Source organism: Lolium perenne, chromosome 1 (genome assembly GCF_019359855.2).
Source record: "Lolium perenne isolate Kyuss_39 chromosome 1, Kyuss_2.0, whole genome shotgun sequence".
NCBI lineage: Eukaryota > Viridiplantae > Streptophyta > Magnoliopsida > Poales > Poaceae > Lolium > Lolium perenne.
The window spans coordinates 153,215,632-153,357,284 of NC_067244.2; the positions used below are offsets into that span (position 1 = coordinate 153,215,632).

At 44.0% G+C, this 141,653-nt stretch overlaps 11 protein-coding genes, 1 long non-coding RNA gene, 1 other non-coding gene and 1 pseudogene across 15 annotated transcripts; 10 read left to right on the forward strand and 4 right to left on the reverse strand.

Moving 5' to 3' along the window:
* The first annotated feature begins 42,162 nt into the window (after positions 1-42,162).
* On the forward strand, positions 42,163-46,556 carry LOC127308127 (uncharacterized). Of its 2 annotated transcripts, XR_007856285.2 has the most exons (9): positions 42,163-42,392; positions 42,468-42,544; positions 42,665-42,706; positions 42,797-42,838; positions 45,315-45,398; positions 45,511-45,598; positions 45,727-45,824; positions 45,930-46,059; positions 46,275-46,556. XR_007856285.2 is itself a non-coding variant. In XM_051338907.1 (8 exons), the coding sequence occupies exons 1-8, from the start codon at positions 42,233-42,235 to the stop codon at positions 45,948-45,950; spliced, it is 612 nt and encodes a 203-aa protein (XP_051194867.1). In that variant the 5' UTR covers positions 42,163-42,232; the 3' UTR covers positions 45,951-46,252. The 2 variants fall into 2 exon arrangements, 1 of the variants encoding a protein (XP_051194867.1); XM_051338907.1 differs by lacking the exon at positions 46,275-46,556 and having other exon boundaries at positions 45,930-46,252.
* A 199-nt stretch (positions 46,557-46,755) lies between these two features.
* LOC139830643 (uncharacterized) lies at positions 46,756-47,271 on the forward strand. Its single transcript, XR_011743597.1, has 2 exons — positions 46,756-46,950; positions 47,026-47,271. It is a non-coding gene; the product is annotated as an uncharacterized lncRNA (long non-coding RNA).
* Positions 47,272-52,583: 5,312 nt separating this feature from the next.
* Positions 52,584-55,114, forward strand: LOC127308143 (very-long-chain aldehyde decarbonylase GL1-10). The gene is made up of 5 exons (XM_051338916.2): positions 52,584-52,995; positions 53,329-53,651; positions 54,354-54,501; positions 54,582-54,614; positions 54,753-55,114. The coding sequence occupies exons 1-5, from the start codon at positions 52,666-52,668 to the stop codon at positions 54,822-54,824; spliced, it is 906 nt and encodes a 301-aa protein (XP_051194876.1). The 5' UTR covers positions 52,584-52,665; the 3' UTR covers positions 54,825-55,114.
* A 305-nt stretch (positions 55,115-55,419) lies between these two features.
* Positions 55,420-58,130, reverse strand: LOC127308161 (uncharacterized). Of its 2 annotated transcripts, none has more exons than XM_051338941.2 (4): positions 57,937-58,130; positions 57,189-57,401; positions 56,902-56,997; positions 55,420-56,322 (listed from the first exon to the last, which is right to left on the reverse strand). In XM_051338941.2, the coding sequence occupies exons 2-4, from the start codon at positions 57,296-57,298 to the stop codon at positions 55,716-55,718; spliced, it is 813 nt and encodes a 270-aa protein (XP_051194901.1). In that variant the 5' UTR covers positions 57,299-57,401; positions 57,937-58,130; the 3' UTR covers positions 55,420-55,715. The 2 variants fall into 2 exon arrangements, with proteins under 2 accessions (XP_051194901.1, XP_051194893.1); XM_051338933.2 differs by having other exon boundaries at positions 57,189-57,405.
* Positions 58,131-60,469: 2,339 nt separating this feature from the next.
* On the forward strand, positions 60,470-61,181 carry LOC127308197 (uncharacterized). Its single transcript, XM_051338956.1, has one exon. The coding sequence runs from the start codon at positions 60,522-60,524 to the stop codon at positions 61,020-61,022; it is 501 nt and encodes a 166-aa protein (XP_051194916.1). The 5' UTR covers positions 60,470-60,521; the 3' UTR covers positions 61,023-61,181.
* Positions 61,182-61,479: 298 nt separating this feature from the next.
* On the reverse strand, positions 61,480-67,181 carry LOC127308148 (uncharacterized). Its single transcript, XM_051338923.2, has 13 exons — positions 66,859-67,181; positions 66,127-66,205; positions 65,930-66,019; positions 65,813-65,857; positions 64,859-64,894; positions 64,650-64,703; positions 64,468-64,569; positions 63,405-63,515; positions 63,158-63,288; positions 63,021-63,060; positions 62,563-62,625; positions 62,299-62,480; positions 61,480-62,185 (listed from the first exon to the last, which is right to left on the reverse strand). Exons 1-13 carry the CDS (start codon positions 67,158-67,160, stop codon positions 61,684-61,686), a joined length of 1,737 nt encoding a protein of 578 aa, XP_051194883.1. The 5' UTR covers positions 67,161-67,181; the 3' UTR covers positions 61,480-61,683.
* Positions 67,182-67,414: 233 nt separating this feature from the next.
* On the forward strand, positions 67,415-67,577 carry LOC127327979 (U1 spliceosomal RNA). The gene has a single exon (XR_007868895.1). It is a non-coding gene; the product is annotated as a U1 spliceosomal RNA (small nuclear RNA).
* On the forward strand, positions 67,433-70,049 carry LOC127308186 (arsenate reductase 2.2). Its single transcript, XM_051338950.2, has 4 exons — positions 67,433-67,635; positions 67,732-67,899; positions 67,994-68,132; positions 69,671-70,049. Exons 1-4 carry the CDS (start codon positions 67,469-67,471, stop codon positions 69,839-69,841), a joined length of 645 nt encoding a protein of 214 aa, XP_051194910.1. The 5' UTR covers positions 67,433-67,468; the 3' UTR covers positions 69,842-70,049.
* A 2,510-nt stretch (positions 70,050-72,559) lies between these two features.
* Positions 72,560-73,703, forward strand: LOC127308178 (cytochrome c-type biogenesis protein CcmE homolog, mitochondrial-like). The gene has a single exon (XM_051338947.2). The coding sequence runs from the start codon at positions 72,667-72,669 to the stop codon at positions 73,453-73,455; it is 789 nt and encodes a 262-aa protein (XP_051194907.1). The 5' UTR covers positions 72,560-72,666; the 3' UTR covers positions 73,456-73,703.
* A 5,788-nt stretch (positions 73,704-79,491) lies between these two features.
* LOC127308215 (uncharacterized) lies at positions 79,492-81,609 on the forward strand. The gene is made up of 7 exons (XM_051338977.2): positions 79,492-79,785; positions 79,906-80,023; positions 80,115-80,276; positions 80,406-80,452; positions 80,965-81,124; positions 81,206-81,269; positions 81,351-81,609. Exons 1-7 carry the CDS (start codon positions 79,591-79,593, stop codon positions 81,403-81,405), a joined length of 801 nt encoding a protein of 266 aa, XP_051194937.1. The 5' UTR covers positions 79,492-79,590; the 3' UTR covers positions 81,406-81,609.
* Positions 81,610-81,748: 139 nt separating this feature from the next.
* LOC127308210 ((+)-neomenthol dehydrogenase) lies at positions 81,749-83,557 on the reverse strand. The gene is made up of 5 exons (XM_051338964.2): positions 83,191-83,557; positions 82,870-83,113; positions 82,712-82,777; positions 82,426-82,620; positions 81,749-82,331 (listed from the first exon to the last, which is right to left on the reverse strand). The coding sequence occupies exons 1-5, from the start codon at positions 83,226-83,228 to the stop codon at positions 81,933-81,935; spliced, it is 942 nt and encodes a 313-aa protein (XP_051194924.1). The 5' UTR covers positions 83,229-83,557; the 3' UTR covers positions 81,749-81,932.
* Positions 83,558-85,913: 2,356 nt separating this feature from the next.
* On the reverse strand, positions 85,914-88,573 carry LOC127308219 (probable glucuronosyltransferase Os03g0107900). The gene is made up of 3 exons (XM_051338991.2): positions 87,875-88,573; positions 87,236-87,480; positions 85,914-86,791 (listed from the first exon to the last, which is right to left on the reverse strand). Exons 1-3 carry the CDS (start codon positions 88,403-88,405, stop codon positions 86,332-86,334), a joined length of 1,236 nt encoding a protein of 411 aa, XP_051194951.1. The 5' UTR covers positions 88,406-88,573; the 3' UTR covers positions 85,914-86,331.
* Positions 88,574-88,803: 230 nt separating this feature from the next.
* Positions 88,804-89,779, forward strand: LOC127308225 (pistil-specific extensin-like protein). The gene is made up of 2 exons (XM_051339001.2): positions 88,804-89,112; positions 89,207-89,779. Exons 1-2 carry the CDS (start codon positions 88,941-88,943, stop codon positions 89,536-89,538), a joined length of 504 nt encoding a protein of 167 aa, XP_051194961.1. The 5' UTR covers positions 88,804-88,940; the 3' UTR covers positions 89,539-89,779.
* Positions 89,780-136,077: 46,298 nt separating this feature from the next.
* The window catches only part of LOC127308236 (uncharacterized), a 9,026-nt pseudogene continuing 3,450 nt past the window's right edge, over positions 136,078-141,653 (forward strand).

Below are 141,653 nucleotides of genomic sequence, written 5' to 3' on the forward strand. Positions count from 1 at the left end.
TGCTTCCTATGCAAAGGAATCTTGTAATTAAACAAGTTCATGAAGAGCAAAGTAACAAGCATAGGAAGATAAAACAAGTATAGCTTCAAAAATTTCAGCACATAGAGAGGCATTTTAGTAACATGAAAATTTTTGCAACCATATTTTCCTCTCTCATAATAACTTTCAGTAGCAACATGAGCAAACTCAATAATATAACCATCACATAAAGCATTCTTATCATGAGTCTCATGCATAAAATAATTACTCTCCACATAAGCATAATCAATTTTATTAGTAATAGCGGGAGCAAATTCAACAAAGTAGCTATCATTATTATTCTCATCAAGTGTAGGAGGCATAGTATAATCACAACAAAATTTACTCTCCATAGTAGGTGGCACCAAAAGACCACTATCATTATAATCATCATAAATAGGAGGCAAAGTATCATCAAAGAAAATTTTCTCCTCAATGCTTGGGGGACTAAAAAGATCATGAAAACCAGCTTCCCCAAGCTTAGAACTTTCTATATCATTATCAACAATGGTGTTCAAAGCGTTCATACTAATATTACTACCAGCATGCAAATAAGATTCCATAGGTTTTTTAATTTTCACATCAAACAATCCATGTTTTAAATCAGGAAATAGAATAAGAAGCTCATTCTTGTCCATTATGCCAAACTAGTGTAAACAAGAAACAAAAAGATGCAATTGCAGGATCTAAAGGAAATAGCTTCGAGTACTTACAACGGCGGAAAATAGCTTGGTAGCCGAGGTCCGGAGTGTGAGTACCTTTTACCTTTCCTCCCCGATAACGGCGCCAGAAAATAGCTTGATGTCTACGTTCCCCCTCCTTTCATGTAGACAGTGTTGGGCCTCCAAGAGCAGAGGTTTGTAGAACAGCAGCAAGTTTTCCCTTAAGTGGATCACCCAAGGTTTATCGAACTCAGGGAGGAAGAGGTCAAAGATATCCCTCTCATGCAACCCTGCAACCACAAAGCAAGAAGTCTCTTGTGTCCCCAACACACCTAATAGGTGCACTAGTTCGGCGAAGAGATAGTGAAATACAGGTGGTATGAATAAGTATGAGTAGTAGCAACGGTGCCAGAAAATAGCTTGCTGGCGTGTAGTTGATGGTGGTGGTATTGCAGCAGTAGTAACGCAGTAAAACAGTAAACAAGCAGCGATAGCAGTATTTAGGAACAAGGCCTAGGGATTACACTTTCACTAGTGGACACTCTCAACATTGATCACATAACAGAATAGATAAATGCATACTCTACACTTTTGTTGGATGATGAACACATTGCGTAGGATTACACGAACCCTCAATGCCGGAGTTAACAAGCTCCACAATAATGCTCATATTTTAGTAACCTTTAGTGTAAGATAGATCAAAAGACTAAACCAAGTACTAACATAGCATGCACACTGTCACCTTCATGCATATGTAGGAGGAATAGATCACATCAATACCATCATAGCAATAGTTAACTTCGCAATCTACAAGAGATCATGATCATAGCATAAACCAAGTACTAACACGGTGCACACACTATCACCTTTACACACGTGCAGGAGGAATAGAACTACTTTAATAACTTTGCTAGAGTAGCACATAGATAAATTGTGATACAAACTCATATGAATCTCAATCATGTAAAGCAGCTCATGAGATCATTGTATTGAGGTACATAGGAGAGAGATGAACCACATAGCTACCGGTACAGCCCCGAGCCTCGATGGAGAACTACTCCCTCCTCATGGGAGCAGCAGCGGTGATGAAGATGGCGGTGGAGATGGCAGCGGTATCGATGGAGAAGCCTTCCGGGGGCACTTCCCCGCTCCGGCGGCGTGCCGGAACAGAGACTCCTGTCCCCCAGATCTTGGCCTCGCGATGGCGGCGGCTCTGGAAGGTTTCTGTGGTTTTCGTCGAACGTATCAGGGTTTTCGATCCAGGGGCTTTAAATAGGCGAAGAGGCGGCGCCAGAGGGTCGAAGGGGTGCCCACACCATAGGGTGGCGCGGGCCCCCCTGGCCGCGCCGGTCTAGGGTTTGGGTGGCCTGTGCCCCCTCCCTGGTGACTCTCGGGTGTTCTGGATGCTTCCGGGCAAAATAGGAACCTGGGCGTTGATTTCGTCCGATTCCGAGAATATTTCGTTACTAGGATTTCTGAAACCAAAAACAGCAGAAAACAGGAACTGGCACTTCGGCATCTTGTTAATAGGTTAGTTCCAGAAAATGCATGAATATGACTAAAGTGTGCATAAAACATGTAGATAACATCAATAATGTGGCATGGAACATAAGAAATTATCGATACGTCGGAGACGTATCAGCATCCCCAAGCTTAGTTCTGCGAGTCCCGAGCAGGTAAAACGATAACAAAGATAATTTCTGGAGTGACATGCCATCATAAACTTGATCATACTATTTGTAAAGCATATGTAGTGAATGCAGCGATCAAAACAATGTATATGACATGAGTAAACAAGTGAATCATATAGCAAAGACTTTTCATGAATAGCACTTCAAGACAAGCATCAATAAATCTTGCATAAGAGTTAACTCACAAAGCAATAATTCAAAGTAGAGGTATTGAAGCAACACAATGGAAGATTAAGTTTCAGCGGTTGCTTTCAACTTGTAACATGTATATCTCATGGATAGTTGTCAATGCAAAGCAATATAACAAGTGCAATATGCAAATATGTAGGAATCAATGCACAGTTCACACAAGTGTTTGCTTCTTGAGGTGGAGAGAAATAGGTGAACTGACTCAACATAAAAGTAAAAGAATGGTCCTTCAAAGAGGAAAGCATCGATTGCTATATTTGTGCTAGAGCTTTGGTTTTGAAAACATATAGAGAGCATAAAAATAAAGTTTTGAGAGGTGTATGTTGTTGTCAATGAATGGTAGCGGGTACTCTAACCCCCTTGCCAGACAAACCTTCAAAGAGCGGCTCCCATTTTATTTTATTTTTGGATGGCACTCCTTCCAACCTTTCTTTCACAAACCATGGCTAACCGAATCCTCGGGTGCCTGCCAACAATCTCATACCATGAAGGAGTGCCTTTTTATTTTAGTTTTATTATGATGACACTCCTCCCAACCTTTGCTTACACAAGCCATGGCTAACCGAATCCTTCGGGTGCCGTCCAACAATCACATACCATGGAGGAGTGTCTACTTTTGTTAATTAATTTGGGACTGGGAATCCCATTGCCAGCTCTTTTTGCAAAATTATTGGATAAGCGGATGAAGCCACTAGTCCATTGGTGAAAGTTGCCCAACAAGATTGAAAGATAAACACCACATACTTCTTCATGAGCTATAAAACATTAACACCAATCAGAGGTGATAAATTTTGAATTGTTTAAAGGTAGCACTCAAGCAATTTACTTTGGAATGGCGGAGAAATACCATGTAGTAGGTAGGTATGGTGGACACAAATGGCATAGTGGTTGGCTCAAGTATTTTGATGCATGAGAAGTATTCCCTCTCGATACAAGGTTTAGGCTAGCAAGGTTATTTGAAACAAACACAAGGATGAACCGGTGCAGCAAAACTCACATAAAAGACATATTGTAAACATTATAAGACTCTACACCATCTTCCTTGTTGTTCAAACTCAATACTAGAAATTATCTAGACCTTAGAGAGACTAAATATGCAAACCAAATTTTAGCATGCTCTATGTATTTCTTCATTAATAAGTGCAAAGCATATGATGCAAGAGCTTAATCATGAGCACAACAATTGCCAAGTATCACATTACCCAAGACATTTATAGCAATTACTACATGTATCATTTTCCAATTCCAACCATATAACAATTTAACGAAGGAGAAACTTCGCCATGAATGTTATGAGCTAAGAACACATGTGTTCATACGAACCAGCGGAGCGTCTCTCTCTCCCACACAAGCATGATGTAATCCAATTTATTCAAACACAAACAAAAATAAAAGCATACAGACGCTCCAAGTAAAGCACATAAGATGTGATCGAATAAAAATATAGTTTCAAGAGAAGGAACCTGATAATGTTGTCGATGAAGAAGGGGATGCCTTGGGCATCCCCAAGCTTAGACGCTTGAGTCTTCTTGATATATGCAGGGGTGAACCACCGGGGCATCCCCAAGTTTAGAGCTTTCACTCTTCTTGATCATAGTATATCATCCTCCTCTCTTGACCCTTGAAAACTTCCTTCACACCAAACTCGAAACAACTCATTAGAGGGTTAGTGCACAATAAAAATTAACATATTCAGAGGTGACACAATCATTCTTAACACTTCTGGACATTGCATAATGCTACTGGACATTAATGGATCAAAGAAATTCATCAAACATAGCAAAAGAGGCAATGCGAAATAAAAGGCAGAATCTGTCAAAACAGAACAGTTCGTATTGACGAATTTTAAAATGGCACCAGACTTGCTCAAATGAAAATGCTCAAATTGAATGAAAGTTGCGTACATATCTGAGGATCATGCACGTAAATTGGCTTAATTTTCTGAGTTACCTACAGGGAGGTGGACCCAGATTCGTGACAGCAAAGAAATCTGGAACTGCGCAGTAATCCAAATCTAGTACTTACTTTTCTATCAACGGCTTTACTTGGCACAACAAAACACAAAACTAAGATAAGGAGAGGTTGCTACAGTAGTAAACAACTTCCAAGACACAAATATAAAACAAAGTACTGTAGCAAAATAACACATGGGTTATCTCCCAAGAAGTTCTTTTCTTTATAGCCATTAAGATGGGCTCAGCAGTTTTAATGATGCACTCGCAAGAAATAGTATTTGAAGCAAAAGAGAGCATCAAGAGGCAAATTCAAAACACATTTAAGCCTAACATGCTTCCTATGCAAAGGAATCTTGTAATTAAACAAGTTCATGAAGAGCAAAGTAACAAGCATAGGAAGATAAAACAAGTATAGCTTCAAAAATTTCAGCACATAGAGAGGCATTTTAGTAACATGAAAATTTTTGCAACCATATTTTCCTCTCTCATAATAACTTTCAGTAGCAACATGAGCAAACTCAACAATATAACCATCACATAAAGCATTCTTATCATGAGTCTCATGCATAAAATAATTACTCTCCACATAAGCATAATCAATTTTATTAGTAATAGCGGGAGCAAATTCAACAAAGTAGCTATCATTATTATTCTCATCAAGTGTAGGAGGCATAGTATAATCACAACAAAATTTACTCTCCATAGTAGGTGGCACCAAAAGACCACTATCATTATAATCATCATAAATAGGAGGCAAAGTATCATCAAAGAAAATTTTCTCCTCAATGCTTGGGGGACTAAAAAGATCATGAAAACCAGCTTCCCCAAGCTTAGAACTTTCTATATCATTATCAACAATGGTGTTCAAAGCGTTCATACTAATATTACTACCAGCATGCAAATAAGATTCCACAGGTTTTTTAATTTTCGCATCAAACAATCCATATTTTAAATCAGGAAATAGAATAAGAAGCTCATTCTTGTCCATTATGCCAAACTAGTGTAAACAAGAAACAAAAAGATGCAATTGCAGGATCTAAAGAAAATAGCTTCGAGTACTTACAACGGCGGAAAATAGCTTGGTAGCCGAGGTCCGGAGTGTGAGTACCTTTTACCTTTCCTCCCCGGCAACGGCGCCAGAAAATAGCTTGATGTCTACGTTCCCCCTCCTTTCCTGTAGACAGTGTTGGGCCTCCAAGAGCAGAGGTTTGTAGAACAGCAGCAAGTTTTCCCTTAAGTGGATCACCCAAGGTTTATCGAACTCAGGGAGGAAGAGGTCAAAGATATCCCTCTCATGCAACCCTGCAACCACAAAGCAAGAAGTCTCTTGTGTCCCCAACACACCTAATAGGTGCACTAGTTCGGCGAAGAGATAGTGAAATACAGGTGGTATGAATAAGTATGAGTAGTAGCAACGGTGCCAGAAAATAGCTTGCTGGCGTGTAGTTGATGGTGGTAGTATTGCAGCAGTAGTAACGCAGTAAAACAGTAAACAAGCAGCGATAGCAGTATTTAGGAACAAGGCCTAGGGATTACACTTTCACTAGTGGACACTCTCAACATTGATCACATAACAGAATAGATAAATGCATACTCTACACTTTTGTTGGATGATGAACACATTGCGTAGGATTACACGAACCCTCAATGCCGGAGTTAACAAGCTCCACAATAATGCTCATATTTTAGTAACCTTTAGTGTAAGATAGATCAAAAGACTAAACCAAGTACTAACATAGCATGCACATTGTCACCTTCATGCATATGTAGGAGGAATAGATCACATCAATACCATCATAGCAATAGTTAACTTCGCAATCTACAAGAGATCATGATCATAGCATAAACCAAGTACTAACACGGTGCACACACTGTCACCTTTACACACGTGCAGGAGGAATAGAACTACTTTAATAACTTTGCTAGAGTAGCACATAGATAAATTGTGATACAAACTCATATGAATCTCAATCATGTAAAGCAGCTCATGAGATCATTGTATTGAGGTACATAGGAGAGAGATGAACCACATAGCTACCGGTACAGCCCCGAGCCTCGATGGAGAACTACTCCCTCCTCATGGGAGCAGCAGCGGTGATGAAGATGGCGGTGGAGATGGCAGCGGTGTCGATGGAGAAGCCTTCCGGGGGCACTTCCCTGCTCCGGCGGCGTGCCGGAACAGAGACTCCTGTCCCCCAGATCTTGGCCTCGCGATGGCGGCGGCTCTGGAAGGTTTCTGTGGTTTTCGTCGAACGTATCAGGGTTTTCGATCCAGGGGCTTTAAATAGGCGAAGAGGCGGTGCCAGAGGGTCGAAGGGGTGCCCACACCATAGGGTGGCGCGGGCCCCCCTGGCTGCGCTGGCCTAGGGTTTGGGTGGCCTGTGCCCCCTCCCTGGTGACTCTCGGGTGTTCTGGATGCTTCCGGGCAAAATAGGAACCTGGGCGTTGATTTCGTCCGATTCCGAGAATATTTCGTTACTAGGATTTCTGAAACCAAAAACAGCAGAAAACAGGAACTGGCACTTCGGCATCTTGTTAATAGGTTAGTTCCAGAAAATGCACGAATATGACTAAAGTGTGCATAAAACATGTAGATAACATCAATAATGTGGCATGGAACATAAGAAATTATCGATACGTCGGAGACGTATCAGCATCCCCAAGCTTAGTTCTGCGAGTCCCGAGCAGGTAAAACGATAACAAAGATAATTTCTGGAGTGACATGCCATCATAAACTTGATCATACTATTTGTAAAGCATATGTAGTGAATGCAGCGATCAAAACAATGTATATGACATGAGTAAACAAGTGAATCATATAGCAAAGACTTTTCATGAATAGCACTTCAAGACAAGCATCAATAAGTCTTGCATAAGAGTTAACTCACAAAGCAATAATTCAAAGTAGAGGTATTGAAGCAACACAATGGAAGATTAAGTTTCAGCGGTTGCTTTCAACTTGTAACATGTATATCTCATGGATAGTTGTCAACGCAAAGCAATATAACAAGTGCAATATGCAAATATGTAGGAATCAATGCACAGTTCACACAAGTGTTTGCTTCTTGAGGTGGAGAGAAATAGGTGAACTGACTCAACATAAAAGTAAAAGAATGGTCCTTCAAAGAGGAAAGCATCGATTGCTATATTTGTGCTAGAGCTTTGGTTTTGAAAACATATAGAGAGCATAAAAATAAAGTTTTGAGAGGTGTATGCTGTTGTCAACGAATGGTAGCGGGTACTCTAACCCCCTTGCCAGACAAACCTTCAAAGAGCGGCTCCCATTTTATTTTATTTTTGGATGGCACTCCTTCCAACCTTTCTTTCACAAACCATGGCTAACCAAATCCTCGGGTGCCTGCCAACAATCTCATACCATGAAGGAGTGCCTTTTTATTTTAGTTTTATTATGATGACACTCCTCCCAACCTTTGCTTACACAAGCCATGGCTAACCGAATCCTTCGGGTGCCGTCGAACAATCACATACCATGGAGGAGTGTCTACTTTTGTTAATTAATTTGGGACTGGGAATCCCATTGCCAGCTCTTTTTGCAAAATTATTGGATAAGCGGATGAAGCCACTAGTCCATTGGTGAAAGTTGCCCAACAAGATTGAAAGATAAACACCACATACTTCTTCATGAGCTATAAAACATTGACACCAATCAGAGGTGATAAATTTTGAATTGTTTAAAGGTAGCACTCAAGCAATTTACTTTGGAATGGCGGAGAAATACCATGTAGTAGGTAGGTATGGTGGACACAAATGGCATAGTGGTTGGCTCAAGTATTTTGATGCATGAGAAGTATTCCCTCTCGATACAAGGTTTAGGCTAGCAAGGTTATTTGAAACAAACACAAGGATGAACCGGTGCAGCAAAACTCACATAAAAGACATATTGTAAACATTATAAGACTCTACACCGTCTTCCTTGTTGTTCAAACTCAATACTAGAAATTATCTAGACCTTAGAGAGACTAAATATGCAAACCAAATTTTAGCATGCTCTATGTATTTCTTCATTAATAAGTGCAAAGCATATGATGCAAGAGCTTAATCATGAGCACAACAATTGCCAAGTATCACATTACCCAAGACATTTATAGCAATTACTACATGTATCATTTTCCAATTCCAACCATATAACAATTTAACGAAGGAGAAACTTCGCCATGAATATTATGAGCTAAGAACACATGTGTTCATACGAACCAGCGGAGCGTCTCTCTCTCCCATACAAGCATGATGTAATCCAATTTATTCAAACACAAACAAAAATAAAAGCATACAGACGCTCCAAGTAAAGCACATAAGATGTGACCGAATAAAAATATAGTTTCAAGAGAAGGAACCTGATAATGTTGTCGATGAAGAAGGGGATGCCTTGGGCATCCCCAAGCTTAGACGCTTGAGTCTTCTTGATATATGCAGGGGTGAACCACCGGGGCATCCCCAAGCTTAGAGCTTTCACTCTTCTTGATCATAGTATATCATCCTCCTCTCTTGACCCTTGAAAACTTCCTTCACACCAAACTCGAAACAACTCATTATGGACCAAAGGTATCTCCTACTTTGACTCCTAACACACCCTCTAATGATGAGAGTGATGATCATGATAATGATGAAGAACATAATATCTTGGTGCATGATATGGCAATGGTATATGCTTCTCTTCGTGGTAATAAAGAAGCTCGTGCTTATCTCGAACACTCTATGGATACCTTGAATAAATATAGGGAAACCATAGTGGAGTTGGAGTCCCATGTTGAAAATGGGGAAATGAGATTCACTCTCCTCAAGCATGAGCTAAAAGATGAGAAGCATGCTAATTTCATGCTTACACAAAAAATTGAATCCTATATGCATGAAAATGAGAAAACTATTGTTGATGCTTGTGCTACTAACTCTAATTCTTGTGAAGCATCTACCTTAGAGGAGAATGTTGAGCTAAGGGCTCAACTAGAGTTGCTAACTAGCAATTATAGGGAATTGGAAGAAAGTCATAAAAAGCTCTCAAGCTCTCATGATGATCTTCTAATTTCCTATGATGGGCTAAAGTTAGCTCATGAGGCAAGTATCACTAAGGTAACATCTTGTGAGCCTCATATGGACATTAGCACAATCTCTACTACAAATGCTATATTGCCATGTGCTAGTCCTTGTAATCCATCTAGTCAAACTAGTGACACACCTTGTGTTGGATTACTTGCTTTGCCTCGTTGCTCTAACAATGAAGCTTCTACTTCCTCTAGTACTTGTATTTCTACTAACCATGTAGAGGAAATAAAAGAGCTCGAGGCCCAAGTCCTTTCTTTGAAGAAAGACTTGGAAAAGCGTCATGAAGGGAAATCCACACTTGACAAGATGCTAAGTGTGCAACAATCCCCCAATGACAAGAGTGGACTTGGATTCAACTCCAATAACAAGAACAAGTCCAAGAGCAAGAACAACAAGAAGAAGGGCCAAGACAAAGTCAATGATTCGGCCAAGTTGGTTTGCTTCAAGTGCAAGGTTGAAGGGCATCATGTTAGATCATGCCCATTGAAGAAAAAGAAGCACTTGAGTGAGAAACAACAAGGGAAACGGCCACAAGGTCAAGGTCAAGCTCATGCTCGACCTCAAGTTGAAGATAGGCCACTTCCCAAGAAGAATCAAGACATTGTTCCCCAAGAGAAGAAATCAATAAAGAAGAGAAAGGGGAACACTTGCTACTTATGCCGTGAGAAGGGGCACTTTGCTTCTTCATGTTTAGGTAGTACCTTATCTAACCCTATAATTGTTGATGATGATTATTCTCTAGGGAAGGATAAGGATGGCAATGTGTTTGCCAAGTTTGTTGGAACTCAAAGTGGTCTCAAGAAAAGGACCATTTGGGTTGCCAAGCCTATTGTGACTAACCTCTTAGGACCCAACTTGGTTGGGGACCAACAAGCTCAAACGTGATCAATAGGTGCATGTGGAGGGCATTGGAGACTTGGCTAATTCATGAAGAATTAAGGGATCTTCATATATTATATTTTGACCAAGCCAAGTCGTATGGATCATCATCTATATCTTATATCCAATGTCCCTCCTTGCGGTAACTTATACTTCAACTCTTCATATTCATTGTAAGTTACTTGCCCCTTTGCATGTTTGGTTTTGTATCAAATATGTGTTTGTATGTGTTGAGTCTTACTTGCCTATCTTGTGTATTCAAGTATGTTTGTTTGACTCATCATATACTTGTGTATTGTTTTGAGCCTAATGCATCTTGATGATATCTTATTTGGCTCTCTTTGAGTGATTAATGGAACATCCCATTTTGGGGGAGTGATATGCATTATGCATCTCTCTTTCTCTAAAAATGTGTGTACATGGGTATCACCACTTAGTATTGATATTGCAAGATTATCTAGTCACTATGTGGTATGCCATACTCATGAGAAATTCAGATTCTAAATGTCCATTAATCATCTCTAGTTGAATTTTAGTTGCCTCTTGTTTAGAAGAAATGTTTTATCACATTATGGGGGAGTAATATGTTTTGTACATATCACAAGCCTAGAAAATGTGAACATATGAGGTTATGCCACTTAGTGTTGATACACGTAATTATCTTGATCCTAGGTGGCATGTTTGCTCAAACCAGCTCCACTTATAGTAAAAAGCTTTTATTTGCTCATCTTTTGGTTCTTGTTTGAATAAGAAATTCTTGGTACGGTTCTTCCTCAAATACATATCTCTATATCTTATTTGGGACACCGTTTGCTTCAAGTTATTCTAATCATTGCCGTGCGTGATTGTTTGACTAGTTGAAGCTATCAAGAATCTTCATCCGTGCATAGTGCTTAATTCTATATACTTATCCTATGCCTTTTATTGTGAAATTGATCCTTACTATCCTTGTTGATATACCACCGGAAGCTAATTCCAATATTCTCATTGTCTTTGACAATTGATAACTTTGTATGTGGTTGAACTTATGGATCATCTTCACCTTGGATTGTTTCTTATTGCCTTATTTTATTTCCAACAAATCTTTGTTGCTCCCATGTGTCTTCCTTGTTCATTTGAAAAATCTTTTGATAAATTCTCTTGATTAATATCAAGAATTTGTTTTGGAAGACAAACCTTTTCCTTACGGTACATTGTGCCACTGTGAAAAGTGTAGAGGGTTTGGTTTGTTTGTTCGAACCTTGCTCTTTTGGGAGTTTTGCTATCTCATTTCTTATTCTATGCCTTATTTGTTGAATGAGATAAATCTTTGAGCATGTTTGCTTTATTTCATCCTCTATGCTCAATGGTTCCTTCTTAGTTCATTTGTTGAACTTTGTTGAACAAATCTTTTGTGATTTGCGTCTTTGATATAATTTGGACAACAAATTTGTTTGGGGACACCTTTATGCCTTATTCGATTCATTTGGTGTTTTGTCCAAAGTATATCTTTCTTGGATCTTTAAAGTCTTTATGTGTGCTTATATGTAATTTGTTTATATTTGTAGCATGTTTGCTTTCTTTGATCCATTATATAGGGTATACTCCATCAAATCCTAAATGGCTAAGATGTGAAGGAGATATGCCCTAGAGGCAATAATAAAGTGGTTATTATTTATATCTTTATGTTTATGATAAATGTTTATATATCATGCTAGAATTGTATTAACCGAAACATTAGTACATGTGTGATATGTAGACAAACAAGAAGTCCCTAGTATGCCTCTTAAACTAGCTTGTTGATTAATAGATGATTAGTTTCATAATCATGAACATTGGATGTTATTAATAACAAGGTTATATCATTGTATGAATGATGTAATGGACACACCCAATTAAGCGTAGCATAAGATCTCGTCATTAAGTTATTTGCTATAAGCTTTCGATACATAGTTACCTAGTCCTTATGACCATGAGATCATGTAAATCACTTATACCGGAAAGGTACTTTGATTACACCAAACACCACTGCGTAAATGGGTGGCTATAAAGGTGGGATTAAGTATCCAGAAAGTATGAGTTGAGGCATATGGATCAACAGTGGGATTTGTCCATCCCGATGACGGATAGATATACTCTGGGCCCTCTCGGTGGAATGTCGTCTAATGTCTTGCAAGCATATGAATGAGTTCATAAGAGACCACATACCACGGTACGAGTAAAGAGTACTTGTCAGGAGACGAGGTTGAACAAGGTATAGAGTGATACCGAAGATCAAACCTCGGACAAGTAAAATATCGCGAGACAAAGGGAATTGGTAATATATGTGAATGGTTCATTCGATCACTAAAGTCATCGTTGAATATGTGGGAGCCATTATGGATCTCCAGATCCCGCTATTGGTTATTGGTTGGAGTGAATACTCAACCATGTCCGCATAGTTCTCGAACCGTAGGGTGACACACTTAAAGTTGGATGTTGAAATGGTAGCACTTGAAATATGGAATGGAGTTCGAATATTTGTTCGGAGTCCCGGATGAGATCCCGGACATCACGAGGAGTTCCGGAATGGTCCGGAGAATAAGATTCATATATAGGATGTCATTTTATGTGAAATAAAATGTCGCGGAAGGTTCTATGGAAGGTTCTAGAAGGTTCTAGAAAAGTCCGGAAGAAACCACCAAGGAAGGTGGAGTCCACATGGGACTCCACCACCATGGCCGGCCAGCCCTAGATGGGGTGGAGTCTGATACGTCTCCGACGTATCGATAATTTCTTATGTTCCATGCCACATTATTGATGTTATCTACATGTTTTATGCACACTTTATGTCATATTCGTGCATTTTCTGGAACTAACCTATTAACAAGATGCCGAAGTGCCGATTCTTTGTTTTCTGCTGTTTTTGGTTTCAGAAATCCTAGTAAGGAAATATTCTCGGAATTGGACGAAATCAAAGCCCAGGGGCCTATTTTCTCACGAAGCTTCCAGAAGTCCGAAGGAGAGACGAAGAGGGGCCACGGAGGGGCCACACCCTAGGGCGGCGCGGCCCCCCCCTTGGCCGCGCGGCCCTGTGGTGTGGGGCCCCCGTGCCGCCTCTTGACTTGCCCTTCCGCCTATAAAAAGTCTCCGTGACGAAACCCCCAGTACCGAGAGCCACGATACGGAAAACCTTCCAGAGACGCCGCCGCCGCCGATCCCATCTCGGGGGATCCAGGAGATCGCCTCCGGCACCCTGCCGGAGAGGGGAATCATCTCCCGGAGGACTCTACGCCGCCATGGTCTCCTCCGGTGTGATGTGTGAGTAGTCTACCCCTGGACTATGGGTCCATAACAGTAGCTAGATGGTTGTCTTCTCCCCATTGTGCTATCATTGTCGGATCTTGTGAGCTGCCTAACATGATCAAGATCATCTATCTGTAATTCTATATGTTGCGTTTGTTGGGATCCGATGAATAGAGAATACTTGTTATGTTGATTATCAAAGTTATATCCATGTGTTGTTTATGATCTTGCATGCTCTCCGTTATTAGTAGATGCTCTGGCCAAGTTGATGCTAGTAACTCCAAGAGGGAGTATTTATGCTCGATAGTGGGTTCATGTCTCCGTGAATCTGGAGGAGTGACAAGAACCACTAAGATTACGGATGTGTCGTTGCCACTAGGTATAAAACATTTGTGATATGTTCTAGGATGTAGTCTCTATTTACATTTCTCGCAATACTTATTTCAATTGTCTGTTGTTAGCAACTTAATACTGGTGGGGGTTCGGTTGATAACCTGAAGGTGGACTTTTTAGGCATAGATGCAGTTGGATGACGGTCTATGTACTTTGTCGTAATGCCCAATTAAATCTCACTATACTCATCATGATATGTATGTGCATGGTCATGCTCTCTTTATTTGTCAATTGCCCAACTGTAATTTGTTCACCCAACATGCTGTTCGTCTTATGGGAGAGACACCTCTAGTGAACTGTGGACCCCGGTCCAATTCTCTTTACTGAAATACAATCTACTGCAATACTTGTTCTACTGTTTTCTGCAAACAATCATCTTCCACACAATACGGTTAACTCTTTGTTACAGCAAGCCGGTGAGATTGACAACCTCACTATTTCGTTGGGGCAAAGTACTTTGGTTGTGTTGTGCAGGTTCCACGTTGGCGCCGGAATCACTAGTGTTGCGCCGCACTACATCTCGCCGCCATCAACCTTCAACGTGCTTCTTGACTCCTACTGGTCCGATTAAACCTTGGTTTCTTACTGAGGGAAACTTGCCGCTGTGCGCATCACACCTTCCTCTTGGGGTTCCCAACGGACGTGCCAACCACACGCATCAAGCAAATTTCTGGCGCCGTTGCCGGGGACCTGAAGAAAAGTTACACCACAGAGATCTCTAACTCCCACGTCAACTCTGCGCCAGCAACAAATTTCTGGCGCCGTTGCCGGGGAGATCAAGACACGCTGCAAGGGGAGTCTCCACTTCTCAATCTCTTTACTTTGTTTTTGTCTTGCTTAGTTTTATTTACTACTTTGTTTGCTGCACTAAATCAAAATACAAAAAAATTAGTTGCTAGTTTTACTTTATTTGCCATCTTGTTTGCTATATCTAAAACACAAAAAAAATTAGTTTACTTGCATTTACTTTATCTAGTTTGCTTTATTTACTGTTGCTAAAATGGCCAACGCTGAAAACACTAAGTTGTGTGACTTCACAACCACAAATAATAATGATTTCTTACGCACACCTATTGCTCCACCTGCTACTACAGCAGAATTCTTTGAAATTAAACCTGCTTTACTGAATCTTGTTATGCGAGAGCAATTTTCTGGTGTTAGTTCTGATGATGCTGCTGCCCATCTTAATAATTTTGTTGAATTATATGAAATGCAAAAATATAAGGATGTAGATGGTGATATTATTAAACTAAAATTGTTCCCTTTCTCATTAAGAGGAAGAGCTAAAGATTGGTTGCTATCTCTGCCTAAGAATAGTATTGATTCATGGACTAAATGCAAGGATGCTTTTATTGGTAGATATTATCCCCCTGCTAAAATTATATCTTTGAGGAGTAGCATAATGAATTTTAAACAATTAGATACTGAACATGTTGCTCAAGCTTGGGAAAGAATGAAATCTTTGGTTAAAAATTGCCCAACCCATGGACTGACTACTTGGATGATCATCCAAACCTTCTATGCAGGACTAAATTTTTCTTCACGGAATTTATTGGATTCAGCTACTGGAGGTACCTTTATGTCCATCACTCTTGGTGAAGCAACAAAGCTTCTTGATAATATGATGATCAACTACTCTGAATGGCACACGGAAAGAGCTCCACAAGGTAAGAAGGTAAATTCTGTCGAAGAAACCTCTTCCTTGAGTGATAAGATTGATGCTATTATGTCTATGCTTGTGAATGATAGGACTAATATTGATCCTAATAATGTTCCGTTAGCTTCATTGGTTGCACAAGAAGAACATGTTGATGTAAACTTCATTAAAAATAATAATTTCAACAACAACGCTTACCGGAACAATTCTAGTAACAACTATAGACCATATCCTTATAATAATGGCAACGGCTATGGTAATTCTTACAACAATAATAGGAATTCACCCCCTGGACTTGAAGCCATGCTTAAAGAATTTATTAGTACACAAACTGCTTTTAACAAATCTGTTGAAGAAAAGCTTGGGAAAATTGATATACTTGCTTCTAAAGTCGATAGTCTTGCTGCTGATGTTGATCTTTTGAAATCAAAAGTTTTGCCTAATGAGAATCATCATAATAAAATTGCTACTACAGCAAATGCCATTCAAGTTAGAATTAATGAGAATATAAGATTAATGGCTGAACTGCGTGCTAGGTGGGATAGAGAAGAAAATGAAAAACTAGCTAAAGAGAAGAATATAGCTAAAGTTTGGACTATTACCACCACTAGTAATGCTAATGCTACACATGTTGCTGCACCTCCTACTCATACTAATAAAAGAATTGGTGTTAGCAATGTTTCCACTTCTAATGCAAAGCGCGAAAAACTGCTCAAATCTGCTAAAACTGCTGGAACTGCCTTTGATAAAGCTGCTGAAATTTTTTCCAACATTGGGGATGATGATCCCATTGCTTTAGATTATAATGGTTTGAATTTTGATGATTGCCACATCTCTGAAGTTATAAAGTTCTTGCAAAAACTTGCTAAAAGTCCTAATGCTAGTGCTATAAATTTGGCTTTTACACATCATATTACAAATGCTCTTATAAAAGCTAGAGAAGAGAAACTAGAGCGCGAAGCCTCTATTCCTAAAAAGCTAGAGGATGGTTGGGAGCCCATCATTAAGATGAAGGTTAAAAATTTTGATTGTAATGTTTTATGTGATCTTGGTGCAAGTATTTCTGTTATGCCTAAGAAAATTTATAATATGCTTGACTTGCCACCGCTAAAAAATTGTTATTTCGATGTTAATCTTGCTGATCATTCTACAAAGAAACCTTTGGGTAAAGTTGATAATGTTCGCATTACCGTTAACAATAACCTTGTTCCCGTTGATTTTGTTGTCTTGGATATTGAATGCAATGCATCTTGTCCCATTATATTGGGAAGACCTTTTCTTCGAACTGTTGGTGCTGTTATTGATATGAAGGAAGGTAATATAAAATATCAATTTCCTCTCAAGAAAGGTATGGAACACTTCCCTAGAAAGAGAATGAAGGTACCTTTTGATTCCATTATGAGAACAAATTATGATGTTGACACTTCGTCTCTTGATAATACTTGATACACACTTTCTGCGCCTAGCTGAAAGGCGTTAAAGAAAAGCGCTTATGGGAGACAACCCATGTTTTTACCTACAGTACTTTGTTTTTATTTTGTGTCTTGGAAGTTGTTTACTACTGTAGCAACCTCTCCTTATATTAGTTTTGTGTTTTGTTGTGCCAAGTTAAGCCGTTGATAGAAAAGTAAGTACTAGATTTGGATTACTGCACAGTTCCAGATTTCTTTGCTGTCACGAATCTGGGTCCACCTCCCTGTAGGTAGCTCAGAAAATTAAGCCAATTTACGTGCATGATCCTCAGATATGTACGCAACTTTCATTCAATTTGAGCATTTTCATTTGAGCAAGTCTGGTGCCATTTTAAAATTCGTCAATACGAACTGTTCTGTTTTGACAGATTCTGCCTTTTATTTCGCATTGCCTCTTTCGCTATGATGGATGAATTTCTTTGATCCATTAATGTCCAGTAGCATTATGCAATGTCCAGAAGTGTTAAGAATGATTGTGTCACCTCTGAATATGTCAATTTATATTGTGCACTAACCCTCTAATGAGTTGTTTCGAGTTTGGTGTGGAGGAAGTTTTCAAGGATCAAGAGAGGAGTATGATGCAACATGATCAAGGAGAGTGAAAGCTCTAAGCTTGGGGATGCACCCGGTGGTTCACCCCTGCATATTCTAAGAAGACTCAAGCGTCTAAGCTTGGGGATGCCCAAGGCATCCCCTTCTTCATCGACAACATTATCAGGTTCCTCCCCTGAAACTATATTTTTATTCCATCACATCTTATGTGCTTTTTTCTTGGAGCGTCGGTTTGTTTTTGTTTTTTGTTTTATTTGAATAAAATGGATCCTAGCATTCACTTTATGGGAGAGAGACACGCTCCGCTGTAGCATATGGACAAGTATGTCCTTGGTTTCTACTCATAGTATTCATGGCGAAGTTTCTCCTTCGTTAAATTGTTATATGGTTGGAATTGGAAAATGATACATGTAGTAATTGCTATAAATGTCTTGGGTAATGTGATACTTGGCAATTGTTGTGCTCATGTTTAAGCTCTTGCATCATATGCTTTGCACCCATTAATGAAGAAATACATAGAGCATGCTAAAATTTGGTTTGCATATTTGGTTTCTCTAAGGTCTAGATAATTTCTAGTATTGAGTTTGAACAACAAGGAAGACGGTGTAGAGTCTTATAATGTTTTCAATATGTCTTTTATGTGAGTTTTGCTGCACCGGTTCATCCTTGTGTTTGTTTCAAATAAGCCTTGCTAGCCTAAACCTTGTATCGAGAGGGAATACTTCTCATGCATCCAAAATACTTGAGCCAACCACTATGCCATTTGTGTCCACCATACCTACCTACTACATGGTATTTTCCGCCATTCCAAAGTAAATTGCTTGAGTGCTACCTTTAAAATTCCATCATTCACCTTTGCAATATATAGCTCATGGGACAAATAGCTTAAAAACTATTGTGGTATTGAATATGTAATTATGCACTTTATCTCTTATTAAGTTGCTTGTTGTGCGATAACCATGTTCACTGGGGACGCCATCAACTATTCATTGTTGAATTTCATGTGAGTTGCTATGCATGTCCGTCTTGTCTGAAGTAAGAGAGATCTACCACCATATGGTTAAGCATGCATATGTTAGAGAAGAACATTGGGCCGCTAACTAAAGCCATGCTCCATGGTGGAAGTTTCAGTTTTGGACAACAATCCTCAAATCTCAAATGAGAAAATTATTAATTGTTGTTATATGCTTATGCATAAAAGAGGAGTCCATTATTTGTTGTCTATGTTGTCCCGGTATGGATGTCTAAGTTGAAGAATAATCAATAGCGAGAAATCCAATGCGAGCTTTCTCCTTAGACCTTTGTACAGGCGGCATAGAGGTACCCCTTTGTGACACTTGGTAAAAACAATGCATTGTGATGATCCGGTAGTCCAAGCTAATTAGGACAAGGTGCGGGCACTATTAGTACACTATGCATGAGGCTTGCAACTTATAAGATATAATTTACATGATGCATATGCTTTATTACTACCGTTGACAAAATTGTTTCATGTTTTCAAAATCAAAGCTCTAGCACAAATATAGCAATCGATGCTTTTCCTCTATGGAGGACTATTCTTTTACTTTCAATGTTGAGTCAGTTCACCTATTTCTCTCCACCTCAAGAAGCAAACACTTGTGTGAACTGTGCATTGATTCCTACATATTTGCTTATTGCACTTATTATATTACTCTATGTTGACAATATCCATGAGATATACATGTTACAAGTTGAAAGCAACCGCTGAAACTTAATCTTCTTTTGTGTTGCTTCAATGCCTTTACTTTGAATTATTGCTTTATGAGTTAACTCTTATGCAAGACTTATTGATGCTTGTCTTGAAGTGCTATTCATGAAAAGTCTTTGCTATATGATTCACTTGTTTACTCATGTCATATACATTGTTTTGATCGCTGCATTCACTACATATGCTTTACAAATAGTATGATCAAGTTTATGATGGCATGTCACTCCAGAAATTATCTTTGTTATCGTTTTACCTGCTCGGGACTCGCAGAACTAAGCTTGGGGATGCTGATACGTCTCCGACGTATCGATAATTTCTTATGTTCCATGCCACATTATTGATGTTATCTACATGTTTTATGCACACTTTATGTCATATTCGTGCATTTTCTGGAACTAACCTATTAACAAGATGCCGAAGTGCCAGTTACTGTTTTCTGCTGTTTTTGGTTTCAGAAATCCTAGTAACGAAATATTCTCAGAATCGGACGAAATCAACGCCCAGGTTCCTATTTTGCCCGGAAGCATCCAGAACACCCGAGAGTCACCAGGGAGGGGGCACAGGCCACCCAAACCCTAGGCCGGTGCGGCCAGGGGGGCCCGCGCCACCCTATGGTGTGGGCACCCCTTCGACCCTCTGGCGCCGCCTCTTCGCCTATTTAAAGCCCCTGGATCGAAAACCCTGATACGTTCGACGAAAACCACAGAAACCTTCCAGAGCCGCCGCCATCGCGAGGCCAAGATCTGGGGGACAGGAGTCTCTATTCCGGCACGCCGCCGGAGCGGGGAAGTGCCCCCGGAAGGCTTCTCCATCGACACCGCTGCCATCTCCACCGCCATCTTCATCACCGCTGCTGCTCCCATGAGGAGGGAGTAGTTCTCCATCGAGGCTCGGGGCTGTACCGGTAGCTATGTTTTTGGTTTCAGAAATCCTAGTAAGGAAATATTCTCGGAATTGGACGAAATCAAAGCCCAAGGGCCTATTTTCTCACGAAGCTTCCAGAAGTCCGAAGGAGAGACGAAGAGGGGCCACGGAGGGGCCACACCCTAGGGCGGCGCGGCCCCCCCCCTTGGCCGCGCGGCCCTGTGGTGTGGGCCCCCCGTGCCGCCTCTTGACCTGCCCTTCCGCCTATAAAAAGTCTCCGTGACGAAACCCCCAGTACCGAGAGCCACGATACGGAAAACCTTCCAGAGACGCCGCCGCCGCCGATCCCATCTCGGGGGATCCAGGAGATCGCCTCCGGCACCCTGCCGGAGAGGGGAATCATCTCCCGGAGGACTCTACGCCGCCATGGTCGCCTCCGGTGTGATGTGTGAGTAGTCTACCCCTGGACTATGGGTCCATAGCAGTAGCTAGATGGTTGTCTTCTCCCCATTGTGCTATCATTGTCGGATCTTGTGAGCTGCCTAACATGATCAAGATCATCTATCTGTAATTCTATATGTTGCGTTTGTTGGGATCCGATGAATAGAGAATACTTGTTATGTTGATTATCAAAGTTATATCCATGTGTTGTTTATGATCTTGCATGCTCTCCGTTATTAGTAGATGCTCTGGCCAAGTTGATGCTAGTAACTCCAAGAGGGAGTATTTATGCTCGATAGTGGGTTCATGTCTCCGTGAATCTGGAGGAGTGACAAGAACCACTAAGATTACGGATGTGCTGTTGCCACTAGGGATAAAACATTAGTGCTATGTTCAAGGATGTAGTCACTAGTTACATTACGCGCAATACTTAATGCAATTGTCTGTTGTTAGCAACTTAATACTGGAGGGGGTTCGGATGATAACCTGAAGGTGGACTTTTTAGGCATAGATGCAGTTGGATGACGGTCTATGTACTTTGTCGTAATGCCCAATTAAATCTCACTATACTCATCATGATATGTATGTGCATGGTCATGCTCTCTTTATTTGTCAATTGCCCAACTGTAATTTGTTCACCCAACATGCTGTTCGTCTTATGGGAGAGACACCTCTAGTGAACTGTGGACCCCGGTCCAATTCTCTTTACTGAAATACAATCTACTGCAATACTTGTTCTACTGTTTTCTGCAAACAATCATCTTCCACACAATACGGTTAACTCTTTGTTACAGCAAGCCGGTGAGATTGACAACCTCACTGTTTCGTTGGGGCAAAGTACTTTGGTTGTGTTGTGCAGGTTCCACGTTGGCGCCGGAATCACTGGTGTTGCGCCGCACTACATCTCGCCGCCATCAACCTTCAACGTGCTTCTTGACTCCTACTGGTCCGATTAAACCTTGGTTTCTTACTGAGGGAAACTTGCCGCTGTGCGCATCACACCTTCCTCTTGGGGTTCCCAACGGACGTGCCAACCACACGCATCAGAGTCCCAAGTGGACTCCACCATAGGGGGCCGGCCACCCCCCCACATGGGAGGTGGAAATCCCACCCTTTGGGTGGGAGTCCTAGTTGGGCTAGGTTTCCCCTCTTATGGAAGGTTTTGGTTTCGGGTCTTATTCGAAGACTTGGACACCAACACTTGGGATCCACCTATATAATGAGGGGCCAAGGGAGGGGGCCGGCCACCCCAAGACCACAAGCTGGCCGCCCCCCATAGAGTGGCCGGCCACCCCTCCCAAACCCTAGCCAAGCTCCTCTCCTCCATATTGCCCGCATAGCTTAGCGAAGCTCCGCCGGACTTCTTCACCGCCACCGACACCACGCCGTCGTGCTGTCGGATTCAAGAGGAGCTACTACTTCCGCTGCCCGCTGGAACGGGGAGGTGGACGTCATCTTCATCAACAACCGAACGTGTGACCGAGTACGGAGGTGCTGCCCGTTCGTGGCGCCGGAACCGATCGTGATCAAGATCTTCTACGCGCTTTTGCAAGCGGCAAGTGATCGTCTACCGCAGCAACAAGAGCCTCCTCTTGTAGGCTTTGGAATCTCTTCAAGGGTGAGACTCGATACCCCCTCGTTGCTACCGTCTTCTAGATTGCATCTTGGCTTGGATTGCGTGTTCGCGGTAGGAAATTTTTTGTTTTCTATGCAACGTTATCCTACAGTGGTATCAGAGTCGTGTCTATGCATAGATGGTTGCATGAGTAGAACACAATGGTTTGTGGGCGTTGATGCTCTTGTTATCTTTAGTTTGAGTACTTTGCATCTTTGTGGCATAGTGGGATGAAGCGGCTCGGACTAACTTTACATGACTGCGTTCATGAGACTTGTTCCTCGTTCGACATGCAACTTGTATTGCATAAGAGGCTTTGCGGGTGTCTGTCTCTCCTACTATAGTGAAGATTCAATTTACTCTTCTATTGAAAACATTAGTATCAACGTTGTGGTTCATGTTCGTAGGTAGATTAGATCTCTATCGAAAACCCTAAACCACGTAAAATATGCAAACCAAATTAGAGACGTCTAACTTGTTTTTGCAGGGTTTGGTGATGTGATATGGCCATAATATGATGATGAATATGTATGAGATGATCATTATTGTATTGTGGCAACCGGCAGGAGCCTTATGGTTGTCTTTAAATTTCATGTTGAGTAGTATTTCAAAGTAGTTGTAATAGTTGCTACATGGAGAACAATCATGAAGACGGCGCCATTGACCTTGACGCTACGCCGACGATGATGGAGATCATGCCCGAAGATGATGGAGATCATATCTGTGCTTTGGAGATGAAGATCAAAGGCACAAGAACAAAAGGGCCATATCATATCACATATGAACTGCATGTGATGTTAATCCTTTTTATGCATCTTATTTTGCTTAGATCGCGACGGTAGCATTATAAGATGATCCCTCACTAAAATCTCAAGATAATAAAGTGTTCATCCTTAGTAGCACCGTTACCAAGTCTTGTCGTTTCGAAGCACCTCGTGATGATCGGGTGTGATAGATTCAATAAGTACATATGACGGGTGCAAGACAGTTTTGCACATGCGGATACTAAGGTGGCCTTGACGAGCCTAGCATGTACAGACATGGTCTCGGAACACGTGATACCGAAAGGTAGAGCATGAATCATATGGTTGATATGATGAACACTTTGAGTGTTCGCCATTGAAATCACACCTTTTCTCGTGATGATCGGGTTTAGGTGCGGTGGATTTGGTTCGTGTGATCACTAAGACAATGCGAGGGATATTGTTTTGAGTGGGAGTTCACTTAGGTTTTTAATTATGTTGAATTAAAATTTGAACTCAATTTGTCATAAACTTAGTCTAAACTATTGCAAATATATGTTGTAGAGATGGCGTCCCCAATCAATTTTAACCAGTTCCTAGAGAAAGAGAAACTTAAGAGCAACGGTAGCAACTTCACCGACTGGTTCCGTCATGTGAGGATCTTCCTCTCTGGCGGAAATCTGCAATTTGTGCTTGATGCACCGCTAGGTGACCCTCCTGCAGAAGATGAATCCGATGAAGTAAAAGCTGTTTACGCAACTCGGAAAACTCGGTACTCTCAAGTTCAGTGTGCCATCCTGTGCGATCTGAATCCGATCTTCAAAAACGTTTTGAGCACCATGATCCTCATGAGTTGATGAATGAGCTGAAAGCTATATTCGAGACTCATGCAGCAGTGGAATGCTATGAAGCATCGAAACATTTCTTGGTTGTATGATGGAAGAAGGCAGCTCCGTTAGTGAGCACATGCTCGCCATGACCGGACATGCGAAGAAACTCGGTGACTTGGGAATAGTGATTCCTAACGACGGGGATTAATCGTGTCCTTCAATCACCGCCACCAAGTTACAAGAACTTTGTGATGAACTACAATATGCGAGAACATGAACAAGGAGTTACCTGAACTCTTTGGCATGCTAAAAGCTGCTGAGATTGAGATCAAGAAAGAGCACCAAGTGTTGATGGTCAACAAGACCACCAGTTTCAAGAAACAGGGCAAGTCTAAGGGAAAATTCAAGAAGGGTGGCAAGAAAGCTGCCACGCCTCCTATGAAACCTAAGAACGGCCCTAAGCCTGATGCTGAGTGCTATTATTGCAAGGAGAAGGGACACTGGAAGCGTAATTGCTCCAAGTATCTGGCTGATCTGAAGAGCGGCCTTGTCAAGAAGAAGAAAGAAGGTATATTTGATATACATGTTATAGATGTTCATTTCACTGGTTCTCGTTCTAGTACTGGGTATTTGATACCGGTTCGGTTGCTCATATTTGTAACTCGAAACAGGAACTAAAGAATAAACGACAGCTGAAAGATGAAGTGACGATGCGCGTTGGAAACGGATCCAAGGTCAATGTGATCGCAGTCGGCACACTTCCTCTACATCTACCTTCGGGATTAGTTTTAAGCCTAAATAATTGCTATTATGTACCTGCGTTGAGCATGAACATTATATCTGGATCTTGTTTAATGCAAGACGGTTATTCATTCAAGTCTGAGAATAATGGTTGTTCTATTTTTATGAATAATATCTTTTATGGTCGAGCACCACAAAAGAATGGCTTATTTCTGTTAGATCTCGATAGTAGTGATACGCATATACATAACATTGATGCTAAGCGAATTAAACTTAATGATAATTCTACTTATATGTGGCACTGTCGTCTTGGTCATATTGGAGTGAAACGCATGAAGAAACTCCATACTGATGGATTACTTGAATCACTTGACTTTGAGTCACTTGATAGATGCGAAGCATGTCTAATGGGAAAAATGACAAAGATTCCATTTTCTCAGTATGATGGAGCGAGCCATCGACTTATTGGAAATCATACATACCGATGTGTGTGGACCAATGAGCGTAGCATCGCGCGGTGGTTATCGTTATGTTCTAACCTTCACAGATGATCTGAGTAGATATGGGTATATCTATTTTATGAAACATAAATCCGAAACTTTCGAGAAGTTTAAGGAATTTCAAAGTGAAGTAGAAAATCAACGTAACAAGAAGATCAAATTTCTACGATCTGATCGTGGAGGTGAATATCTGAGTTATGAGTTTGGCATGCATTTAAAGAAATGCGGAATACTTTCACAATTGACACCGCCGGGAACACCTCAACGTAACGGTGTGTCCGAACGTCGTAATCGAACTCTCTTAGATATGGTTCGTTCTATGATGTCTCTTACTAATTTGCCTTTATCATTTTGGAGTTATGCATTAGAGACAGCCGCATTCACTTTAAATAGAGCACCATCAAAATCCGTAGAAACGACACCGTATGAATTATGGTTTAATAAGAAACCTAAGCTGTCGTTCCTGAAAGTTTGGGGTTGCGAAGCCTATGTAAAGAAGTTACAACCGGACAAGCTAGAACCCAAAGCGGAGAAATGCGTCTTCATAGGATACCCTAAGGAAACTATAGGGTACACTTTCTATCACAGATCCGAAGGCAAAATCTTTGTTGCTAAGAACGGAACCTTTCTTGAGAAAGAATTTCTCACTAAAGAAGTGACTGGAAGAAAAGTAGAACTCGATGAGATTGATGAATCTATACTCGTTGATCAGAGTAGCGCAGTACCGGAAGTTGTACCTATACCGCCTACACCGGCAACAGAGGAAGCTAATGATAATGATCATGAAACTTCGAACGAGGAAACTACTGAACCTCGCAGATCGACAAGGGAACGTGCCACTCCTGATTGGTATGATCCTTGTCTAAATGTCATGATTGTGGATAACAATGATGAGGACCCTGCGACGTATGAAGAAGCGATGATGAGCCCAGATTCCAACAAATGGCAAGAAGCCATGAAATCCGAAATGGGATCCATGTATGATAACAAAGTATGGACTTTGGTAGACTTACTGATAGCCGAAAGGCTGTCGAGAATAAATGGATCTTCAAGAGAAAAACAGATGCCGATGGTAATATTACTGTCTATAAAGCTCGACTTGTCGCAAAGGGTTTCCGACAAATTCAAGGAGTTGACTACGATGAGACTTTCTCACTGTAGCGAAGCTAAAATCTGTGAGGATTTTGTTAGCAATAGCTGCATTTTTCGATTATGAGATTTGGCAGATGGATGTCAAAACGGCGTTCCTTAATGGAGACATTGAGGAAGAGTTGTATATGGTACAACCCAAAGGTTTTGTCGATCCTAAAAATGCTGACAAAGTATGCAAACTTCAGCGTTCAATCTATGGACTGAAGCAAGCATCAAGAAGTTGGAACCGACACTTTGATAAGGTGATCAAAGACTTCGGGTTTATACAGTGTCATGGAGAGGCCTGTATTTACAAGAAAGTGAGTGGGAGCTCTGTAGCATTCCTGATATTATATGTAGATGACATATTATTGATCGGGAATGATATAGAACTATTAAGCAGTGTTAAGGGTTATTTGAATAATAGTTTTTCAATGAAAGACCTTGGTGAAGCATCGTATATATTAGGCATCAAGATTTATAGAGATAGATCAAGACGCCTAATAGGGCTATCACAGAGTACATATCTGGACAAGATTCTAAAGAAGTTTAGAATGGACGAAAGTAAGAAAGGGTTCTTACCTATGTTACCAGGCAAGGTATTGAGTAAAACTCAAGGACCGGCTACGTCAGAAGAAAGAGAAAGGATGAGTAACATCCCCTATGCCTCGGCAGTAGGATCTATCATGTATGCCATGCTATGTACTAGACCGGATATAGCACATGCTGTTAGTTTGACTAGCAGATATCAAAGTGATCCAGGAATGGAACACTGGACAGCGGTCAAGAATATCCGGACGTACTTGAAAAGAACTAAGGATATGTTTCTTTGTTATGGAGGTGACCAAGAGCTCGTTGTAAACGGTTACACCGATGCAAGTTGGAACACTGATCCTGATGACTCTAAGTCACAATCTGGGTACATGTTTATATTGAATGGTGCTGCAGTAAGCTGGGCAAGCTCGAAGCAGTGCACGGTGGCGAAGTCTTCAACAGAATCAGAGTACATAGCGGCTTCAGAGGCTTCATCAGAAGCGGTATGGATGAAGAGGTTCATTGTAGAGCTCGGTGTGGTTCCTAGTGCATTGGACCCATTAATCATTTACTGTGATAACATGGGTGCCATCGCCAATGCACAAGAGCCAAGGTCACACAAGAGGCTGAAGCATATCAAGCTGCGTTACCACTCGATTCGCGAGTACATCGAAGATGGAGAAGTAAAGATTTGCAAAGTACACACACCGATCCGAATGTAGCAGATCCGTTGACTAAAGCTCTCCCTAGGGCAAAGCATGACCAACACCAGAATGCCATGGGTGTTAGGTATATTACAATGTAATCTAGATTATTGACTCTAGTGCAAGTGGGAGACTGAAGGAGATATGCCCTAGAGGCAATAATAAAGTGGTTATTATTTATATCTTTATGTTTATGATAAATGTTTATATATCATGCTAGAATTGTATTAACCGAAACATTAGTACATGTGTGATATGTAGACAAACAAGAAGTCCCTAGTATGCCTCTTAAACTGGCTTGTTGATTAATAGATGATTAGTTTCATAATCATGAACATTGGATGTTATTAATAACAAGGTTATATCATTGTATGAATGATGTAATGGACACACCCAATTAAGCGTAGCATAAGATCTCGTCATTAAGTTATTTGCTATAAGCTTTCGATACATAGTTACCTAGTCCTTATGACCATGAGATCATGTAAATCACTTATACCGGAAAGGTACTTTGATTACACCAAACACCACTGCGTAAATGGGTGGCTATAAAGGTGGGATTAAGTATCCGGAAAGTATGAGTTGAGGCATATGGATCAACAGTGGGATTTGTCCATCCCGATGACGGATAGATATACTCTGGGCCCTCTCGGTGGAATGTCGTCTAATGTCTTGCAAGCATATGAATGAGTTCATAAGAGACCACATACCACGGTACGAGTAAAGAGTACTTGTCAGGAGACGAGGTTGAACAAGGTATAGAGTGATACCGAAGATCAAACCTCGGACAAGTAAAATATCGCGAGACAAAGGGAATTGGTAATATATGTGAATGGTTCATTCGATCACTAAAGTCATCGTTGAATATGTGGGAGCCATTATGGATCTCCAGATCCCGCTATTGGTTATTGGTTGGAGTGAATACTCAACCATGTCCGCATAGTTCTCGAACCGTAGGGTGACACACTTAAAGTTGGATGTTGAAATGGTAGCACTTGAAATATGGAATGGAGTTCGAATATTTGTTCGGAGTCCCGGATGAGATCCCGGACATCACGAGGAGTTCCGGAATGGTCCGGAGAATAAGATTCATATATAGGATGTCATTTTATGTGAAATAAAATGTCGCGGAAGGTTCTATGGAAGGTTCTAGAAGGTTCTAGAAAAGTCCGGAAGAAACCACCAAGGAAGGTGGACTCCACCACCATGGCCGGCCAGCCCTAGATGGGGTGGAGTCCCAAGTGGACTCCACCATAGGGGGCCGGCCACCCCCCCACATGGGAGGTGGAAATCCCACCCTTTGGGTGGGAGTCCTAGTTGGGCTAGGTTTCCCCTCTTATGGAAGGTTTTGGTTTCGGGTCTTATTCGAAGACTTGGACACCAACACTTGGGATCCACCTATATAATGAGGGGCCAAGGGAGGGGGCCGGCCACCCCAAGACCACAAGCTGGCCGCCCCCCATAGAGTGGCCGGCCACCCCTCCCAAACCCTAGCCAAGCTCCTCTCCTCCATATTGCCCGCATAGCTTAGCGAAGCTCCGCCGGACTTCTTCACCGCCACCGACACCACGCCGTCGTGCTGTCGGATTCAAGAGGAGCTACTACTTCCGCTGCCCGCTGGAACGGGGAGGTGGACGTCGTCTTCATCAACAACCGAACGTGTGACCGAGTACGGAGGTGCTGCCCGTTCGTGGCGCCGGAACCGATCGTGATCAAGATCTTCTACGCGCTTTTGCAAGCGGCAAGTGATCGTCTACCGCAGCAACAAGAGCCTCCTCTTGTAGGCTTTGGAATCTCTTCAAGGGTGAGACTCGATACCCCCTCGTTGCTACCGTCTTCTAGATTGCATCTTGGCTTGGATTGCGTGTTCGCGGTAGGAAAATTTTTGTTTTCTATGCAACGTTATCCTACAAGATGTGCATGAAATTCAAACTTCATCTAAATATGCACATGTTTATGTGGAGTGTGTCCTATATATTGTGGTTAGTCTAACCATGTTGGACCCAATAAGTTTGGGGACCAAGATGTACTTGAATAATGTTTTAGGTACATTGGAGATGCAATGGAGGCTTGTCTCATCTATAAGGAAGGTGTTGTCACCATATGAGAATTGGAGTCAAGCTAGGATGATCGATGAACTCTTATCTACTACATCAAGCCATTGCTATCTCGGTAACAAGTATCTTATTCATGCATTCTCATATAGCATCCAACCTCTTGTAGGTTGTATCTTGGCATGAAATTATTTATTTCAAAAAATACTGCGGTTCTTGAAAAACCCTTTTAAAGTAAAACTTCTTATTGAACATTTGAGTAATTTGAGAAGATGCATATGATAGGTTATATATATATATCATATTTTATGATTCACCTATCACAAATATGCCCTCTAGCAATTTATTGCATATCAATTCCTCAAAGAGCTCTTGTGTGCAATATTGATGAATTTGTGAAATAAATCCGTATTTGTGATACTTGTTGCCTTTCTCAAAACACTCCAACTAGCTCTACTTCCCTTATTGTTAGTTGTAATGCTTTTGAGGTTTAACTTGGTTGAAGTTCATTCATATATACCATAAGTGAAAATTGGAGCCATTGGCTATATATGCTTCTTAAGCAAACATCCTTTGGTATATTTTATGACTTCATCTTGGATATCTTGTTTTATCTATTTTGTTAACCTCTTGTGTGTGCATGTTTCTTTATGGATCACTTTGTCCACTTTAGAAACTCATATACATAAGAGTGTTAATCCATCACCTTGATATCCTTGATCTTTGCCGACCATCTTTTACCCCTTTTGTTTTTAGTGGGTTGGTAAAGAAAATTTATGAGTGCTTGGTTTATTTATTTTCTTCATGCACTCATATCTCGTAATTGTTGGACTCAAGTTGTTCGTGATAAGCATACTCTCTTTATCTTAGTTGTGTTCTAAATGATATATAGGGAGTGAGGATTCCATGTTTGTGCATATTGTATTCAAATGCAAACATTATAAATTGTGCACGAACCTTGGGGAGCTTTCTTATTTTCAGAGCACTATATCTTTCTTATCATGATATCTTTGTTTGTCCAATTGGATCTTTGATTGCTTGCTTTTATTTGTTGAAGCTCACTTCACCATGTTATCTTTATGCAATCTTTGATCCTCAATATAGTTTGATTTCCTTCAAGTATTCATCATTGGATATGTGCACTTGATTCCACTCAAATTATGAGAAGTGCACACTTTGGGGAGGAACTCACATTATATTGGCCTTCTAAATTTTTCACCCATTTTGACAATCGATGCCAATGGGGGAGAAGTTTAGAGGGTTTAAGGGAATGGTTTTATACTTAAGCTTGGTTTGTGCTTAAGTGTTTTGCCTCTCATGCATTCCATATTTATATGTCTTGCATGGTTGTATATATATAGTGGAAACTATCCCAAAGGTTAATCTTGACAATGTATGCAATGAATTCATGTTCATCACACGTGCATACATTGTGGGGGAGTTTTCTCTATATATATTGGTTCTACTCACATCCATTGCATTTGTTGTAGTTGTGTGAGTAGAGCCGGTTTTGATATGGACTAGTTGCTTTGTGTTACTTGACCATATCAAATACAACCTCTTGTATACAACTTATTCTCGGATAAGTTGCATACTTGTCACTAATATTCATTATATAAACCCTCTTATTGTGGTTGTCATCAATTACCAAAATGGGGGAGATTGTAAGGGTACATTGCCCCTATGTGTGGTTTTGGTAATTAATGACAACCCCTATGGACTAATGTTTTCATTGAGTTTATATGAAGGAATATTCCATAGGTACTACTTGCTCTCCATGTGTTGGATTCAAGTATGGATGCCATGAAGATAAAGCTTGCCATCCATTTGGTGATAATGGACTTGTGAAGATGTGCATCAATGGAGCTTTCCCATCATAGTGTATGGGGGAGCATTTGTGAGTCTTCACGAAGCAACATTGGTCAAGTGTGGCATTCCGGCTTGTGTAGAGCTTGAAGTGTTATCATCAAGATCAAGCGGGATGCGCAAGGCAAAGGTATGACCTTGATAGGTTTTCCTTTTACCGGTCTCGAGGTGGTTGATGGGAGACCGGATTATAAGATAGATAGCCGCACTATCAAGAGGGGCTTTCGGTTGGGTAACTTGATCACATCGTCTTAGGGAGCTCAATCCTTTGCATACTTTGCATATCCCTATTGCTTCTTGGTGTTTCTCTGTGTGAGGTTCTTGAGCTTGTTGCTAGCTTTACAACAAGCCCAAGTTCATCGAAAACGGAATCCGCATGCATCTTCTATTGCGTTTTCGAGTTTGGACGTCTTTACCGTTTCTTGACGGTGGGAGACTCCCTCTCTAAAATCATCTAAAAATGTTGTGAGAGGAGTCTCCAGATTTCCAGTTTTTGTTGGGGTTCTATTCGTCGTTATCTTTCCAACAAAATTGGTTTCATGTCAATCGGAGTTCGGGAGCATTAGTTATTAAAGAAAAAGGAAAAGGAGAAAAGAATAAAAGAAAAAAAAGAAGGGGCCAGCCGACCGGCCGGTCTGACCGGACCGGCCACCGGCCCACCCGGTCCGCGACCGGACCCGGCACCGGTGCCATCCGGGCTGTGTCCAGGGGCTTCTGGCCCATGACCGGTTGCAGGCCCGGTCCACGACCGGCCTGCCCGGCGCGCACTCCGGTCCGACCGGATTTTGACCGGGCCGCCACTCCGTCTGGAGGCCCACGTGGCCTGCGCCCCGTCGCGCCCGCGCGGCCTGCACTCCGCGCCGCCCGGCGCTGCTGGGCCGCCGCCGCCCACGCGGCCTGGGCCGCTCCCCCGCGCGGCCTGAGGACTTCCCGCCGCCCAGCGCGCCACCGGCCGCACCCGGTTGCTGGGCCGGTCCGACCGGACTGCTGACCGGCTGTCCATTCAGCTCCGGTCGGCCGGCTCAGGACCGTCGGGCCGTTTTTCCTGCCCAATTTGCTGCCCGTTTTTCTGTCTTTTTCCCCCAACAGTTATTTTTCCTCTTGGGCTATAAATACCTTTCTTCCACCTTGAGCCCAAAAAGTTCTTCTCATTCTCTCACCTCCATTGTTGCTATTTGAAGAACTTGCTCTCCCCCTTGATTCCTCCAACCATTCTTGCTCATATTTGAGGATTTGAGAGAGGAGATCTAGATCTACACTTCCACCAAACCGTTTCTTCTCTAAGTGAGGGAATCTCTTGGGATCTAGATCTTGGAGTCTTTGGTTGACTTTCCCCCTTGTTCTTCCTCTCCAATCTCATCCTAGCATTCGTTGCTTTGGTGGGATTTGAGTGTGAAGGACTTGAACACCTCCGGTGTTCTTGCTTTGCATCATTGCATAGTGTTGAGCTCTCCACCACGATTTGTTCGAGTGAGAGACCGTGAGCTTGTTACTCTTGGAGGGTGACCTCCTAGTTGGCTTGGTGATTGGTGCTCCGGTGATCTCTTCAAGAAGATTGTGAAGAGGCCCGGGCTTCTCCTTCGTGGAGCTTGTGAAGTGGTTGTGGAGCTTGCCATCTCCGGAGCGGAGGAAAAGCTAACCATAAGGAAAGGGCCATTATCCTTCGTGGGTGTGGTTCGGAGAATAGGGTGAGCCTTCGTAGCGCGGGGAATCCTTCGTGGGACCTCCACTCCTCCAAACGTGACGTACCTTGTTGCAAAGCAAGGGAACACGGGAATACATCCTCGTCTCCGTGTGCCTCGGTTATTTCTATACCCGAGCTCTCTTTCCTTGTGATAGCCATCGTGCTTGAAGTACATATATCTTGCTATCACTTGTGCTACATATATCTTGTGCCTATCTTGCTTAGCTCTAGTTGCTATTGTTACACTTAGTTGAGCTTAGCATATTTAGGGTTTGTGCTTGTAAACTAAACGATAGTTTAATTTCGCATTCATACAAGACAAATCCGCAAGAGTTTGTAATTGCCTATTCACCCCCCCCCCCTCTAGGCGACATCTCGATCTTTCAGATGAAGATGGAGGTCACTTGTTTCTCAAATGTAAGTCGGTAAAGCAAGTTTGGCGGGAACTCTTGTTGGAGGACATTTGGCTGCAATGTGTGGCGGCTCCTAATGCGATGTGTATGATGGAGATGATACTGGGCCTGCCAAATGAGAGGAAGCTGCTGATATGTATCCTTCTCTGGGACTGGTGGACTAACCGGAATAAGTTGAACGCGGGAGAATTGGGCAAATCGGCGGGGCAAGTGTGCCATACAATCCTACAATCCAAAAGCATGCGATCGAGTTCCAAACTGTAACCCGGCCGCCTGCAAATTTCAGCGATGGTGTTTATGGGGAGGCATCTCCGTTGTGTGATGTCTGGAAGCGCCCGGGTCCGGGCCAGGTGAAGATCAATTTTGATGCGGCTTTCTGGGAGCCGACGCGTAGCGGAGCCTGGGGTTTTGTGGTAAGAGATGAGAATGGAGAATTTGTTGCTGCAGCTGCAGGGAAACTGAGACACCTGCGCAGTGCCCTCCAAGCTGAAGCGGAGGCCTGTGTCGCTGCTGTTGAGGGAGCCGAGGCTCTTGGCCTGCACAGGATTATTTTTGAATCAGACTGCCAAGTGTTGGTGAGCGCCCTTAATTCTAACAGCCATGATCTTGCTGAGATTGGTGTGTTACTGCGTGAAGTGAGGAGTAGATGTGTTGCTTCTTTTCAATCGTTTAGTTTTGTGTTCTGTCGTCGTGTTTGTAATAAGGTTGCCCACTCTTGTGGCCAGCTGGGTTCCAAGATGGAGGACGAGTGTGTTGGCTGGGCTGATGAGGCACCAGCTTTTGTATCTGTCTTAGTGGCCAGCGAATCTGCTGAGCACTCTGGTTAATGGAAGTCCTGTTACCATGTCAAAAAAAGCCCTATAATCTCATTTCAGGAGCCTACTAGTTTGATTTTTTTTGGCCCGAAGGCTCGAGAAGTTCCATCAAGCGGTGGGTAAAATTACGCAGAGGGCCCTAACTAACAAGAAAGACACACTTATCCTCAGACTTTACATGAAGGATCTAGATGGGAAAACTGAAAAGCGACCAGGTCCTCCGTCTCTACCGCTGCTCTGACTGGATCTCACACCATGGCCGCTAGCGGTGACGCCAGGGACCGCACCACTTGGTCTGCTGTCAGGATAAGTCGTTGTGACGAGATCGAAGATCCTCCGCGTTGGCGCTACATACGGCCTGGAGGAAGATACAACTCCTCCAAGCTAGTACTCTCGAGGTGTGGAGCAGCCTCCTTGGCCAAGGATAGCGGCGGCGAGCGCCGCCGCTTGGAATCTGCCGCAACTTGAGCTTCTTGCAATCCCGATGGCGTCGAAGCTCCGCTTCCAGCACCAACTCCCAACTCCTTCTCCCCTCGCCACCATGGCGTCCAGAGGAAGAAGAAGGGTGAGGCGCAACAAACAGGCAAGAGCACCAAAAACCTTCTTCCATGCCGGCTCAAGGCACCAAGAGCCGCGACACCTTCTCTCCTCGCCTCCATGGCCGGCCAGAGAAGGCAGAGAAACACCATTAGCGCTCACTAGTTCAGAGTCCACTACGCAGCTCTATTTCCCCAGCATCCACGATCGACCAAAGAGGAAAGCACATCATAATAAATCCACATCTGGCGGGAAGGCACAGACGACGACTTTATTCGACGGTGCGGTGGCCATCTTCACCGTCTCCAGTTCCAACCAGACGAGGTGGAATAGGGTAAGGACGAACCCTAACTTCCAGATCTCGCCTCGACAACCTAGAAAACCAACACCGATGGGCATAGAGCCCAAAACCGGCGCCACTAAACCTAACCGTATTTATTCCGGCGTCCCCCCGCCACCGCCTCCTGCCGGCTATTCCGACGACGGGGGCTCGGGAGAGACCCGGTACGTGGTGCACGACTCTCAAAGCAAGAGGGGGAGTGGAAAGAGGAGACTTCGATGCTTCATACCTAGTCCGATTTGGATCGATATCGGGGAAGGGTAGCTTAGCGTTGGTCTCAACAAGTATAGTGCCACTGGAGCCTAGCATGAGCAGTTCCGTGTTGGTTTCGGGTAGTTAGGAGAGTCGAGCTTACTTAAGCACCTCACAACGTTTTCGTAACATAGGATTTAGCCACGCTCAAATGAAATACATAAAGTTACTAAAATAAGCATTGCTTGTGTCAATCTTGTTTGTACACAGCGGCCATCTACATTAACAAGGACGGAGAAAACACGGAGTGACCAGGGACATTAGGTGAAATCATGTGGAGTTTAGCACCAAATTCACATGTATAGCCCCTCCAAGTTGGATTTTTTTTTACAACAACAACATATATGGTCCGACCCTAACCGAATGAGGGAAGTTACCTAGTCGTAGAAATCATATTGCCAACTTAGAATGTACAGTACATCCTTATCTTCTTGAGTACTCACCTAGCACGACGAGATGCGGGACTAGAAGCCACCAAGTACATGGACTCTGGTTGTACACACTCGTAAGAGTCATGTTTCTCCATTACCTTCATGAAGAAACTCATACACATTTTCACTAAAATAAGAATTTTGGAATAAAAAAAATTTAGTCACACATTAGCTGCTCCCTCTAGTCGGCACTTTGATATTTCAGTTGGTACCATAGCTAATGGCTCCCGCTATTGCCCTTCCTGCCTAATAATGTTGATGATCAAGAAGATTGAAAAGGCAAAGGTTGGGGCTGTTGGAGATATGCCCAAGAGGCAATAATAAAGTGGTTATTATAATATATCTTTATGTTTATGATAAATGTTTGCATACCATGCTATAATTGTATTAACCAAAACATTGATACATGGTGTTATGTAAACAACAAGGAGTCCCTAGTAAGCCTCTTGTATAACTTGCTTGTTGATTAATAGATGATCATGGTTTCGTGGTCATGAACATTGGATGTTATTAATAACAAGGTTATGACATTAGATGAATGATATAGTAGACATACACCCAAATGAGCGTAGCATAAGATCAAGTCATTAAGTTCAACTTGCTATAGGCTTTTGATACATAGTTACCTAGTCCTTCGACCATGAGATCATGTAAATCACTTACACCGGAAGGATGCTTTGATTACATCAAACGCCATTGCGTAAATGGGTGGTTATAAAGATGGGATTAAGTATTCGAAAAGTGTGAGTTGAGGCATATGGATCAACAGTGGGATTTGTCCATCTCGATGATGGATAGATATACTCTGGGCCCTCTCGGTGGAATGTCGTCTGATTAGCTTGCAAGCATGTGACTAGGTCATAAGAGATGACATACCACGGTACGAGTAAAGAGTACTTGTCGGTAACGAGGTTGAACTAGGTATGGATATTTTAAGGGTATATTGCCCTATGTGTGGTTTTGGTAATTAATGACAACCCCTATGGACTAATGTTTTCATTGAGTTTATATGAAGGAATTATATGAAGGAATATTCCATAGGTACTCTTGTATTCCATGTGTTGGATTCAAGTATGGATGCCATGAAGATAAAGATACACCTTGTGTATTGGCATCAAGATCATCGATCAAGATAGTATGATAGAGCATGAGAAGATACAAGGTTGACCAATACAAAGAGTAAAGAATAGATTCAAGTTTGGTGAACACATGAAGCATGGAGAATGTGCCACGTGAAGTCACATGGTATCTTTCCATGGGCATGCATCAAAAGTGAGATCTCATATAGCCCATGAGAGGATGACGTCAAGTGGTGATCGTCATCAAAGTTGAGTTGGGCAAGTTCAAGTTGAGCATCTCAAGAGGATCATATGCTTGAAGCTTGCCGTCCATTTGGTGATAATGGACATGTGAAGATGTGCATCAATGGAGCTTTCCCATCATGGTGTATGGGAGAGCATTTGTGAGTCTTCACGAAGCAACAATGATCAAGTGTGGCATTCCGGCTTGAGTGGAGCTTGAAGAGTTATCATCAAGATCAAGCGGGATGCGCAAGGCAAAGGTATGGCCTTGATAGGTATTCCTTTTACCGATCTCAAGGTGGTTGATGGGAGACCGGATTATAGGATAGATAGCCGCACTATCAAGAGGGGCTTTCGGTTGGGTAACTTGATCACATCGTCTTAGGGAGCTCAACCCTTTGTATTCTTTGCATTCCATAAATATTATTGCTTCTTGGTATTTCTCTATGTGAGGTTCTTGAGCTTGTTGCTAGCTTTACAACAAGCCCAAGTTCATCGAAAATGGAATCCATATGAATCTTCTATTGCGTTTTCGAGCTTTACCGGTGTTTCTTTTATAGATAAGTCAAAACATTCATCTTATGGCTTTTACTCCGTGGGTGGAATATGATGTTTCTATGCATAAAGTTGTAGGGCTTGTTGTCCTGATTCCAACAAGCCCAAGATCATCGAAATCGGAGTCCGGTCGCAAAAGTTATCATGGGTTTTGTAAAACATGTTTTCATGATTGGCCCGGTGCCTCACCCGGCGTGACCGGCCGTCCCACCGGATGGCCCGGTTTCAACCGGCCCCTGGACTGGTGCCAACCGGGACATGTACTGTAAGTCCCCGATCCGCCCCGGTCACGGCCCGGCCTCAAGTCCGGTTTGGACCAGGCGGCCCGGTCTGTGGCCCGGTCGGGCTGGCTCTCACGCCAGGCGTCCCGGTGCCTGGCCCGGTCGACCAGCTCTCACGCCAGGCGGGCCGGTCTGTGGCCCGGTCCCTGGCCCGGTCGACCAGCTCTCACACCATGCGTCCCGGTCCCTGGCCCGGTTGACCAGGCTGCTGACCAGGCTGCACGAAAAACTCCCAGATCTGCCCCAAACGGTCATATTTTATTTGGCTATAAAAGGGGCTTCTTCCCCAACAATTTTCTAAGGTTCTTGAGCACGTTTTTGACCACCATTGTTGAACCTCTTGAGCTTGCTTCCTCTCCCTTCCCTCCCATGATTCTTGCTCATTCTTGAGGGATCTAAGAGAGGAGATCTAGATCTACAACCTCCACCAATCCATTTCTCCTCTAAGTGAGGGGAACTCTTGGGATCTAGATCTTGGAGTCATTTGTTGATTTCCTCCATTGTTCTTCCTCTCTAATCTCATCCTAGCATTTGTTGCTTGGGTGGGATTTGAGTGTGAAGGATTTGAACACCTCTAGTGTTCTTGCTTTGCATCATTGCATAGTGTTGAGCTCTCCACCACGATTAGTTCGAGTGAGAGACCGTGAGCTTATTACTCTTGGAGGGAGACCTCCTAGTTGGCTTGGTTGGTGTCCCGGTGACCTCTTCGTGGAAGATTGTGAAGGGGCCTGGGCTTCTCCTTCGTGGAGCTTGTGAAGTGGTTGTGGAGCTTGCCATCTCCGGAGTGGAGGAAAAGCTAACCATAAGGAAAGGGCCATTATCCTTCGTGGGTTTGGCTCGGAGAATAGGGAGAGCCTTCGTGGCGTTGGGGAATCCTTCGTGGGACCTCCACTCCTCCAAACGTGACGTACCTTCTTGCAAAGGAAGGGAACACGGGAATACATCCTCGTCTCCGCGTGCCTCGGTTATCTCTATACCCGAGCTTACTTTCCTTGTGATAGCCATCGTGCTTGAAGTACATATATCTTGCTATCACTTGTGCTACATATATCTTGTGCATATCTTGCTTAGCTCTAGTTGTTGTTGCACTTAGGTGAGCCTAGCATATTTAGGATTTGCTCTTGTAAAATAAACGTTAGTTTAATTCCGCATTCTTACAAGCCAAATCCGTAAGAGTTTTTAAAACGCCTATTCACCCCCTCTAGGCGACATCTCGTCCTTTCAGAGATACCGATTATCGAACCTCGGATAAGTATAGTATCGCGTGACAAAGGGAATCGGTATCGTATGTAAATGGTTCAATCGATCACTAAGTTATCGTTGAATGTGTGGGAGCCAGTATGGATCTCCAGATCCCGCTATTGGTTATTGGTCGGAGAGGAGTCTCGACCATGTCTGCATAGTTCACGACCCGTAGGGTGACACGCTTAAGGTTCGATGTCGCATAAGTAGATTCGGAATATGAGATGGAGACCGAAGTTTATTCGGAGTCTCGGATTGGATCCAGGACATCACGAGGAGGTCCGGAATGGTCCGGAGAATAAGATTCATATAAGGGAAGTTGATTTCTAGGTTTTGGAAAAGTTCGAGATTTTTCCGGTGGAAGACCGGGAAGGTTCTAGAAGGTTCTGGGGGTCCCACCAGTGGGCCCACGACCCTAGGAGGCCTAGCATTGGCCGAGGGGATGCTCCCTAGCCTAATGGGCTAGGGGCACATGCCCCCCAAGGCCCAGCCAGCCAAACCCCTAGGGTTTCCCCAAAACCCTAGAGGGGATCAACTTGGGGGGAAGAATTCCCTCTTTCCCCCACTTGGCCGCCGGCCCTAGCCCTAGATGGGCAAGGGGGGCCACCCCAACCGACCTCCCCCTATATAAAGAGGGAAGGGGGCAGGGGGCGCAGCCACCCCTTAAACCCAAGCTCTGGCCGCCCCCTTCCTCCACCATATTGCTGTTCCGGCTTGGCGAAGCCTTGCAGCTTTTCTCCTCCTCCTCCACCACCACCACGCCGTCGTGATGCTGGGATTCCGAGGAGATCTACCACACCTCCGCTGCCTGCTGGAACGGGGAGAGGACGGACTTCATCGACACCGTACACACGACCGAGTACGGAAGTGCTGCCGGATTGCAGCACGGACGATCGACTACATCAACAACGAGATCTAATCTCGTAGGCTTTGGAATCTTCGAGGATTAGTCTCATGATCTTCTCGTTGCTTCGATCTTGGTAGATTAGATCTTGCTTCTTCCTAGATTGGATCTTAGTTTTTGTTCATGTTCACGGTAGAAATTTTTGTTTTCCATGCTACGAACCATTCAGGGGCCACCAAAGTTGATGCTCTCGCTTCTACATTTATGCAAGTGTTGGCCACAACATTGGCTTGTAAGTTGTAACAACCTTTCTATCACGCGTTCATGTCCAGAGATATGCACCTCTTTTTGATGGATCAATATCATTACAATTTTTAAACGTCATCATGCGTATTCATCTTTATGAAGTTTGAATATATGCTTTTGGAAGTTTTTGATGGTTTTTGTATCCTAGGGAAGAGAAATCTCATTCTACTAGAGGTGAGAAATAGACAACTCAAATTACAAGAATGAAATCGGAAAAAAGGAAAAAAGAAATGACAAGCACTCAACATTTGGGGAAATTATTTAGTATCTAATACATGTTAAAGAAATATTTATAGGCATGGGAGCATCCAGTGATGAAAAAAAAACCCAACATTCTATCTCAGCCCTACTCCCTCCGTCCATAAATAAGTGTACATGTGGGTTTTTCATGATAAATTATGAAGTGAAGTGAAAAATACACTGGGAAGATGCATCTCTCCCCTTTAGTGCTTTCACTTTCAATGAGCTAAGTCTATATAAAAAAACAAGGAAAATATGTGCTTATGATGTGTTTGGATGTCTAGAATTGGGCATGGAATCATGAAATCTAGAATTTTGGGTCAATTTCCACGTTTGGACTGGCCTCAGAATTAAAGCATGGAAACTTGACGAAATTCTGACGCACCGCTTCATTGCGTGTAAGCGGCCCACGAAACATTCCGAGCTCCCATCCTCTGAATCGCGTGGAAACTGATCGCCAAGCCACCCGCTTACCCCTACGTCCCTCCAGAGAAATAGAGAGGAGCGAGCGACCGAGCTTCCCCGCATTCCTCCTGACGAAGCAACTGGTGGCCGGAGGCGGCGCGCAGGTTCGTCCCTCTCCTGTTCTCCCTGCCTCGCCTTCCCCTCTACGGTCTTCCTCCTCCAACCCGCCCGGTCCCCAACCCGACCACAATCATGTCATATCGTCCCCGACCCGACACCAACGCTAGTCTTCCCCTGCTGCATTTGTGGAGTTCACTACCGAGAGCATAGAGGCGAGAGGTATGCGGTTGGTTCGTCGTTGGCCTAGGTTGCGCTTGGGGGAGGGGGATCTAACGAGGAGGGAGGAGTGTGGAGGAAGACGACGACATGGGTTGCGCTGAGGACTCGAGGGTAGGGGATCTAATGTTTACATTGCAACAACCATAAACTTGTAATTTTGGGATAATATTAAGATCTATTTTAATTGCAGCTTTTTTGGGTTATCCACTTTGTGCTATTTGTACACAAATTTATACTGTCTAAACTCAACAAATCATTAAATTTCATGGGATGTACATCCAAACAACCATTGAAATTAGGCAACCCCTTTGATTCCAAAAGTAAATTTCAAGCACAACCAAATAACAGAATTTGAAAAAGTAAATTCCAAGCACAACCAAACAACAGAATTTGAATTGGAGGCTAATTTATTTCCATCTTAGAATTGGAATTTTCAGTCAAATCCAATTCCAGACCCAATTATACGCATCCAAATGCAACGTTAATGTTATTGGGTTTGATTTCCGTACGATATTTTTTTTAGCTATTTTAAAATGCATTGAGAAGATAGAAGTATACTTTTTTATAATCCGTATTATAGAAAAAGTGTACGTGTTGATCGGAATATTGCGTGGCAGCGGTAACACTATAGAGCAGCGAAGCTGACGAAACAACACCAAACGATACACAAAAGAGAAGAGGATAACATCGCCGCCGGCGCCGATGATTCCTCCGCCCGCCCCCGTCGTCCACCTTCCAATACTCTCCACCCCCGCCACCCCATCCCGCCGCGTCTCGCTCCGCACCCCCGTATCCGCCGCGGCGTCTTCGCTGAGGAGAAAATGCCGCCTGCCCCAGCTCCGATCGTCGCTGCCCCCCGAAGGTGCGCGCGCGCCGGCAAGTAGCTGCAACATACTCGGTTCAGCTCCACGCTTCTGATGCGAATACTTCGTCTCAGGAGTCCCGGCGGAACTGGTGGGGGAGGACTCTAAGTTCGTGCCGCTGAACGCCGAGGACCCCATGTACGGACCGCCGGTGAGTCGCCGTTGGTTGCGCGCGAGCACCGAGTGCATATATATAGCTACAGTTAGCATTTAGTGCTTTGTTGTGATTTGAAATTCTGAGATGATCTTACTGAATTGGCCCCTATTTCAGGCAATATTGCTCATTGGATTTGAGAAAGGCGAGACAGGGAAGGTATCTGTTTCACAACGTCGTTTCAGTCCTATATTGACAGATAGTTTTTTTTTTTCAAAATATCTGTGTGAATTTTTGTAACTCGTGCAGATTCAGGAGTTCCTGAAAGAGCTTGACGGTGATTTTCTCAAGGTAAACTAGGTGATTCACCGTGCGTTGCTGCAGAGAATTGTATCTGAAATTTTGTCCAACTCATATATAGTAACATAAATATTGATCAAAAGTTCTAAACCAATCATTGAGAGGATTGCGGTTTCATTCGGCAAAACTTTTGGCAGGAGCATCTGCTGGAGTGTATAGTATATCGGCAAGAACTTGAACAAAAAGCGTCAGCCAAAAAAAATTTACCATAGAGAATACTACTTTTGCGTGGAGTGTAGTGGTTTACTCGTTTCTGAGGTTATATATTTGATGCATGGTGCGGAAAACAGTACATATGTACACTGAATTAGATAACCAAGGTTTAAACTATTTACTCATAGCTGTCTTCAACTATGTCCGCGTCGTTATCATTAATACTGAATATTACCTCAGAAATATGGAACATTTATAGTTAGATCAGAAAGACAGTCAGAACGGGACATGCCTGATCCTCTCAGATTTTATATTCACCATAATAATTAGGCAGTGGTATTTTGACAGCATAAACTTAGTATCCAATTACAAACAACTGAATTCAGTACTTAGATGAAACATTTGGTGGGCAGTATTAAATTAGAAGATTAGATTTGTCAAGTTAAGTTGTAGGTTTGAAGACATAATATTCAAGTGCTCAACTTTAGAGAAGAGTTCTTACACATGCAAGCTTGCCAACTGAACATAAGTTTCTCTTCTAGCATAGCTGTACGATGAAATGATAGCATTTATTTTCAACCCGGAAACCCACCAGGGGTGGTAGAACTGCATCCTCCATTGCAATAGGACACAACTGAAAATCAAGACAGCATGATGCACATGCGGTTTGTAATATACCAGCAAATTAAGGAAACAAAAGTATACCTTTAAAAATCAGGAAGTACAACTTATTGAGCATATTTCACATACCTGAAGGATATATTTTTTAGATAAAAACCTGAAGGGTATATGGATGTTCCATGTGTGGCTTTATGTTTATCCAGCATTATTTAGTCGCACTGTTCCATCCAATATCTTTTAGCAAGCATGCTATAGGGTAATAGCACCATGGTCATACTGAGCTGTAGATAGAATGCAAGTATCTTCATAAGAGTCACTTAATATTTCCTTAGATTTATATAAGTATGAGAAGAAAAGCAGTGAGAAATCATACGATTTGATCAGACAGGTATCAGATTGACCCCATGGTATTCAGAGTGGAAACAACTTACCCGAAATTAAACTGGAATATCCCCTTAGTAGCGTTGTACACTACAAAACAATCAAACGAAAGTAACAGAAAATTACCAATAAAATTCATACGAAACTAATATGGGAGAAAGATCCAGAATTCTAGTTTGACGTAGCATGCAAATGCTATGGTAGAGAGAAATGGCAGTATCTGCCGATTCGGGGGCTATGATAGCTGCGCTCGCCAGTTGCCACAACAGATCCGATACAGGCGCCAAAAGGAAGTAGATGAAACAGAAACTAAATGGTGCTGCAATTGGTGTCTGCCTCGGGCTTGCCATTGCAGGATATATATACAGTCCAGCCAAGTGTGTGAAGGTCAAACTGTGTGATGCTAAAGACTTGAAGGCGGCTTCAGTGGGAATTTATGGATTGAGGAAGATGAAGGGAACCATCGGAGAGGATTAGACCTGCACTTTCTCAAGTCCAACAATAAGACGAAGGGGAGAGGAAAAGAGCAACAATTCTTCACAAATTAATGCATGTTGAGTGGGGATCATCGATCGGGAGGCACGGCCAGCGTTTGATGCAGCGGCATCGAGTCTCTGTTGCCGACCGAGCGACACATTCTTTTTTCTTCGCTCTGCAGGTTGAGAAGAAGAACCGGGTTTAGGCTGGCTAGAGAGAACGTAGGGATCTTGGTCTTGGTTGGGCCGGTCGAGTGAAACAACAGGTTGCTGGTCGAGGTCTGTGTTGGGCAGGTTGAGTGAAACAGCAGGTCGTCAGTCGAGTAAATGGGCAGGTCGGCCCCTGGCGGGGAAGTAACCGGGAATAGGAAGATTAGGACTGAGACAGAGAATTAAGACCACACCTTGAAATCCGATGGTAGAGATAATATATTGGGTGATGTGGCTGCACTAGCTTTCAGCTTGCAAATGTTAAATGCATCTTAGCGGGGATGAAATTTATAGGTATTATAAGTTTGGCTTCTACTGTAACTGTACTTGTTTGCACGCATTCTGCTGTAACTGCAGTAACTGCAATTCATCGATAAAAATAACTTGTTTAGTACATGTAATTGCAGAAGGAACAATGATAGCAGAAATAGGAGTCTTTACTATTGAAAAATATAGAGGTATTCTCTAGTATAAGCAATAAGATCAGGAAAGGAATCTTGAAAAAGGCACGGAAATATAGAATAGCCAAAGCTTACTCTTATTCAGAAACAATCATGTGAGATGAAACTACTACAGAAAGTTTGCAATGCTATCCTGAAAGTTCAGCAAACTTGTCCGTGTGTCAGGTAATTCAGTGCACAGAAGAAATGACGAAACAAACTTTGTGGGATGCCATGCACACTGAGCAGCCTAATGTAGAAGGTGTCAAGGTAATTATATTTGCAAATACATAATATTTGCAGTCTACGCCTACCAGTTTCTTGCTTCCTAGCCTTAAATTTGGGTATTGGGCCCTAGTTAACATGCGTGTTACATTCACAGATATCACAATCACCACAAAGAATATGCATCTTTTCGGGTCTGACTGGTGAGGAGATGATGATGTTCATCGACGCCTTCCCAGAGTCAGGTACCTCACAATTTCAATGTCAAACGCGGTTATGAAACTTAGCTTATTTCCACACAGAAACAAAGGATCATGTTATGGGATATACTAGGTCGTCTCATTAAACTGACGAACTGTTACTTGTCGTTCAGGGTTGGAACAGGCCGCTTTCGCAGCACTTGTTCCCAACAGCGCGGAGAAAATTCTTAGCGAGGTGATCGAGGAAATAACGGGCGACCACGAAATGCTGGTATATGTTGCTTTTGGCTGCCACCAACCTCCGTGTTTTTCTTATTCTGTCTTCACTACCTGGACACAAAATGAGTTTTCTGCTTTCTTCCAATACTACCTATAGAAGGGAACGAACTCGGCATGAAGATCTGAAGTAGGAGTAGCGATTTGTCTGCAGACGCAAATTCAGGCAGCATTGAACTGATCCTCAAGTAATTATCTCCTGAAATCGCCAGCTCCAAGTGATCCATCGGGTAATTGTCAATCCTCTGACTGTTCCTTCTGGTAAATGTCAATCTCTGGAGAAGTTGAGCAGCTTCGACTATGTACTGTTTCATACACAGAGCTGCATGCCCTGCAGTTAGATCAGTCGTCAGTGTACGTTTGAAAGTGAGATGAACATTACCGAGATCGACTTTTCTTGATGTAACCATGTAACTAACATCATTCTTAATCTTTCCTGAAGCAGTTTTAATTCTTGGACCAGGAGCTTCCAGCCTACTTATCCACACACAACATTATTCCTTCTGAATCGTCATCGTTTCAAGTCTGGCGCTACAGATAATCATAATATCGATTTTTTAAGTGCACAGTTGAGCATCCTGGCATGTGAGATGTCTCTTTGAGGAGCCTTATATGGTATTTTATTCTTTCCATATTGCCATATTGGTTGTCATAGATTTAGATGCATCAGACACATTGAGTAATTATATTACTCCAAGTTATGCCGCAAGGATTTGCCTTCTCTTCATATGTGTACAAGGACTGGTTGGCGGTACAGTGACCCGAAATCTAGACGAAATAATATAATCGAATGATAGATATAAAAATAAAATAGTAGGTCTTGTTCTTGTCCAGATGAGATGGGACAAGCTTGCGACAAACTGCATGTCTCGCTCACCGTTGTTTCGAAAGATTGTCACCGTCTGCCAAAAATTTCCAGGCAATTTGAAGTCGCAGTTCGGCTAGAGACCGATAATCTTGGCATTTGCCAAGGCGGCCGTCATGGCACGGTTGTCGGCCATTATCTTCTCCATGCTCTGCGTGAAAGCAATGGCATGCGCCTCCCGGACGAGATCAGCCTTGGTAGCCTTGTGGCCTCGTGGACGAGGTGGAAGGACTGGACCAGCTTGATCGCCGTCGAGGTTGATCGCTGTCCCATTCCTCACAGCTTCGTTGTAGGCCGCAAAGCTTATCATCCACTTGTTGTTTTTGAGCAGCTCCCAACAATGGACCATATGGAAGCCCTTCTTGTGCGACGTCCTGGACCTCTGCAAGGCGCGGGATACCTGCAATCATAGCCGCCAATGATGTACAATGACGCAAATTGACGCAATGACGCAAATTGTGTAGAATGATGATGGTTGTATCGTGTTTACCACTGTCATGACGCCAGTGCCGCTTATGGGGTTGTTAATAGCATGTTCGACCGCCGAGCAGAACTTGGCAGTCTCTTGTTTGATGTAGTTCCATCTTTTCCGGAGGGACTCCTCCGTCCGAGGGCCTATGATATGGTAGGGCGGGTGCATCCTGGTCTCGTTGTACTGCTGCAAGACCTTGGCCCAATAGACCTTGCCCTTTTGCTGGGCGCCATTGATGCAATCTTGGGTCGTTGCCAGCCACGCTTCACACAAACACGTGTCCTCCTCCTCGACGAAGCCTTGTGTCCTGCGGCTCTCCCCCTTCTTCTTGGTGGTGGGCTGTGTTGGCGCGTCGTCGAAGTCGTCCACGCACACGGGTGTTGGCTGCGTCTGCTGGGTGCCGAACAGTCGTGCGGTGTCGATGTCCTCCGCATCTTGCGTCTGCTGGGTGCCGAACAGCCCTGCGGTCTCGATGTCCTCCGCATCATGCGCGCCTGTCCAGGCCCGATCATCGCGAACGAAGCCGCCACCGTAGATAATTTCCTGGATGTCTGAATCATGGCGGTCCTTCCAATAGTCCTACGAACGACCGGATATCAGACGCATGATACAGGGCACTCGCACACATTGACAGAGCTCACGTACCGGGTCGTCCATCGTCGGGGCAGGCGGCGCCATTTCGTCGAACAGGATGCGGGGTTGCGGCATGCTCTCCTCCGGCACCTGGCGCGTCTTCTGTGTCGCGCCCGGGCAGGAGTCACCGCTTCTAGGCGTCCGGTTGAGGTCGGGAACCGCCGCCCCGGTCAACTTCACCGGCGGCAGGCCGGAGGCGAACCGCGACGCCGCGTGGCCCTGCAAGGGAGCGGGAGTTCCAGGGCGCAGCTGGGAACTTACCGAGCTGACCGAAGAGGCCGGAGGAGCGACGTCGGCGATCCCCTCTCTCTTGACGAGCATGTAGCCCTCCGCTAAGGTCGGATGGAGGGCTACTTGCGCGACGCCGGCTTTCATCTGCATCTGCCAGGCCTGCTGGTTGGCGATCGCGGCAATCTTGATCTTCTGGTTCTGGCGCCTCCCGCGACGCTTGGCGGCCTCCAGGACTTTCTCCTCCGGGGAGAGCACCTTCTTTGCCGCCTTCGGCTTTGCCTCCCGGCCGCCGCCGTCGGCGGCCCGCTTTGCTTCCGCCGGAGCTGCAGTGTCCATTGTGGCTATGGCCGTGGCTACGGGGGAGTGTGGGGCGGCGGCGGGTGCGAGGGTTTGCTCCGCATCCATGGCGGTAGCTGCGGCGGCGAGGACGTCCATCGCTTCTGGCCTGCTCGCGCCGGTCTAGTTTCCAATTTGGCGCGGGGGAATGGCCAGTGGCGGGAGTAATATCGCCCTCCAGCCCTGACGCGCGGGTCCTACGTCTTTTTCGGCGGATATTTTCCGCGACCGCCGACCGTCCGCCGCGACGCAAACCTGGCGCATATTTAGGCCAGGTTTGCGTCGCGGCGGACGGCCCGGTCACTGCGTCGCCCGATGGAGCAGTCCAGACGTATTTCCGGTCCACGGCGGACAACGATCCGGCGACCGTTTGCGTCGCGCCGCTGGAGATGCCCTTAGCGAAAACGAGAGATCGATGATGACAGGATCGACAGCTCACGGAGCTGAGCTAGTTTGTCCTCATGCAAAACCCATGTGCTCCGTTGCTAACGTGAGATGACGACGTATACACTCCATTCTGAAACGGACCTCCAAAAGCACATCGATCACAGACCATATTGATTGTTTTCAGCTTGTTGCTTTCCGTGCTTGGACTAGAGGACGTGGTGGAGGGCAACATTGAAAGTGTGGCCAGAGGATTCTGGATCCGGGAGTACACACATCGCATTCTAGCTACACGACTTGCATCCAGGTCCATGAATAACACCGAGGAAGCCCGCGGAGAATGTGAAATCACGTATGGACACTTGTGAGCTTAGCCTTCCCATATATGCAGCCATGATGCGTCATCGTCGAAGGCAAACCTTGCGATGTGCATGACCCTTTCCCAAGTTGTTGATGAACTGAAGTGCATAAATGATGGACAAGTTGTAAAGAAGAGCCTGGATGTGCCGTCGATTCTTAAACAGAGTCATATTGCAAGTGCATTTTGCTCTTGTCTTTATAATACTCCCTAGGTTCTATACTACTTTGCATATTATTTGATTTTGTAGATACTTGTACTTTTACTCCATGATTGGTCAAATTTTACAAAGTTTAACTCTTTGCTCAAGGATAGGTCCTGGGTAAACATATATGTTTCATCGAAGAAGAGGCCAAGCGGTAAGATTACAACACGGTAGACGTAGACGTCGAGAACGCAGAGTCCACGTTGTCACTAGGACAACATGAGGCTGAGGCAACTACTCGCTCTTCCTTCACCCTTCCACTTGAGCTAAACTAGCCCTAAACAACTTGGCCACTCTCTACAACACTTTTTTTTGTGTGAATCCCACTCTCTACAACTAAGGGATCTTGCTAAGGACTACACCGAGCAGGGGCATTGCTCCCACAAAGACAATGTCGAGCTGCGTTGTAACCAAATGCAGGCCCGGTCCTGGGGCAGGGCGAGCAGGGCGACCGCCCTAGGCCCACGAAACCAAGGGGCCCTCCAGGTGTGTTCTGTACTGTACTACATTGGGGCGACCCAAAATAAGCAGAACTCGAACGCAGGCCTAGCTGCTGTGTGACGGAAGACGGCCAGGCGGGCGTGTTTCCAGGCTGAGTCTATGATATATATGCTTTTCTACTGTAGATCGGATGGACTAAAAAAAGATCGTCAGATCCGGGCCTTGACAGCTCGAGTGCGTCGGTTGATGATATCATCTACGCGGTAGCGCCGACCAGAAGCTGTAGACGCCGCCCCCGACAAAGGCCCCCCCATCGGTGCTCTCTGGTGAACTGGTAAGCGTACTTCCTCTCTCTCTCTGACAATTCTGCATGATCCTGCTATGTCAGGGCATTAGGACGGAGTAGGTAGGATTCAATGGTGGTTTAGTTGCGTTCACGTTCGTTGGGAACGGCCTCGACTGATTTCTATTGCTATGGCCGCTGGTTTGGCAATAAAAGTTTTTTAAGGTTGGAATACTTTCATTTTCGGAACCCTCTTTGATCCGAAGGAATTCTAAAGAGGCAAATTTTAGAAATAAAATTGTACAAATTGAATATCATGGCATTTGTTCTTTGCATGAACTGTAAACGCCATGATTTTCAGGTGTTCCAATTAATGCAATTTTATTCCTTTGAAATAAAATACGAATTAACACCAAGGAATTTTAGAATCCTATAGTAAATCAAACAATTTCAACAGGAAAAATCTAAACGGTTGAAATGCTACTCCCTTGGACTCAAAAAAACTTTTTCTGACTTAGCATATAGAATGTAACAAGAATTATTTGTATAAAAATGTATTGATTATTATCCGTAGGTTTGTATACTAAGGGGCCTTGGGCTCTAGTTCCTCCTCGAAATAGGCTTACACCCCGCTATATTAATATAGCACACCATCGATACAACATAGGATCCATTGCTGGGGCAAACAGAACAAAGCAAGCCCAAAAGAAAACACAAAAGAAAGAAAAGAGAAACTAATGTCGAAAGGGTCGGATCAACGGAAACGGAGATGCCTCGCAACCGCTGCGCCCGCCGGATAATGCCCACCACGCTCCTAGCACTCTGAAGTTCCGCGTACCAAGCAACACCTTCAAGAAGGGGTGCGACGTCGACGCCACTTCTGCCCGGAGTAGTCCTAGGGTTTCCCCCGGTACGCGCAAGGACAAAGAAACAGGGCTTCACCCAACGCCCTTCAAGAAGGAAGAGTGGCGCCCGCGGGCGTCACCGCGTCGGTGCCGGCAATGCCGACAGGGATTTCTCCCGACCCTCGCAACCTCTCCTTGGACACTCCATCGTGCTCCACCACACTCGCCACCCACCACCATGCGCCACACGGCCTTGCAAGCACCACCGCCGTCTCACCGTGACCAACGAAGCGGGGTCATCACGAACAGGACGAGCCAACCGGGAGCGCAAGGCAGCACGTCAGCAGCCACGCCGGAGGAACCACCTCCACCGCCACCTGCGGACAGGCCGGACGCGGCGGCCGGAACATACCGAGGCCCGCTGGCCCGGCCGAGCCCGTGCTGGCTCGGGAAGTTCCTATCTATGCGCTGCAGTGTACGCGACGCCGACATCGCCGCCCCGAGCTCGGCCTTCCCTCCGTCGCCTAGAGGAGCACCACGGGGCGGGGAGCGGCCCGCCGGTCCCCGAGGCGGTGGAGCCAGAGCAGGTGGAGCCCGAGCCACCGCGGGTCCGAGGCCAAGAGCCTCGCCACCACGTCGTCGTCACCGCGCCGCGCGCGCCAAGGAGGAAACGCCGCCGCCGGAACCGCTACGACACAGGAGCACCGCCACCGGACGAGGAGACCCCGCGTCTCCACTTCTTATGCGCGAGGAAGAGCAGCTCCGCCGCCGCCGCACCGCACGGAGGCTTTGCCCGGCGGCTGCTGCGCCGGCGGCGTGAGGAGGCCGGAGGAGGCGAGGAGCGCTAGGTCTTTGGGCGCCCTCTGCCGCCGCGAGGAGCGGCAGCAAGGGCCGGGGGAGAGGAGGGGGGTCGGGGGCGGAGGCGGAGGCGAGGACGGCCTGGCGGCGGCGGCGCGACGGGGCGGAACCCTAGTCGCCTACGCGTCGCGGGAGCCCTTCGCCTCCTTTCGTGAATTGAAGTTCTGTGTATCGCTGTTGGGCTGTAGTTCCGCCCCGGGCCCTCGAAATCTCAGAACCGGCCCTGACCAAATGCACCAGCAGACTAGAGCTATCCCTGTCATAAAATCGCGGGTTTCATTCCTCTCAACAGGCCAAATTTGTACCCAGTTAGCCCAACGTGAGTCTACAAACCTTCTATACAGAGTAATACGAAACAGATGAAGTAATAACTTAAAAATATAAGAATCTCTTCAGGGGTCATTGCCCCTAGGGTTGCAGTTCTCTCACTATCAACTTGCACATCATGTGTGATCTCGGATCAGATAGCTCCAGAGCAAACAACAATTCGGAGTAGAGTATCAAAGTGCAGAGCAACGCAGAGACTGCCACACCCACACGGGCATCATGTGGCAGGTGAGATCCAACGTAGAAAACCCAAACCCATCAGAACATGACAAAGGCCGGCCGGCCCATCACACCACTCCATGGCTGGCAGCTGGAACCCACACCGGGCAGACCGCTCTGTCCCCACTTGTCAGTGACACATCCGACGGCGCATAAATGGAAGCACGACGCCACGACGTCTCTCGGCCACTCGCCGGCAACCAGGCAGTGAAACGGGGAGTGGCAGACATGCGTGTAGCCCCCTGGTTTACATAAATATTGCGGAATAGCCCCGGCGCGAGTGGCAGAAATAGATACACTGGTAGTGGAGCAGTCGAGAACGAGAAACAGAGATTGGTCAGTAGACAGTACCTCCTCTCTGTTTTCGCGGCCGGACGAGATGCTGCCGTGGGCGACGGCGGCGGAGGCGGAGGCGGCGCTGGGCCGCGCCATGACCGCCCCGGAGGCGCTGTGGTTCCGGCTCACGGCCACCACGCCCGACTACTACCTCTACTGCCTCAACATCCTCTTCCTCCTCGTCGTCTTCACCCTCGCGCCGCTCCCCGTCGCGCTCCTCGAGCTCCGCGCGCCGCGGGCCGTGCAGCCCTACAAGCTGCAGCCGCGGGTGCGCCTCACGCGCGCCGAGTTCCTCAGGTGCTACCGCGACGTCATGCGCATCTTCTTCCTCGTCATCGGCCCGCTCCAGCTCATGTCCTACCCCGCCGTCAAGGTCCGTTCCGCTTCCGCCGCCGCCCTCGACTCGACTCTCCTTCTCGTGAATGAATTAATGAATCCGCGCAATGCGTCCGGAGATTTGGGCAGGTCCGGCGGCAGATTCCGTCGCATGCTCTGCGCCTACCAAGTTCGAATTCGGATTTTCCCATGCGCGTGCCCTTTCGATCTGCCTGCTCCTAGCGGTGCTAATCTAAGGATTTCGTGATCTGGGTTCTGCTCCGGGCCAGAATCCACATTTCGAAGATTTCACGCGCATCGGTGGCTGTAAAACGAAAGAAGACTGAACCCTTTCATCGCGTCTGTAACTGATCCTCTGTAATCGCTGCAGATGGTGGGAATCCACACGGGGCTGCCGCTGCCGTCCCTGGGGGAGATCGGCGCGCAGCTGCTGGTCTACTTCCTGGTTGAGGACTACCTCAACTACTGGCTGCATCGGCTGCTGCACGGGGAGTGGGGATACCAGAAGATCCACCGCATCCACCACGAGTACACGGCGCCCATCGGCTTCGCGGCGCCGTACGCGCATTGGGCAGAGGTGCTCATACTCGGCATCCCCTCCTTTACTGGCCCAGCCATTGCGCCAGGCCACATGATTACACTCTGGCTATGGATTATACTTCGTCAGATGGAGGCCATCGAGACGCATAGTGGGTAAGGACTCTGCATATATAGCTTCCTCTCTTCAACATTATTTATTTCTAAAAGGATGTGCTGTTTTCATGTATCGTCCGATTACATTTTGCTGCTAGTGATGGATTGATTTGTTGTAGATGATCAAGACGTCAACTGCCTCACACCGGGAATAGATAAAATTTGTTGGTACAAAATAATGGTATTTGTCGAAGGGTGGGGGGCTGCACAGGCCTACTTGAATTCAGCTAGCATTGATTAGAACAACTGTAGCTGACTGCTGACCTGAAGGTTTTCTTAGCATTATAGAAGCCAGAGCTATTAGTTAGAGAAGTCGTAGCTGGCTGCTTATTCCATTATTTGAAAGAACAAGGTAATAAAGGAACCAAAAAAATATTCAACATCGCCGGCTACTCTTAGTAGGACAGAAATTTAACATCAGAGTCTACTTTTAGTTTTTAGTTTTTTGCAGCTGTTGTTTCAATTGTGTGGCCTGACTTGATAATTCCAACAAAAAATAGCTTTGGTTTCTTAATTACAATTTCCTTGTGCTAAGAAACGAAGGATAAAAACTACAGATCTCGAACGCACGATAGCTCTGAAATCGAAATAATAATTTTAACATGTCTGAACAGCTAAGCTAGACCTTGTTTTGTTTTAATGGATAGCTGTCCATGAGTACTCCACAGAACATTTCTGAACTTTTATCTTGTCATTCTGCAGCTTTGATTTTCCATTCAGCCTGACAAAGTATATTCCGTTCTATGGAGGAGCAGAATACCATGATTATCATCACTATGTTGGAGGCCAAAGCCAGAGCAATTTTGCTTCTGTTTTCACGTATTGCGATTACCTATATGGGACTGACAGGGTAAGTCTTTTTTACACAAAGGAACTACTCGGAACGTCAGGAAGCTTACATATCTAATGTTGAGTCTTTTGCTCTTTCAGGGTTACAGATTCCATAAGGCTTACCTAGCAAAGGTATTTTCTTCTCTTCTATCTTTATTTATGCTTGCCTAAAGTATTGATATTTTATATTTGCAAAATCGCCATCTGCAAACTAAGCCAGATATCTGATTATATTTCCTTTTTCATTCTTGCCCCCTCTGAATAAAATAGTTGAAGGACCTGGCGCCAAGCGACGGTGAGAAAGAAGATGCCAACGGGTTCAGTTACACGAAGTTCGATTAGATGGTGCTGTCGAATCAAAATCTGGAATAGATGGTGGCCTAATACTGTGTGCCGCCCTGGTGATCTTGTTCAGTTATGGCATTGTCATATAGGTCTGTTGAGTTAGGTATTTGTAGTGTTCTAATTTGTCTTGTGTTATTATTTTTTGTTTTTCTGCCAGTGTTTGTGAAACATCTCTGGAACTTGTTATGCTGATAAATAATATTTTCCAGATAAGCTTAAGCGAGCTGGCTATCTGCTGTGCTCTGGCTTTCAATAATAGAAAGTGTCACAGTGAGCCATCATGTTCATATCACGGCAATTTCTGTTAAGTTTTGTTAATATTTTTGCAACTTCTAGTTCTTACACCAAGCTTGTCAACCATGGTGATATCTTGAAAATGGTCGTACTAAGCTATGTTGTCTATGGAGTATTTGAAAAAGTAAACAAGAGTCTAAGGACATCCATTTCAGTTGCTTGAGTTATAATATCGCACTGCATACAAGCATAAGACAATTCAACGTATCAAATTTGAGACAATTCCCTCCATAAAATGTGAAATAACATTTGATAACTCACAACAGTAAGAACATGAACTGTTAGCGCTAAAAATATATAATTTGAACACTTGTCTGATTTATTTCCCAACATAATAGAACAGTTGAATAGCTGGAATCACAATTACAGCTTAACACTTGGTATCCACTAACCCAGAAAATAATTATTCATATGGCAGAGATCCCAATGTACAATTTTATCTGAAAGAGAACCTGGAAGTCATTTGTTAACGATGAAACTAACAAGGTACAAAAACTGGAATACTTAAAATTCGTTGGCATTGAGAAACATGAAGCACACGAAAAATGATGAAGCATAACACACATGCGAGTAATAGTCATCTGAAACAGCCCTTCAGTAACGGCGCATGGGGAATCGGTCCAGGAGCCTCTCAGATGGGCACTCGTAAGCCATGTGGCCACGGCCACCACAGTTGTGGCAGATCATGAAGGCACCACCCATACAGTCACGGCTCATATGGCCAACCTGGTTGCAGGCCCGGCAAACCACATCACTGTAGCCGCCACGGAAGGGAGCACCAGCAGCACGGAAGGGAGCATCGCCACCACGAAACATACCATCACCACCACGGAAGGAAGGAGGCCCACCCCTCTCAATGATCTCATCAGATTTGGGGCACTCACGGGCCAAATGCCCTGCAACATGACACAGGTTGCAAACAGGCTCATTGGTGCAGTTACGGGCAAGATGGCCACTCTTCCTACAGTTGTTGCAGGCCTTCTCGTTGGTGCACTCCACTGCAATGTGCCCTGGTTTGTAGCAGTTGTTGCAGAGCTTCACTTCTCCAGGCAGCATTGGTGGAGAAGTGCAGTCTTTTGCAATGTGGCCTGATTTGCCGCAGTTGCGGCATATCCCTTCATTTGTGCAGCTGTTAGCCATGTGCCCAGGCTCTTTGCAGTTCCAGCAGAGATCTTTGGAGGAACACTCGGCTGCAATATGCCTGATGAAGTAAAAAAAAAAATAGACTGAGCAATGTTGCCTCAAGACAGGTGAAGAATGTACTATGTATGCTCTCCTGGTCACATGGAAGAATTAACTTATGAGCGATCAACAACTTAATATTCACAATTTATGTACTAGTATTGATCAGTTGCATGATGTTTATGATTTACATATGGTTCAAGCTTCAGGTCTCACTATTCATTAACCACCACCTTCTGATGATATATTTGTATCCCACAATAAACTGAACAAAATGAAACGGTCCTTCTAGAAGAAACTTGCGCTATAAATAACATAAGATGCTAATACTATTCACATGGAGTTTTAGATAGTAGCGAGAAAAGGCAGGGTTAGAGAATACTAGAGGCATCGGAAAAGTTGCAATAAACTGTTACTGGATAATGGGCATTTCTAGATACAATATGGCAAAAGACAGCAGGCTATTGGGAATAGTATTGGCATGAAAATCACTATGAACAAAATTACAATTAACATATTGCTGGATAGTGGAAGATTTTAACATAAGCTAAGATAGAAGATTATAAATCTGCAGAAGCAAACAACTAATAGTCGTTACCCAGGAAGCCCACAGGTATGGCAGACGGCCACATTTGTACAATCCCTAGCAAAATGCCCTGGACGCTTACAGTTGTTGCACAAATCACTAGCAGACCTGCAGGAAAATAACAGAAATATTTAGAGGATACACTGCCTACCATCATACAAACCAGGACTAAGTGTAAGGCCTCTTCAGGTAGCATTACAGGTGGCCAACGCATATGATTAGGAGAGGAAGCAGTAACGTTTGGATTTAGGATGCCACATGTTCATCGTGTTTCATTTAAAAATTAAGGCAGCTCAAACCTGCTTGGACCACGGCGGCTGTCCCTGTCTCTCCGGTACGGTGCATCACGGTATGAGGTGCGTTCAGTACGCATCCTTCGGTCTCTCCGTGGCGGGCTTCGGCTGCTCATCGTCAACCCTCCTTACAATCTCCTGTCTCCAAGCTCCCACCAAACTGTGACAACTCACAAAATCGACACAACTCACGCCTTTTCTTTCTTCCTTCCTTCCTTCCTCCCTGTCCACAACAAAACCACAGACCGAAATCCAACTCCATGAGGCCCAACAACCATTATCCTTTAGCAAGCACACGGAAATTCCAACAGTAGGCCGCAGGAACTTCCCCTACTTTCTTCCATCAACGTTGACAACATGCAAACACAATCCGCGCATCTAAATTTCTCCCAACACGAGATTTTCCTTCCCCCACAAGTCCACAGCACGGCCGGCCAATTTACAACTAAACAAATAGATTTCTCTTACCACCTTACTCTACAAGATTCCTAAGACCACTCCAGCACAGATCATCAGCATACGGGCGCTTCGACGACAATTCCCCACATCCCATCCTCCTATCGTACAAAGACCCAGCTTCAGCTAAAGAAACCCTAGGGACGGCGACCACGTCGGGTAACAGCAAACAGGTTCGACATCTACTCCAGCAACGTAATCGTGCAGCTTAGAGGAACGAAATCTCGCGGCGAAAACAGTCGACTTTTTGCTTATGCAGCGCAAACTACGGACAGGTGAAATCAAAGAAGGGGCTTACCTAGAGTACGGATCTTCAGCAGGAAGGAAGACGAATTAAGCAACTCAACGAGGCCGGCCTTAAGCGATTAGGGCGCTCCGTGGTCACCGGAGAAAAGCCGACGGCGGCGACGACGAGGATAAGCGGTCGCGACTCGCGAGGTTAGATTGAGATTGGGGATTGGGTTGGTCTGAAGTCTGAACCCGGAACGAAACCAGGACGGGAAAACGACGCAGATCTAGCCTATAATAGGGCGCACGTGATTTTTTGGCCGTCCGATCTGTAGTGGGCGGCTAATAGAAAACACACCACTCGTATGCACCTGACAAGCATGACACGCAGTCACGCACGTCAGCTCTTATGTAGCGGGGAGATATAGATGGACTAAAGGAGTTGAGTTAGAATTATACTTCCTCCGAATCATATTACTTGCTACTAATATGGATGTACCTATAACTACAAACTACAATATATCTAAATACATTTATATTAGTAGTGTTGATGATTAATGGTTTAGCATTTAGGGTGTACTATAGAAGAATAGAGGGCATGTGGAGTAGTTGATAAGATAGTCTTATATTGCATGTTATTTATCGAAGACAAAAATATATGTTACTTGCTTTGTCTCAATGCATATTTTTGTGTGTGTCTTAACCGTGACCACTAATGTAATCAATGATACGCGTGGCACTTATTAAGTGTTATCACATTCCTAAAATGGGCAATCTCCTTAGCTTTCATATTGCACATTGCTTTTGGGATAATTATGGATAATTATAAAGGGCATCACAAATATCACCTAGCTAATTGTGGGCTCCTAGCTCAAAAAATTGAATATGGAGGGCTTGGTATCCCCAACTTGGCTGAAATAAACCTATGTTTACTTGCTTGGGTCCAAAGATATCACCTAGATGATCATAAACTCTGGAAGCAAATAAGTGATCATAAGTCCATAACTAGAAACACTATTTTTGTTTGTTTGCCCTGATGCTGGCATCTCCCCTTTTCTGAAAGGGGTTATCCGGAAGCAAGAGCAGGTAGGCTAGGGTACCAACAGAAAGTAGGCAATGTATTGGAGGTTTGGTTCTAGGGGGATCATTGGTTTGGCAACTATAGTTTCACAATCCATTTGTCGAACTTGTATGTGATAATTAGTGAATAAAATGCTTCCATTAATTGTTGAGACCTAGGATGGTAGATATCTTAAATTTACTTTTATTAGGTGTGTTAATCAAGTTCTTCGGAGATGGTATCCATTTTTTTGGAAGGACCAAAGATGGTATGAGTTAACACATATATGCATATAACTGAAACAGTTCACCTTAGTGATGAATAGGATTCAATTATTTGGAACTTGGTGTCCAAATGAGTGTATTATGTTATTTTCTATTTATTTTGTTATTAATTTTGGAGGAGTTGATCCTATGCATATTGGAAGTTGAATGCTCCTCCTAGGTTGCATGTGTTCCTATGGCTACTTGCGTGATGGAGCGTCTCGGGTCGTGGTTCTGTGGGGGTCGGGAGAAATCCTTATCGGATGGCTGGCGCCGACGCGGTGACACCTGCGGCCGCCGCCATTCCTTCTTGAAGGGCGCTAGGGTACCCCCTCCCACAACCTCAGCGTACTGGGGAAATCCTAGGATCTGTCTGGGCAGTAGGGTGTTCATCGTTGCATCCTTCTTCAAGGTGTTGCTTGGTATGCGGCGCTTCGGAGGGTTAAGAGCGTGGTGGGAATTCTCTAGAGGACGCAGCAATTGCGGGTCATCATCGTTTTCGTCAATCCGAATTCGTTGGCATTTCTTTTTCTCTCTCTTTCTTTTTTGTTCGTTTGAGCGTGCTTGTGCTAAGGCCCTAACAGTTGTACCGGGTGATTGCTATATTAATATAGCGGGACGAAAGACTGTTTTGGACTCGTTTAACAACCGAGTCTAGATTTGAAGCCCGGTTCGGCTTGCAAAGCTCACGAGTAGCTTGTTAAAGACGGTTAAAAGGAACATGTATAACATGGTGCATTTTTTCCTGATTCTTTTGGGCATAAATGATAGGTGACAATCATTGGAAATATTGTATCGCAAAAAAAAATGGCAACAATCAATAATTATATCACAAAAATAGTATAAGCCAATCATTAGATAATAGATAAACTATATTAACCTATTGCAACTTTGCAAGGCAAGTCGACAAACCACAAGTGTACTTAAGTTATCACATTACATACAGCAAAGTGGGATTGGGCGGACTTGACCACAAGGCTGGACTACCTTCCTTGATCAGATTGTACAATTTAATGTTATTTTTAGTACCAAACTAAACGAGTTACTTGCGAGCCAGGTGAATTCTGCTCGTTTAGCTTAAGCTCGCTGCTTAACGGCCAAAGTTAAAAATCAGCTCGACTCGTTACATGTGAGTTTAAATCGACTCATGAGTTACTTGTTTAACTACCTAGTTTCCAGTTTTAAATTCAGGCAACCCGATGCTGTCCTTCCCTTAACTTCTGATTTTCGCACGCACAAAAAACGCACAGGTTTTCGCAGCCAAATTAAATACTAGCAGTGCTTTATGGTTATGGGCCGGAGGCGAACGACAACCCTTGTGCTTGGCCCAGGATGTCTCACCCCGGCTGCACCCCCGGCGGAGGCGGCGGCGCGACGGCGGCGGCTACGTGGACGCCGCCGTACTGCACCATCGTGGCGGCCGACATGTCCGACTTCTCGTACCTGGCCTGCCCGGCATGCTGCCGCCGCGCGCACCCGGGTCACCCCGAGGGCGTCTCCTGCGCCGCCTGTGGCGGCCCCGCCCCGGAGCTCGTCTACCGCCTGCTCCTCTCCGTCGCCACGCACGACCGCGTCCTCCCCGTCGTCCTCTTCGACCGCGCCGCGCGCACTCTGCTCGGCTGCCCCGCCGACGAGCTCGCGCGCCTCTTCGCGGCGCACCGGGGCGCCGCGCGCGCCGCGGCGGACGCCCTGCAGGGGGAGATGTGCCGCCTGGCGCTGCGCGAGCCCGCGAGGGACGGCGCCGAGCACCTCCGCGCCGTCTCGGTCGCCCCGCTCCGCGACGGGTTCCGCCCGGTCGTGGATGCCCTCAGGACGCTGTACTCGCGCGGCTGACCGCCATGCTTAGATGTGTTCGACGAAATGCTTCGATGTGTTATGTAGTGCACCAAGTGTATCCATCAATGTTCTCTGTAAAGCTCTCTTTCTGCAAGATTATGGCCCAGCTTTCAGGAGCATTTTCTGTTTAATTATCTGATCGAATTGTTTAGCTCATCGCCATGGACAGCAATGTCAGCTGCCCACTGTCATCTCTCGTATTTGAACAAAACAAGCAGCGTTGGCCATTACCTGCGCCGCCGTCAGGATGCCGCCCCGGCGTCGCCCTCTGAGAGCTTGGCCAGTGGCTGGAGCACACCGTGAAGTCCATGCTCTACTACTGCATACATGATACATCGGGCAGCACCGTGTAGTCTGTGTCGATTGCTAGCTGGAAAGCTGAAACCTGGATTTGCTCACTCACTGGCAGTCATGACAAATGTATCTGTGATGTTGCAGTGCTCATGGATATTGCTTGTGATGACAAGAACAAGGAAAAATGTCGGAGTGAGAGCATACAAGAAATCATCCCATTTATATCAAGATCTTTATGTTTCATCTCTAAAAAAATCATACATAGACTTGTACACTAGATATGTGATTTAGAGAGACACTGTACAAACAAAACCTGTTTATGCTAGTACAACTAAGCTAGTGAAGTGCTACTGTTAATGAAGGATTAGTGATCATTGACTCTGAAAACCTGCAGCTTCTCCTCGCTCAAGCAGCCAAGGTACTTCTCCCCGGTAGAGCTCTGTGCGAACCTCAGGTCAAGGATCGGTCTGCGGTGCGGCTTGAGATCACTGAACGCCTGAAACGAAGGCAGCTGCCACGTCCGGATTCCGCTCAGCGACTCATCGCCATAGGCAAACAGGTGCTGGTTGTTTCTGATGCTGGGTATGATTGCAGATTTGGACATCCGCAGCTCACTTACATTGCCGTTGCAGGTCTGTTCTTTCACGAAGGATGTGCCGCTTGCCCTCCTCATGAGGGCATGACACCCCAGCTTTCCAGAACTGGAGAGCGTCGGTGATTGTGATATAGCCACTTGGGATGAGGTGCCATCAACTGACAACTCAACTTTCGGACGGAAGGTAGCCACAATTAGATCACTTGATGGAGCAGCACATGCAAGAGATATGCAGACCCCTTGGTTTTCCGTCCCGGTAAGCAAACTTGGCCTGGAAAAAGGACCAAGTTTTGAGAATGTGAAGCACAAAGAACCAATATCTACATTTGCACATACCATGAGCACCAATTAAATCAGTAAGAACTTTTTAAAACGGCCAAATGCCTATTTTCGCTGCCATCTACATCCCAAATACAAGGTCCTATGGAAGAAGCAGAGATGACCTTCGTGGAACCACTGGAATCTACCACAGAGTGGATTGTATGAACTGGGTGTGTAGATAGACCCGTTAAGGAATGCAGTGCTGCTTTAGTTTGGCGGGTATCAAAGACCAAAAGCATGCCATTCTGTAAAGTTGAACAGAGGTTTCTTATCAGCCTTTCAAACAGCACAAAAGGAAAGAATCATAAGAGATTTTAAGAAGCCAACCTGTAATCCGGCATATATGTGATTTGGACCGTTTTGAAGCCCTGAACAGGACCAGCCAGGAGCCTGCATGGTGTTAATATACAAAAAATTAGCAGGCCAGGATAAATTATTCAAGTAGTTCAAAAGTAAACTCAAACTATAAAGAATAAATTTTGTAACAAAAAATTTAGGAAGTTTGAATTTGTAAGCATCATTGTGGGGAACAAGTGCCACGTGATTTGAAATCTCCTGATTTTTTAAAATGTATTGCTGTGGTGACCATGTGCTGTGGCAAGAAACAAAGATAAATAACCCTTCTGGATACCCACAGCACATAGGTAAAAAAATATACTCAGTATGAAGTTAATCACAGTAGGAATCATGTGAATGAACAAAATGTTGAGGGTAGTGTTTTAGTCAACATATGGAGAACATAAATTTACTTGTAAAAAATGTGAACTTCAAGTTCAAAGAATCACCGGTAGATCATATTGATGGACGATATTATTGGTTGTCATGCTGTGATAGAAAAATAAAGCACAGAAGTAAAAGTTAGTAAAAAAAATTGTGAAAAACAATACAGTGAGAATTGGACTGGCGTATGTTCCAGATAGACCTTAAAAGTGACAATTTCTTGCCAAGAGATGCAAAAACAGCAAGCCCCCCAGGAATTATACAGATATCCTTGAGAGCTTTTGTATTGGGGGGAAGCTGCACTTTTGTTTGATGCCCAGAGAACATGCTGATCTGTCGAAATTATGGTGGAGATACATTAGGTGAATACAAATTACAACCAAAATGTGGCGCAGCCAGCACAACTTGCCTTAAACCATTAAGCAACACATATGGTTTGGAATCTGTACCTTTGTAAGGACATGTTCAATACTAACTCCAGCAGCCCTGCCAGAAGCTAATATGATCTGGCTGGATGCATCAATGCCCATGACTCGAGCTCCATCCAGGAAATACTCATTCTACAACATAAAGATACCAATTTCAGAAGATGTACTCTTTGATTCATAAAGGGGAATTGGAAATTTAGGAAGAAAATCCTATCAAGGATCAAACCGATCAGGAATAACTAACAACTGTACCAGACTACCAATAGATGGGCATACCTACTATGCCTCCAGTCAATCTTATAAATAATCCAGTATTTGGCTTTGGCTGCGCAGCAATTTTATAACAAGAAATGCATGGAGATGGTTACCTGAGAATGCAAGTAATAATGTAACATTGTTTGAAAAAGTTTATTTTATCCTGCTAGTCTGCAACATGTGTACAAATTTGATGCCAGACTCATCACATGCATGGAGTGCTTATGTTTTTGAGGTAAGAACAAACTCGAGAACGGATGGACAGATTGGATCAAAAGATTATACGTATTTGTGGTTGGCATGCCAAGGGAGGTATATACATCCAGAAAAAATGGACATAAATCAACCCAGTATTCTATGTAGTTCCATAAGTACTTCGGGCTCATAGAATGTAAGGACATACGATCTTTGCATTGTAACATTCTTTAATTTTTTGTTCCCCTTTAATATGTGAATGAGTTTAGGTGGTCTACGTAAATAAAAATTTGCAAAGGTTCCACATGGACATGGAACAGCCAAAGGGCAAACATCGTAATCAAAGTGAAAATTGAAGGAATCAAAAATCAAGCCCACCACCCACAACTACTGGAAGCAAAATAAGAATTTGGTATGAATTATGCTGTTGTAGTTCAACAAACAGTTTGTCCGAAGTTAGCGTGACAACCAAGTTGTCAAGGCATGTCCGTGGTAGTTAGATTTTGTCATATTACATGATCAATTATTGGTCACAACCAAATTGCACTGGAGAATAACTCTTGAAATAGTTCCATACGGTATAAATGTACTATAGAAAGAGCCAATCAAGCACCACTCGAAAAATAATATGGACCTGGAGAAAAAACTTGCAAGGGTCACTACTGCCACCATCTGCTCTAAATGAGGCAACTGACTGTGCAATCCTTGCTCCGTTTGATGACTGTTCTGCCATTTTCTTCACAATTGGTTGACAAGAACGTTAACATCATATATTGTATACATGATAGTAAGAATTAAAATTTGGAGCAATGCTACCTGTCGCTTCGAATTCGATTCATTTATTAAATGCTTCTGCAACGAAATCTGCCTCTGCAAGACATACAGAAAACTAAATGAATAAATAAGCGTCTGTACTAAGTTGAAGGTTTATTTTCCTACATAGGTGAGGTGAATAAGAAACTAGCAAAGTGTTCGAATTTTACACGGTGATACACTGATAACAAAGTAAGAAGTTACACATGTACCTTATACTCTTTTATCTCCTCAATCATTTTTTGTTGCTGCATGGAAACATAAAAAATAATTAGTTTTAGACAGAAGTTATATGCAATATGTGCCTTGTGGTGATTTAATATATGTATACGATTGTTGCAGTAAAGGAATATATGGAGTTGCCTACCTACAACAGAACATTACAGTGTTCTCGCAAAAATGTGAAAACTTATTATTATTTACACACTGACAGTGAACTGAAATGGCATGAAGATATGAACATAGCACAAGTTAACATTTCCCACAGCACAAGGTAACATTCAACATGGCATGCAAAAGCTTCAGAATCGACTAAAAATAGAGTAATCAGGCACTTGCTGAACCAGGCAGGGAGGAGCAGTTTAGCAAAAAAAAAAAAAAAGGGCAAATGCCTATGATTTACTCAGGCCCCATGTGGTATCCTTAAAAAAAAGAATGTCTGAAACTCTGAAATGAATATTTAGTCATGCAATACGCAATACTACTAGTTGGTTGTTGTCCATGTTGTCTTAAGTAGAAAAACGAAAAGCATGACAAGCAGAGCACATGTTTAAGCTCGAGATTGTAATACTAGGGGCTCACAACACTATGGTGCAATGGCTTTCGGCTCTTGAAAGTAGTTTTGCTCTCCTTTTCCCTTTTCTACTTATCATACCACAAGGGCACAGCTCTGTATGAGGCTTGTACTGTGTAGTAAGTTTGGGAGTCCTATAATCCTTGTTCTCGTACTTTGCTACTTTAAGCCACCAAGTATACTTGTATAAGAAACATGTAGTCTTATCACCAGAACTTGTTGATTCATAGATGTAATTAATGTTCAAAAAGAAGTACAAACATCCATCTTAGTGTCATAAGATCTATGTTCATGTGAACATGTCAACGGTAAAGAGTGCTCCTAATAACAGTTGGGAGTAAAAAAAGTGGGTTGTAGAAAAGACGCAACTTACTTGATTCTCAAGAGTATCATTTTTCTGTCTCAATGACAATACTTGCTGCATAAATGAAATAAGCTTCAGTATGTGGTCAGAAACACATCCAGGGATTAGTAAAGACGAAAACCTAACCTTTTCAAGATCATCATTTGGAACAACAATCTCTGGTGCATAGAGATTGATAATGTTCTTTTGCCTATATACCTTGCCACACTGAGGACACTGATTAAACAATAACAATTATGGCCATCAAGAAGTATTTCTCCCAATAACAGTGTGGAGTGCACTTGAAGATGTGATTCTGAACTGGGAGTTATTGACCAACATACCGTGGCAGTTTTCTTCCCACACTGTAATAACCATTTCTCCAAACAAGACCTGCCATAGACATGCCCACAAGGAATGCAGCTGCAAGTAGAGTGTCACACTGTTAGCAATTCAAGATCTCTGCCAGGATGAGTTGGTTTTAGGAGCTACAAACAGTGAGTTGAAAACAAAGATCCATGCGATAGAAACAGCGAATAAGGAATGAAAAACAAGGTAGTTAGGTTTAGATAAGCAATCCGACAGCAATGGGCAGTCACTCGCCGATAAACCCAATGCCAACGCAGTAGCTTATGATTCAAATAGGTGCCACGCTAAGCGTGCCGCATCATCTAAAAACATGAACATCCAGTCCATCCACTCAACTGAAATCTCATCAGCTCCATTTCAATTTTTAAAAGAGGGGAAGTACAGTGGCATCACCATGCGGTCTCTGCTTATCCACAGAGCTACGAAATTAACGAACCACCACAGCAGTACCAGGAAATTAAGGGTGGGCCAAAAAGGTTTCACCGGTTTCAGCTTAGTTAAAAAAATTGTACTACTCCGTACTAAACTAGAAATGAAATTTGGGTTTGTGAAGGGAAATGAACTAGCTCTCACTACCCGGTTTGAACGGTTTCTCTACGGTGTCATTTTTGCACACCCTTAGAGGCAATCTAGAAGCTCAGAAGCGCACACACGACAATGACCTACCAAGCAAATCCACCAGATCACGGGGCACAATTCCCACTCACCTCACGCGATGCTCGCCCTCGGCGGTCCACGGGTTCATACACACGGGGCAGCTGGGGAGGGACGGCCCCTCCCCCTCCGCCTCCTCATCCCCACCCGCCTCCTCTTCTTCCTCCTCCTCTCCCGAGCTGGCAGAGCTCACCTGCACGACCCGCAGAACCGGTAACTCACGAGCCGCCGCCCCGACGCCGAGGCTGAGGCCGAGCTCGAGCGCCTCGTGGGGCCGCCCCGGCTCCTCCTCCTCGGGCGCCTCCTCCGCCGGCAGCGGCGGCCCGCCGCCGGGGCCCGTTCCGGACGCCGGCATAGGGGATTGGGATTGAGGACGGACAGTGAAATGAAAATAATTTGGACGCTGTGGCGCCGGCGACGAAAATGTTGGCGCGCGCGCAGGAGCGAGGAAGTTTTGGGCCTCCGACTTACTTACGGGCCGGCCTTGCAGAACATCCGGCCCAGGAAACAACGAACGGAGGTCGAGATGTTTAGTCCCACCTCGCTTGGCGAAGACGGTTGGGCGGGGTCGGGAGGGTATATAATGAGCGCCTTTGCCCAACGTGAAAGGTACTTACCTGGACGGGGTCGACGGGCGATCAAGAAGGCCCGTGGCCTAGGTCAATGGCCCGCATTGCACTTTGGCTGGGCGCGTTGGCTTACCATCTCCCCACAGTGGGAGAGTGGACGTCGTTATTTGTGCTAGAGGGGGTACGCGTCCGCGCGGCCCCTGCCAATTCTCTCAAATTAAATTTTGGTCCTCCGACCCAGCTTGCTACATGCTGTGCAACGTAAATCAATTTTTAAATGCTCCTTAGCAATTACGTAAATTTAACTTCACCCTCAAGGCCCAATATTATTTGTATCTAATTTTCTTTGAACAACAGAACTGTGAAATCTGCAGACAATAGGTCTTGGAGCGGCGCGCAATCACCAAGGGGAAGACCGATTTCTGGGGAGAATTCACCGATGGCTCGGAGCGTGACGTACGTGTCGGCGGCGAAGCTGGTGTCCATGGCGCGGGGGAACCACCGGATGGCCGTCATCGACGTCAGGTACGACCGCCCGCCTTTACCCTCCGACGCCGCCGTGCAGATTTGGGAGCTAATTTCTTTTCTGAATCCTTCGTGCTTTTGGGGAAATCGGAAGGGATGAGGAGAGGAGCTACCAGGCTCACATCGCGGGGTCGCACCACTTCGCCAGCGGCAGCTTCGCGGCGCGCCTGCCGGAGCTCGTGCAGGCCACCAGCGGCAAGGACACCCTCGTCTTCCACTGCGCGCTCAGCCAGGTGAAAGATCGAAACCCCCACTGCGCCCTCTTCTCGTCTCTTGCGATTACGTGGAAATCCGATCCCCAAACACATCACGCCGCAATCACCTGCCTACCCACAGCGCGCGATTGGTTTCTTATTACTGAATTTAAGTGCAGACCTGCTGGCGTGTGGTTCGTCTGATATTATGCAATCGTCTACTATGTCTTGTGGCCTGTGGTTCATCTGAGATTATGCAATCGTCTCTGTCGTCTGGCCTGTGGGGAAAACTACATTGTTAACTTATATATTTAAGACAGCTCCACTGGTTAACTTCAAACCCTATTTTGTTACAATCAAATCTGCATATGCACTGCTTTGTTCCTTTTTAGTGCTAGCTGTTTAAATCCAAAATTCAGGTGTTGATATTTTAGTACTGGAACCAAGAATAAGGCTAGGTCTATCTGTTGGAACGACGCCCTTTTTAGATGGTCAGTATCCACTGTTGTTAGGATTATGATCCAGATACATTGCCAAAGTTTGTTTCAACTGGGTAGGATTTCAAGTATATATATGTGCCAAACCAAGAGATTTTGAGAGAGAGAGAGAAGAATGTTATCTGGAAGGCTTCTTATTTTTCCCACGGATCTTGTTGTGCTTTCTAATGCCAATGTGGATTTATAGAACATCTTGTTCTTACTAAAGAGTTCTGACTTCTTTTGTCCAGAGGAAATCTGAGTAGCGACTTAACTTGTAGGCGGTTGATTTCTGCTTTCATGCAGTTTCATATAAAGTCGTCTAAGTATGATTCGAGCATGTGATCAGTTCTTATTTATAATGTTCATGTGAATGACATGGAAAATTTTGTGCTTACTACAAGAGTCTCTGAGTTTTCTTTCCAGTGTATTATTTTGTTCAGTGGAAATCTCTGAATAATGCCTTAACTTACCTGTAAGTTCGAAGAGAACTGGAAACGTTAGATTCAGATTCACATCAAACACAGAACTTTCGAACTGTAAAACAGAGGCACAAAATGAAACTTGAGCCCACAGTCATCATCCATCATATATGGGATAACGATAAGCACACTATAACTGCTTTCAGATAAACAGCGGCAATCCCTCAAAAAAAAAAAAAACAGCGGCAAAGGCCAAAGCCTGAGGCTACACAGAGTCCCGAGATTCTTTGCCAGACTCTGTGCTGAGTACCCTGAATATCAGATATTTTCTTCTAATACCATGGTGGCTTAACTTTGTTAGCCTACTTAATTCCATAGACTTTTTTGTATGACTACCCCCTTGTTTTACTTAGAGTTAGTACCGATGTACTATACCAATTTGTGTTTGTGGAATCGATTGTTTGACCATGTAATGAAGTCGATTTCTTAAATTCAGTTAGTCATTATCCCCAACCATGTAGTTCTGCAACAGCATTTTAACACCGGATGCGGTTACATGGGCAGGATATGAAATGGATCAAATCCTGCTACATCTTTTCTTCACAATCCTCTGTTTTTTGCCCATTTATTTTCCTTGTACTCTGTTGTTCTTATAAAATGTTCTGCCATCACACTCCAGGTGCGAGGCCCATCCTGTGCTCGGATGTTTTCAGACTATCTGTCAGAGTCCAAGGAAGATTCAGGGATAAAGAACATCATGGTGCTGGAACGTGGGTTCAACGGATGGGAGGTTTCAGGGCAGCCCGTCTGCAGCTGTAAAGATGCTCCTTGCAAAGGCACATGTTGCTGATGTTCCTGGTTTACCGAACTGGAACAGTTCAACTCGTCGCCTTGTTGAAATGATCATTCATAACATTGATAATAATCTCATTAGATTTGACAACGGAATGTCTTTGAACATTTCATTTGCATATACACATGCCTACAACACTTCTTTTTAGCTTTTACGTGCGTCTACTGCACGGAGTGTTGAGTAATGGAAAATGTTTTCTTCTTCATGTGTGCTATGTGTCTCTGTATATCAATTGTATGCCGCATTCTAATACTCCCTCCGATTCAAATAATTGACTTCACTTGTCTAGATACAGATGTACCTAGATGCAATTATTGACTAGATACATCCGTATCCAAACAGAGTGGAATCGATTATTTGGATCGGAGGGAGTATTTATCCTTATTCCTACAAATGAACAATATTTTGGGCCAAAAAAATTAGAACCAAAACGTGTGTAGCTTCACACTTCATCCAAAGATCTAATAACTGGAACTATGAACTATATTGAAGCGGAAAAGAAATCCTGGACAAAGATGTGGAATGTTAAAATCCCATTAAAGGTTAAATTTTTTGTATGGAGGCTAGCTCGCATGTCGCTACCAACTAGAGATGTACGAATGCGGTGAAACATGGCTGACAACAAGGTCCGTGCGTTGTGTCATGTTGCTAAGGATTCGTGGAGGCATTCAGGGGTGGAGCTCTTTGGGCTTACCCTAATGCACATCAGGGTCCAAGATTCTTTTTACTAGTATTTGTGAGCTCAATGAGTGAAGTGCATCAGGTTAGCTAGAGAGCATCAGGAAACAGAAATGCAGTTAGCAATATCTAACGGAGCACTTGATTTATAACCAAACGGAAGATGTGTGACTTTGGATCTTTTGGCTTCTTAACACTTTGAACCAAGCTGATTTTGCAAGGGCTCTGGTCATGTTATGGGAAATATGGTGGGCACGTCGAAAAGCTATTCATGAGTAATGAGTTTCAGAACCCTATGTCAACCTTGTGTTTCGTAAACAAATATCTGGAGGTGGCTTGGATGGCTGCATCATCATCTACCAAGGTAAGTAGTAGCAGACCAAGGGAGAAGAAGAAGTGGTTTCCTCCTGAGGCAGGTCAAAATCAATGTTGATGGAGGTATCTCGAGGCGTGGGGATAAGGGAGCCGTTGCAGCAGTCTGCCGAGACGAAACACAGAAGAATATTGGAGCATTTGTTGTGGTGTACGAGGGGGAGGGGCAAAATGATCCAGCTAGTAAGGAGGCGCTAGCTTGCAATGAAGGTCTATCGCTTGCTCTTGATCTTTAGCTTACTGAAATAAAGGTTGCTTCTGATTGTGTGGAAGTAATAAATAACTTGTAGTCGCCCTGCAGATATGTCATGGTGTTGAAGGAAATTGAGTGGTTCTTTGTTTCGGGTGGCTACTTTTAGTCATGGGTTTAGGGAGTCAAATGATGCTCATTCTCTTGTAAAAGCTGATGTATCTTTACCGGCGGGGTGCTACATCTAGCTGCTCGGAACGGCAGAAATCACTTTTTTTTTTTGAACAGGGATAGGGTCCGAAGACCCTAGAAGCTGCTTGTATTAACGAAGCGGTGATTACATATTACAGAAAAGCCCCTATAGATCAGGGGTTCTGGATAAGGACTGAGCTTTTACAGAAAAGACCCCAGGGAAAATATAGAAAAAGCAATCAGGTCCTCCAAGCTCTGCACCTCATCTGATGGAAGTCGTCGTCGAATTGCTCCGCCACAGAACGGACACCGGTGCCGGGGACGAACCACTTGGTCTGGCGTCGTGGCGGGAGCGATAGATCTCCCCCTCGGACTTCTTGGTCTCTGGGAAGTAGAGGACGAGGAGGATCGCCTTTCGACCATGAGATGCAGAGGCAGGGCGGTGGTAGCCGCCGGCTTCAGTCCTCTGCTGAAGAACTCCTGAGACAAGAGCATGGAGGCTCTCCGGCGCAGCAGATGTTCCCCGCCGATGCCAAGCCGCAACTCCCTGCACAGTCGCATCACCCCATCCCCCCTCGCCCCCACGGCCGGCCAGGGAAAGGAGATGCACCACCCAGAGAAACTTGCGCTTGGCACAAGATAAAGGCCCTTTATTTGAGGAGTAGCCCGTCGCCCAAAACTTCACCGCAACTGACTCCGCCCGCCGGAGCATCTCGTCGGAGAAAGAGGGCAGCAAGCTAGCTACAGATCTTGGCCAAGAGATCTAGCAGCCAACTCCTGGCATAGTGCCACACACCGGCATAAAGCTAAAACCACCTAGATCTACTAATAATATACACTAACCTAACTCCGGCGCCTCCTCTAGGCCATCTCCGACCGGCTACGCCGGCGAAGAGGCCATCGGATTGGCCCGGTCTCTGGTGCAAGCTACTCAGGTATGGTGCAAGCTACTCAGGTAGTGTAGCTAGAAGAGAGAGGGGAGGGGGGAAATGAGAGCCGCATAGATAGAGAGACCTGAGGTTAGTCTCGTACGTGTATACTTGTACGTGGCAGAAATCACTTGTATCCCCATAAACTTGGTTGATGAGCTCCATTTCCTCAAAAAAAATAGCTGTAACTATATTTAGGTACTTTTGAAACTTTTTTTTTAGAAAGAACAGGTGCTTTTGAAAGTGTCCATTTTCCATCTCGATTTTCTGGGCCAGAAATTAACAAATCCAAGGGCCCGCTTTGACCTCGTCGGACTTGGTGTCGTGCGCAGCAAGAAGATCAGCGTTCAGCGCCCGACCAGCAATCCGGAGGCAAAGGCGAGCGCACCGCGCGCACACGCCTTTCCCCCATTCCCTCCGCCACGCACCTTCCAGATCCCACCACGCCCAAGCTCGAAGCCATGGCCTTCTCGCGCCTCCTCCCCTCCCGCCGCCTCCTCTCCACCCTCCTCCACACCCCCACCCCGACCCCCGCCGCCCGCTTCACCGACGCCGCCACCGCCACCCCGTTCGCCCACAATCTCCAGCCCGCCCGCTTCCTCTCCGCGACGCGGCGGGCGGGGCCGGGCGCCCCGCGGCAGCCCCGCGCGGCGGACATCGGCGCGCGGGCGCGGCAGCTGCAGAGCCGGCGCCTCTGGACGTACGCGCTCACCTTCGGCTGCGCGGCGGGGTTCGTGGTCACGGTGCTCGCCACGTTCCAGGACCAGCTCGTCTTCTACCTCACGCCCACGGACGCGCTCGCGCGCTTCGCCACCGACCCCGCCAAGGCCCGCTGCCGCCTCGGCGGGCTCGTGCTCGAGGGCTCCGTCGCGCACCCCTCCTCCTCCGCCTCCGAGATCGAGTTCGTCGTCACCGACCTCGTCACCGACGTCCTCGTCCGCTACGAGGGCGCGCTCCCCGACCTCTTCCGCGAGGGCCACTCCGTCGTCGTCGAGGGCTTCCTCAAGCCCCTCACCGACGACCTCCGCCGCGACGGCGCGGGCAGGAAGGTCTCCGATAAGGCGCGGGAGGGCGCGTGCTTCCTGCAGGGCACCGAGGTGCTCGCCAAGCACGACGAGAAGTACATGCCCAAGGAGGTCGGCGAGGCCATCGAGCGCAATAAGAAGCAGATCGAGGCGGACGCGGCTGCTGCAGCAGCTGCTGCTGCTGCCGAGGAGACCCCAACTGTTGCGGCCGATGCAAGCTCGTAAGGTTTTTTCCGTTGTGCTTTACGATTTACAGTAGTAGATCTGAAGTGCGTGATTGATTGAGGCATAGATAGATTCAATTGTCCGAATGAGTTGGGCACGCTCTGCAGCTATGATTCGATTGAAGCTGTTGTAATTGGAGGAGTAGTGTTTTCGAGCCCCGGAAAAGGGAATTTTGGCTAGGGGAATAACGGAAACTGATCAGGTCATGATCCATTCAACATGATTATACGTATTCTTTTGGGTAGCAATTGCTGTACTCTTTGTCACTGGGTACCTGTAGATTTTTCTGGTGCGGTTACTGGGTCATTTTGCAATGAGAACCCACTATACAATTTTGCTTAGTTAATGTGTATTGGGCATGTGTTCTGCACAAGTTATTTCTGAATGTTTGGTGTGTACTGTTCGGTTTATTAGATTTTGTCTTGATTTGAATCCGTTCTCATGTGAGATTCGTATTCGCATTACGCGAATGCACATTTTGCTGCTATTAGGGCCCTTCCAGGAAACTAAGTTGCTCGTTTGTATACTGGAACTGAACCCTAAATTATTGCTTAGGAACTTGCGGCAGATCAGTCCACGGGAGGGTTACTGCCCAACATCCATATGCTTTAGTGTATTTTTTTAGCTGTTCAGTGTATGATAGTTGAGCATACTAATGGGACACTAGAAAAATGCCCTTGTTTTGCTAAGAATGTGTAGCCAATCATATTAAGCCATCAACACCAGCCTCAGATCTCAATTTCCATGCATATTCTGTCCTAGACCTCTTGATTTGCAGGATTGTGAAACACAAGAATATGATAGGAATGAATGTGTAAAACAGCAGATCGAAAAGCACAAGAATTTTGTGAACTTGCGTGTTTAGTTCGAAAAACACATGAATCCTGATAAATGCATTCAAATCAATGTCAAACCACATCAAGTGATATTGATATAATTAGGATGTATTATACCGCTAGTCCTCTTTCTTGTACTTCGTGCATAGGAATTCTAATAAGAGGGCCTCTTAGGTTTGTAGGATTCTAAAAACACTATACCCGTAAAAAGGTAAGATTAGGATGGCATGCCATATTGAATACTCTGGGAATCGAAATCATAGTGATCTGTAATAGAACCTGTTTGATTGCACCATAAGATAGTTGAGCATACTAATGACACATTAACTTCCATATAGCATTAGGCTAGGAGGCAATAGGTAAATGGCATAGTTATCATAGAAATTAGAAACAAAGAAAGTTCCATGTAGTTGGACTCATAGAGATTTTTCTTTGGAACTGCATACAAAGTGACCATAGGAAATATCCCTATGGTTTCCATCCTACAAACAAAACAAGCAAATATCCTATGATTCCTTTAAACCAATGAGGCCTGTAGATTGGTAAATCCCTATTTTCCCCCCTTTGAAACTTAGGAAACTTTCCTTTGTTTTTCCTTTGCTCCATTAACCAAACGGATAAATAGTCCCACCAAAGGAAAACATCTATTTATATGATTTACCTCCACTTACAAACCAAAGAGGGCCAAGTGTCCATATTGAATACCAGGACTGAGGGTTTTTTTTGACTGAGCACAGGAAAAACTTTATGATTTTTCCAAGAGATTGGAGTGGATGAAATTTTCATCTGAAATAAATTACAAATGAATCATGAGGAAAGATTCTTATGGTTTGCAATGCTACAAATCAAATGACCCACTTAGGAAAAATCCTAAAGATTGAATCCTCCAAAAGTCCTTTGGAAATGGTTTGCATCCAAGAGGACCATAAATAGGTTTTTGTTAGAGAATTGGTAGGTTAGTTTGACTTTGTTGCAGCTGAGCTTTGTTCTGTTTGCAGTTGGTTTAGTTTCTCATTTGTTGCTAGAGAATTTTTTAGTTTTTTTAGGGTGGAAAAGAAATTTGGGTGACGCGGATGAACCACCATGACCACCAGTTCCTGTATAAAGAATAATAAAGATTATACTTTATGTTCCATAGATCTCATTCTTGAACGTGTAGTACAACTGTAACTGAGAGATGAGAGTGCAGAGAGTTTACATGGAAACCGGACACACTCGTCAATTTCTATGTTATGCATATGTAATATGTTGCAAGCTGACTTTGTCATGATGTTTCGGCATGCTAGTTGTTCCCCAAAGCATACGTGAAGTATTGGGATAACATCAGTAGAATGTACTCTCAATCCAAATCCTTCCTAGTACTACTGTCAAGTTGGCCTGCTAGATTGCACTTTCTAATGCCCATATCACCTTCTTTACTCAATGGAAAATCATTTAATTTTGACTTAAATCGCTTGGTACTGTTATAGTGCATGCTCTAAGATGAGCACTGGACTGTTGGCAGAGTCAAAAAAAGAAAGAGCACTGAACTGCGAAACCTGAATGAAGTTCTGGAATATTTAATTTTGGTCACAGAGTGTTGTTAGAGCTCCACACATTCAGTGACTTCGGCAACAACACTTAATCTTAGCTTTGCTATGCACAATTCTACTGTCAAGATCTTCCCAGCTTTGATTATCATTGCTTGAATACTGTGTGGACCTAGATGCTGTCTGTACGTTCCTAACTGCATCGGAACTGAACCATCTTAAGAACATTATTCCACTGAACTTAATCTTACAACAAAGTATAAGAAGTATGAACAGATATGGTGGTATGAACATCGATGGCTAAACCTGAGGATGATCCATTATCCTTAGCTAACCATGCATGGATGTAAAGCTATTGGCGTCACAGGATTATCAGATTAAGGGGAATAGTTCGGAGGCAGTTTCAAGTCCGCTAATCTGGTGGTTTGTTGTTCTCAACACCTTTTTTGTGGGATATTTGGTAATTTTGCATTTTCCTGCCCATAGCAGGTCAGCTCCTGGAATTTTCAGCTGACTTATTGTTTCCCCAAGTTGAGGATCTGAATTTGATGAAACCCCTTTTCTATTAACTTATAACCAGAGTCCATGGACCAGGGCTGGCTGGCCCCTGCAGTTGATATATCAAGACGATTTTCATATCAACAACAGGGAGCAACAATTTTGCAGATTATGCTAGCACGGGGATTTGATCATATGGTGTTACAATTGTTTCAGTGCTGTGCGATAAATTATTTTGTACAGGTGTTGGTACAAAGTTTTGTTTACTGTCTTTGAAACATCTGTTGCAGCATAGGTTGAACATTAACAATGTCAGTAAGATCTCATCTTCTCAAGATCCATCACCAGTCAGAAAGAGCATCAAACAGAGCCGCTCTTTAGGGCTTTTAACGGTTTTCTTTTAGTAGATCGAGATTTATAAGAAATTAGGCCCCTAGTAAACTTGTGGGTAGGCTCTTTCTTCACGAACCGATTCAAGTAAAATATTAGTTAAATAAATTACAAAACTGAAGATAACTTGCAGGCGGTCTATTTTAGAAACGTTAGTAGATTAAATTACATCAAACTGAAGAAAACTGAAACATAGAAGAAAAATGTGTGATAAAATTAATATTTACACTAAGGGCTCTTTAATTCATAGATAGGAAAAGTAAAGGAATATGAAACATATAGCATTGTGATGCCTTGTTTATTTGAATCCTATGGAAAGAAAAATCATCTTTTATTTTAGTGCATGAACTTTCAATAATATCTAATATAATGCTATTTTTTTCCTTAAAAATTACGCTAAAATATTCCTATAGGATTAGTTTTATTGGATATGATTTCATGAATCAAACAACTCCGTAGGAAAAATTCAATAGGATCCTACACAAATCATGTGAAAATCCCATAAATTAAAGGAGCCCTACAAAACTGAAGATAACTTGCAGGCGGTCTATTTTAGAAACGTTAGTAGATTAAATTACATCAAACTGAAGAAAACTGAAACATAGAAGAAAAATGTGTGATAAAATTAATATTTACACTAAGGGCTCTTTAATTCATAGGATAGGAAAAGTAAAGGAATATGAAACATATAGCATTGTGATGCCTTGTTTATTTGAATCCTATGGAAAGAAAAATCATCTTTTATTTTAGTGAATGAACTTTCAATAATGTCTAATATAATGCTATTTTCCTTAAAAATTACGCTAAAATATTCCTATAGGATTAGTTTTATTGGATATGATTTCATGAATCAAACGACTCCGTAGGAAAAATTCAATAGGATCCTACACAAATCATGTGAAAATCCCATAAATTAAAGGAGCCCTAAAGCCCTTGAAAGCATCAAAATCTATCATTTGAATCTCTACATTTTCCTAATCATCCGTAAAGAAACAATAGAAAATGAACATGAACGAGCTAAACTCAACTTACATGCACTTAGAGTGGTTTGCATGAGTCGTCCATCCCCAGTCCCCCCAAGTTAAGAACACTGAAAGTGTAGAAGCTACACTCAACGGGCGTAAGGAAGATGGATCACGACGGTATCCCGTCTATCCACCTGAGTGCAGCTAGGAGGTTTGTGGACATCTAGAACCCTATTACAAAACTTAGATCTTCCCTAACCCCTATGGAATCAATCAGATGGAACTTGATGGAATCAAGCGCCAACTCTGCTAGTTGCAATGTTCGGCTCACGCTGCACAATTCTTGGGGGCGCATGCATCCTCTCCGAGTTTCAGGCTTATAAAAAGACTAAGTTGTTTGCTTGGCTTGTGCTCATGGGAAGGCCTCGACTATAGTAAAAATTTACGATAAGTGGGTGACATTCTAGCCAAATATATATTTCATCCATGTTTGAAGGACAATGATACGATCCAACACATGTGCAAGGATTTCCTTTGAAGATTCACAAATCGGTGAATTTGTGCCTAAACACGAATTCTCCTCAATTTCACATGATCGTGTAAAAGCTTGGTGGGAGGAATTCCTCACCACCTCTCCTCCCCTTCCAAAAAAAACAGCGTCTTTAGCAACACATAGGCCAACTTACAAAATATCATAGACAACACGGTAGAGAGGGCATTAAGATGAATAGGGTTTGTTGTTTCTCCCATTGCGAGTAGTCATCATGCCGTTTCCATATGCACAATGTAAACTATTGTTTTTTTTAATTCAAATAAATACAATGTAAACTATTGTAACTATTTGTCTTCTTCGGGAAGGCATGATCTGGCAGTTTACTCGAAAACATGCCTTTAAATGGCTGCACGAGTCGCGCCCCCGCTAGGTGAACGCATTGTGGTTAGTAACACAACCGTTACAATACAAGTTACCAAATCGATGTCATATTATTGTACTGTCAGGCTATAAGAAGACCAACAACACAATAAAGTGAAATCGAAGAACTACTCACCAATCTAGATTTGGCACACTTTTAGCCAATCCGTGATAGCAGGCCGGCCCGAATGACCACCCATTTGATCTTAGACCTGATTATCCGAGAGACAAACACCATAAGCTCTTAAGTTATGTCGTGTCGTTCATGAATCATGGTTGACACATTAGAATGAGACTTTGTTTACTGCCATGTTGCTTCCACTAGCGAGATGTCATCGATTAAACTACACACCCAACCTTCCAGTGTTGATCTAAAGACTTAATTTGAGATCAGAAAAGTGACGGAAACATCACTGGGAAAAACAGTTTCCTCTCACGATAGTTTCTTTTTGTATCACAACTGAGCATGTAATTTTTTTTTGGCCATATATGCCTTTTCTCTATTTCTCAAGGAAACGCCAGAATGAAAAACATCGAAGTATTATCCATTCAGATGTCATTCCAAGTAAGAAGCCTTGAAGACAGCATTCCAATCTTACAGATTTCCGCTTTCAAATTCAAGATACGTAACACAGAAAATACTATTGGGAATAACGCTTTCAGGAGCGAGTTACGTAAGCCTTGTTAGGGGGTGTTTGGTGTGGCTTTTTTTGGCTTTTGGCTTTGGCAAAAACCACCAAAAGCACTTAAATAGGTGCTTTTTTTGGCTTTTGGATTTTGGAAGCCAAAAGAATAGGATCTTTGTTTTTGGCTTCCAAAATCCAAAAGCCAAAAAAAGCACCTATTTAGGTGCTTTTGGTGGCTTTTGCCAAAGCCAAAAGCCAAAAAAAGCCACAACAAACACCCCCTGTAGTCGAGTCAAACCCAGAAGAGGAGAAGAAAAACAATTTGCCCCGGCGCCCGCGCCTCCTCCGCTCCTCGTCGCCGTCCGGCCTATTTGCAAGATGGCGGCGGCGGTAGACCTGGAGGACGCGTTCGGCGCCGTCGTAGGCGAGGCCAAGCCGGAGGGCCACCCGTCCCCACGCCCCATCCTCTTCCGCGCCCACGCGCGCTCCGCCGCCGCCCTTCGCATCGCCGCCACCGACTGCCACTCCCTCGCCTGGGACCGCTCCCTCTCCATCTCCGACCTCGACGATCTCGTAAGTTCCCCTTGAACTCCTATCTGAACCCAGTCGCCTCCGATTGGTCCTGACGCATAGCTTCTCCATCTACGCATTCCCTTTCTTGCGTGCCCTGCCGTGCGTGCGAATCAATTGAAGAGAGATGATGTTGGAATCGGAGGCTCATGGTCCGACTTCCTGGATTACCTCAAGTCCTCCCTGTCCTCCGGGGAAGTGAAGCTGCTCTTCGCCGCCGACCAACTCCGCAAGTCACCTGGCACGCCACCCACCTATCCACCACTTCAGTTTTCCCCAATCTTTACAAAAATTACATACATGATTGAGAGTGTCATCTTCGCTCTGTTCAGGCCCTGATTGTGCAAAGCTCGTGGCTACCAAGGCAAAGGGCCTGCCTCGCATCGCCATTTCTCTCCAGAGAGTTACTGGCGCTGCGGTGAGTGATGTCGTAGCCGAGATCTCGCTTGCGCTTTACGCCGCTTATAGGACTACGCTGGAGCGTGCATCCAGAGGTTGCTGTCATCTGATGTCTTCATTTACTCTTGAGTTTTGATTCAATACTTATGTTTGTCGCTGAAAGGGTTTAGTCATTACTCAAAACCTTGCTCAGGAATGCATTTTTTTTTATATTTCTTTTGCAGAACAGGAACGAATGTCGCAGCTGATGGTGAGCCTGTCATCTGAAAGAGTAGGTCATCTTATCTCCTAACCAGCACTTTTGAACTAGTGTTGCTGTTGTTGCTGCTTGATGATTACAATAGTATAAATGGGATCATCAGGGTAGCCCACTAATCCACATGTTTTCTTGTTAACATATCAAACAGTTGAACAATCTAGTTTTAGCACATTGACATTGTACAACTTTTGTTACTCCAAAGTCTACATGGAATGTCTAACAGTTTGTGCACACTAAAACATGATCTGTGTGTTTTCACTGCATACGAATGCTTACTTGAGCAATCCATGCTTTTTCTCAAAAGACTTCACTACAGCTCCAACGTCACCCTGTGTGTTGGCCCAGTGACAGTTATTCCCTATATCGTTGAGGTTCATCATGACATGTCATTTGCATGTGCTGGTTCTTTTGAATGATGAGCACTTTTATTGGGTAACGATGAAGCTATTCCTTAGTTATTTTTTGTTTAGTTGGATACTGGAAACGTCAATTGATATGATGTTTGTAATATTTTCGTGCCATAGGAAAAAAATGAAATCATGCAAAAACAGCTTGAAGCAGTTTCTTTCCTAGACAGAAGAAAGGCAACAAAGCCAAAGCTGGTAGCTGATGAGGTTCCAAGTGTGTCTGCTGTGACTTTGGGCTCCGATCAAGTTACAGCTCATGTGGAGCAGCAAATATCAGGTGACCATGCTTCTTCTTCATGCATAACTGGAAGTGAAGATAACATGGCACTTTCTTAACTAATGAAATTCATATCTACAGTGCCTTCACCTAGTAAAGTCCCTCCAGCTAAAGCCACGAAGCGAGTAGCCCCCAAGCCTCGGAGGTTGTACAAAGTTCCTCCAAACACTACTTCGATGTGGAAGTTTAATGCACCTGGCTATAACATTTGCTATTCTTTATTTAGGGCAAGGGCGCGAGGAGCTTTGCTGCAAGATAATGAGGACGATGAGGACAATTGACAAAATTTAGAGGTGCTTATATCTTGGTAATTGATTAATTCTGTGATATGTGAACTTATGAAGTGTGACACGGGGTTAGTCGTTTTTCTGATTCTTTTGATCTGTCTCAAGCTTGTGGGATGAAACTAACTGCAGCTCATGGCATGAAAACACGTGACAAATTATATATGGGCTAAGTTCATATATGATATATTTTGCTCCATATATCATCTGCTTACCTCTGTTCTCCATCCAAATTTAGTCAGGGCTTTTATCAAAGTTTGGTCAAGAATTTAGTTCACTATTGAAGCATATTACCCAACCCAATTTTGTTCCTAGCAGCGGGACACGGACGCCAAACTGATTGAATTGGAACAATGGAAAGAAATTTGTCTTGAAATTTCAAAACAGCACTGTGACCACTGTCCACAGGCCACACCACTAGTCATGTAGTCATGTAATTAACTAATATTGCAAGCAAGACAATTTGGTTGGAACAAAACCCCTAGCCGCTGGATCGTCAGTGCTGAACCGGCCAGTATAAATCATCACACGAACGACGCCTGCAGCTGGCCCTCAGCAAAGTAGGCGCCGGTGGGTCCGCCGTTTGGTAGCAGTGCCACCCCCACCACGCCGTGCGCGCCCTCCTCCGGCGAGAGGAGCCCTGAGTTCATGGAAAAGTCGGTCCTGACGTAGCCCGGGTGCACGCAGTTGACACGCAGCGCCGGATGCCTCTTCGCGAGCATCCTCGTGTAGGCGTTCACCGCGGCCTTGGCTACCTTGTACGCCGAGAATCCCGCCGTTCGCCCCCCGCCACGCATCTCTGCCGCGCTGCTGTGGTCGAAGCCTCCCAAGAAGGCGTCAAGCAGCTCGTCCAGCCTCTTCTCGGTCAGGCTGTCAACGTCGTCAAGCTGCCACCTCAGCTCCACCTCATCGGCGCCAAAATGCTGCAACCACCCACACGCAGAGAGATTCGTCATGTATATACATATATGCATGGGAGTTCTTTGGCGGGCGTGATTTGCAGTGACGTTTACCTACCCTCAGCAGCCCAAAGCTGGAGGAGACGTTGACGATCCTTCCGTCGGAAGAGGAGAGGAGCAGGGGGAGGAGAGCTTCGGTAACGTGCTTCGTGCCGTAGTAGTTGGTCTGCACACCCTGTTTCGCAGCCTCGTGTGTCTCCCGGGTATTCTTCTTCATCCATTCCAGCCTCTGATGTACATCCATGCCGTTGAACTGAACGTAGTAATACAATTCTTGCATGGATTAAATTTGTTGCAGTCTGTTTGTGCACGGATTAATTTGTTAACTGACCAGCTCAGCTCACCTTCTCCACGCCTGATATCATTGCATCATCTAGTTGCTCATTTCCACCAGTGGCTGCATTGTTCACCTGTGGCATACCGCGTACATATGAATCAGTTGCTGTTCATGTTTTGTTTATCAATCAACCAAAGGGACGGACACAGGAAGTATGAAACTTGCCAGGATGTCGAGCTTCCTGAAACGGCTCTCCAGGAAAGCAGCCAGACGATCGATGCTGGAAGCATCCGTCACCTCCAGCTGGTGGAAGACGACGTCGGAGAGCCCCAGCGCCTTGAGCTTCTCGACGGCCGCTATGCCCCTGTCCTCGTCCCTGGCCGTCAGCACGACGGAGACGCCGTGGTTGGCCAGCTGCCGGCACACCTCTAGCCCGATGCCTTTGTTACCTCCGGTGACCACGGCAACCCTGGAAAATTGCATTACTTGTAGAACTACTACTATAATGTCGAATTAATTCAGCTAGCGCAGGGGATATGGGGCTACCTTTTGTTAGGGGAACGGGAGATGATGGCCCCTTCCATAGGAGCTGATTTTGACTGCTCGGAGATGGGCTATCGACAGGTTTAAGTAGAACAAAGCTTCAGACTTTTCAACCAACCTGATAGTATTCGTGTGCGGTGACGTTTTCATCTTTACATGTGCAAGAAGCTCCCTGTAGTTTCTTCGTTTGGTTAATGATGACTACCCCTAACCGCATATGTTTTTACTTTTTCTCATGATTTTGACTTCCTGTGAAATGTTTGGGCGACACGTTTCGTTCATGTTCACATTCGTCACGGTTGTCATTGTCCAATTGCAATTTGCGATGGTGAAACTGGTTTGTCCTGGCAACGTGGTCGTTCTGGACTTGTCGATTTCAATATGCAGGTCCCGTTGTTTTCTGCATTTGATTACTCCCTGCTGTTGACTCCTCCACATTGCGGAAGGAGATTCTAAGAGACCCTGCTCCTCCAAAGAGATATGTAATTCGTACTTCAACACAGTAGTAACACTGGCCCAACGACTGCAAATTTGTAATGGGATGGGAAAGTGACTTGTTTTCTTCAGTTCTTGTTTGATTTCTAACCTGAACACATGCCTTCGTCGTGTCAATGTTCGACTAGCTCAATGATCATGAAGTTTGCTCAAAGTAAAGTCTATTCCCTGACCAAAATTAACTAGTACCAGAAGGATTGCTGTAACTATATACGGAAGCATGGGGGTGCTTCCCGACCCGATCTGTTTACATTAGGTTATCTCAAGGCGCGCTGTGATTAATACACTACAAGAATGTCTCATCTTCTTTGTTTTGCAAAAAAAAAAGTTACGTCTTCTTTTCATGCCCCTTCGAAATTCATGTAGCCAGAAGTTCGGGAAATGCTACCTGATGACTTTGGCTTGTTGGACCCAACGATGCACTTAGTTTTGTTGCTTCACTGCGTCTCATGCCCCAAAGATAAAGACATCGATCACCTATTGCTCTTATGTCCTTGAGCCAAAGAAGTTTGAAACTTCTTCCACCGGGACCTCGACACCCGTGGCCCAGCCAGCTTCGCTGATATGTGGCTCTCGCATGGCCATGCCTACGAGGAAGTTACGATCAACACTGCCATCGCTTGGGCCATTTGGAAAAGGTGGAATGCTCTCGCTTTTAATGGAATTGTAGAGGATCTTACCCTAGTCTTCCGCCATTGTATTAAGGATATTAGGCTTTGGGCCTATGCCTATCGTTGTACTACTCCCTCCTCTACCTCTGTTCTTAATTATTGGTGTAATAATTATGACCCCCTGAACTCTCTCTTGCTTCCATTGCCTCCGCCCTCAAAGATTGTTGTAATGTTCCCTTGATTCACTGCTTTTGGAGTGGTTTATGTAATTGTTCTGGCTGGCGCAAATGTTGGGCTCTCTTGACTATTAGGAACAAATTAGCTATGGAAGACAACATCATTGGCAAACCAGTTGTCTGTCATTTTCAAAATGCTATGATCATGCAGAACTGGATGGAGAATCTTAGGGCAGCTATAATGTATGCCAAATAGGGGTTCCAAATATTGAATTTGGCTTTTAGCATTGGTTCCCTCAATTGTGGAGGGCATTGCCATAGCCAAAAATTATGAGACATCTAATTTTTTTTGTCTATCTAATGTCTCTCTTTGTTGTGGGCCATGAAAAGCTAAGGAGAGGTAACATAGATTTTTTAAAAATCTACACACGGCGAGACACTTAGCCATTTAACACCAAAATCATTTTTTTATTATGTGGCATATTTAGCTTTTGGCAACACCGTGAATGCTCTTAGCCAAACCAAAGGACACGGAGTTCCTTGACGTGGCGCTGGCAGCCGATGGTCGTTTTCACGCACAACTTAAGACATTTGACACCTCGTATTTGGGATTTTCATTTGGTCAATGGAAAACCTTGCTACCTTCATGTTGTTCGCGTGTCTTTTATGTTTGTTTCGAACTTCGTAAGGCTTGCTGCGGTTTGTGGCTCTATGATATAAAGCTAGGACAATGGCCTTCATTTTTTCTTAAATAAGTTTAATATTAATTTTAAGGGTGTGGCTAAGAGTAACTTAGTTTTTAGTTAGATGATGTCATTAAATCTAAGTTGCAACCCATATTGCAACTCATGACTAGCATAAACTCAAACAAAATCTTACGGTGTGGAGCACCTTTTTCTTAGTTGCAACTCCACTTAAAACTAAAAATCTCAGTTGCAATCTAGCTTACAACTCAAAGATGCACGAATCACCATGCAACCGGTATATGAGTTGGCTTAGCGCTAGCTGAGAACTAGCAAATATGTAATTTTAACATGTAACTGTAAATCTAGTCCGTGGATTTTATACCAAGTGAGATGGTCAGATGTTCATCCGAAGACTTAAAAATGTAAAAGAGGTGCAAGAAAACTCAAGGCATATTATGAAAAAGATAGTTAAATGTAATTTCTTCTCCTTTTTTCCGGGCAGGACACATACTGGTATATCTATATTTTTATACCAAATTTCGCAAAGATACTAATTGTACAATTGTTTCAGAAAAATACCAAAACTTTTTGAGAGCAGAAAAATGCATTTCAATTTTGCCGGGCGAATGGATGTGTGTGGAGATAACTTGGTGACCTTCAGATTGTTACATCTATCCTCTTTCACTTGTCATTTTAGGCATCGGCAATGTTTTCAATACTCAGATTTGACTATTCTGATTACATTAGTTCTTCAATCATAGTGAGAAAACTACTTCAATTAATTCCACTGTTGATTGATATTTGATACACTTCTCTTCTAGTTACTCTATTGTCACTGTCATGAATACACATCATGATCCTTAGAACAAAATGGTGTATTTTCTCCTGTGCAGAACTAGGCTGCTTTGCCATCCAGGCTGCCCTTTTGCGGCATAAAGCTTATGCTGCTTCCAGTTAAGATATTAGCTGATTAGCATCTGACAAAAGGACTTCTGAACTCTAAAATGGCTTGCTCATGGTGATGCAGTCTAAACTCAAAAATGGCATGCTCATGGTGATGCGCTGCATCTGAAGCATCTGACAAGAGGATTTCTGGCTTATCCACTGAACTTTGGCACTGCAGAATGCTCAAAATGCATGCATTGCGATGGTATCAACGTCTGAACCTCGGTTATATCACCTCTTACTCCCTTGCTGTCGGGACCGGTCGAGCTTCGCCTCAAGCTCCTTCAAAACCTGCCAGGTGGCATCTCCCTTGTCCATGGGGCGGTTGAAAACCAGCGCCCTCCGTTTCACGGGGTCCCACAAGTTCCTCTGCATCGTCGTCAGGTTGGTCGCCGCAACGTGGTCGAGCACCGCCTCGAGGCTGGAAACGTCCCTCTCAGCCACCTGTAGTGAGATGTCTGGCCACCGGAGGACATCGGGAAAGGGAAGGCGTATGTTATCGGCGATGATAACAGGAATGCAGCCCAGGAGGACCGACTCCACAAGCCGGGGGCTCCATGGCGCCCACCCAAGGGGGCAGAGGCAGAACACTGATCGTGCCATCTCGGACCGGTATCCGTTGTACTGTTTCCGCTTCAGATAGAACTTGTGGTTGCGGCCATACAGCTGCAGTAGTTCAGTCCTCACCTTCCTGATGCAAGTGCAAAGTAAACAGTAAATTTCAATGAGTAATGAAGCCAAACTGATATTTAGACATGCTTAATCGCATATGCTACTATAGTAGAGATTATGTACGCTATAGGCTGTCCAAAGCTGACTGAATAACGTTGCACTATGCGTTTCATTTTGGTTATAAAGTTCATCTACAAGATTTGCTCTAACCAACTAATATGCAGAGCTTATTTTTTACATGCATCGGTGCAATCCACGAACTTCTGGGTCCTGAATATTTGACTGATGGACTGTGCAAGATCAAGTGAAATAGTCCATTAACATGCAACCTATTTTGTGCATGCATTGATGCAATTTACGAACTTCTGGGACTTGATCCGTTGGATTGCAAGATTGGCAAAGCAGCCAATATTCTTCTCCATGAAATTTTGTAACTCAATGCTCTTGCCAATTGGATGCTTACCTGCTGTAGAAGTGGCCAGTGATGTTCTTAGGATGGACCTCCATCTTGCCTCGGAAGAAGGCAAAGATGTTCCGGTGAGCCTTTTCTGGCTCCGGCAGCTCCTGAGCCACCTCAGGCGGCACGTGTGGCGGGATCACCACATGATCCACCTCCTGGCACGGGTGCCTGCCCTGCACACCAAATGTCTGCAGCAGGATCGACCTCTTCAAGAACTCTGGGATGCCAGACGCAATGGCCACATCCTCCTGATTGATCAATCCATTGTGCAAAGCAAACAAGAGAGTATTGTCAGTAAGTCCATGGTTACATAGGAAGGACATGAACACCTCAGTATAATCTGAACTAGTGAATTGGTGTCACATCATTGCAGCACCAACTAGGTTCTACTCCTATATCCCAAATTTATCTGTGCTGCATTGTCATTGAAGGAACAAGTTAGACTGTTTTTTATGTAACGGACTTAATCACATACTCGCACCAATTAGTTCGAGACTGGTGTTTATGCAACGAACTGAATCACATACTAGTTCGGTCAATAAAACAAGGAACCAACCAAATTGTCTTACTCTTTGAACAACTACTTGAAGAAACAACTACTAGTAAGAATTAGAGCTTGGACAGAGTAGCTGTAGCTCTCACCATGGGATGGAAGCAGGCGCCGAAGTCGTGCGACGCGACGAAGACGTGGTCGGCGCCGGCGGAGCGGTTCCAGTACGGCATGTCGGCGCGGACGAGGTCGACGGCGTCGGCGAGCATCCCGCGCGCGTGCGCCAGCGACGGGAGCCCCGTGGGCGTGGAGAAGTTGCAGGACACGTAGACGGGCACGAGGAACAGGTCGGCCTCCTCGGCGCGCAGGCCCGACCGCCGCTGCCGCTGCAGCAGCGCCTCGTGCACGGCCACCTCGGCCGCGAAGAGGTGGCGCGCGCACCGCGCGTCGGCGTCCACCCAGGCCCGGTTGAAGCGCCGCGGGAGGTCGTAGGCGTAGATCCGGACGCCGGGGCGGGGCTCGGAGCTGGAGCGGCGGAGGGAGGGGAGCGCCGGGAGGAAGAGGTAGGCGGAGAGGGCGGCCCAGAGCAGCCAGCTCCACCTGTAGCGCTTCCTGAGCTTGTCGAGCATGCTGAAACGGCGCGGCTTGTGAGCTCTCGCTGCCTTCTGCTTCGGGTCTCTCATGGCGGTGGAGAGGGTTGATCGAGCATCGGAGCCAAATGCTTAGGCTGCGAACACTGCTTCTGATGCTTCTGCATTTCCGAGTAGAATCGGTCGGTCGCCGGCGCGCGCGACAGCCATTGCTGGTGGAGAAGCAGGTGCTTGGCGGTGCTTTGACTCTTGGAATCGTTCTCGGCTGAGAGCCTTGCGAACGGTGAGAGGAAAGTGAAAGTGAGACTGTGATGCCACTGACATGTGGGTCCACCAGCGGCCGGACCGCATGGCCCACATGTCTGCGTGTCATCAGCACGTGCGGCCTCCACGTCAGACTGGTTGGGCCGACGCTGTCGTGGCTGCAACGAGAGGCCGGCAATCCTGCCGTACCGACACCGGGAAATGGCGCGCACGTCGTCGTCGGCCAAACGAGTCGGGCTCACGTCGAGCACCCTGGAGCTCCACGATAAAGCCGCCGCGAGCTTCAAACACAGCTCGATAACATTTGACCGGCGCATCCATTCCAGCAAGCCGAGCTCTACCTAGCCAACCAGAATCGTCGGCGATGGCGTGGAGGACGGCGTCGATGCTGCTGCTGGTGGCGCTCGCGGTGGCGACGCGCGCCGACGCCGGTGGGAACTACGGCGCGTCCAAGTTCACGATAACTGGCACCGTGCTGTGCCAGGACTGCACCAAGAACTGGAACGCCTACGCCTACAACGCCAAGCCCGTCGCCGGTACGTTTCCCTCAACGCTCCCCTCACTGATACCGATCCTCGCCGGCGGCGAGCTCACGAAATGATCGACGGATACACTGTGAATCACTTGCAGGCAGCACGGTGGCGGTGACGTGCCTGGACAAGCACACGGGGCGGACGGTGTTCTACGGCAAGGACGCGACGGACGAGAAGGGGGTGTTCAACGTGGAGGTGCCGTACCAGGTGAACAGCTGCCAGCTCGACCCGTCCGAGTGCCTCGTCCGCCTCGTCGCGTCCGGGGACGAGGGGTGCGCCGTGCTCACCAACTTCAACGGCGGCAGGAGCGGCGAGAAGCCGTCGCGCCCCTACCGGAGCTGCCCCGGCGAGGTCGCCTACCGGGCCGGGCCCTACTACTCCACCCTGCCGCAGTGCGACGTCGACGACGACGACAAGAGCTGCTCCTGATCGATCACTGGATGGAGGAGGCCACCGGCGGTCGATTTCTGGCTGATCTTAGTCTCGGCGCGGCCGGCCATATGTTGCTGGAACGATTGATTCTGGCGTTTCGGTTTACGTTTTTCGGTTTTGGGAAGGTTCCGTCTAGCATATACTACTTGTGTGTGTTTGTTTTGCTTCTAAAAATTGTCCAAGGTGCACGGTCTTTGTAAGATGCTCCGATTTGTCCAAGGTCGTTCTGTTTAATGTCTGTCGTACGTAACTGTTTTTGAAAAAGAAAGGTGTCCGGTTAATTAGCGCAAAATCGAGCAAAAACCATACAATAAAGGCTAAGCTCAGATGAACACTAACACTACAAGACCAAACCCACACAACACATGAAGGAAGAACTCAAGAGAAAAAAAACCTCAACAACCTTAACCTCAAAGAACAGAACCATCCATTAAATAGTTGCGGGCATGTTTCTTGTGATGCCACTTTTCTTACTTTTGCTTTCACCTTCTTAATTTTGCCTGTCGCAACCATTTCTAGAAGCAAGCAATCTCTTTGCTAGATTCAAGTCACAGAGCTCTCTTGCAAAGAGAGCCTCGGAGGTAGTCAACCGTCCACATTCCTCTTTAACCTTGTCACCACGGTCAACGAAGGCACGTGGCTAGCTAGGATCTACTGGTGGTGGTGTGGAAGACACTGCCGGGATCCTAAGCAAGTTCACCTGCATATGCAACATCGAGAGAGGAGGAGAGGGGTCAAGACACAGCTCTTGTAGCTCGAGCATGATCCTCATCATCGGAGACGGGTCATCCCATCGATGTCCTCACATTCAACGACAGCCGATACATTGAACGGCGGTGATGGGAAGGACATGGTACGAAGGGACAAAGAACCAAAGATACATCTTCCCTGACCACAAACCACTCTTATGTGGTATTGTCAACAATGGCTTCATTGAGAGCCTTTGACGCCATCTTAGCAACCGCACATCAACCACATACGATTGATGCCTAGTGAACTCACATGAACACATACAAGTCCACACACTACACAGAACTAGTGGCACACGCCAAAAAAACTTGATTGTTGCTACCTCTTCACGCTGGGGAGTGGCACCTCCTTAATTATGGTCGACGACCAACTAAAGTAGCTCCGAGCGCAACAGGGCAAATTGGGTTGGCGAAGCACAGAGTCCAAATTGGCGGTGCCATTGGAATCCTTGCAGCACCCAGAAGGTGGGCTTGGCGGCACCGACACATGCATCGTCGAGTGTCCCACGACCTCAGACCAACTTCGGGTTAGCGAAGGAAGAAAAGGTTGGACAAACTGGGAGTAGCTGCGTAGGCAAGGATCATGAGAGACCGGATGTATCGTATAGTAATACTCAACGAATTAACCATGTATCCTATAGTTAGAGGGGTATACATCTGCTCTATTTGTGAGAACTACTATGGTCAATTTTATGACGGAAACCTAACATGTGTTCACTTGCTCCCTAAGTTTACACAGTGAAAAGTCACGCTTTCCAATATGGGGGGGGGGGGAGATGATGCAAGAAGAAAGAAGGCGAAGGGGGAAAGGAGAAAGAGGCTCATCACCAATAACTAAATAGGGTGATCTTCGGTCTTAAAGAGGTGGTGCGATTTGGGGTGCATGTGTATTGCCTTGTGAAGAGTGTGCACGAACGGTGGCAAGAGGGCAAGAGGGAATCAACATCATCGGAGCTACCTCGATGGGAAAATGTTCGTTGGCTTGGTGTGTTAGTTACTTCACATAATTGAAACCTCAATTACACCAATTATCAAGTCGGTACCACATGGATTGGTTCTCTAATGTGACCCGGCCTATTTAATGGTGATGGACCATACATGTTAGAGTTTAAATTTTTAGATATGAGATACATTGACCACCATGAGGGAAAGTTTCTCTTACTCCCAAGCACATCTTAAAATGTCATACAAAAGTTGATCTTAATTGAGCACATCAAGCTAGAGCATCGTCTAGCGCGCTTATAGGTTGTCAGTTTTACTATTGAAGATTTGGCGCCCCCTAGTTGGCTAGGCATAGTTCGAGAGAATTTGATATGTACAAGCCGCCTCAACGAAGTTTGTCGATGTTTGGGATCACCTCAAGATCGACCACGAGTGATTGAACAAGTTAAGGGAAATATAAGCTCGGGGAGAAGAAAGCGAAGATACATGATTTCAAGGCACACGTAATAGCCTCTTCAATGAAGACATAGAGTTCCTGCTAACAACTTGAACATCTGGATACATTTGGTGTCCTTGCATATAGCTTTTATTTCTTGCAATATTGTGACTGCACTAGTAGCTATTCTTCTTTAACTCCCATTGCTTCAGATTTTTTGCTCCGCATCACTCCTCTAGTCGATAAACCCCCATCTTTTAGGAAGCCAACATATGGTAACAAGTAAATGCAAATACCCTTATTGAGAATACCAAGTACTTTAGTTCTCACGGTCTTAGCTACTGCTAAGCGAGCTTCTTCCACCACACGACGCCTCGGTGGATTAAGGATCCCACATCTCGATCAATCTCATGATATTCTTGTTGTCTTGGCTAACACGACGAACATTGGGGATCATGTGGTGTTTTGTCGCTGCAAATTGCCAGCCATAGGTCTGAAGGTATGTATTCCTATACTTCATTCAATTGTGGCGTGACAGCGGCAATGGTAGTACCAAGTTTGATTCAGATAGTGGTTCTCAAGTTACTATACTTTAGAGCTCACCAAGTTTATCTCAAATAGTACGATAAGAAATCCACAGTTTGGTGGCCTAGTAAGGGGCGGTGGCGAAGCTAGGGGGACTAGCAGGGCCATGCCCCCCCATGGTCCAAGAGGAGAAAAATTAGAGGTAAGTGTTTTTTTACATATTTTTAGTGAAAGTTAGTCTTCTTGGTCCCCCTAAATGAAGATTAACATGTTTGCCCTCCTCTAACCTTTAATCCTGCCTCCGTCGCGCTGGTAAGGGGTATCTCTTTAGCCACAATATGTTTATCGATTTTCTATCACCTATCTATTAGGTTGGGTGACTGAAGTGACTCTTCGAAACCTATATGGATAATACAACTTGAGTTTTTTCACTACAAATTGAGTACTTGAGTTGGTTTGGCATTTGTTCTTTTTCCCGTATCATATAGGAAAAAGAAAGTGCATAAGATGGCAAATTTGAGGATTTTCGATGTAACTTCTAGGTTTATTAGAGATATTTACAGTATTATTGTTCATGTGTCCAATCTCTATGATTTGACTTATTTTGGTTACTTAATCAAATAATTTTTGACTATTTTGTTGCTAAATAAAATACATATTCCCTCAAAAAACAAGAAGGAATGGGACGAATACAACAACATCCCGCTTGACTGCTTGAGTTGCGGGTATTCCAGCTCGGCCTCCCACGCCACGCAGTCCATAGATTCGTTCGTCCCCCCATGCACCGGTGGCCGGCGATTGCTGCAATTCGCCTCGCCTTCGCTTGATCCCAAACCCTCCTCCTCCTCCCTCGCGACGCATCGCCAAATCCAAACGCGCACTCGACTCGATCGTATCCTAGTCCTAGTAGTAGTAGCCTTGTTGTACGGCCCTTCCCGTGGGCTCGCGACGCGTCGCATCGCATGGTACCAACAACGGGCAGCTCCCACTGACCCAGCCCCGCCAAGCCAAGTCACTCCCCTCGACACGAGACGAGGCGGCTCTCCGATCGCCGCCGCCGACGCTGCTGCGCGGGCGTTCCCTCCAATGTGGCGACGCGGGGCCCACTCCGACGCCGCCCACCACCTCCCCACCGCCGGCAAAGTACTATGTTTATCACTCTTGCATTAAAAGCAAAATGCTACTTTCATAACTATGAATATGACTATGTGGTGGGCAATGGAACCATGGTATGAGTATGGTGGAGGTTCCATTGCAAAGGGTTTGTATCCATCTAGGATTAACAACAAATATCGTCCAGTGATTCTTGTGTTGTAAGACTCGTGTTAACCATAAGATCTGGAGTGGAACGGAATAGTCAGTTGTATTTCTTCGTCTCGTACATCAACGGATGCGCTTACCGTAGCAGTTGTGTCTTGCGAGAGCAACTTGAGGGTGGGTATCCCATTCTAATTCCCCACGGTAATGCGGTCTATGATGGGTTGCAACGACCGACGAAGGTATCATGGTCGTGGAACCTGATAGTAGTCGAGGTCAGATGGTATCCTATGGATACGCTGACCGACGAGGACCCATGGTCGGAATTGCAACAAAGGGTGGGTATGCGGGGTCGCGAAGGAATGCAATGATTGACTAAGACCTTATACCGGGCCTCACACCACGAAAGTGTGGACGGGAAAGCTGTCTGGTTGGTACCAAGGTTAAGATCTCTTATGGGTAAAGCAACATACCTCTGTAAAGTGTAATGAATCATGACCTGACACTCCCTGTTTTGGGTTTTGGAACTGCGAACGCGGCCGGAAAGGAACTCCATGAAGTTCTATACACCCGGTGAAGGCTGATGAACATAGCTCTTCGGAATAAAAGCAACCTTTTGAAGAAATGCTTATGAAAACTTGCATTGGTATTAGACTTTCTGGTCGAATGTCTTAGCTAGTGCATTAAACACCTCTTTCCTATAATGAACTTGTTGAGTACGCTCGTACTCATACCTCTTATAATCCCCTGCTTAGATTGTCTGAATCACCTGGAGGAGGCCACTGAAGGACCAGATGGAGTAGATGGGATCTTCTATGAAGAACCAGACCTCTCTAGAGGAGTAGAGGGGGTTGACTACCTGATCGTATAAGGAACCGGGGAGGTTCCATAAGAAGACCACGCTTAAGCAACTAGAGTAGTAGTAGTATTAGTCGAGCAGCACGAACTCTATAGTATTTAGCTGCTCGAGTTGAATGGTGTTAAACCTTCTAAGACCTATATTGTATAAGTTAAGTAGGGTTCACCTAGAACCTAGGAGTGATCTGATACGTCCATTTTGCATCACTATTTTATATCATAATTTACTGTTATTCATTGATATATTTCATATTTAGAGATGATACTTATGTTATTTCATCTATTTTGCATGTTTCGTGATTATTGGAGAATCGCGCACCGGAGTCAGGATTCTGCTGGAAAAAGCACTGTCAGAATGCAATATTTGGGAAGATCAACAATTGACGGAAATTACACTGAAAATCCTATTTTTCCAGAAGACGAAGCTAGCCAAAAGGAGGAGCCGGGGAGGGCCGCCATGGCCCCCCCATAGGCCGGCGCGGGCCCAGGCCTGGCCGCGCCGCCCTGTGGGGAGGGGGGGCACAGCCCCCTCTGGCCTCCTCTCCTTCGCGTACTTCTTCGTCCTGAAAACCTAAGCTCCAGGGGGATAGTCGCGAAGAGTCACAGCCGCCTCTGCGGGGCGGAAAACACCAGAGAGAAAGAGCTCTCCGGCAGGCTGAAATCTGCCGGGGAAATTCCCTCCCGGAGGGGGAAATCGACGCCATCGTCACCGCCATCGAGCTGGACATCATTGGGATCATCATCACCATCATCTCCATCATCATCACCGCCATCTCCACCGCTGCACCTCGTCACCGCTGTAACAATTAGGGTTGAATCTTGATTGTTTGATAGGGGAAACTCTCCCGGTATTGATTTCTACTTGTTATTGATGCTATTGAGTGAAACCATTGAACCAAGGTTTATGTTCAGATTGTTATTCATCATCATATCACCTCTGATCATGTTCCATATGATGTCTCGTGAGTAGTTCATTTAGTTTTTGAGGACATGGGTGAAGTCTAAATGTTAGTAGTGAATTATGTTGGGTAATATTCAATGGTTTGATATTTAAGTTTTGGTGTTATTCTTCTAGTGGTGTCATGTGAACGTCGACTACATGATACTTCACCTTTATGGGCCTAGGGAAATACATATTGTATTCATTTGCTAATTGCGGGGTTGCCGGAGTGACAGAAACCTAAACCCCTGTTGGTATATCGATGCAGGAGGGATAGCAGTATCTCAGAGTTTAAGGCTGTGGTTAGATTTATCTTAATTAATTCCTTGTAGTTGCGGATGCTTGCAAGGGGTATAATCACAAGTAAGTATTAGTCCTAGGAAGGGCGGTGCATTAGCATAGGTTCACCCACACAACACTTATCAAAACAATGAAGATTAATCAGCTATATGAAGCGAAAGCACTAGACTAAATTCCCGTGTGTCCTCAAGAACGTTTGGTCATTATAAGTAAACAAACCGGCTTGTCCTTTGTGCTAAAAAGGATTGGGCCACTTGTTGCAATTATTTCTCTCGCATTTTACTTACTCGTACTTTATTCATCTGCTATATCAAAACCCCCTGAATACTTGTCTGTGAGCATTTACAGTGAATCCTTCATCGAAACTGCTTGTCAACACCTTCTGCTCCTCATTGGATTCGACACTCTTATTTATCGAAAATAATACGATACACCCCCTATACTTGTTGGTCATCAAGACTATTTTCTGGCGCCGTTGCCGGGGAGTGAAGCGCTATTGGTAAGTGGAATTGGTAAGGGAAACTTTTACTGTTCGTACTGATTTTATTTCTGCCTGCTGCTATAATTCATTATGGAGAGATCTTCTCTTGAATTTTTATTTGGAAAATCTACTACTACTGCAAAGGTAGTGGATGAGGCGCCAGGTGAGAAAGAGGTTCCATACAAAATACCTATGAAAATTATTGAACGTGTTGTGGATAACCGCTATGAAGGGGATGGAACTGTCCATCCTGGAGATCATTTACTGTTCTTACATGAATTATGCGGTTTATTCAAGTGTGCAGGTATTGCTATGGATGAAGTTAGGAAGAAACTATTCTCTATATCGTTGTCTGGTAAAGCGGCGCATTGGTATAAATTACTGAAGAATGGGGAATCTCTTGATTAGAATGATATTGTGCCTCTATTTTATTCTAAATTCTATCCTCCAAGTGAAATTCACAAAGACCGGAACCGCATATATAATTTATGGCCTCATGATGGAGAGAGTATTGCCCAAGCATGGGGGAGATTGAAGTCTTTAATGCTCAAATGCCCCATTCATGAGCTTCCTGGTAATATTATCATTGATAATTTCTATGCAAGACTTTCTTTTCAAGATAAGACCTTGCTGGATACTTCTTGTTCTGGATCATTTACACGCAATAAAGAAGAGTTTAAAAGGGACCTTCTTGATCGGATTCAGGAGAATACTGAAGGATGGGAGAACGACAAAGATAGAGAGTCGGGTATAAACTATGATTATAAATGCATTGAAACTTTTATGGATACTGATAAATTTCGTAATATGAGTGCTACTTATGGTCTTGATTCTCAAGTCGTTGCAAATCTTTATAAAGCTTTTGCCTCTCATTTTGAATTGCCTAGGAAGAATTTTGATAAGTATCATGAACCGTATAAAGATAAAATTGATTCATCTATAAATAAATGTGTAGTAATTGAAACTGTTGATCATATTCTTCCTGAAGCTTATATTGAAAAAACTCCTTTCCCTGCTAAAATGAAGGAGTATTCTGTTATAAATAGTGCGGTTAATAAAGGTGCAAAGAAACCTATAGAACTTGAAGAGCAAATAAAGGTTGAACCTGCTATTGCAATAGTTAAGGATCTTGTGACTGAAAATGTGGAAGATGGTCATATTATTTTCTGTGAAGATGCTTCTAATATTGTTTCGCATCCTAATAAGTCTAGGAAAACTAGTGTTCCTATGCTCTCTGTTAGAATTGGTGATCATTGTTATTATGGTTTATGCGATATTGGTGCAAGTATTAGTGCTATTCCTTATGAGCTTTACATGGAGATCATGCATGAAATTGGTTCTTGTGAACTTGAAGATATTGATGTGGTTATTCGGCTAGCTAATAGAGAAACTATCTCTCCTATTGGTATTGTTCGAGATGTGGAAGTTCTATGTGGTAAGATTAAATATCCTTCTGACTTTTTGGTACTTAGTTCTGCTGCTAGTAAGTATTGTCCTATCATTTTTGGTAGACCTTTTCTAAATACTTGTGGAGCTGTTATAGATTGCAAGAAAGAGAAAATTGTGACTAAATTTGCTGGTGAATCTTATGAGTTTAATTTCTCTAAATTTGCCAAAACTCCTTATAAAGCTGATTTGCCTAATAATGATTTTAGAGTTGAACAGTGTGTGTCTATTGCTCTTGCTCCTAGTAATCCTTTGCAGCAACATTTGGAGAATAGTGAGAGTGAAGTTTTTAGGGAAGAAAGAAATGAGCTTGATGAAATTTTCCTTCGTCAACCTATTCTCAAACATGATTTACCGGTTGAAGATCTAGGTACAACACCACCACCAAAGGAAGATCCTGTTTTTGATTTGAAACCATTGCCTGATAATCTTAAATATGCTCATATTGATGATAAGAAAATATATCATGTTATTATTAGTTCTAAGCTTTCAGAGTTTGAGGAAGAAAGGTTATTGGAAATACTGAAGAAACACCGAGGAGCTATTGGCTACACTCTTGATGACTTGAAGGGGATTTCTCCCTCTATTTGCCAACATGCCATTAATATGGAAGATGATGCAAGGCCTGTTGTTGAACATCAGCGTCGTCTAATTCCTAAGATGAAGGATGTGGTAAGAAATGAGGTATTAAAACTTCTTGAAGCTGGTATTATATATCCTATTGCTGATAGTAGATGGGTTAGTCATGTGCATTGTGTTCCTAAGAAAGGAGGAATGACTGTTGTGCCTAATGATAATGATGAGCTCATCCCTCAAAGAGTAGTTGTAGGATATAGAATGTGCATTGATTATCGAAAAGTTAATAAGGTTACTAAGAAAGATCATTACCCTTTACCTTTTATTGATCAAATGTTAGAAAGGCTGTCTAAAAATACTCATTTTTGCTTTCTTGATGGTTATTCTGGGTTTTCACAAATTGCTGTTAAAACTAAAGATCAAGAGAAAACCACTTTCACTTGTCCCTATGGAACTTATACTTATAGACGTATGCCTTTTGGTTTATGTAATGCTCCTGCTACTTTTCAAAGATGCATGTCTGCTATTTTTCATGGCTTTTGCGAGAATATTGTAGAGGTATTCATGGATGATTTTTCTGTCTATGGGAATTCTTTTGATAATTGCTTGCGAAACCTTGATAAAGTTTTGCAGAGGTGTGAAGAAACTAACATTGTTCTTAATTGGGAGAAATGCCACTTTATGGTTAATGAAGGAATTGTATTGGGACATAAAATTTCCGAGAGAGGTATTGAAGTTGATAGAGCTAAAGTCGAAGCAATTGAGAAGATGCCCTATCCCAGGGATGTTAAAGGTATTCGTAGTGTTCTTGGTCATGATGGGTTTTATAGGAGATTTATTAAAGATTTCTCCAAGATATCAAAACCTCTTACTAATCTTCTTCAAAAAGATGTACCTTTTGTTTTTGATGATGATTGTAAGGAAGCTTTTAAAACTTTAAAGAAAGCCTTAACAACTGCTCCTATAGTTGAACCTCCTGATTGGAACTTACCTTTTGAAATCATGTGTGATGCTAGTGATTTCTTTGTATAGTTTGTTCTTGAATGACGAGTAGATAAAAAATTGAATGTTATTCATTATGCTAGTAAAACTCTTGATGCTGCTCAAAGAAATTATGCTACAACTGAAAAGGAATTGTTAGTTGTAGTCTTTGCCTGTGACAAGTTTAGATCCTATATTGTTGATTCAAAAGTTACAATTCATACTGATCATGCTGCAATTAGATACCTAATGCAAAAGAAAGATGCTAAGCCAAGGCTTATTAGATGGGTGCTTTTGTTGCAAGAATTTGATTTGCATATTATAGATAGGAAAGGTGCTGATAATCCTGTTGCTGATAATTTGTCTAGATTGGAAAATATTGCTTATGATCCTGTTCCTGCTAATGATAGTTTTCCAAATGAACAATTGGCTGTAATAAAGGTGAGCTCGCGAGATAGTCCTTGGTATCCTTATTATGCTAACTTTATTGTTTCCAAGTACTTGCCTCCAACCTTTTCAGCTCAGCAAAGGAGGAAATTCTTTTATGACTTGAGGCATTATTTTTGGGATGACCCACACTTATATAAAGGAGTGGATGGTATTCTGCGAAGATGTGTTCCCGGATATGAACAGCAAGAGATATTGAGTAAATGTCATGGTAGTGCTTATGGAGGACATCACGCCGGAGATAGAACCGCGCAAAAGGTTCTACAATCAGGTTTTTATTGGCCAACTCTCTTCAAAGATGCAAGAAGGTTTATTTTATCTTGTGATGAATGTCAAAGGGTTGGTAATATCTCCAGACACAATGAAATGCCTATGAATTATACTCTTGTTATTGAGCCATTTGATTGTTGGGGATTTGACTTCATGGGACCTTTCCCATCTTCAGAAGGTAACACTCATATACTTGTTGCTGTTGATTATGTTACTAAATGGGTGGAAGCCATACCCACAAAAAGTGCTGATGGTGAGACCTCTTTAAGAATGCTCTTAGATATTATCTTTCCTAGATTTGGAGTTCCTAGATATCTTATGACTGATGGAGGTTCTCATTTTATTCATGGTGGTTTTAGAAAAACTCTTGCTAAATATGGTATTAATCATAGAATTGCTTCCGCTTATCATCCTCAAACTAGTGGGCAAGTAGAATTATCAAATAGAGAGATTAAATCTATCTTGCAAAGACTGTTAATAAATCTAGAAAGAATTGGGCTAGTAAATTGAAGGAAGCACTATGGGCTTATAGAACTGCTTATAAAAATCCCATGGGTATGTCACCGTATAAAATGGTTTATGGAAAGGCTTGTCATTTACCTTTAGAACTAGAGCACAAAGCTTATTGGGCTGTAAGAGAACTAAATAAAGATTCTAAACTTGCCGGTAAGAAGAGATTGCTACAATTGAGTTCTTTAGATGAATGGAGAAGCGAAGCTTATGAAAATGCTAAACTCTTTAAAGAGAAAGTTAAGAAATGGCATGTGATACGTCTCCGACGTATCGATAATTTCTTATGTTTCATGGCACATTATTGATGATATCTACATGTTTTATGCACACTTTATGTCATATTCGTGCATTTTCTGGAACTAACCTATTAACAAGATGCCGAAGGGCCAGTTGCTGTTTTCTGCTGTTTTTGGTTTCAGAAATCCTAGTAAGGAAATATTCTCGGAATCGGACGAAATCAACGCCCAGCATCTTAGAATCCCCGGAAGCATCCAGAACACCCGAGAGTCGCCAGAGGGAGGCCACAGGGGCCCCAGATGATAGGCCAGCGCGGCCCAGGCCCTGGCCGCGCCGCCTTATGGTGTCGTCGCCTCGTTGACCTTCTGACGCCGCCTCTTCGCCTATTTAAGCCCCCTCGACCTAAAACCTCGATACGGAAAAGCCACGGTGCGAGAAACCATCCAGAGCTGCCGCCATCGCGAAGCCAAGATCTGGGGGACAGGAGTCTCTGTTCCGGCACGCCGCCGGGACGGGGAAGTGCCCCCGGAAGGCTTCTCCATCGACACCGCTGCCATCTCCACCGCCATCTTCATCAACGCTGCTGTCTCCCATGAGGAGGGAGTAGTTCTCCATCGAGGCTCGGGGTTGTACCGGTAGCTATGTGGTTAATCTCTCTCCTATGTACTTCAATACAATGATCTCATGAGCTGCCTTACATGATTGAGATTCTTATGTGTTTTGTATCACAATATATCTACATGCTACTCTAGTGATGTTATTAAAGTAGTTTTATTCCTCCTGCACGGTGTAATGGTGACAGTGTGTGCATCCGTGTTAGTACTTGGCGTAGGCTATGATTGTGATCTCTTGTAGATTATGAAGTTAACTATTGCTATGATGGTATTGATGTGATCTATGCCTCCTTTAGTAGCGTGAAGGTGACAGTGTGCATGCTACGTTAGTACTTGGTTTAGTTGTGTTGATCTGTCGTGCACTCTAAGGTTATTTAAATATGAACATCGAATATTGTGGAGCTTGTTAACTCCGGCATTGAGGGTTCGTGTAATCCTACACAGTTAGTGGTGTTCATCATCCAACAAGAGGGTGTAGAGTATGCATTTATCTATTCTGTTATGTGATCAAAGTTGAGAGTGTCCACTAGTGAAAGTCTAATCCCTAGGCCTTGTTCCTAAATACTGCTATCGCTGCTTGTTTACTGTTTTACTGCGTTACTACTGCTTGTTTACTCTCCTGGGCAAAGCACTTTTCTGGTGCCGTTGCTACTACTTATTTATACCACCTGTATTTCACTATCTCTTCGCCGAACTAGTGCACCTATTAGGTGTGTTGGGGACACAAGAGACTTCTTGCTTTGTGGTTGCAGGGTTGCATGAGAGGGATATCTTTGACCTCTTCCTCCCTGAGATCAATAAACCTTGGGTGATCCACTTAAGGGAAACTTGCTGCTGTTCTACAAACCTCTGCTCTTGGAGGCCCAACACTGTCTGCAAGAATAGAAGCACCCGTAGACATCAAGCTATTTTCTGGCGCCGTTGCCGGGGAGGAAAGGTAAAAGGCACTCATACTTCGGTTCAGGTGATGCTCTGGCGCCATTGTGTTTGTGCTCGAAGCTATTTCCTTTAGATCCTGCAATTACATCTTTTTGTTTCTTGTTTACACTAGTTAGGCATAATGGAAAACAACAAAAATATGAGAGATCTTTATGAACTTTATCTTGAATTAGGACATGATGTGTTTGAAGAGAGAATTAAAAAACCCATGGAACTTTATATGCATGCTAATGGGAATGTTATTAATATGAATGCTTTGAACACTATTGTTTCTAATGCTATGGAAAATTCTAAGCTTGGGAAAGCTGGTTTTGATGAGCATGATCTTTTTAGTCCCCCGGGCAATGAGGAGGAAATTTACTTTGATGATACTTTGCCTCCCATATATGATGATTATAATGATAGTAGTCTTTTGTTACCGCCTGTTATGGAGGATAAATTTGATTATGAATACAATATGCCTCCTATATTTGATGATAGCTACTTTGTTGAATTTGCTCCCACTATTACTAATAAAATTGATTATGCTTATGTTGGGAGTAGTAATAATTTTATGCATGAGACTCATGATAAGAATGCTTTATGTGATAGTTATATTGTTGAGTTTGCTCATGATGCTACTGAAAGTTATTATGAGAGAGGAAAATATGGTTGTAGAAATTTTCATGTTACTAAAACACCTCTCTATGTGCTGAAATTTTTGAAGCTACACTTGTTTTATCTTCCTATGCTTGTCACTTTGCTCTTCATGAACTTGTTTACTTACAAGATTCCCTTCCATAGGAAGCATGTTAGACTTAAATGTGTTTTGAATTTTCCTCTTGATGCTCTCTTTTGCTTCAAATACTATTTCTTGCGAGTGCATCATTAAAACTGCTGAACCCATCTTAATGGCTAAAAAGAAAGAACTTCTTGGGAGATAACCCATGTGTTATTTTGCTACAGTACTTTGTTTTTATTTTGTGTCTTGGAAGTTGTTACTACTGTAGCAACCTCTCCTTATCTTAGTTTTGTGTTTTGTTGTGCCAAGTAAAGTCGTTGATAGCAAGGTTGATACTAGATTTGGATTACTGCGCAGAAACAGATTTCTTTGCTGTCATGAATCTGGGCAAAATTCTCTGTAGGCAACTCAGAAAATTATGCCAATTTACGTGAGTGATCCTCAGATATATACGCAACTTTCATTCAATTTGAGCATTTTCATTTGAGCAAGTATGGTGCCTCAATAAAATTCGTCTTTACGGACTATTCTGTTTTGACAGATTCTGCCTTTTATTTCGCATTGCTTCTTTTGCTATGTGTAATGTCCCAGGTTTAGAGACGATCGAGGGGTAGATTTTAGAAAGGGATGTGCATTGCATTGCAAATTCTGGGGAAATTTCGCGCTTTTAAATAAAAACTGCATCGAAGGGGAACAAGTTTCTCTCTCGACACCTTACAGGGTTAGGGTTTCGAGAGTGCGACAAACTTGTGCCTCACTTAACTAGATTAGGTTTTTGAGAAGAGAGGGGGAGAGATCATATCAAACTTAAGTTGTTTGGTTGAATTCAAAGTTAAGTTGTATGATTGAACTCAACTCAAAGTTGAATTTGAAATTCAAATTCAAACATAAAAACAAATAACTCATGAATTAATTATAAGGGAATTCATTAAGTAAATAATAAGGATACAAAGCATAAATAACACACATAATAATTAAAGCTCGTTAGAGAAAACCTTGAGCTTTATTGATCATCACACAATTTACATTGTCATTACAATATTCATAAAGAAAATAAATGAATAATACAACACATTACAAGAATTGCTTAAATAGAAAAGGAAAAAGAAAATTACAAGTAAGAAAAATATATCCTAAGCTACAAGTTAATCTTGAGCTTGAAGATCTTCATCTTGATCAATTTCATGATCTCTGCATATAAATCACACAAAAAGAACATTGTGCCAAGTGGCAATGCCAATTGGCAGGTTAGCAAAAATATTGAATCATGAGAGGATATGATCAAGACTGCCGAGCTGATCCACTCTCTCAGCCAAGTACAGGGCATCAGCAGACACACACACACACAGCCTGCTCACAGGGCTGTGTGCATGCAGCACACATACACAGTGAGTCACCCAAAGTGAAAGGTGGAGCTGTCGACCAGAGAAGCAAGGACCAACCATATAAAAACTTTTCCACAGCAAACCCTAGTTCATCCATCGACAGAATCTCCAGGGTAAGAACACAAGCACATCAAGAACAGGAAGAACAGCCACTGCTGTTCAACCTGCCTAACTCACCACAGCACTGAATCAAGCACCATAAGATTGCAAGGAGGAGCAGGGCAAGCATCATCACCACACTAAAGAAATCCTCTACACCAACACCCATTTTCTAGGAGCTGGAGTGAGGTATACACAAAAGAACCTGAGCAAACACATGCTTTGCTCATCAATAAGCATACACATGCATCACAGAATCAAAAAGGGTATGAAACCCTGTCTGTGTCATCATTTGGCTGCAAAGCCATTTGGTGCAAGCAAATATGGGTAAAGACCATTAGGCAATCATCCTATGGGAACAGCAGTTATGCAAATCAATGCATAACTGAAGAAATCCAGCAAAAGATGAAGTCACAGCTAGCCTAGCCCACACACTTAGCACCTACAGCTATTTATGCCATCAGACTATAGACAATTACTTGTCTATATACTTTGTCAACATCAAAAGGTCACTGGAAGTCCAATATTGGATCAAGCCAGTGAACAGCTATTCCATTCCAGCCAGCAATCACAAACCATGGCAAATCACAGAGAGGGGAGCAACCAGACATGACATCACAAGTGCTTTGCCAGTGGCCACCTCAACCACGAGCCAAGACAAGAACCTACACATCATTATCCATTTGGATTCAGTAGAGGGCTAGGGTACACAACTGAGTGTTGGCATCCATCTAGCCCTGTCACAGTTAATAGGATGATCACAACTGCAAAGCAGCTCACATCACTTATCTATTTCAGTACATTCAGGCAATACACATAAGTGAGCAACACAAATAATCAAAGCACCAGGGCCTTGCTGATGATCCAATGGATCATTGCAAGCAACATTCTTGCTTAAGTAAGCACCAAAGACACACCAGGACCAGCCTGTGTGATACACACACATCACAGGTTGAATAGAAGTGAAGCACTGAACCAACACAGAAGCTTATACAAGCAACTGATGATCCTATGATCATCAGAAGCTTGCTAGAGCATGCCAGGGCATGCCAGGACATCACTGGCATCAACACATGAATCATATAAATTAAATAGCCACAGTTAAGCAATAATTGAATCACATATAATTATATAAACCATTTTTATGATTGTATCCAGAAGCATATCATCAAGGAATTGATGGATATAGACCACAATTAAGCAAGGCTGAGCCTACCATGAGCCTACAATCATTGGTCATCACCCAAGCAGCACTGGTACTTGCTAAAACAGCAAGAATCACTCACAATAGTGAGCCAGGGAAGCATACATGAACACACATGAGTGACTGGCAAGCATAATAACATGAACAAAAGCACATAGCAAGAATCTAGCAAGAATGGCAAGCACTGGCATGGCCAGGGCAACAATGGCCAAGGCCAGTAGGGCCAGTAACCTGAACAGCACAGCAACAGATGCACATCATTAGGGCTAGCACAACAGCTAGCACAGCAGCACAAGCAGCATAGCAGCAGCACAACAGCATAGCAGCACCAGCAGAACAGCAGCAGCATCACGGCATGGCCGCACCTCTACGAGGAAGGGCAAGCCAGTGACCAAGCTAGACGGAGACGAGGAGGAGAATGAGTAGAACAGGCACAGGAGAGAGAGAGCAAGAGGAGGCGCACATACCCGGGGCAAGCAGACGAGCAGATGCGGCCATGGCGGCCATGGCGGCACGCGCCGAGTGCTCGGTAGCACCTGGCCAGGCCAGGCCATGCGCCAACAAGCGCCGTAGCGCCCCACACCACCGTGGCGAGGCCCACGGCGGCGCCACCGCGCCTGGAGCCCAGTGAGCAGCGGGATCACCACGATCCCGTAACCCTAGCTGCCGCAGAGGAGGTCGAAGACGAGCTGGAGCAGCACCCGCTCCAGATCGACGCGGATGAAGATGACCGCCGTCGTGAGGTGCGTCAATTGCGCATCATGGCGGGGGCCAGTTCCGGCGGAGCTCGCCGGAATCGAGCGGCGACGGCGGAGGCGACGCGAATCGCCAGAGAGGGATTAGGGTTAGGGTTCGGTCGCGCGTGAGAGGGAGAGAGAGAAGTGGGGCTGGTCGAGCCGGACCAGGCCGGTCGGTTCGACCTAACCCACTGGGTTGCACCGACAGGTGGGCCCAGGGGCATTTTTGCCATTTCACAATTCAATTAAATTACATAAACTTTGGTAAATCACAATAAATATTTAAATAACTCTAAAAAATAATTAAAAATATGAAAATTGATCAGCATAAAATTCTCTACCTGAATAAAATATCAAAGGGAATTTTTGAAGACAACTAAGAATAAGTCTTAATTTGATGATTTAAATAATCATTTAAATCACTCATATTATTTTCAATAATGAAAATTAGTTCAATAATGCCTTTGAACTATAAAAAAACACCTTGACAATATCTCAAGGTTGTATTTACCCTAAATCCAGTATCTCCAAGTTGTTCTTAGTATTAACCTCTCACATGAAATTACAACGACATCGGAAGGGGGGAACAAACCCTAAAAATTGGAATCATGCATAATTGCTTCTTTAACCATTGCCCTTATCGGACAATGATGCTATTTTTCAGAGAAAGAGGACAAGGGTCAGTCCACACCTTCAAACTGCAAAACTTTGCAGTGTTCAGGCAAGTTCATCACTTGCTCATGCCATTTGAGTATTTCTATCAAATTACTTGCAAAGTACTATGGTTATCACTATTGCATAAAAAACCAAAACCTCTACTTTCATAACTATGAATATGACTATGTGGTGGGCAATGGAACCATGGATTGTGTTGATATGGTGGAGGTTCCATTGCAAGGGTTTATATCCATCTAGGATTAAACAACAAATGTCGCCAGTGATTCTTGTGCCGTAATAATCGTGTTAACCATAAGATCTGGAGTGGGACGGAATAGTCAATTGTATTTCCACCTCTTGTACATCAACGGATGCGCTTACCGTAGACGGTTGTATCTTGCGGAGCAATTGGTGGGTGGGGAGCCCCTTCTAATTCCCCACGGTATAGCTATTGCTTACCGTAGCGGTTGCTGCTTGCGGAACAATTGGTGGGTGGGGATCCCCTTCTAATTCCCCACGGTAATGTGGTCTATGATGGGTTGCAGCTACCGGCGAAGGAGTTTGGTTCAATCCCAGACTGTCGTCGTGGTCGGGGTCCACCCTGAAATTACGGGAATAATGGGACCGGCGAGGACCCAGGGTCGGGGTTTGCAACAAAGGGTGGGTGTGCGAGGTAGCGGAGGAATATGATTGACTATGACCTTATACCGGGCCTCACAGCGAAGGAAGTGTGGACGGGAAAGCTGCCCGGTTGGCACCAAGGTTAAGATCTCTTATGGGTAAAGCAACACCCCTCTGCAGAGTGTAAAGAACTGTGACCTGTCACTCCCTGTTTCGGGATGAGGAACTGCGAACGCGGCCGGAAAGGAGCTCCATGAAGTTCTAGTAAACCGGTGAAGGCTGACGGACATAGCTCTTTGGAATAAAAGCAATCTCTTGAAGAAATGTTTATCAAAACTTGCATTGGTATTAGACTTTCTGGTCTAATATCGTAGCTAGAGCATTAAACACCTCTTATCTATAATGAACTTGTTGAGTACGCTCGTACTGATACCACTCTTAAATCCCATGCTTAGATTGTCTGAATCGTTTGGAGGAGGACTACGACAACAATGAAGGAGCCGAGATCATCGGCTATGAAGAACCAGACCTCTCTGGAGGTATCGAGGGCGTAGACTACCTCATCGTCTACGGATCCGGGGAGGCTTCCGGAGGAGATCAAGCCTGAACATCTCGAGTAGTAGTAGTAGCCGAGCAGCCCGAACTCTTAGTATTTAGCTGCTCGAGGAAATAAATGTATAACTTAATGAGACTCTTATATTGTAAGCTAAGTTGGGTTCGCCTCGAACCCAGGAGTATTCCTCTTAGGACCCAAGAGGAGCTCCGAGGCGACATGTGTATGATACTTGTATTAATAAATGAATGAGTTATGGACCTGCTATGTTCTGTTGTACTACTCTGAGGGATGTAATATTTGCGGAATGGTACTTCGTGAATGTTATATCAACGACTGGCATACTACAACATGCAGTGGTATGCAGGGTCACCACAGTTGGTATCAGAGCAAAAGCTTTGACCTTAGGTTGGAACCTAGTAAATGGGACCAAACTTTAGGAGTCAAATAGGATTAGTAAATAATTCTCTAAAAATATGGTGTATATTCAAATGAGAATACAACAATCATATCTTTTAGTGCGATAATTCTTTATTATCTCTATTATGATGCATTATTACTAATCTTATAATCTTTCTATTTCTACAGCCAACATGGCAAGTTCACGTCCAGGATGAAACGTGAAAGTGATGGATTCCACATTGAGTGAATACGAAGGAGGACTTGCAGATATTCTACGAGCCATGTTACTTGAATTTGGGTGTGATCCCCAGATCCAAGTAAAGAAATACATGTACTATGATGGTACTGTATTGGCCAAGTGTAGGGTAGGACTGCGACTTCCCGAATCTCTGGGAATGAGCGTAGTCATGCCAGTAGGGGAAGCCAGGACTATCAACACAGCCTACCATATAGCTGTTATGAGAGCCATAACCGACATTCGGGAACATAAGACGAAAGAGCTTATGGGTTCCGAATTCTCCCATATTCCTCATAATCAGGAGGAAGAAGATCCCATGCTTAACCACTACAAATATGCAAAACGCAAACCCATAGCAGCTGCAAAAAACATGGATAATAGCCGCAACTTTATATCATTACTCTTTCAGTTGAACCATCATCTGACGGGAGCAATCGATACGATGCTAGAGGAGTTTACAGAACCCAAGGAGGAGATTAGGGGGAAAGAACCTATGGAGAATGTGGTGCACACACCAGTTTACTCAGCTGGTGACTACATTAGTATTGATCCTCTTGAGCGTGAACCTACACCTGTTACACCTGGGAACTATACGGGTAGTTCCTATGGGGATACGAGGGCGGAGAGGAATCCGGAAACAATCTGCGTTCCGTGACTCCTACAGACAATTCCCCGGGGTGGGGTTGGGGATCGATCTTTGGAACTCATAGTACTTCTGTGTATTATGATGGGGAGATGAATGATGACGCCACAACCCAGAACCAGAGTTATCCTAGTAATGAAGGAGTTGATGGAGGGTATCCGACACAGGTTGAGTCGGGTACGAGTGTTGGAAACACCTATGGTGGAGCTACAGGGGAGTACACCCGATGGGTGGACTATGATGCACTTAACGATCAGTTTGTGAACACTGATTTCTCCCTAGGATCATCATCTGATTCGGATTACCAGCCGACGGGGAGACCTTATGTTCCAGGGTCTGTCAGGAGGACGACACGTTCGACCGGATGGAAGCCTGGGATGTACCGGGAGTGAAGATCGACTAGAGTCCACCAAGGGAGGCGAGGCTATAATACACAAGTACCACGTGTATTATAGTATGTAATATTTGTATAAATTTGTACATATACTTTAATAAGTGAGTTTGCATACTCACATCGACTTGAGTATTGTAATAATACCAATTAAGTATGTATATACATGGTATATGTTGTGTATGATTTGGATTTGCTTCTTGATTTCCATTGCGTGACTAGTTCTGTGCACAAAGTTGAGCTCAGAAAACTTGCGCATGGAGTAATTATGAGTATCATCTTGTGTTGCAGAACTAGGGGGTTATGTCGGGAGCGTTAGGAGAGGAGACCGAAGCGCAACGCATGGAGCGCGAAGCAAAACAAAAGGAAGAGGCTGAGGGAGCAGCCAGAGATCAGTTTCCACCACCACCACCACCCATGACGCAGCAGAATTTCGTCCAGTACATGCAGCTGGTGGAGGAAAGACAACGTGTGACGTTGGAGCAGCAGAACAAATTCTTTCAAGAGCTGCTGCAACAGAACCGGGTGGAGAGACCCGAGAATCCGGGAGTCACCTTAGAAGACTTCCAGAACACCAAGCCTATATCTTTCGCATACGCGCCCGAGCCAATGGACGCGGAAGATTGGCTTATGGATACTGAGCGAAAGCTCAATACTGTTGGATGTAACGATCAAGAGAAGGTCCGTTACGCTACCCATCTGCTGTGTGGACCTGCCGCAGCATGGTGGGACAATATCGTAGCCGTTTATCCGGCTGGAAAGGTATTTACCTGGGAGAAATTCGCAAGGAAGTTCAGGGAATCCAATGTCCCTGAAAGTATCGTGGAATTGAAGCGTCGAGAATTTGAAAGTCTCGAGCAGAAGGACAAGGCCATCCTGACCTATGTCAGGGAATTCTCTAAACTGTCCCGGTATGCTGTTGAAGAAGTCAACACCGAGGACAAGAAGAAGAAAAGGTTTCTGAGGGGGTTAAGTCCCCAGTTCAAGGTTCAGCTCCGTATGATGAGAGCTACGGAGTTTCAAGAGTTGGTGGATGCTGCCATCACTCTGGAAGATGATTTCAAACAACTGCAGGAGGAGAAGAGGAAAAAGGCCAAGTTTGAGCCTAAGAGATATGTCAGTAACAAGCCTAATACTGGCTTGAGTTTCAAACCAAGGTACAACAACAACAACAACAATAATAGGAGGAACCAAGGAAACCAAGCCGCAAACCAGATTGTTTGCCGCATTTGTGGGTTTAGAGGGCATCTTTCACAAGATTGCCGGAAACCCAAGATAATATGCTTTGGGTGTCGTCAGGAGGGGCACATGCTGAAGGACTGCCCCAAGAGAAACACCGGAGGAGGTCAGTCTGGAGGAGGTGGAAGCCGAGGAGGAAACACCGGAGGGAACTGGAAGAATAAGAAGCCCTTCGGCAAGCTGAACTGCACCAGTCTGGAGGAGGTGGTCAACTCCGATCAGGCGGTGATAGGTACGCTTTAGATACTCACTCATCCTGGCAAAGTACTTTTTGATACTGGTGCAACTACATCATTCATTTCTCGACAATTCATCATCAAACATGGGATTAGTTGCACTAAGTTAGATACACCCATAACCATACTTTCTGCGGGGGGAACGATAGTAGTAACCCATACCAAACAAAAACAAGTCATCATGATCAATAAGTGCGCGTTTGACGCGGACCTGTTCATTTTACCGATGAAGGACATTGATGTCATTCTTGGTATGAACTGGTTAGAAGCTAATGGAGCGTTGATCGACTGTGTGAACAAGACGGTGTCTTTGAAAAGCCCCGATGGAAGTAGAATGATCTACCAAGGCGACAAACATACACAAATTGAAGTTGAGCTACAGCTGAACAGCATGAAGGAGGTGAAGTTAGAAGATATACCTGTAGTGAATGAATTCCAGGATGTGTTTCCTGCGGAATTACCTGGTATGCCACCAGATAGGGAGATAGAATTCACTATCGACCTAATTCCAGGAACAGCTCCGATTGCTAAGGCACCATATAAGATGGGGCCCAAGGAGTTGAAAGAACTTAAGGAGCAACTGGATGACTTAGAACAAAAAGGATTCATACAAGAGAGTGTTTCACCATGGGGATCACCTGTGATCTTCGTGGATAAAAGAGATGGAGGAAGAAGGATGTGCGGAGACTACAGAAATCTGAATAACATCACAATCAAGAACAAGTATCCACTTCCAAGAATACAAGATCTATTTGATCAAGTTAGAGGCGCGGGAGTCTTTTCCAAGATTGATCTAAGATCCGGTTATCACCAGATAAAGATCAAGAAGGAAGACGTACCGAAAACTGCCTTTGTCTCAAGGTATGGACATCATGAATACCTTGTAGTGCCTTTTGGATTAACCAATGCCCCAGCAATATTCATGAATCTCATGAATAAGATCTTCATGCCATATCTAGACAAGTTTGTCATCGTATTCATCGATGATATCTTGATATATTCCAAGAACAAGGCCGAACATGTTGAACATTTGAGGTTAGTGTTGCAAACACTAAGGGAACATCAACTCTATGCCAAATTTAGCAAGTGTGAATTTTGGCTAGATCAAGTGGAATTCCTTGGTCATGTTATTAGTAAAGATGGAATAGCTGTTAACCCGAGTAAGGTAGCAGCAGTTCTAGAATGGGAAGCACCCAAGACTGTCAAGGAGATCCGAGGATTCCTAGGAATGGCAGGATATTACCGGAGATTCATTGAAGGATTCTCTAAGATAGCAGGACCAATGACAAAGCTGTTAAGAAAGAACACACCATTTGTGTGGTCAGAGGAGTGTGAGAAGAGTTTTCAAACTCTAAAGGAGAAACTCACCACGGCACCGGTGTTAGCGGTTCCGGAAGTTGGCAAGGATTACACCGTGTACTGTGACGCATCCAAGCATGGATTGGGTTGCATACTCATGCAAGATCGGAAAGTGATATCTTATGGATCGAGGCAACTCAGACCTCATGAAGTGAATTATCCAACACATGACTTGGAATTAGCAGCAGTCGTATTTGCACTCAAAACTTGGAGACATTTTCTTTATGGAGCCAAGTGTGAGCTCTATCTGAATCATAAGAGTCTCAAATATTTCTTCACTCGAAGGAACTCAACATGAGGCGAGAAAAGATGGCTTGAACTAATCAAGGATTATGATCTGACAATCAATTACACTCCAGGGAAGGCCAATGTTGTAGCAGATGCCTTGAGCAGGAAGAGCACCGGAGGAGTGGAACAAGAAATCTCACCGGAGTTGAGGAAGGAAATAAGTCAAGCCCAAATACAACTTTGGGAGAAGGAAGCCCATGAAGGATTATCGGCGTTGCAAGTAGCCGATGAGTTAAATGTTAACCTGAAGAATGAGATAATGATGGGTCAGCTGGACGATCCATTCATCGTTGAGGAGATGAGAAGAATAGATGAAGGAAGACCATCAGAATTTCACCGCGGAGAATCTGGATCATTATGGTTCCAAAAGAGAATTTGTGTTCCGGATATTGCTGAAATTAAGGAAGTAATACTCCGGGAAGCTCATCAAACACCATATTCCATACATCCGGGAAGTACAAAGATGTACATGGATCTAAAGGAACTATTCTGGTGGAATAACATGAAGAGAGAGATAGCACAATATGTGGCGGAATGCCATACCTGCCAGAGAGTGAAGGCTGAACACCAGAGTCCGGCAGGAAAGTTACAACCTTTACCTATTCCAGAGTGGAAATGGGAGGAAATAGGGATGGATTTCATCACCGGACTACCCATGACTAATAAAAAGAAGGACATGATATGGGTAATCGTGGACCGGTTGACGAAAAGTGCACACTTCTTAGCGGTAAATCAGCAGGATAAAGGAGAGAAACTCATCGATCTTTACATCAAAGAGATCGTGAGTAAGCATGGAGTGCCTAAGAAGATAGTGTCGGATCGAGGATCCGTGTTCACATCAGCATTCTGGAAGCAACTACACGAAGCCTTAGGGTCCAAGTTGGACTATAGTACCGCTTACCATCCCCAGACAGGTGGACAAACCGAGAGAACCAACCAGATCTTAGAGGATATGCTTAGGGCTTGTGCCCTAGACTTCGGAGGATCATGGGAGGAGCACTTACCACTAGCAGAGTTTTCATACAATAATAGCTATCAAAGCAGCATCAAGATGGCACCGTTTGAAGCTCTGTATGGAAGGAAGTGTAGATCACCGATATGTTGGTATGAAACTGGAGCAAGCAAGGAGTTTAATCCTGATTATGTCAAGGAAAAACAACAAATCATTGACATTATCAGAGATAGGCTCAAGATAGCCCAAAGTCGGCAAAAGAGTTATGCCGATCAGAAGAGGAGAACATGGGAGCCACGAGTTGGAGACATGGTATATCTTAAGGTAAGCCCGATGAAAGGACTCCAGAGGTTTGGAGTAAAAGGAAAGCTCAGTCCTAGGTACATCGGACCTTTCAAGATTTTGAGTCAAAACCGAGGATTAGCCTTTGAATTGGAATTACCGGGAAGGTTATCTCAGGTTCACAATGTATTCCATGTGTCGCAACTCCGAAAGTGTCTGAAAACCCCTGATGAACCAGTATCACATGAAGAGCTCGAGTTACAACCAGACTTGACTTACATCGAGAAGCCAGCCAAGATTCTCGAGGAGAGCTGGAAACAACTCAGAAATAAAGCTATCAAGTATTGCAAGATACAATGGAAGCATCACCCCGAGAGGGAAGCCACCTGGGAAAAGGAGGAAGACTGATGGCGTGTAACTCACACGTTCGTTGGGAACCCCAAGAGGAAGGTATGATGCGCACAGCAGCAAGTTTTCCCTCAGAAAGAAACCAAGGTTTATCGAACCACGAGGAGCCAAGAAGCACGTTGAAGGTTGATGGCGGCGGGATGTAGTGCGGCGCAACACCAGGGATTCCGGCGCCAATGTGGAACCTGCACAACACAACCAAAGTACTTTGCCCCAACGAAACAGTGAGGTTGTCAATCTCACCGGCTTGCTGTAACAAAGGATTAACCGTATTGTGTGGAAGATGATTGTTTGCAGAAAACAGTAGAACAGTATTGCAGTAGATTGTATTTCAGTATAGAGAATTGGACCGGGGTCCACAGTTCACTAGAGGTGTCTCTCCCATAAGATAAACAACATGTTGGGTGAACAAATTACAGTTGGGCAATTGACAAATAAAGAGGGCATGACCATGCACATACATATCATGATGAGTATAGTGAGATTTAATTGGGCATTACGACAAAGTACATAGACCGCCATCCAGCATGCATCTATGCCTAAAAAGTCCACCTTCAGGTTATCATCCGAACCCCCTCCAGTATTAAGTTGCTAACAACAGACAATTGCATTAAGTATTGCGCGTAATGTAATCAGTAACTACATCCTTGAACATAGCACTAATGTTTTATCCCTAGTGGCAACAACACATCCACAACCTTAGAACTTTCTCACATCCTTGTCCTGAGATATCAATGGAGGCATGAACCCACTATCGAGCATAAATACTCCCTCTTGGAGTCACAAGCATCTACTTGGCCAGAGCATCTACTAGTAACGGAGAGCATGCAAGATCATAAACAACACATAGACATAACTTTGATAATCAACATAACAAGTATTCTCTATTCATCGGATCCCAACAAACGCAACATATAGAATTACAGATAGATGATCTTGATCATGTTAGGCAGCTCACAAGATCCGACAATGATAGCACAATGGGGAGAAGACAACCATCTAGCTACTGCTATGGACCCATAGTCCAGGGGTAGACTACTCACTCATCACTCCGGAGGCGACCATGGCGGCGTAGAGTCCTCCGGGAGATGATTCCCCTCTCCGGCAGGGTGCCGGGGGCGATCTCGTGGATCCCCCGCGATGGGATCGGCGGCGGCGGCGTCTCTGGTAGGGTGTCCGTCTCGTGGCTCTCGGTACTGGGGGTTTCGCAACGGAGGCTTTAAGTAGGCGAAAGGGCAGGTCAGGAGGCGGCACGAGGGACCCACACCACAGGGCCGCGCGGCCAAGGGGGGGGCCGCGCCGCCCTAGGGTGTGGCCACCTCGTGGCCCCACTTCGTCTCCTCTTCGGTCTTCTGGAAGCTTCGTGGCAAAATAGGACCCTGGGAGTTGATTTCGTCCAATTCCGAGAATATTTCGTTACTAGGATTTCTGAAACCAAAAACAGCAGAAAAGAATCGGCACTTCGGCATCTTGTTAATAGGTTAGTTCCAGAAAATGCACGAATATGACATAAAGTGTGCATAAAACATGTAGATAACATCAATAATGTGGCATGGAACATAAGAAATTATCGATACGTCGGAGACGTATCAGCATCCCCAAGCTTAGTTACGCTCGTCCCGAAGCGGGTAAAACGATAACACAGATAATTTCTGGAGTGACATGCCATCATAACCTTGATCATACTATTTGTAAAGCATATGTAGTGAATGCAGCGATCAAAACAATGTATATGACATGAGTAAACAAGTGAATCATAAAGCAAAGACTTTTCATGAATAGCACTTCAAGACAAGCATCAATAAGTCTTGCATAAGAGTTAACTCATAAAGCAATAATTCATAGTAAAAGCATTGAAGCAACACAAAGGAAGATTAAGTTTCAGCGGTTGCTTTCAACTTGTAACATGTATATCTCATGGATATTGTCAACATAGAGTAATATAACAAGTGCAATAAGCAAGTATGTAGGAATCAATGCACAGTTCACACAAGTGTTTGCTTCTTGAGGTGGAGAGAAATAGGTGAACTGACTCAACATTGAAAGTAAAAGAATTGTCCTCCATAGAGGAAAAGCATCGATTGCTATATTTGTGCTAGAGCTTTGATTATGAAAACATGAAACAATTTTGTCAACGGTAGTAATAAAGCATATGTATCATGTAAATTATATCTTATAAGTTGCAAGCCTCATGCATAGTATACTAATAGTGCCCGCACCTTGTCCTAATTAGCTTGGACTACCGGATCATCACAATGCACATGTTTTAACCAAGTGTCACAAAGGGGTACCTCTATGCCGCCTGTACAAAGGTCTAAGGAGAAAGCTCGCATTGGATTTCTCGCTATTGATTATTCTCAACTTAGACATCCATACCGGGACAACATAGACAACAGATAATGGACTCCTCTTTTATGCATAAGCATGTAACAACAATTAATAATTTTCTCATATGAGATTGAGGATGTATGTCCAAAACTGGAACTTCCACCATGGATCATGGCTTTAGTTAGCGGCCCAATGTTCTTCTCTAACAATATGCATGCTTAATCATAAGGTGGTAGATCTCTCTTACTTCAGACAAGACGAACATGCATAGCAACTCACATGATATTCAACAAAGAATAGTTGATGGCGTCCCCAGTGAACATGGTTATCGCACAACAAGCAACTTAATAAGAGATAAAGTGCATAAGTACATATTCAATACCACAATAGTTTTTAAGCTATTTGTCCCATGAGCTATATATTGCAAAGGTGAATGATGGAATTTTAAAGGTAGAACTCAAGCAATTTACTTTGGAATGGCGGAAAATACCATGTAGTAGGTAGGTATGGTGGACACAAATGGCATAGTGGTTGGCTCAAGTATTTTGGATGCATGAGAAGTATTCCCTCTCGATACAAGGTTTAGGCTAGCAAGGCTTATTTCGAAACAAACACAAGGATGAACCGGTGCAGCAAAACTCACATAAAATACATATTGTAAACATTATAAGACTCTACACCGGCTTCCTTGTTGTTCAAACTCAATACTAGAAATTATCTAGACCTTAGAGAAACCAAATATGCAAACCAAATTTTAGCATGCTCTATGTATTTCTTCATTAATGGGTGCAAAGCATATGATGCAAGAGCTTAAACATGAGCACAACAATTGCCAAGTATCACATTACCCAAGACATTTATAGCAATTACTACATGTATCATTTTCCAATTCCAACCATATAACAATTTAACGAAGAAGAAACTTCGCCATGAATATTATGAGTAGAAACTAAGGACATACTTGTCCATATGCTACAGCGGAGCGTGTCTCTCTCCCATAAAGTGAATGCTAGGATCCATTTTATTCAAACAAAACAAAAACCAAAACAAACCGACGCTCCAAGAAAAGCACATAAGATGTGATGGAATAAAAATATAGTTTCAGGGGAGGAACCTGATAATGTTGTCGATGAAGAAGGGGATGCCTTGGGCATCCCCAAGCTTAGACGCTTGAGTCTTCTTAGAATATGCAGGGGTGAACCACCGGGGCATCCCCAAGCTTAGAGCTTTCACTCTCCTTGATCATGTTGCATCATACTCCTCTCTTGATCCTTGAAAACTTCCTCCACACCAAACTTAGAACAACTCATTAGAGGGTTAGCGACAAAAAAAATTAACATGTTCAGAGGTGACACAATCATTCTTAACACTTCTGGACATTGCATAAAGCTACTGGACATTAATGGATCGAAGAAATTCATCCAACATAGCAAAAGAGGCAATGCGAAATAAAAGGCAGAATCTGTCAAAACAGAACAGTTCGTATTGACGAATTTTATCGAGGCACCAGACTTGCTCAAATGAAAATTCCCAAATTGAATGAAAGTTGCGTACATATCTGAGGATCACTCACGTAAATTGGCATAATTTTCTGAGTTACCTACAGAGAAAACAGCCCAGATTCATGACAGCAAAGAAATCTGTTTCTGCGCAGTAATCCAAATCTAGTATGAACTTTTCTATCAACGACTTTACTTGGCACAACAAAACACTAAACTAAGATAAGGAGAGGTTGCTACAGTAGTAAACAACTTCCAAGACACAAAATAAAAACAAAGTACTGTAGGTAAAAACATGGGTTGTCTCCCATAAGCGCTTTTCTTTAACGCCTTTCAGCTAGGCGCAGAAAGTGTGTATCAAGTATTATCAAGAGATGGTGCATCGTTATCATGAGCTCCCCCATCCGTAGTGGTACTAAGGGCTTTGTCAATTTTAGGCCTATAATAATACTTCTTTGGTTTAGGCACTTTAGAGACATACATAAATTTTTGCTGCTTACCCACATAAGCTTTCTCCTTATATTTAAGAGAAGAAAATGTTGAACCCAAGGTTCCCATAGCTTTTTCAAGTTCGTCAATCCTATTGCTTTGATCGTCATGGACAACACAAGTTCCTAGGACACTAATTCTTTCATCAATTCCTCCTAAGGATTTATCAAGTTCATCAGTTTTATCAAGTAACATTTCCAATTTAGCTTCAATACTTGGAAAATTTTTCTCTATGGTTTCCAATTTTTTCATAACATCTTCAAGAGAGATTTCAGTTTTAACTTCATCAACAGGAGGTATTCCAAATAGACTCTCAATAATGCAACTAGCTTCTAATGCAGGAGTACTTAGGAAGTTACCTTTTGCGAGACTATCAAGAACATACCTATTCCAGCTAGAGATACCAACATAAAAATTCCTGAGTAAGATAGTGGTGGAGTGTTTCTTAGTGCACCTATTATGGGCATCACTAATTCTATACCAAGCATCTCTTAAACATTCTCCCCCTCGTTGCTTAAACGTACGAACTTCAACTTCAGGATTACTCATTTTAGCAGTAGTAAATAAAGCAAACTAGATAAAGTAAATGCAAGTAACTAATTTTTTTGTGTTTTTGATATAGCAAACAAGATAGCAAATAAAGTAAAACTAGCAACTAATTTTTTTGTATTTTGATTTAGTGCAGCAAACAAAGTAGTAAGTAAAACTAAGCAAGACAAAAACAAAGTAAAGAGGTTGAGATGTGGAGACTCCCTCATGAGCGTGTCTTGATCTCCCGGCAACGGCGCGAGAAAAAGAGCTTGATGGCGTGTAACTCACACGTTCGTTGGGAACCCCAAGAGGAAGGTATGATGCGCACAGCAGCAAGTTTTCCCTCAGAAAGAAACCAAGGTTTATCGAACCAGGAGGAGCCAAGAAGCACGTTGAAGGTTGATGGCGGCGGGATGTAGTGCGGCGCAACACCAGGGATTCCGGCGCCAACGTGGAACCTGCACAACACAACCAAAGTACTTTGCCCCAACGAAGCAGTGAGGTTGTCAATCTCACCGGCTTGCTGTAACAAAGGATTAACCGTATTGTGTGGAAGATGATTGTTTGCGTAAAAACAAGAGAAACGATGTGCAGTAGATGGGTGTATTTCGGTATAGAGAATTGGACCGGGGTCCACAGTTCACTAGAGGTGTCTCTCCCATAAGATAAACGACATGTTGGGTGAACAAATTACAGGTTGGGCAATTGACAAATAAAGAGGGCATGACCATGCACATACATATCATGATGAGTATAGTGAGATTTAATTGGGCATTACGACAAAGTACATAGACCGCCATCCAGCATGCATCTATGCCTAAAAAGTCCACCTTCAGGTTATCATCCGAACCCCCTCCAGTATTAAGTTGCTAACAACAGACAATTGCATTAAGTATTGCGCGTAATGTAATCAGTAACTACATCCTTTAACATAGCACTAATGTTTTATCCCTAGTGGCAACAGCACATCCACAACCTTAGAACTTTCTGTCACTGTCCCAGATATCAATGGAGGCATGAACCCACTATCGAGCATAAATACTCCCTCTTGGAGTCACAAGCATCTACTTGGCCAGAGCATCTACTAGTAACGGAGAGCATGCAAGATCATAAACAACACATAGACATAACTTTGATAATCAACATAACAAGTATTCTCTATTCATCGGATCCCAACAAACGCAACATATAGAATTACAGATAGATGATCTTGATCATGTTAGGCAGCTCACAAGATCCGACAATGATAGCACAATGGGGAGAAGACAACCATCTAGCTACTGCTATGGACCCATAGTCCAGGGGTAGACTACTCACTCATCACTCCGGAGGCGACCATGGCGGCGTAGAGTCCTCCGGGAGATGATTCCCCTCTCCGGCAGGGTGCCGGAGGCGATCTCCTGGATCCCCCGAGATGGGATCGGCGGCGGCGGCGTCTCTGGAAGGTTTTCCGTATCGTGGCTCTCGGTACTGGGGGTTTCGCAACGGAGGCTTTAAGTAGGCGGAAGGGCAGGTCAGGAGGTGGCACGAGGGCCCCACACCACAGGGCCGCGCGGCCAAGGGGGGGGGCCGCGCCGCCCTAGGGTGTGGCCACCTCGTGGCCCCACTTCGTCTCCTCTTCGGTCTTCTGGAAGCTCCGTGGCAAAATAGGACCCTGGGCGTTGATTTCGTCCAATTCCGAGAATATTTCGTTACTAGGATTTCTGAAACCAAAAACAGCAGAAAAAGAATCGGCACTTCGGCATCTTGTTAATAGGTTAGTTCCAGAAAATGCACGAATATGACATAAAGTGTGCATAAAACATGTAGATAACATCAATAATGTGGCATGGAACATAAGAAATTATCGATACGTCGGAGACATATCAAAGACCTGAGGAAAACATACCCTGAACTCTTCAGGTATTACAACCACAACTTCGGGACGAAGTTTTCTTTAAGGGGGAAAGGCTGTAATGTCCCAGGTTTAGAGACGATCGAGGGGTAGATTTTAGAAAGGGATGTGCATTGCATTGCAAATTCTGGGGAAATTTCGCGCTTTTAAATAAAAACTGCATCGAAGGGGAACAAGTTTCTCTCTCGACACCTTACAGGGTTAGGGTTTCGAGAGTGCGACAAACTTGTGCCTCACTTAACTAGATTAGGTTTTTGAGAAGAGAGGGGGAGAGATCATATCAAACTTAATTTGTTTGGTTGAATTCAAAGTTAAGTTGTATGATTGAACTCAACTCAAAGTTGAATTTGAAATTCAAATTCAAACATAAAAACAAATAACTCATGAATTAATTATAAGGGAATTCATTAAGTAAATAATAAGGATACAAAGTATAAATAATACACATAATAATTAAAGCTCATTAGAGAAAATCTTGAGCTTTATTGATCATCACACAATTTACATTGTCATTACAATATTCATAAAGAAAATAAATGAATAATACAACACATTACAAGAATTGCTTAAATAGAAAAAGAAAAAGAAAATTACAAGTAAGAAAAATATATCCTAAGCTACAAGTTAATCTTGAGCTTGAAGATCTTCATCTTGATCAATTTCATGATCTCTGCATATAAATCACACAAAAAGAACATTGTGCCAAGTGGCAATGCCAATTGGCAGGTTAGCAAAAATATTGAATCATGAGAGGATATGATCAAGACTGCCGAGCTGATCCACTCTCTCAGCCAAGTACAGGGCATCAGCAGACACACACACACAGCCTGCTCACAGGGCTGTGTGCATGCAGCACACATACACAGTGAGTCACCCAAAGTGAAAGGTGGAGCTGTCGACCAGAGAAGCAAGGACCAACCATATAAAAACTTTTCCACAGCAAACCCTAGTTCATCCATCGACAGAATCTCCAGGGTAAGAACACAAGCACATCAAGAACAGGAAGAACAGCCATTGCTGTTCAACCTGCCTAACTCACCACAGCACTGAATCAAGCACCATAAGATTGCAAGGAGGAGCAGGGCAAGCATCATCACCACACTGAAGAAATCCTCTACACCAACACCCATTTTCTAGGAGCTGGAGTGAGGTATACACAAAAGAACCTGAGCAAACACATGCTTTGCTCATCAATAAGCATACACATGCATCACAGAATCAAAAAGGGTATGAAACCCTGTCTGTGTCATCATTTGGCTGCAAAGCCATTTGGTGCAAGCAAATATGGGTAAAGACCATTAGGCAATCATCCTATGGGAACAGCAGTTATGCAAATCAATGCATAACTGAAGAAATCCGACAAAAGATGAAGTCACGACTAGCCTAGCCCACACACTTAGCACCTACAGCTATTTATGCCATCAGACTATAGACAATTACTTGTCTATATACTTTGTCAACATCAAAAGGTCACTGGAAGTCCAATATTGGATCAAGCCAGTGAACAGCTATTCCATTCCAGCCAGCAATCACAAACCATGGCAAATCACAGAGAGGGGAGCAACCAGGACAGCATCACAAGTGCTGCCAGGGCCACCTCAACCCTGAGCCAGCACAAGAACCTACACATCATTATCCATTTGGATTCAGTAGAGGGCTAGGGTACACAACTGAGTGTTGGCATCCATCTAGCCCTGTCACAGTTAATAGGATGATCACAACTGCAAAGCAGCTCACATCACTTATCTATTTCAGTACATTCAGGCAATACACATAAGTGAGCAACACAAATAATCAAAGCACCAGGGCCTTGCTGATGATCCAATGGATCATTGCAAGCAACAGCTGCTGCTTAAGTAAGCACCAGCACACACCAGGACCAGCCTGTGTGATACACACACATCACAGGTTGAATAGAAGTGAAGCACTGAACCAACACAGAAGCTTATACAAGCAACTGATGATCCTATGATCATCAGAAGCTTGCTAGAGCATGCCAGGGCATGCCAGGACATCACTGGCATCAACACATGAATCATATAAATTAAATAGCCACAGTTAAGCAATAATTGAATCACATATAATTATATAAACCATTTTTATGATTGTATCCAGAAGCATATCATCAAGGAATTGATGGATATAGACCACAATTAAGCAAGGCTGAGCCTACCATGAGCCTACAATCATTGGTCATCACCCAAGCTAAAGACTTGGTACTTGCTAAGACAAAGAAGAATCACTCACAGTAGTGAGCCAGGGAAGCATACATGAACACACATGAGTGACTGGCAAGCATAATAACATGAACAAAAGCACAGAGCAAGAATCTAGCAAGAATGGCAAGCACTGGCATGGCCAGGGCAACAATGGCCAAGGCCAGTAGAGCCAGTAACCTGAACAGCACAGCAACATATGCACATCATTAGGGCTAGCACAACAGCTAGCACAGCAGCACAAGCAGCATAGCAGCAGCACAACAGCATAGCAGCACCAGCAGAACAACAGCAGCATCACGACATGGCCGCACCTCTACGAGGAAGGGCAAGCCAGTGACCAAGCTAGACGGAGATGAGGAGGAGAATGAGTAGAACAGGCACAGGAGAGAGAGAGCAAGAGGAGGCGCACATACCCGGGGCAAGCAGACGAGCAGATGCGGCCATGGCGGCCACGGCGGCGCGCGCCGAGTGCTCGGTAGCACCTGGCCAGGCCAGGCCATGCGCCGACAAGCGCCGTAGCGCCCCACACCACCGTGGCGAGGCCCACGGCGGCGCCACCACGCCTGGAGCCAAGTGAGCAGCGGGATCACCACGATCCCGTAACCCTAGCCGCCGCAGAGGAGGTCGAAGACGAGCTGGAGCAGCACCCGCTCCAGATCGACGCGGATGAAGATGACCGCCGTCGTGAGGCGCGTCGATTGCGCATCATGGCGGGGGCCAGTTCCGGCGGAGCTCACCGGAATCGAGCGGCGACGGCGGAGGCGACGCGAATCGCCAGAGAGGGATTAGGGTTAGGGTTCGGTCGCGCGTGAGAGGGAGAGAGAGAAGTGGGGCTGGTCGAGCCGGACCAGGCCGGTCGGTTCGACCTAACCCACTGGGTTGCACCGACAGGTGGGCCCAGGGGCATTTTTGCCATTTCACAATTCAATTAAATTACATAAACTTTGGTAAATCACAATAAATATTTAAATAACTCTAAAAAAATAATTAAAAATATGAAAATTGATCAGCATAAAATTCTCTACCTGAATAAAATATCAATGGGAATTTTTGAAGACAATTAAGAATAAGTCTTAATTTGATGATTTAAATAATCATTTAAATCACTCATATTATTTTCAATAATGAAAATTAGTTCAATAATGCCTTTGAACTATAAAAAACACCTTGACGATATCTCAAGGTTGTATTTACCCTAAATCCAGTATCACCAAGTTGTTCTTAGTATTAACCTCTCACATGAAATTACAACGACATCGGAAGGGGGGAACAAACCCTAAAAATTGGAATCATGCATAATTGCTTCTTTAACCATTGCCCTTATCGGACAATGATGCTATTTTTCAGAGAAAGAGAACAAGGGTCAGTCCACACCTTCAAACTGCAAAACTTTGCAGTGTTCAGGCAAGTTCATCACTTGCTCATGCCATTTGAGTATTTCTATCAAATTACTTGCAAAGTACTATGGTTATCACTATTGCATAAAAAACCAAAACCACTACTTTCATAACTATGAACATGACTATGTGGTGGCCAATGGAACCATGGATTGTGTTGATATGGTGGAGGTTCCATTGCTAGGGTTTATATCCATCTAGGATTAAACAACAAATGTCGCCAGTGATTCTTGTGCCGTAATAATCGTGTTAACCATAAGATCTGGAGTGGGACGGAATAGTCAATTGTATTTCCACCTCTTGTACATCAACGGATGCGCTTACCGTAGACGGTTGTATCTTGCGGAGCAATTGGTGGGTGGGGAGCCCCTTCTAATTCCCCACGGTATAGCTGTTGCTTACCGTAGCGGTTGCTGCTTGCGGAACAATTGGTGGGTGGGGATCCCCTTCTAATTCCCCACGGTAATGTGGTCTATGATGGGTTGCAGCTACCGACGAAGGAGTTTGGTTCAATCCTGCATCGTCGTCGTGGTCGGGGTCCACCCTGAAATTACGGGAATAATGGGACCGGCGAGGACCCAGGGTCGGGGTTTGCAACAAAGGGTGGGTGTGCGAGGTAGCGGAGGAATATGATTGACTATGACCTTATACCGGGCCTCACACCGAAGGAAGTGTGGACGGGAAAGCTGCCCGGTTGGCACCAAGGTTAAGATCTCTTATGGGTAAAGCAACACCCCTCTGCAGAGTGTAAAGAACTGTGACATGTCACTCCCTGTTCCGGGATGAGGAACTGCGAACGCGGCCGGAAAGGAGCTCCATGAAGTTCTAGTAAACCGGTGAAGGCTGACGGACATAGCTCTTTGGAATAAAAGCAATCTCTTGAAGAAATGTTTATCAAAACTTGCATTGGTATTAGACTTTCTGGTCTAATATCGTAGCTAGAGCATTAAACACCTCTTATCTATAATGAACTTGTTGAGTACGCTCGTACTCATACCACTCTTAAATCCCATGCTTAGATTATGCAGAATCGTCTGGAGGAGGACTACGACAACAATGAAGGAGCCGAGATCATCGGCTATGAAGAACCAGACCTCTCTGGAGGTATCGAGGGCGTAGACTACCTCATCGTCTACGGATCCGGGGAGGCTTCCGGAGGAGATCAAGCCTGAACATCTCGAGTAGTAGTAGTAGCCGAGCAGCCCGAACTCTTAGTATTTAGCTGCTCGAGGAAATAAATGTATAACTTAATGAGACTCTTATATTGTAAGCTAAGTTGGGTTCGCCTCGAACCCAGGAGTATTCCTCTTAGGACCCAAGAGGAGCTCCGAGGTGACATGTGTATGATACTTGTATTAATAAATGAATGAGTTATGGACCTGCTATGTTCTGTTGTACTACTCTGAGGGATGTAATATTTGCGGAATGGTACTTCGTGAATGTTATATCAACGACTGGCATACTACAACATGCAGTGGTATGCAGGGTCACCACACTATGTGGGATGGATTTCTTTGTTCCATTGACTTCCAGTAGCTTTGGGCAATGTCCAGAAGTGTTAAGAATGAATGTGTCACCTCTGAACATGTGAATTTTTGATTATGCACTAACCCTCTAATGAGTTGTTTTAAGTTTGGTGTGGAGGAAGTTTTCAAGGGTCAAGAGAGGAGGATAATACAATATGATCAAGAAGAGTGAAAGCTCTAAGCTTGGGGATGCCCCGGTGGTTCATACCTGCATATTTCAAGAAGACTCAAGCATCTAAGCTTGGGGATGCCCAAGGCATCCCCTTCTTCATCGATAAATTATCAGGTTCCTCCCCTGAAACTATATTTTTATTCCGTCACATCTTATGCACTTTACTTGGAGCGTCTGTTTGTTTGTTTCTATTTTTGTTTTTGTTTGAATAAATGCTTGTGTGGGAGAGAGACACGCTCCGCTGGTTCGTATGAACACATGTGTTCTTAGCTCTTAATTTTCATGGCGAAGGTTGAAACTGCTTCGTTAATTGTTATATGCATGGTTGGAATTGGAAAATGCTACATGTAGTAATTGCTAAAATGTCTTGGATAATGTGATACTTGGCAATTGTTGTGCTCATGTTTAAGCTCTTGCATCATATACTTTGCACCTATTAATGAAGAAATACATAGAGCTTGCTAAAATTTGGTTTGCATAATTGGTCTCTCTAAAGTCTAGATAATTTCTAGTATTGAGTTTGAACGACAAGGAAGACGGTGTAGAGTCTTATAATGTTTACAATGTGTCTTTTATGTGAGTTTTGCTGCACCGCTTCATCCTTGTGTTTGTTTCAAATAGCCTTGCTAGCCTAAACCTTGTATCGAGAGGGAATACTTCTCATGCATCCAAAATACTTGAGCCAACCACTATGCCATTTGTGTCCACCATACCTACCTACTACATGGTATTTCTCCGCCATTCCAAAGTAAATTGCTTGAGTGCTACCTTTAAAATTTCTATCCATTACCTTTGTAATATATAGCTCATGGGACAAATAGCCTAAAAACTATTGTGGTATTGAATATGTACTTATGCACTTTATCTCTTATTAAGTTGCTTGTTGTGCGATAACCATGTTCCTGGGGACGCCATCAACTACTCTTTGTTGAATATCATGTGAGTTGCTATGCATGTTCGTCTTGTCTGAAGTAAGGGCGATCTACCACCTTATGGTTAGAGCGTGCATATTGTTAGAGAAGAACATTGGGCCGCTAACTAAAGCCATGATCCATGGTGGAAGTTTCAGTTTTGGACATATATCCTCAATCTCAAATGAGAAAATTAATTGTTGCTACATGCTTATGCATAAAAGAGGAGTCCATTATCTGTTGTCTATGTTGTCCCGGTATGGATGTCTAAGTTGAGAATAATCAATAGCGAGAAATCCAATGCGAGCTTTCTCCTTAGACCTTTGTACAGGCGGCATAGAGGTACCCCTTTGTGACACTTGGTTAAAACATGTGCATTGCGATAATCCCGGTAGTCCAAGCTAATTAGGACAAGGTGCGGGCACTATTAGTATACTATGCATGAGGCTTGCAACTTGTAAGAAATAATTTACATGATACATATGCTTTATTACTACCGTTGACAAAATTGTTTCTTGTTTTCAAAACCAAAGCTCTAGCACAAATATAGCAATCGATGCTTTCCTCTTTGAAGGACCATTCTTTTACTTTTATTGTTGAGTCAGTTCACCTATTTCTCTCCACCTCAAGAAGCAAACACTTGTGTGAACTGTCCATTGATTCCTACATGCTTGCATATTGCACTTGTTATATTACTTTACATTGACAATATCCATGAGATATACATGTTATAAGTTGAAAGCAACCGCTGAAACTTAATCTTCCTTTGTGTTGCTTCAATGCCTTTACTTTGAATTATTGCTTTATGAGTTAACTCTTATGCAAGACTTATTGATGCTTGTCTTGAAGTACTATTCATGAAAAGTCTTTGCTATATGATTCATTTGTTTACTCATGTCATTTACATTGTTTTGATCGCTGCATTCACTACATATGCTTACAAATAGTATGATCAAGGTTATGATGGCATGTCACTCCAGAAATTATCTTTGTTTATCGTTTACACCTGGGACGAGCAGGAACTAAGCTTGGGGATGTTGATACGTCTCCGACGTATCGATAATTTCTTATGTTCCATGCCACATTATTGATGATATCTACATGTTTTATGCACACTTTATGTCATATTCGTGCATTTTCTGGAACTAACCTATTAACAAGATGCCGAAGGGCCAGTTGCTGTTTTCTGCTGTTTTTGGTTTCAGAAATCCTAGTAAGGAAATATTCTCGGAATCGGACGAAATCAACGCCCAGCATCTTAGAATCCCCGGAAGCATCCAGAACACCCGAGAGTCGCCAGAGGGGGGCCACAGGGGCCCTAGATGATAGGCCGGCGTGGCCCAGGCCCTGGCCGCGCCGCCTTATGGTGTCGTCGCCTCGTTGACCTTCTGACGCCGCCTCTTCGCCTATTTAAGCCCCCTCGACCTAAAACCTCGATACGGAAAAGCCACGGTGCGAGAAACCATCCAGAGTTGCCGCCATCGCGAAGCCAAGATCTGGGGGACAGGAGTCTCTATTCCGGCACGCCGCCGGGACGGGGAAGTGCCCCCGGAAGGCTTCTCCATCGACACCACTGCCATCTCCACCGCCATCTTCATCAACGCTACTGTCTCCCATGAGGAGGGAGTAGTTCTCCATCGAGGCTCGGGGCTGTACCGGTAGCTATGTGGTTAATCTCTCTCCTATGTACTTCAATACAATGATCTCATGAGCTGCCTTACATGATTGAGATTCATATGTGTTTTGTATCACAATATATCTACATGCTACTCTAGTGATGTTATTAAAGTAGTTTTATTCCTCCTGCACGGTGTAATGGTGACAGTGTGTGCATCCGTGTTAGTACTTGGCGTAGGCTATGATTGTGATCTCTTGTAGATTATGAAGTTAACTATTGCTATGATGGTATTGATGTGATCTATGCCTCCTTTCGTAGCGTGAAGGTGACAGTGTGCATGCTACGTTAGTACTTGGTTTAGTTGTGTTGATCTGTCGTGCACTCTAAGGTTATTTAAATATGAACATCGAATATTGTGGAGCTTGTTAACTCCGGCATTGAGGGTTCGTGTAATCCTACACAGTTAGTGGTGTTCATCATCCAACAAGAGGGTGTAGAGTATGCATTTATCTATTCTGTTATGTGATCAAAGTTGAGAGTGTCCACTAGTGAAAGTCTAATCCCTAGGCCTTGTTCCTAAATACTGCTATTGCTGCTTGTTTACTGTTTTACTGCGTTACTACTGCTTGTTTACTGTCCTGGGCAAAGCACTTTTCTGGTGCCGTTGCTACTACTTATTTATACCACCTGTATTTCACTATCTCTTCGCCGAACTAGTGCACCTATTAGGTGTGTTGGGGACACAAGAGACTTCTTGCTTTGTGGTTGCAGGGTTGCATGAGAGGGATATCTTTGACCTCTTCCTCCCTGAGATCGATAAACCTTGGGTGATCCACTTAAGGGAAACTTGCTGCTGTTCTACAAACCTCTGCTCTTGGAGGCCCAACACTGTCTACAAGAATAGAAGCTCCTGTAGACATCAGCATGATAGAAGAATTATCAAAAGAAAATTTAACGTTGGAGATAAAGTCCTATTGTATCGGTCTCGTCTCAGATTTTTTGCAGGGAAATTACTCTCAAAATGGGAAGGACCATATGTCATTGTGGAGGTGTATCGTTCAGGAGCAATTAAAATTAGTTCTCTCCAAGGCGATGCCACACAAGTGGTGAATGGACAAAGACTCAAGCATTATATCTCTGGAGATTCTTATAGTGAAGATGTTGATGTTATTCGAGTGGTAACTCCGGAAGCTTTCATCAAAGGTCAAATTGACAGTCTGGCAGAGTTCGACTTTGAATAGGTAACAGTACTGGTAATAAAAAAGTCCGCGTTTAACTTTCCGAACAATGTTTTTGCTGTTTTTGGGAAATATGAAAAATTACGAGATCAAAACGGAGTGGAGGAGACGCACGAGGGCGTGCCACCATAGGCCGGCGCGGGCCCCAGCCTGGCCGCGCCGCCCTATGAGGAGAGCCCCTCGTTGCTCCTCTCCAACTCTGGTTCGACCTAGTACTTTCCTTTTGTCGCGAAAATTCCTGCTATATAATCCCTCGGACCCCTGGAGGTCCGTATATCGTTTTCTCGACGTGTTTTGTTTCGAGCTGTTTTACGCGGGATGCGCCGGATCTAGAGCCACCATGTCTTCGTCGGGAACTCCGAAGGACAGCTTCTTTGAGGACGTCGTCAACCCGTACATGAACGAGCTGAAGATGCACCCCAAGGAATTGCTGCTCGTAGATGGAGAGTTGCAGATCAAAGATGTCCAGGGTCCTAAAGGAGAAGGAAGCTTGGAAGACAGGATGGAGAAACTTGAACAAGAGGTCTTCAACTACAAGAAGATGACTGAGCGTGAAGTGGACATCTTCCACAAGATTGTGTCTGAACTTATTGATAGACACAAGAAGGAGACTGCAAGGCTGTGGGACGACATCCTCTCGCTTCACGACACCACCAACAAACTCGAAGCTCAACTCTATGATGTTCAGAATCAAAACTGTGAGTATGAAAACAGGTTTAAACACATAAGCTATGCTGCTAGTTTCAGGATTCCTGAGACCGAGATGTCGTTTGTTGATGGAGAGCCTCTTCCTTGGAAGTCTGGTGATGGGAAGAATTCATCACCACCACCGCCGAAGGAGTAATTCATCATCGGTATTGGCACCCCCTTGGTTTGTTCCAAGCTTGGGGGAGTGTCGCGGTATCACATCATCACTATCTTTTACTTTTTACTATCAAGTAGTGTCATATCATGAGTAGGGAAGTTATCATATAAGATGGGTTGCAGTGTGGAAATATCTCTCTTTAGTTGGTTCTCTATGTATCCCTTGGTGTGAGTTATCGTTATGGAATATTAATGAGAAGTCTTATCATTTACATATTGCACATCTTATTTTAGTTTGCAATCTCTATTATATGATTGATCTTGCTATGAGTATTGGTATCACTTTGGGAGCATTGAGTAAATCTATTTGGTTTTGGCAAACTTAGCATTGGTCAATAGCAACAACACTTTGAGGTTTAAGTAGAAAAGAGAAATACATGTAGTTGTTTCATTATCTTTCTTTCTTGTTAGCTCTTAGCTTATTATTCTGAAGTTAAAATTGTTTGTGCTTACAAGGAAGATGCATGATTGTTTCTATCACATATATATTTGTTTGTTTCCCTCAACTCTTATGCTTGCTAATCAACCTTGCTAGCCAAAAACCTGTACTGAGAGGAATGCTTCTCATGCATCCAAACCTTAACCCAAACCTACGCCATCAGTGTCCACCATAACTACCTACTATGTGGTATTTCTCTGCCATTCCAAGTAAATACTTCATGTGCTACCTTTAAACAATTCAAAAGTTATTACCTCTTATTTTTTTGTGTCAATGTTTTATAGCTCATGAGGAAGTATGTGGTGTTTTATCTTTCAATCTTGTTGGGCAACTTTCACCAATGGACTAGTGGCTTCATCCACTTATCCAATAATTTTGCAAAAAGAGCTGGCAATGGGGTTCCCAGCCCCAATTAATTAACCTTCATAATTTTACAAATAGACACTCCTCCATGGTATGAGATTGTTGGAAGGCACCCGAGGATTCGGTTAGCCATGGTTTGAGAAAGCAAAGGTTGGGAGGAGTGTCATCTCTAAATAAAACTAAAACAAATAGACACTCCTTCTTGGTATGTGATTGTTGGAAGGCACCAGAGGATTCAGTTAGCCATGGCTTGTGAAAGAAAAGGTTGGAATGAGTGTCACCCAAAAATAAAATTTTCATGGGAGCCGCCCTTCGAGAGTCTGTCTGGCAAGGGGGTTAGAGTACCCACTACCATTCGTTGACAACAACAAACACCTCTCAAAATTTCACTTTTATGCTGTCTATATGATTTTTAAAACTGAAAAAGCTCTAGCACATGATTTAATCCCTGCTTCCCTCTGCGAAGGGCCTGTCTTTTACTTTATGTTGAGTCACTAAACCTATTTCCCTCCATCTTAAGCAAGCATTTGAGTTGTTGTGATCAAATCATGTATATTGTGATCTACTTAATCATGCCTTTTACTCTTCCTTGTTTAGTACAAGTTTTATCTGAATGAATATAGCTTTGAAAGTTATCAATGATTATGAGGAATTATTATGATTGAGTATGCAAGTTGTGCCATATAAGCTTTAACATAAGAGCGCTGCTCGATAGATAAGTACAATCTATTAATCTTTCTCTGACCAAGAACGAAGTTTGCCATCACCAATTATGATTTCTTATGCACCTTTATTTGTGATTACCTTCTACTTGTTTCAAGTTGAATTATATGAGGAAGATGTTCACTAGAATGTCTTGTGTGAATTAATATGATGCTTCTTGTCCGTATTTGGTTTATCGACTCTTCACTCCATAAACACGTGGTCTTGTTTACCGAGTTCAGTTTCGCTTGGGGACAAGCGAAGTCTAAGCTTGGGGGGAGTTGATACGTCCATTTTGCATCACTATTTTATATCATAATTTACTGTTATTCATTGATATATTTCATATTTAGAGATGATACTTATGTTATTTCATCTATTTTGCATGTTTCATGATTATTGGAGAATCGCGCACCGGAGTCAGGATTCTGCTGGAAAAAGCACTGTCAGAATGCAATATTTGGGAAGATCAACAATTGACGGAAATTACACTGAAAATCCTATTTTTCCAGAAGACGAAGCTAGCCAAAAGGAGGAGCCGAGGAGGGCCGCCATGGGCCCCCCCATAGGCCGGCGCGGGCCCAGGCCTGGCCGCGCCGCCCTGTGGGGAGGGGGCCCACAACCCCCTTTGGCCTCCTCTCCTTCGCGTACTTCTTCGTCCCGAAAACCTAAGCTCCAGGAGGATAGTCGCGAAGAGTCACAGCCGCCTCTGCGGGGCGGAAAACACCAGAGAGAAAAGAGCTCTCCGGCAGGCTGAAATCTGCCGGGGAAATTCCCTCCCGGAGGGGGAAATCGACGCCATCGTCACCGCCATCGAGCTGGACATCATTGGGATCATCATCACCATCATCTCCATCATCATCACCGCCATCTCCACCGCTGCACCTCGTCACCGCTGTAACAATTAGGGTTGAATCTTGATTGTTTGATAGGGGAAACTCTCCCGGTATTGATTTCTACTTGTTATTGATGCTATTGAGTGAAACCATTGAACCAAGGTTTATGTTCAGATTGTTATTCATCATCATATCACCTCTGATCATGTTCCATATGATGTCTCGTGAGTAGTTCGTTTAGTTCTTGAGGACATGGGTGAAGTCTAAATGTTAGTAGTGAATTATGTTGGGTAATATTCAATGGTTTGATATTTAAGTTGTGGTGTTATTCTTCTAGTGGTGTCATGTGAACGTCGACTACATGATACTTCACCTTTATGGGCCTAGGGAAATACATCTTGTATTCGTTTGCTAATTGCGGGGTTGCCGGAGTGACAGAAACCTAAACCCCCGTTGGTATATCGATGCAGGAGGGATAGCAGTATCTCAGAGTTTAAGGCTGTGGTTAGATTTATCTTAATTACTTCCTTGTAGTTACGGATGCTTGCAAGGGGTATAATCACAAGTATGTATTAGTCCTAGGAAGGGCGGTGCATTAGCATAGGTTCACCCACACAACACTTATCAAAACAATGAAGATTAATCAGCTATATGAAGCGAAAGCACTAGACTAAATTCCCGTGTGTCCTCAAGAACGTTTGGTCATTATAAGTAAACAAACTGGCTTGTCCTTTGTGCTAAAAAAGATTGGGCCACTCGCTGCAATTATTTCTCTCGCATTTTACTTACTCGTACTTTATTCATCTGCTATATCAAAACCCCATGAATACTTGTCTGTGAGCATTTACAGTGAATCCTTCATCGAAACTACTTGTCAACACCTTCTGCTCCTCGTTGGGTTCGACACTCTTATTTATCGAAAATACTACGATACACCCCCTATACTTGTGGGTCATCATGATCCTCTATGGACCTAGGAGGAGCTCCAATGTGATGCATATATATGGTTTGTAATCTTATGTGACCGAAATAAAGACCAACTATGCTCCTGTTGTACTACTTTGAGGGATGTAATATTTGCGGATTGATACTTCGCATATGTTATGTCAACGACTGACATACTACAACATGCAGTGGTATGCATGGTCACCACAGCTAGGTATAGCTCGAGATATTCTGATATGTAAAATCGCCTCGACGAAGTTTGTGGATGTTTGGGATCACCTCAAGATCCACCACAAGTGATTGAACAAATTCACAGAAATATGAGCTCGAGGAGAAGAAAGTGAAGATAGATGACTTCAAGCCACACATAATAGCCTCTTTGATGAAGACATGTAGTTCCTGCCAACAACTTGAACCTGGTGTCCTTGCATATAGATTTTACTTCTTGCACTACTTTGATCGCACTTGTAGTTATATCTTCTTTACTTCCTATTGCTTCAGATTTTAGCTCCCAAACACTCCTCTAGTTGACAGAACCTCGATCTTTCAGAAAGCTAACCTATGGCAACAAGATAATGCAAATGCCCCTATTGAGAATGGCAAGTACTTCAGCTCGCACGGTCTTAGCTACTGCTAAGAGAGCTTCTTCCACCTTCATTGTCGCCATTTCCCTTTTGCCTCCAGTTCAGATGTGGGTGACCTATATCCACGTTTGCATTGTCTTTTAGCTTTCTTCAATTTTAGGCCCATGTATTTTTTGCGACGACTCCTCACTGGATCAAGGATCCCACATCTCGATCCATGTCATAATGTAGTTGTTGTCTTGGATGATACGAACCGACATTAGGGAGCAAGTGGTGTTTTGTCCCTGAAAATTGGCGCCCTCGGGTCTGAAGGTATGTCGCTCGGTACTTCGTCCGATTGTAGCGGCGACGACATCAATGGTATTGTCAAGTTTGATTCGGTTGGTGGTTCTCAAGTTACCACTCTTTAGAGCTCACAAAGTTTATCTCACATGGCACGATACAAAATCCATGGTTCGGTGGCCTTTTTTGTAAGGGGCCGTGGCGGAGCTAGGGGAACAACAATGCCATGCCCCCCATGCCATGGTATAACAGTAGAAATATTAGAGCAAAGTGTGTGCTTTAACATATTCTTTAGTGAACAATTAGGGTTCTTGGCCCCCTTAAATAGAGCTTAACAGGTTTGCCCCCTTTAATCTTAAATCATGCCTCCGCCGTTGGTATGGGGTGTGTCTTTGGTTACGGTATGTTTTATCGATTTTAGGTTATCGCCTGTTAGGATGGGTGACTCAAGCGACTCTTCGAAACATATAGAACTAACACAGCTTGAGTGTCTTCTTAATACAACTTTAGTTGGTTTGATGTTTGTTGTTTTTCCCGAAATCATACTCGAAAAAGAAAGTGCATATGATGGCAAATTTGAGGATTTTCGATGTAACTTTTAGGTTTATTAGATCTATTTACAGTATTATTGTTCATGTGTTCCAATCTCTATGGTACTTAATCAATAATTTTTGACCATTTTTTGCTACGGAGTAAATAAAATACACATCCCCTCAAAAAACAGGAAGGAATGGGACGAATACAACATGGGCATTCCGCTTGACTGCTTGAGTTGCGGGCTCGGGCTCCCACGCCACGCAGTCCACAGATTCGTTCGTCCCCCCGCGCCCCGGTGGCCGGCGGTTGCTGCAAATCGCCTCGCCCTCGCCTTCCGCTTGATCCCAAACCCTCCTTCTCCCTCGCGACGCGTCGCCAAATCCAAACGCGCACTCGACTCGATCGTACCCTAGTCCTAGTAGCAGCCCGTGGGCTCGCGACGCGTCGCATCGCGTCGCATGGTACCAACAACGGGCAGCTCCCACTGACCCAGCCAACCCAGCCCAGCCAAGTCACTCCCCCGACACGACACGGCTCTCCGATCGCCGCCGCCGCTGCCGACGCCGACGCCGCTGCGCGGGCGTTCCCTCCAATGTGGCGGCGCGGGGCCCACTCCGACGCCGCCCACCACCTCCCCACCGCCGGCGCGTCCACCTCGGCCGCTGCGGGCGCCGCCGCCGTGCGGAGGCGGCGGCGGCCCGGGCTGTCGTGCCGCCCGAGCCACCTCTTCTTCGCCCTCCTCGTCGCGCTCTTCACGGCCTCCCTGCTCGTCGTCTGGCAGCTGCTCCCCATCGGCGACGGCGACGCCGCGGCGGACGGGGAGGGCGCCCTGGCGACGCCCGCCGCAGGGGGAGGGGCGATGCGCTTCTCCGCCTCGCGCATGGCGCTGCGCGCGTTCGACGGCGGCAGCCGGCTCGAGGCCGCGAGATCCGCGCGCCGCTGGTGGCCCGGCCTCCAGCCCGTCAGACTCGCGCTCGTAAGTGTTACTGTTCCTGTTCCCTCGCTTTCCTTCTCCTTAACCAAAACTTGTTTGATAACTTAGTACGACCTAGCAGCTTCACTGCATTAGCTCGTATGTTTCGGTTCCAGTGAGGAATGCCCATCTCCTAATGACCTCGCCTTGAAGTTACCCCCAAGTGAAATGCCGATTGTTTCAGTCCCTGGTATTGCTGCAGTTATCTAGGAGTATCATTTTTCCTGTACCGATCAGATATTATTATTGGATAGAGGAACAGACATGCTTACCTAGATAGATGCACCTCGTGTTTTGCTTGCGTAGCTGTTTTTTTTATTCGCCAAACCTCAGTAGGTATGGATTGTTTATGTTGCAGCAGCATGCCATGGAGTTGACTTTGGCCTTTGCACTGTTTCAGGTTGTGGGAACTATGAACATAGATGCAGAATCCCTCTTGCTCACTACTTTAGCCAAAAGTCTCGTCGGGCTGGGCTACGAGGTCGAGGTGAGTTGCTTCGCAATGTTGCACAGATTGCTTGTTTGGCGAAGACCACTTCATGATGTTTCTTATTGACTGAGTTGCTATGGAGCAGGTTTTAGCATTCTCCTACGGGAAAGCTCATGACATTTGGAGGACTATTTGTCATGTAAATATCGTGAGATTTGACAAGTTGGAGTCTGTCGATTGGTTAAAGTGAGTACCAAATACTTTGCGTGGAGCATTTCCCATTATTCATATTTTATGTCTTTACACTAACGTTTGGTGCATTTACTTTCTACGCCTGATTTTGTAGGTACAATGCTGTGCTTGTAAGCTCTCTAGAAGGGAAAAGGGTTGTTTCGATGTGAGTCAGTTTTCCTTTTTTTCCTTTTGATACGGTGCGTCAGGTTTTGTTACACATATTTATGGGTGTGTGCTGCTTCTCCGTGTCCAACTAGCTAAAATAGTATACTTGGTATATAACTGTACCAACTAATACCTTTGTACATTTTGTCTATGACCAGCTGGTCTGACGTGGCAGTTCAACAAAATACCAACTAATCTTCTTTAATTGCATCATTTTATATGGTTTAATTGCATCTTTTATGGCTTGGTTTAGTCGGATGTTTTTCTGGTTAGCGCTATCTGGAGTCAATATTGTGTTGGCAGAAGTACAAATATCAGTTAACCTACTTTATCTTAGTCATGATCTCATATCACATAGTACTGTACATGAAATGCTCTGGGAAAATGATAGGCATCATCATTATCTAGCTGTGGAGTTCTGATTAATTATTGAGTTGCACTTAATAGCTGTGTCAAAGTTTGTATTCATGTTAGCACATGATGAAAGTTGCAGTGCAGGTCAGTGACAAAGACAAATCTTCCCAGAATAAAATAATTTTGGTTGTACTAGAAGCATTCCAGTTGCACTGAAAGTTGCTCTCTAATATAGCTGTTTAACTACGTTAATGCCAATAAATGAGTTATTGTTTTGTTTTACTACTATGGATTTTCTCTCCCCTTTGTCACACCATCTGTTTGCTCTTCAACTACGTTTATGTTGTATTCAGTCTTATGCAGGAACCTTTTCAACTTCTACCAGTGGTTTGGCTTATTCATGATGATGTTCTTGGACAGCACCTTAGAAATTATCCGGAGTCGCATCTGTCCATTGCAAATCATATTGAAGATTGGCGAGCTCATTTTAATGCATGCACTTATGTTGTATTTCCAGATAACCACCTCCCTGTATGTGCCGTCTCAACTTTATATTCTAAAATAATTAAATTAAATATGGACATAGCTTATACCTGACTTTACCTATCTGATTTCAGTTGTTATACTCTCCCCTTGATACTGGGAATTTCTTGGTCATTTCTGGTTCCCCGGTTGATATCTGGGCTGCTAAAGGATATGGCACATCACATTCTCAAGAAACTTTAAGGAAGCAGCATGGGATCGGAGAAGAAGATGTTGTTGTTTTGGTTGTTGGGAGCTACCTGTTCTTTGACGAATTGCCATGGGATTATGCAGCAGTCTTGCGTGCATCAGCTCCACACATCATGGAAATAGCAAGGACTAGAAAATTGCGAGTGCAGTTTATCCTTTTCTGTGGAAATGGCACCGACGCCTATAATTCTGCTTTCCAGGTATTGATTATATTCAAGTTTTATCGTATCGTGGGAGGATTGCCCTGTACTTTAGAAAATAGCAATATCTTTTTAGAGGCTTGGACTGCAAAGTTCTACTCCCTCCGTCCATAAAAGGATGTCTCAACTTAGTTAAAATTTAGATGTATCTAGACCCGATTTAGTATATAGATACATCCAAATTTTCAAAAAGTTGAGACATCTTTTTTTGGATAGAGGTAGTATTAAACTAGATAATACTCCGCGTGTTGCTGCGTGAATTTATATTTCAAATTTGCAGACAATAAATTTGGACGGTATGAAAGGCTCTCGATAAAGTACAAATATTTTAAACTGGAAATGAGGTGCATTAAAATACTCAATATATGTATATGATGCAAAAAAATGTCATTACGTTAGATTAACAAATAATTGAAATTATTAGTACACTACAGTAATGGAACATTAGTTAAAAAAATCAAAGGAATAATTCTAACTTTTGATATGGATAGCTTATCCGAGTATGCAAGTTTTCTAAAATCAGATAAGGCTCAACAATGCCGTGCCTTGTAGCTCTCACATAAAAATGAGAAGTGATTGTATCAGATTAGGAATTGTACCACAAAATCATTGATTTATGGAAACAACCCCTTTTTTCGATGTACGGAGAAAACCTTTTGAAATGTCAGAATCAAGTAAGTGCATTCTGGACATAAATAGGGTCTGCTTCCGTTCTCCCAAAAGCTCAAGGTCAACAAAAGATGACTACTAATATCATGTACAGCCGGATGGAGATCTTCACCATCAGAAATTTGTGCTTGCAAATTGCTACCAAGAAAGGAATGTGCCGACGGCACATCATAGTGGTTACTGCACAATCTGAACATCGACAGAGATGACACCAGGGCGAAGGTCATATCCAGTAATAGTATTACCGTATGATACTAAACCAAAATAATTGGGCAGCACTTAAGAAAAAGGTGAATAATGGGAAAGTAACATGGCATGCTTGGAAATGTAATCAGAAAAAAAAGAATTTGGAGTAACAAACCTGTAAAAAAAATCTAGAACTGAAATTCAGTAGTTACAGAACTGAAAATGTTCAATGGCCTAAATTCAGTGACGAGTAACAAACGTGTAAAAAAATCTAGAACTGAAATTCAATATATTCCTATCACTTGGCATGCTGCTCCTCATCAAGTTCAATCTGAAGCAAAGGTCAGCTATTCATTAGAATAATACCCAACTGCGGCAAAGAGGAATGCTGATGGTTTTCATTCATTGGCCTACTAGGCTTTGAAGCAGCCACCACATGTGGACATGATGAAAGATGAAGCAGCCCCAACCAAAACACGGGACATATTTAGAAGGATTGGCAGACTCATCTTGCTGATATAGCAGTCAGTGGAAGCGGCAGCTACCTCACTCAGATGAGTGCGGATGATACTGGAGGAAGAGATCAATGGTATCCATGGTGGTCCATGGCTAGAAATAGGAAATTTGTAGACTGAATGATGTGACTGAGTGGGACTTATAGAGAGGGGAAGAGCAATGTTGCCCGGATACCGTGATACAGATACAGATACCGCATCAAACCTGCTCCATGAGATTTGCCCGGATACGGCGATACGCTGATACGTCGATACAGATATGGATACGGATACTGCAATACTTATAGAGAACTCTGAGGACGGCGGAGGGATCTGCTCGCTGGCGACTGGTCCGGCGGCGCAGCAGCACATGTGGCCAGCGATTTGATGCGGCGTGCGGCGCCCAGGCGAAACGTCACGGTGAGAAAGTGTGTTGTGTTGTGTCCCTTCATCTGTATAGATACAACAGGATTAGGGTATTTTCGTATCCCTCCCGTATCATGGCCGTATCCCACAGGTATCTGATTTATTTTCTTAAAAAAAACGAAAAATCGCCTGATATGTGCTGATACGTATCCGTGTATCCGGCCGTGTCCGACCCCCGATACGTGACCTTTCGGCAGTATCCGTGCAACGTAGGGAAGAGATTGCTGTTAAGCACCCCAACAGGAAGATGAACAATCGTTTAGCATTAAAGGCACACACAACGTTAGCTGCGTTACAGAAGCACAAAGGTCAACATGTTTGATTTCCCATCATGGCTAGGATCGTTGCAGACTGGTCAAGCTAGTAGATCTAATGGGTATAATAATTTAGGCGACATGGATAGGCTGCATGGTTTGGAAAATCAGTTAGTGGGCAATGAACTACTTAGTCATATAGGATTCCTTAACCGAAGTTGCTAGATGACTAGTGCATGGCATTTCGTATGTGATGTGCATTTTATTTGCACAAACATTTACAATCGCTATTGTGAAGTGAATGCATCACATGGTGGGAGACTACTGGTTGTCCCTTGTTGGATTCTCTGTGGCTCCCCCTAACTATCTTCTTTTTTCTTTGTACAGGGATTTGCATCTCATACGGGATTTCCTGATGATTCTGTAAAGCATTTCCCCATGACACATGATATTAGAGACCTGCTAATGTTTGTTGACATTGTTCTCTACGGCTCTTTAAGACAGGAACCTAGTTTCCCCCCTTTGTTATTGCGGTCCATGTCGTCAGAGATTCCAGTCATTGTGCCCAATCTAACTGTTATAACAAAATATGTATGCCACTTCATCTTCCATAATATGTTCTTTGTTTTGCCAGTGTTGAGAGATGCTTTTGTCAACGAATATGTTATTTTCAGGTCACTGATGGTATTCATGGC

What these genes read in the sequence shown, in the direction of transcription:
- LOC127308197 (XM_051338956.1), top strand. Translation starts at nt 60,522, where the DNA reads ATGTCTCACCCCGGCTGCACCCCCGGCGGAGGCGGCGGCGCGACGGCG.
- LOC127308127 (XM_051338907.1), top strand. Translation starts at nt 42,233, where the DNA reads ATGATTCCTCCGCCCGCCCCCGTCGTCCACCTTCCAATACTCTCCACC. An exon ending in ACCCCATGTACGGACCGCCG is followed by an intron (nt 42,545 to 42,664) that starts GTGAGTCGCCGT and finishes CCCCTATTTCAG; the next exon opens with GCAATATTGCTCATTGGATT. An exon ending in TTGACGGTGATTTTCTCAAG is followed by an intron (nt 42,839 to 45,314) that starts GTAAACTAGGTG and finishes TCCGTGTGTCAG; the next exon opens with GTAATTCAGTGCACAGAAGA.
- LOC127308143 (XM_051338916.2), top strand. Translation starts at nt 52,666, where the DNA reads ATGCTGCCGTGGGCGACGGCGGCGGAGGCGGAGGCGGCGCTGGGCCGC. An exon ending in TGTCCTACCCCGCCGTCAAG is followed by an intron (nt 52,996 to 53,328) that starts GTCCGTTCCGCT and finishes TAATCGCTGCAG; the next exon opens with ATGGTGGGAATCCACACGGG. An exon ending in ATAAGGCTTACCTAGCAAAG is followed by an intron (nt 54,615 to 54,752) that starts GTATTTTCTTCT and finishes TGAATAAAATAG; the next exon opens with TTGAAGGACCTGGCGCCAAG.
- LOC127308161 (XM_051338941.2), bottom strand. Translation starts at nt 57,298, where the DNA reads ATGAGCAGCCGAAGCCCGCCACGGAGAGACCGAAGGATGCGTACTGAA. An exon ending in AGCCGCCGTGGTCCAAGCAG is followed by an intron (nt 56,998 to 57,188) that starts GTTTGAGCTGCC and finishes ATTTTCCTGCAG; the next exon opens with GTCTGCTAGTGATTTGTGCA. An exon ending in CATACCTGTGGGCTTCCTGG is followed by an intron (nt 56,323 to 56,901) that starts GTAACGACTATT and finishes TTACTTCATCAG; the next exon opens with GCATATTGCAGCCGAGTGTT.
- LOC127308219 (XM_051338991.2), bottom strand. Translation starts at nt 88,405, where the DNA reads ATGAGAGACCCGAAGCAGAAGGCAGCGAGAGCTCACAAGCCGCGCCGT. An exon ending in GCGCCTGCTTCCATCCCATG is followed by an intron (nt 87,481 to 87,874) that starts GTGAGAGCTACA and finishes TTGATCAATCAG; the next exon opens with GAGGATGTGGCCATTGCGTC. An exon ending in ACTGGCCACTTCTACAGCAG is followed by an intron (nt 86,792 to 87,235) that starts GTAAGCATCCAA and finishes CACTTGCATCAG; the next exon opens with GAAGGTGAGGACTGAACTAC.
- LOC127308225 (XM_051339001.2), top strand. Translation starts at nt 88,941, where the DNA reads ATGGCGTGGAGGACGGCGTCGATGCTGCTGCTGGTGGCGCTCGCGGTG. An exon ending in CAACGCCAAGCCCGTCGCCG is followed by an intron (nt 89,113 to 89,206) that starts GTACGTTTCCCT and finishes AATCACTTGCAG; the next exon opens with GCAGCACGGTGGCGGTGACG.
- LOC127308178 (XM_051338947.2), top strand. Translation starts at nt 72,667, where the DNA reads ATGGCCTTCTCGCGCCTCCTCCCCTCCCGCCGCCTCCTCTCCACCCTC.
- LOC127308210 (XM_051338964.2), bottom strand. Translation starts at nt 83,228, where the DNA reads ATGGAAGGGGCCATCATCTCCCGTTCCCCTAACAAAAG. An exon ending in TCCCGTTCCCCTAACAAAAG is followed by an intron (nt 83,114 to 83,190) that starts GTAGCCCCATAT and finishes GCAATTTTCCAG; the next exon opens with GGTTGCCGTGGTCACCGGAG. An exon ending in CCAGCTTTGGGCTGCTGAGG is followed by an intron (nt 82,332 to 82,425) that starts GTAGGTAAACGT and finishes GGGTGGTTGCAG; the next exon opens with CATTTTGGCGCCGATGAGGT.
- LOC127308186 (XM_051338950.2), top strand. Translation starts at nt 67,469, where the DNA reads ATGGCCCGCATTGCACTTTGGCTGGGCGCGTTGGCTTACCATCTCCCC. An exon ending in ATGGCCGTCATCGACGTCAG is followed by an intron (nt 67,900 to 67,993) that starts GTACGACCGCCC and finishes GGAAATCGGAAG; the next exon opens with GGATGAGGAGAGGAGCTACC. An exon ending in TCCACTGCGCGCTCAGCCAG is followed by an intron (nt 68,133 to 69,670) that starts GTGAAAGATCGA and finishes ATCACACTCCAG; the next exon opens with GTGCGAGGCCCATCCTGTGC.
- LOC127308215 (XM_051338977.2), top strand. Translation starts at nt 79,591, where the DNA reads ATGGCGGCGGCGGTAGACCTGGAGGACGCGTTCGGCGCCGTCGTAGGC. An exon ending in TCTCCGACCTCGACGATCTC is followed by an intron (nt 79,786 to 79,905) that starts GTAAGTTCCCCT and finishes AATCAATTGAAG; the next exon opens with AGAGATGATGTTGGAATCGG. An exon ending in CCAACTCCGCAAGTCACCTG is followed by an intron (nt 80,024 to 80,114) that starts GCACGCCACCCA and finishes CGCTCTGTTCAG; the next exon opens with GCCCTGATTGTGCAAAGCTC.
- LOC127308148 (XM_051338923.2), bottom strand. Translation starts at nt 67,160, where the DNA reads ATGCCGGCGTCCGGAACGGGCCCCGGCGGCGGGCCGCCGCTGCCGGCG. An exon ending in ATGATACTCTTGAGAATCAA is followed by an intron (nt 64,895 to 65,812) that starts GTAAGTTGCGTC and finishes GTTTCCATGCAG; the next exon opens with CAACAAAAAATGATTGAGGA. An exon ending in AGGAGATAAAAGAGTATAAG is followed by an intron (nt 64,704 to 64,858) that starts GTACATGTGTAA and finishes TATGTCTTGCAG; the next exon opens with AGGCAGATTTCGTTGCAGAA.